Source organism: Cyprinus carpio, chromosome B15 (assembly GCF_018340385.1).
Source record: "Cyprinus carpio isolate SPL01 chromosome B15, ASM1834038v1, whole genome shotgun sequence".
Taxonomy (NCBI): domain Eukaryota; kingdom Metazoa; phylum Chordata; class Actinopteri; order Cypriniformes; family Cyprinidae; genus Cyprinus; species Cyprinus carpio.
In genome coordinates, this window is record NC_056611.1 from 9,729,287 (window position 1) to 9,848,260 (window position 118,974).

A 118,974-nucleotide genomic window follows, 5' to 3' on the forward strand; every position below is an offset into this window, starting at 1 on the left:
CATAGAAGAAATTAACAAGATATTGTCAATCATCTTCCGTATGTACTGTATAAAAACTGATCCAGGCCTTTTGGGTCCTACGTCTCTGGCTCTTTGCTCATCATGCTGTATGGACAGAAATGACTGCAGGGCCAAAAGGGTTGAAGTGTGATCTATTTAGATAACTTCTCCTTTCCTTTCCTTCGTCTGACAGTCAGGGCTGATAAGCTTGAATGACAGTAAGTAAATATTTTATGTTTACAGTGGCCTTGGCTAAAAAGCACTCGATTTACCATTTAAATGTTTAGATGTGCAAGAATCTTTTTCAAAGACATTGTGAGCTGCCTTCCTAGAAAGCATTTTGAAGAATCCACTTCACTCAGATTCATATATTGTTCATGGAGTCCCACAATGGGGAAAAAAGGACAGAAATGTTGTATATATTCTAATGCTAGTTAATATTCTAATAATTGGAACTATTCAAATTGATGGCGCAAACTGACAGATGTATCAGATGTGTTGAGCAGTGGCACTTTTTATTGCTTGCATCACTTCTCTTGTTGGTCTTTGTTCCAGACAGACTTTGCATTAAGGGTTTTTTTTTCTTTATGCAATGATACACCAGTAGGTGGCGACAAGTGACTATAGCAGTCAGACATTTGAGTTATTCAGTCAAACCAATTCATTTAAAAAATCATTAATTCTGGAAATAATACAGTTGACTGACTTTATGAATGAGTCACTGAATATTTCCTTAACCAGTTTATCCCAAAAAACTGAATCAATCAAGAACCAAGAAAGTGAGTCATTGAGAGTCACTGAATCATTCATCTTAATCATTCATTTAAAACTGCTGATTCATTCAGGAACAAAACAAGTGATTGACTTTATAAATAAGTCATTGAATCATTTACTATTTACATTGACAGAGAAAACTAGCAATGTCTAAAAATATAATTTACGTAATATTCACTTTTTGTTTTATTGATTTTTTTTTTTTAAACAAAAATGATGTCAAAAATGATGTCACAAAATCACAATACCTACTTGTTGCTCCTACTTGGTGCTTGTTCTAATATTTTGTTTTTGAATGAACAAAATCCTCAAAAACAAAAGGATCTTTGGGATATTTTTTACATACAGTACAGTGCAGAGAGTTTGTTAAACTGCTATTAGTGCAAGGAGCAGGCCGTATAACACACTCTTGCTCATGTGATATTGTTTAATTGGTAATTTAGTAGATAAAATTGTTTAACATGTTTTAAAAAAGAAACAATCTGTTATAAGTTGAGTTTTATAGCACAACAGATGTTGACAGAGAGGAGTAGCAAGCTGTTGAATCTATTTAATGTATGATATCTTTTGAACTGTACACTTATCAGATTATATACTTTATTTTTAGAATCAGAGCAGTATTTTGATTTTTGATAAATGGTGATTTCTATTGAGAAAAGCTGCTCTGTTTTGAAAGCAGCCAAGCTTTTGAGAAATGTAATTATTTACTCCCCAACAAGAGTATTTCAGGTCAGTCAAGTAAAGTCAGTATAAATGAAAATTATTTTTTTTTAAATGCATGCTATTTATTTTATTGTAAACGATTCATCCCTGAAAATGTTTCTCTCTCTCTTTTTTTGACCTCCTCATGCGATATTAGATTAGATTAGATTAGATTCAACTTTATTGTCACTGCACATGTAAGGTACAAGGCAACAAAATGCAGTTAGCATCTAACCAGAAGTGCAATAAGCAGTAAGTACAGAATATACAAGGTCTACAATATGTACAATAACTATACAGATAAGTATTATGGACAAAATTTACAGATTTTAAATACTATCAGCATGATATACAGATAGGTGTACTATGAACATATTATACAGATGAATATGTGAAGTGTATGTACACTATAGGCAGAACTATGAACATATGAACAATTTAATCACTGAATATGTCATGAATATGAATATGAATAAAATCACCGATATGTAATCAAAAAAAAAAAAAAAATAATAATAATAAATAATAAAATAAAAACCTTGGTCTTCCAGTGAAATGTCAGACTTATGCCAGACCTCTCCAATCATTTACTTCATTTACGGTCAATTACAGTCTCATGTTTAGATCTGCCTTCTTCCAATCAACAACTGATGAATAGAACAATGTCTCCACCTGACTTTTTTTTTTTCTGTAATCCGTTTCACTTATGTGTGCAATACAGAAGAAAAGATCTGTTGTGACTTCCATTTCATCTTCAACTTTAAGAGATTTCATCTGAATTGGGAGTATAGTGCTTCAGGAGTATAGTGAGGCAGCTCATTGTTGAACAGAGCTTTTACATTTATAAAATCAGCATTAATTTTGAACTGTGAGGTCATCGTTTTGCTATTTCTCCTCTCCCCAAACCAATGTGTTTTAGTTACATTTTCTTTGGAAATGCCATTTCCATTTCCCCTGCTTATTTAATTTAAAAAACTATTTCCTAATTCTCCTTTACAATCCACACAAACACTATTTATTAGTAATTCCAGTCTTGTTTATCCATGTCTCTCTCTTCCTTTCTCTTGGCTCGTGTCTCCTTGCTCATCCCTCTCTCCTCTTATCTGTTTTCTTTTCTTCTCCGTTTTCCTTTCACCCCCACCTTTTCCCTCAATCTCTCCCTCTTTCTCATTCATTCTCCCGCGCCTCTCGCTGTCCCTCTGTGGCTCACCGTGTCATGTCCCTAATTTATTTATAATTAGTGCTCTTTGTCAGAATGCAGGGAGAATGTTAAAGTACAAGATGCTCTGGTCTGGGTACAAATGGGCAAGTGTCTTCCTCTCTCTCTCTCTGTATCGGTCCACATCTTTGTTCTTCTTAAAACTCTTCATCCATTAGCCATAAGGAGAAGATCAGAGACTCAATAAATCTAAAGACCTACTAAAGTATATATTGATCATAATTAATACAACTGTAGGTTCACTTTCACTTCTGTGATTTTTTTCTGTGCATTTAGAATTAATGGAGACTGAAGCTGCAAACCCTCCAAAAAAATCATAACAGTTAATCATCCGCTATAAAATAAATAAAATGAAATAAATAATAAAAAAACCACTTTATTTTAACTGCATGTAACATTTTCATCCGGTTTAATAAAAACTAATAAACTTGATGTGATGCTTATTTGTTGATCATACATTAATGAAACAAGAATAAGATTTATCTAATTTTAATAAACAGAATGTGGTTTTTAATATGTAATAAATAACCAGGTTTATAAATTTTTCATCATTGCTTGTCCCGTCATCCCATAGCTGTCTATATTTAAACCATGCTGAACAGCATTAACATGTGGTTTCTAAGAAATCTGAATAAATACATCTTATTATTATTAAAATAAAAACCAAATATGCAAACACTTCTGAGTTTAATATAACCTGAGTCTGAGACAGTGAAAGTGAGAAATAGATCAGACCAATTCATGAATGAATCATTTAGACTGAATCACTCTATGCTATTTACTGAAAATATTGAACTCAAAAGGATGATTTATGAATTAGATGCTATTTTCATGTAGTTTAATGAATGTTTGAAAGAAAGCTAAGGCAGGTGTCAAAATTTTCACTGAATACAACAACTGAAATTTCACTCTGTTCCCAAACTGCCATACTTGAATGCACATTACACTTTTTTATGATACTTTATGGTGTCTTTGTGTCTTTTTCTTTAAAGCTTCAGTCCTTATTTATTGTAATGACATGAAAACATATGACAAGCACATTATTCACAATTTCTCCTTTTGAATTTTTGGGTAAACTAGTCTGCCTCCATGTTTCCTAGGATAGAATGTAGACTGAGATGAAGATCTACTGTGGTGGACATTTTTTAGGGAACATGTTTGGATGACCATGACTTGCTGGACTAGCTGACCTCATCTTGCCATCTTTTTGTCCTTGGACAGAGAGATCACCTTCGTACCGAGTCTCTTCCCTCTTTCTGTGATCTTTCCATTGCCACCTGTGTGCCATATTCCCTGTCTATGCATCTCTTCCTCTAGCTCTTCTCCTCAATCTCCTCATCCCTCTCTCCCTCTCTCTCTCCGCTGCCCAAGGCAATGCTGTCCTGCAGGCTTTGATCATAGGGCCAGGGAGGAAATGGGAAGTGGGTCAGAAAGTTGTGCTGGAGACTGCAGGGAAACAAGGCTGGAATATCGAGTAGGTAAGCAGGGAGAAAGAGAGAGAGAGAGAGAGAGAGAGAGAGAGAGAGCGCTAGGAAGAAAGAGATAGAGAACGGGGAAGGGAGAGGGAGGAGGACAGGAGACGTAGAGGACAGATAAAAAGAAAACAAGAATTTGATCAACAGAAAAGAAAAGGTGATGTCAACTTTAAAGTCCACACGAAATCCAAATGGACCATGTTTACTTATTCATACTCATTCCAGCTTTTATTGTCCACTATTCATCAGGGAACGTTATAAAAAAGAAAGAAAGTTTGATTTCATCAGAAAGTAATTAGATGTTTCTTAAACTACATGCACTTTGTTCATGTGGACTTTTAGAAAATAAACTCTTTTAATAGGGGAAATCTCCACTGGCAAGATGTTTTTGACTTTTAATTTATTTAATAAATAAATAAAATGAATATCGAAATGGTTTAATTGTATTATTGTTTTACATTTATTTAACTCATCAAATTATACAGTTTTTTTACGATTCAAAGTCTGGGTTTGGGAATAAAATCCTATCAATAAATGGAATTAGAAAAGTAAATAAGTTTAATGAAAAAAGTATAATGAAGAGGGGAGAAAACTAAAACTGTATTTAATAAAAACCAACCCTTGGGACCCAAAGTTCAGGAAAAAATGACAGTTAAAGGCAGTTCATCATTGAATTCAGTGATGTCATCATGCAGCTCAGTTCAGTTTAAATAGTATCTGTGCAATAATTTGCAATCAAGTCAACGATATCGCTGTAAATGAAGTGTCCCCAACTAAGGAAGCCAGAGGAGCCAAAACTCCATCGGTGACAGAATGGAAAAAAAAAACCTTGGAAGAAACCAGGCTAAGTTGGGGGGGCAGTTCTCCTCTGACCAGACGAAACCAGCAGTTCAATTCCAGGCTGCAGCAAAGTCACATTGTGCAGAAGAATCATCTGTTTCTGTGGTCTTGTCCCGGTGGTCGTCTGAGACAAGGTCTTTACAGGGGATCTGTCTCTGGGGCTCTAGTTGTCCTGGTCTCCGCTGTCTTTCAGGGCTCCAGAGACCCTTCCCACACGCATATCAGCCATATTTGATGTATACATACTGGATCCGGGTGACTGCAGTGACCCTCTGACTTGGATACAGACTGGATCTGGTGGCTACGGTAACTTCGGAATAAGAGAGAAACAGACTAATATTAGCGTAGATGCCATTCTTCTAATGATGTAGCAAGTACATCAGGTGTTATGATCAGATAGCTGTCCGATTTGTCAAAGGGGTCATGAACTGAGGAATCAAAATTCCCTTGATCTTTTGACATATAAGAGGTCATTGTACTATAAAAACATCCTGTAAGTTTCAAAACTCAAGACATTCTTATTAGTCTAAAAACAGCTAATATTGAAGCCAATCTGCCAAAACAACTGTTGTAGAATGTGCCACTCTATGACAAAAATAGTGTGCATCAACACCGCCTCTACAGAAGAAGATCAACGCCTGCTTTTACATCGCTGCTCTTTTAGCCATGTCTACAACCCGCCATGCCTGTTCAAACAGAGCCTTCTGATAAGGGTGGTTAAAACAGGACAGAAAACTGCATATTTTTTCTAAATTATGATGTTTTTTTTAATGTAAAAATTTTGATAACATTATGTGGACTTCAGAGAACAGTACAAAATAAAAAACAAAGGCAGTTCATGACCCTTTTAAAAGGGTTCCATACAGATATGCACTGCATTTTATTCATCATCAGCTAATTTCAAAATCAAAGACCACAACAGAGAGAGAGATCAGCATCAGCGCTGGAAAAAGATAAGTTAGTCTCATTACTCATTACTCATAACCCTGTAGTACCCTAATATAGAAAAAAATGAGCAATTTTTTTTTGACCTCTCAGATATTTTTTTAGGAGGCCTCTGATGTAGAAATTAAAGTTTTTTCAAAAAAAAAAATAACATTTTAGTAAGTTTATAGGGAAATGTTGTAATATTGCAACGTTAGCCCTAGTTAGGAGCAGAATATCTGTATTTGTACTCACTTTGTCTGAACAGTTATACAGAGTATTTAAACATTCATTTACAGGGTTGATTGCTTACTTAGCCCCATAACAGTATATATCATGAGTAATAATCACACAACAATCATATTTTATTACGAATAAGCATTTGTTAATAAAAATATTGAAAAAATAAATGTATTTATAAAACATTTTCTTCTATCACTTTCAGTGTGGTTTGAATGAAGTCTGTGTTTACTTGCAGTGATAGTCCCTAAGACAGTTCTTTTCATCTGAGAAGCACATGCAAACATTGCACTTGCTACACAGTGTGTTTGTGTATCCATTATTGCAGTGTCTGCAGCGTCCTCTCTTCATCTTTACTGGGAAATGTGCAATCATGTCTTTGTGTACATCCAGTGGGGGGTGGTCCGATGACCTCTTGGCTGGGGGACTCACATCTGTTGAGGATGGTCTCTTCTGAGGATCCAAAGGGCTCCCTGATGTCACCTTCTGAATGTGTTCGTCTTCCCTAAAGATGGTCACCCTATCTTGGGTGTTGTGTTGTGTGTGTTCACCAGGATGAGAGAGGTTGCAAGTTGTGCCTGAAACTGTCTCCTGTTCAATATCTCTTTCTTAGTCATCTTCAGAGCTTTACAGTCCCGCTTGTAGAGGAGCCAGGCGTTAATCACAGCAAGGATGATGGTGTGCCAGAAGATGTAAATGTACTAGTGGTGGGATTTCATGGGGAACTTGTACTTGGCAGCAAATGAGTCCAACAAATCCACACCTCCCATGTGTTTGTTGTAGGTACCAACAATGTAAGGCCATTTGACAGTGCAGATGTTGTGGTTCCCCTCCACTCGGACATCAAAGCTTCCTCTCCCCTTTTTCTTCAAGATCTTCTCATCTTCAATGTTGCAGTTGGGTAGGCGTACCTGCCTCACTGTTCCCACATAATGGATTCCACACTCAAGGAGCTTGACTACCAATGGGACACCGGTGAAGTCTGCGTAGATCTTGTAGTTTTGACCCTTTGGAAGTGTGGAGGTGAGCTTCATCACAACATCACCTGACAGTCCAAGTTCAGATTTGGCTTGTCGTATTCCATCTACACACCCTTGGTACACATCAAAGTCACACAGCATGCCAGAGATTCCAGTTCTCACCCACAGTTTGAACCCCCATGGGTGTGGCTTGCCACGCATATACTGCTTGATGTTACAGGCTATTTTGACTACCACTCTGGCCTAACGTTGAAGAATTACAACATAGACTTAACAAGCTCTAAATCAAATTTGTTTAATGGTTTTCAAAAGGACTAAATATGTATGTGTTCTAGACATTGTAATAAACACAAAAAAGTAAGGAATTTTACTTACTTGAATCTTGACAAATCCAGTCATGCAAAAAAAGGAGATGAGCTCAATGCAAAGTTTGCAGGTAGAGTGAGTTCATGGTCGGATGACCGGACCTATAAAATCTTCTTCTATCCAATAGCATTGTGAGGACAAACAATAGAACCCATTAACTATGTAAGGTATGTATTAACCTTTTTCTTTAATTGTTAAAAGGGATGTTATAATTTTGCAACAGTGGGCTTTACAGGGTTAATGAAGATGATTATGTGTCGAGCGTCTGTGACTTACTTTCAGTTTAATTTGTGGCAGTTTGCACGTTGACTTGCTGAAGAGATACTCAGCTACTCATCTGAGGCGATGTGTGTAGCATTACCGCTGTCATGTCTGATTATAACATGTCATATAACCTATAAAACACTCTCACACATTTATTTATTTATTGACATTTTGGAAGGAGTAATATTTACAAATGTGGTTTCAACAACCAGAAGCATTTACACTTGTCCAGTTTCATCTAGAATGCAGCCCAGACCACCTCCTGAAGTTGTTTGAGCGATCAAATTTATATCAGTCTCAAAAGTATTTCAGAGGGCATTTACACCTGGTCTTTTTACAGTCGGATAGCTATCCGATCAGTGAAAACACATTAAGTAACCAGGTTTAAACATGTCCAAAGTCTTGATTTCGTTTTTGCGGTGTACTAGAATAAGTTTTTTTGTTGTCACGTTGTGTTTCGTGGAAAGCACGCAGGAGGCACAAAATAAGTGTAAACAGTCTTTAATAACGAAACATGGAGATAATCCAACATAGCACTTATAAAACTCATGTAAACAACCAGTAGTGAACAAGTAGACGGGACAAAGGAACAACAGAACAGGACGAACTAAATACAAGGGATAATTACAAACACAGGTGCAAGGAATCTTAGTCAAACTAAACAAGAACAGGAAAATGATCATATAAGGAAAACCAGGAATGCCGACAGAGGTAAAACAAGGAAAAACAAGTCCAAAACACTGACTCTTGCTTGATTTTTCATAATTTTTCACATATTTAACATTGCAGCACCTGCCTTCCCAGTCTATCTCAATCGCCCTGTTAATTTCCTGTTTTGATGAAACCCCTCCTTTTGAAACACTGAATGTGATCTGATTGGTTAGCTGGCCCAGTGCATTGTGATTGGCGAACCACTTAAAGCATGTTCTGGAAATGACACACCCCTTACCTTAAAGGGATAGTTCACCCAAAAATGAAAATTATGTCATTAATTACTTACCCTCATGTCATTTCAAACCCATAATTAGACCTTTGTTCATCTTCAGAAGACAAATGAAGATATTTTTGATGAAATCCGAGAGCTTTCTGACCCTCTACAGACAGCAACAGAACTACCATGTTCAAGACTCAGAAAGGTAGCCAGGACATTGTTAAAGTAGTCCATGTGACATCAGTGGTTCAACCTTAATTTTCTGAAGCTACAAGAAGCTACTTTTTGTGCGCAAAGAAAACAAAAATAACGACTTTATTCAACAATTTCTTCTCTTCCGTGTCAGTCTTCGCCACACATTCATGAGAGTAACATGACGCATAAACGTGTGATGCTGCTGATGCAGGAGCCGGCTTTCTGATGTAGAACCTGGATGTGTTGCACCTTGTTAAGGAATGTACACACATGCGTTGTGGTACTCTCGTGAATGCATGTTGAACACTGTTCTGGAAGAAGCACATTGTATTCCAAACAAGCCATTTGTTGTACTTCTTGAAAAGTGTTTTCGGTTAAAGAAAATACCTCCCTATGAATTGGATCTTTTTAATACTCAAACAGCAACATTACACACTAACTAAAGCTGGAAAAGTGAAAAAGCATAATAGAATCCGTTTAAATGATTCCTTTTTTACTGACATCACACAAAATAGCTATTTATAAAATCAAGTTTTGTCCAGTGTTATTGCTTATCATTGAAGATTCTGTTTCTGTTACATAAGTAAAATGTTTTGTGTTGTTTTTAATGGTCCAAAATACAGTTGCTCTATCAGGTCTACAACACTGAAGCCATCAATGTTTTAGACGGGATCAGACATCCATGTATTTTCCATCTCATTGAATTGCTCATATTATTAGTATTCTAAACAGCTAATTAATATTCCAGTATCATTAAGCCCTCCTGATGTCGTCAGCTCACCTGGGACGGGGGTTGGGAGGAGGGAAGGGTAGAAGAGGTCTGGCTGGTCAGGGAGAGGTATGGCAGGGCGTCCCACATGGGAGAGAGGGATTTGGGGATGAGTGAAAGCTGAAGAGAGTTAGAGGATGAGGAAGGGGGTGGAAGGGTGTCGAGTGAATAATTGGACCGAGGGGAGCCTACATACAGACAAACACATTGCAGTCCACATGAACACATATGTAAATGCAGATACAAACACACACACTAATACATTCCTATAATCCACCCACAAAGAGTGTTTTCACACACACATTTACACACTGACATTTTTGCTGACACGGTTACTAACACACACACACACACACACACACACACACACACACACACAGATATGTTCTATAAGTGGACAAGGTAAATTAGAGAGGTAATTACTTTTTGTGCTGTCAGAGCTGCTAAAGGTTGAGATATGCTGTATAAGACAGCTGTGGCTCACTGCTGAATAGAGAATGAGAGACAGACAGACAGTCAAGCAGATGGACAGGTAGAGTCGAAAAGAATTCAATAGTATCCAAATGACTTGGAAAGAAGTTCAGAGTCACATTGGTTGAATGTTATGGACTCTTTTCACAGACTGTGACACATACCATCAGTAATTAACATCTTAAATCTCACAAAGCTTTTTATATTTTCAATTTCAAAAAAAAAAAAAAAAAATACTAAAGTTTACATTTATACCACTACATATAGTATTAAATGAACTGGCTCTGAGGGTATTTTTAATACAACTGCTGAGGGAGTGATTGTGAATTTGACATAATTGTGCAGGATAGAACTATTTTCCTTCTCATCTGAACACACGCAAATGTTGCAAGACAGAACCAATCCATCACAGAGTGTTCACTCACTTCTGACAGTGCATTCAAACAGAGCTGCGTTTCCCAAAAGTATCATAAGAAAGCATTAAAGCTTTTGGGAACAGCAGCCCTGAACAATGCTTATCAGAGGACAGAAAAAAAAACATATATGTTTGAGTTATTTCACAATAAACACATTTAAATTGTAGCTTACATAGTTTGTGCAATTGCATTTATTTAAATTGAATTTTGAAAGATAATATTGATCATATTATAATATTGAGTATTGTATCGGCATCGATATAGATGATACTGCCGTAAAAATATTGGTATCATATCGAAAACAAAATAAGTGGCATCGCCCATCATTAACTGTAATTCCCACTCCTGTCCAGTGGGTGGCGAGTGTGCTACAATGTGGCAGTAGATCATGGAATCATCATCAGCTTTTAGAGTAAAATTAAAACTCGCATTGGTCTAAAAATATAATGAATATGTCTGTGATATGGTGCATAAATTTAGCAAACTGCTGAGTTTTTGATCACAGAATGGCTTTTCTGAGGTGAGGTAACATTAAGTGATATTGTTTACAAGCTGTTTTATTGATTTCAGTGGCTGAAACAGTAAACGATCCTTTACATTAAATGGATTTGGGTAAGTTGTACTGTATCTTTCAGCATACCTTCTGATGTTCATTCATGTTTATTTGGTGCTGTAGCTAGTAGTAAAGCAGAAGAGATAATCCGTTCACTCACCATTTGAGTGTAGTGAACTCATTGTCGTTTTTTTTAAAAAACAGTTTGAGATGATTTGTACAAGACATGATGGATCTGTGCTTTCATGTTGTTTACACCAAATTCTGACCCTACCATCCAAATGTCTCAACAGAAATCGAGACTTATCAGACCTGGCAACCTTTTTCCAGTGTTCTGTTGTCCAGTTTAGGTGAGCCTGTGTGAATTGTAGTCTTAGTTTCCTTTGTTTCAAAAGAAGGTTCTTCAGATTTTAAAAAGGTAAGAAAGAGATGGTTCTTTGACTGAATGTTTTTTTGTGGAACCAAAAATGGTTCTTCTATGGCATCGCTGGGAAGAGCCTTTTAAGCACCTTTATTTTTAAGAGTGTGGTTACATATAATCAGAGATGTATAAAGTACTAGAGAACCAGACTTGAGTAAAAGTACAAGTGCTCTATCAAAAAAGTGACTTGAGTAGAAGTTGAAGTGCTCTTTAAGCACCACACTTAAGTAGAAGTACTAAAGTATTCAACATTTTTTGTACTTAAGTATTGCAAGTAGTCTATTTTAAAATTTACTACTCAAGTACTGAAAGTAAAAGTACAAGTATTGTGTTATGTAGTTATTAAAGAAAGTAGTCAAAAGTTTGAACATATTGTTTTTATTATTTCAAATGATTAACCTAAAGGACAATCACAATTCCTTTGACTGTAACTTTTTGTAAACAAAAAACAGATTAAGTATGTCCCTTCCCCCTTAAAAGCATCCCTCCCTTCTCTTCCCTGCTTGTTTTTTTTTCTCCACAGCTTATTTCCTTCTTAAACTAGTGTGCATAAAGCAGTCATTTTGGAAGTTACACATTTTCTTTTCACCCTCAACTTGTTAGGGCAACTAAAAGATCTCAAAAGCCAGTAGGCCACATTCAAGTATTTCTTATGTAAAAACAAAAGTGAATTAGAGCACCTTAAAACACTGAGCTTAAATATTTATAAACAAAAACAGATCAAATATGCCCCTTCCCCTTTAAAGCATCTCTACCCTCTCTTCCCTCCTTGTTCTTTTTTTTTTCTCCACAGCTTATTCCCTTCTTAAACTGGTATGCATAAAGCAGGCTCCCATACCACATCATTTCTCACTCTAACATCATAATGCCCTGTTTATAGGTATGTTTGCAATATCTTATATACAGGACAAGCTCATGTGTGTTTCCATATATATAAAAAAAAAAATCAAAGTAATCCCCAATTTTTGAGCGGTACTGTAAAAAATGGGGTAAGCACACTTATATTCTCATTTCAAGAGGTGTTCTGAGTAAATTATTTGTTTGTAACACTTTACAATATAGTTTGATTTGTTAACATTACATTAGTTAATGTATTAGACTAATAACTAACCATGATCAATACATTTGTTACTGTATTTATTAATCTTTGTTAATATTAGTAATATTATTAACTATGTAAACAAATAGAGAGCAATTTGAGAGCAAGACAGCTCGCTCGACTGCTGCGCCCTGACAATCCCAGCACTCTCTCTCTCTCTCTCGCTGCTCGTTCTTATATGCGCCCTGACAAGCGCAGCAGTCATTCTATTCTACATCACTCACCGAACAAATAAGGCTTTGGCGGCCGCCAAAAACATTTCAATGCAGGAAAACTCCTGCATTACTAATGTCAGTGTCAATCTATAATACCATTAACCTATAAAACACCACGATCACTTGAAGTTGAAGGGGTGGAAGGTGGTGTTTTTGGTTCGTCCATCTTTTTAGCTGATCAAAAGTCAGAATGAGAGCACGCGAAGTCTTCTTAATCGCTTGATTCGCTCAATGATGTGCCAGCTTCATCAAACCTGCCATCTACCGTTCTGGCAGTGGTAATGTGGGTTTGGAATGGAATGATTCGTAACATTTTTATAATTGTAACGAGTAACGATGCAGCACATAAAAAAATATCGGAGTAAAAGTATTAAACTCATTGAAAATATTTACTGAAGTAAAAGTGGAAGTAGGAGAAAAAAATAATACTCTAGTAAAGTACAGGTACCGCCTTTTAGTACTTAAGTACAGTAGTGAAGTAGTTCTACTTCGTTACTATACATCTCTGCATATAATGCACATAAAATTTCAGAAAATTTAATAAGTACTGTAATAGTATACAAACAATACTAATGTAGAATAACACTGAAACATTACAACTACCCAGAACAGCATTGTATTAGCATTGTGGTGGCATGTTTTATATGGTCATGCACCACTCACATTATCTTCAGCGCTAATTCATTATTCTTATTATATATATCAAATGTTAGGTTCAGAGGAGAATTCAGAGCTTAAGTCTCATGGTAAAGACCTTTTAATGGACCACAGCAGTTTTTGAGCAAAAGGGAATGCAGTACCATTTCGATACTTGCAGCATGAGACATTTTGGTGCTGGATGTAGTAGCTAATATCTGGTAGATGACTGATGTTGATCAAAGAGAGTTTATAAGCCATTTTGAATTGCATCAGATCTGCAGTATTCATGTTGGGATAAAGATGATTTCTGTCATGCTGATGCCCAGATGTCTTATCCTCCTGAAGCATTTAATCCCTTATCATCAGTCCATCGCTGTTACATATACCAGCTAAAAATGCATGGCTTTGAGTCAGAGAATTCAAAGGCTTGTTCATCTGATGCTCCACATTTTGAAAACTTTATCCGATAGAGTAGCATTTGAGATCCAAGATTTAAAGCAACTTCACATCAGAAAAAAAGATCGTAACTTCATCTCTTTACAGTCTTTCAGGGCAGAACTGGGGTTTGACTGTAAAACGTTAATTAACTACACCTTCTGGTCTTGTACTAGGACACAAGTGTGATCTTCTAGGGCTGTATGATTTGGGGACCAAACTTAGAACAGAAGGCTGCGATTTAATCTCAATATATTGCAGTTTTGGTGTTATTTCGATTAATCATGCTGCAGCCCTTCTGACTTAATACACCTCCCAAAAATCATCTTGAGTGCAATTAGTTAAAATAATGACTGTTTCCAAACAGGTTTCCTAACCACGTCCCCTCTCTGTCAGAGCTGTGCCCCCAAAGTTATTCTATTGATTGAGATAGAATTTAAAGAAGAAAAAAAAAATCATACAGCTTTGTAATGGTAACATTTTAATTTTTGATTGAACAATTATTTTATTAATTCTTTGGCACACTTTTGAAGATTATAAATGTTTTTTTGTGGTTCATTGATGGTGGAAGCACAGTTGTTCTATGGCAGAAGCTGATGTTAATACAGTGAGTGAATACTGGGCCTGTGCCAGGACTGAAATGGTCCAGGTGAGGACATCAGGAGAGGACACTGCTCTGTGTGTGTGTGTGTGTGTGTGTGTGTGTGTGTGTGTGTGTGTGTGTGTGTGTGTGTGTGTGTGTGTGTGTGTGTGTGTGTGTGTGTGTGTGTGTAAAATCATACGGACAATAACACTCTGTGTTAAAACACTGTCTGAATCTTTGTATAAAGGACACTGGACAGTGGATTCAGTGACTTACTCTACACTGCTGTTGTCTTTCTCTTACTCTTGCAACTGCACTTTTCTCTGTGTCATATCACGTTCATGTTATTGTGTCTGTGGACATTAAGTTTTGTTGCGTTATGTATGTATTTTTTTAAATTATTTTAAAACTGCAAAAACTTTTCTTTGTAGAGTTTGGGCTTGGATAACTCATTGGTAATTATGGACAGAAGTAAGAAATGTTTAAATATAATCATATTTAAATATTACATTTTGTACCATAAAAGAGGCCAATTTAGGACCATTTTTTTTTTTTCACATTTGCTTTCTTTGAATGAGACAAATGTGCTATTATTTTAATCATCTGTCTGTTAACTAGCCAGGTTTAAATCTTAGTTGCGCAGGTGGGGCACATTGTAACTTGCATTAAAATGCATCCCGTTATTAGATGTTATTCTATGACATTAGCGATGTAATTCACATATATAACTTATGTATATTATCTTATTATTTTATTGAGAAACCGTGAATACAAACTGAGAGAGAGAACCTTAATGATTTCAAGATATTGAAAGTATTCGTACTGGCATGTCTATTTGTCTAGGAGCCGTGTGTGGAGACAGGGGTGTGTTGTGTACATTTCTGTGTTTTTGTCAGTCTCTGAATATGTTTCTTCATCTATTTGTTTGGAACTGTGCCATATAGTTCTGTTTTGCAGTGTGTTCATTGTCAAACTCCAAAATCAGTGTTTTAATTATTAACAATGCCATGACATGTAAAAATGTAACAATTTTATATTATGACAGAATATTTTAGTTTGTGTTCTATAGATCAGATAACAGATTCAAGCTGTTATATGGTCATCTTACAGCATTCCCCACCTATGGGGCATGTTGTCACATTTCACTTACAATCTTTCAGAGTAAATAAAGAAAAAAGTATGCAGTCTATTAATGAAACAAGACAACATATTTGTACTAAATATGTGAAATTAATGCAGAACCCCAAGTAGATTTACACAAACTGAGAAAGTCAAAAAGTGTGACCCACTCTTCTCTACTATTTTATACCCACAACAGAACAGACTTGAGGCTTAGTGATGCGAATCACTAGTGGTACCTCCTCATTCAGCTGGCAAAATGTGTATCGGATATGTGTTTGACAACTTTGCAGTCAGCTGTTTAAACTTCTGAGGGGGTCTTTTATGGTCTGGACCGTCCCCCTGTCCTTTATTTCTCTCTTTCACTCACGTTCTCTTTATGTCCCGCTCCCTGACAACAGCAAAAGTAAGAGTTCCCTTACTAATTTTCCACGCACTCCTTTGTTTTCTCAATATCCCATCACTTTTGACATTTTACAGCCGCAGGCATTCTTTTCTCCTTCTTCCGGAGCGCTTACGCCAATTTTTGGCTTGACGTATTCTGAAATGGTGCTTAAGTGAATTTATGTTGTGCCCAGTGCATTAACTTCTGCTGTTTTTGCCTTTATGTTACGGAGAGCTTTTGTGCGAGCGCACAGAGGAAAAAGAGAGAGAGAATGAGAATTTGAAACCCAGACCACGGACTAGACAGCCTATCAGTATTCAGCGGAGAAAGTGAGTGATGGAGAGAGAGAGAAACGGAGGAAAGAAAGGAGGAGGGGGTGATGTATCAATATTCTGAGTAGTGTTTGAGGGCAAGAAGAACGAACCGGGGAGGGGTGGAAGAGAAGCGCGGGTGCACGAAACAGTCCGAGCGGGTTTATTCGCTCAGTGTTTGTTAGCCTGAGTCCATTGGGGCGAGATGATATCGGTAGAGGACGGAGACTCAAGTATGTGTTTGTCTGAGAGAAGTGTTGTTCAAGTCGAATGTGACGGAATCTTAGCCGAATGCTAGCCATAACTCCACTCTCCCTCGCTCTCTTTTACTCTGTGTGCTAATCAGCATTTGAAAGGCAGCTTTGACAGTGAGAAAGAAAAGTGAGGGCAGTGGGGAGGAGGGAGTGTAAACGAGAAAGAAACGAGAGAGAGAGAGGGAGAGAGGGAGAGAGAGAGAGAGAGGTAGGGGCCGTACAAGCATTTCTTTTATATTTACTAGCGTTTGAGGAGAGAGAGAGAGGGAGCGGGTGAAGAGACGACCGGTGCGTGCAGCTTTCCCAAGAGGAAATGAAAAGAAAAGAAGCTCAACGAGGAAAGAGAGACAGCCAAAGCGGGGAGCACGCCAGAGAAGGAAACAGACTCGCATCCTCTAACTCCAGTCATATCTGAGACGATCCCGCTTGGAAAGTGAGGGAGGAGAGAGAGGGAGAGTGCGGTCATCGCCACTGTGCGCCCACAAACACACATACACACACACTCTTGTGGCAGCGGACCGCTGTGTGTTCGCCTGCTCTTTTGTGCCGGCAGCTGGGATTGTTCTTAGCCCTGTCTGACCCCCTTGTCACCCCCCGTGTGAGTGTGTGTGTGTGGGAGCGCGAGGGGACCTGGAACGTGGACTGAGCGGAGGGGAGGGTCACCGGTTCGGGTGTCCGGACGGAGGAGGAGAGAAATATCTGCCTCCAAAACAGCTGGACATGCACATCAGGTGAGTCCCCTTGTACAGGGAAACACAACTTCCTCTTGTTCTAGTCGATATTGACGTCCACATTCCAAACTGTCACATGCATACCTGACAGCTTTAAGTCTCACTGATGCAAAAGGTTTCTCCGTTCCTTCTAAACTTGTTGATGGCTTAGTGCCTGGGGGCTTGGCTTCCTGGGAAAGTTTTTGGGAAAGACACTTTGCTCATAAGAGCACTTGTCGTTCTCCATCAATGATGGAGGTATTAGGAGCGGCGGGGAGGAACGCTGGGGTTAATTGTGCGGACCGCCTCGGCTTGCTCTCAAACATCATCTCTCACTTAATTAGTGGATCTTACAAGATTAGTGCACTTTGCATTGAGGCCGTGTTCTGTGGAAGGTAGTGAATGGTAGTGGTGAGACAGCCGTCTACTGTTATCTGATGTCTTTGGATTTAACAGCTTCTTCTAAATGACTGGATGTTTATTAGAAATGAAAAGAATGGGTAAATATTAACATTTTCTTTCATCAGTCAGTTTGGGCTTAGCGTGGGATTGTTAAAGAATCTAAATAGTTATAATGATGTGTTTTAATTAAGTTCTGCTGTTTTTTAAAAAAAAAACTTTTTGTTAAGAAAAAAATCAAGAATATACACTTTTTTTGTTAAATGGATAATGAATATTGTAACAAAAAAAGTTATAACAATCATTTTAATAATAATAATAATAATTTGTTAGCTCACAAAACATTACAATGATATTGGAAACACTTTAGATTAATATCAAGTCACCTTTAGTCAATTACTTTTATTTTTATATATTCATGTTACATATTGCATGTGAATGTAATGAATTGCTACAGTAAAAATAATGATAAAGTGTATTCTTAAGCAGCTCCACTAAATATGTACACATTACTATAATGTGTAATTTTTCTCTATTACTCAGTAATTACCATGCACTTAACAATGTTATTACAATGTAACAAACTATATTGTAAAGTGTAACTACAGTTTTCAGTTATAAAGTGTATTTTCCAGCTAGACTGCCTAGTAAACAGAAAATTCATACTCTTTCTTTGTCGTATAGTTATCCTGGAAAGTAGGAATTGTACAACAGGAATTATTTGGACACTTTTATCACTTACTATGGGAGCAGCCGCAAAGGAAACACACAAAAAGTGAGTCAACTTGCTTGAGACTGTGCTTTTAGATTTAGGATGAAGTTTGCTTGCTGTTTTCTTTTCATCATTTTGCTTTGATTGAGTGTTTCAGTCAATAGCTTCATATTAGTCTGGGAATCTACCTGTTGCTCTTTAATGTACTTATCTGAACAGTGTAAAAATTCAAAATGACATCTACCTGACATTTTTAAACGACTTTGATTATTTAGAGTAATACAAATTATTTCAGTCATATTAAATTGTATTTATCACATGAATAAAAATTGTTTGTTTAGATGTTACTACAGTACAGACAACACTTTTTTTAGATTACCTGAAGCATTTAAATTTTTTTTTTTTTTTTAGATTCTGTGTTTGTTGAAGAAACATGTTATTTTAAAAGAAGAAACATGTTACTTTAACATAGTGTAAGTGTATTAATCACAGATCCAAAAATGGCCATTTTATTGAGAGCGAGCCGCCCAGTTAATAAAGCATACACATCCAAAGACTAAATCTGCATTTGGGGGCAAAAAAAAAAAAAATAGGGAATTGACAGAAGTTATGCAGGTATGTACGAGGAAGCTATAGGACCATAAAAGCCGTCATACGCAAACAAACACACACACACACACTCAGAGTGGGACAGACAGGCCTGGTGACAGACAGTGTCAGCGAGGTGTCAGTGAGAAGCTGTTGGTGTCACACTTGGTTGACCTGATCTGTGGTCAGGCTGTCCACTTCAGCCCGTTGTGACTCCTTACATAACCACTTCCTGCCACTCACACCCAGTTCAGCTGGGACATGCGTGGATATTTATATACTCAACATACACACACACACACACACACACACACACACACACACACACACACACACACACATCAATATGCCCTTATAAACACACACACACAAACAAACAAGAGCCCCTGCCGATATACAGACCCCTCAGTCTTCTGCTTTTGATCTACTGCAGCCTGAAAATGATCACTCATAATCCATAACCTGTACATAAGCATCACACAAATGAGAGAGAGAGCCTTACGATATATACGAGACCAGATATTGTCAATATATTTTTGAAACCAAGGATGAATCTCATGAAAGTGTTTAGGTTGGATTCCACCCCAAAATAAATTAATAACTATAATAAAAAATAAATTAACAAAAAAAAAAGTTTAAATATATAGAAAATAAAATGTATATTTTCAAACATTTTTGCATTGAGACAGTATCTTTACAAATAAGCTCATTTCCCACAAATCAAAAAAAAAAAAGGAAAAAAAAGTGTAAACTTGTATTGTATAAAAGTAACAAGTTTTGGGGAGAATTTGATTTATTGGCATTAAAATAATGTATCAGTTTAATGTAATCTTCATTTTCTTAATGCAAAATATAACTTAGTTTTTTCTTTTGATTTTAAAATGAACAGACATGTTCAAGAAAGTTTTATGTGTTTCACACACATATTTTACAGTTGTGCAAAATCCTCTTATTCCCACTGGTGTGCAAATGGTACACTGCTTTGCACAGGTGTTTTCAGTGATAACAGCATGTTTAAATACACTAATATGGCTGGATATAGACTGTAGGTGCTGCAGTGTGTGGCTGTTTGAACCTATGTGTGTTAAAGGACCCGTTCCCTGCCTAAGGGGCCGAACAATGTGTGTGTTTCAGATTGAGCAGTATTCAGTTAATGCAACTAATGCAATTCTTTAATAAACTGTGCACATCCAACCTAAGTAAATATAATCTGGATCATTCAGTCTTGGAAGAACTCAACATGTTTATATTGAAATCTCTGATTTATGTTGACATTATTACAGAAAGTCGGAAGAGACACGTGAGTATTTTTTTTTTTTTTTTTTTAGTAGAAAAGTCTGAGCAGAAGATAAAAATCCCCATGTGCACTCCATTTAATCTCACTGCTGTCTAGAATAAAAAACCCCAAAAATGAAACAGAGATATTAAAGAGATCTCTTTTCCTCCAAAGGGACAGATACAAAATATAGAGAGGAAGGGATGCTGTTAACTTTCTTTGTGAACACCTAATTTTGTCACTGCTGAATGATTGCTTATGTCCTTAGAGCTTCAATTACTGGTATATTTTCTTCACTCGATCTTTCAATCCAGTAGTCACTATTTTGCTATTTAAAATTGTATTTAAAACAAAATAAAACAAATCTCACTCCTGTGAGAGACAAATGTAAGTTCTCAGGGGCCAGTCGAGAATCCCTTCCGCTTTCCGCTTCACCGTTGCGGGTCGGGGCAGGTAGGGTCAGTTTGATCTAATCAGATGTGGTATTGATTCCATTTGATAATTAATGGGCCTGCAGGTGAAGATGAAGACGCAGCCTCCAGCTCTAAGGATTTGAGAGGAACCTTGGACTGGGAGTGATGGGAAGCCGCCAAGGTCAGCAGCAAACCACGAGAGCCATGTCCAGCCAGAGCGCAGAGCGAGAGAGCTCCAGTTAAATGAGATAGGGAGAGAGAAATGCTGTTGACCAGAGCTGATTTATCAGCATTCTAAGAAAACGAGACAACATCTGACTTCCTAATGCTGGACTTCAAATGCAGAGAGATGTGAAGAGAAATTAGTATTCTGCTGAAACAGCTCCATATATTGATGGAAAACTACATGCAGCATATATATGTGTGTGTGTTGCTTAACTATTTGCACTTCAAAGATATCAGATTAATAATTGCAAAAGCAAATATAATTGAATGTTACAAGCTATGACATCATTTCTGCAGTTATTTATATTAAATATTACCTTGAAATGCTCTTTTTAAGTGCATCAAAGACTGAGAGGAATGTAAATTATTGACATTTTCTTTTATGCATGACTCAGTGTTAATCTTTTAAAGATGGCTTTTGTTCTCTCGGATGATTTTAGTGACATAACTACTTTTGCAACACTTACAGAAATATCAACTGTGAACTTCTTCTGAAGATTGCTGACAGTAATTAAGCTAAAGTTTGCCGAAAAATAAACAGTTTTTACAAGAGAACAAACTGGACTTTCAGAATCACATTGGAAATCAATGCATTGAACTTTAAAGAAGTGATATTTGCTGTTCCAAGTCACATAACATTAACAGTAAATGAATACAGAATGTATCGATTCACTTCTGAAAAAAAAATCGTCAAAGGACAAGAAGATGGCATATTAAAAACAGCACTATAAACTGCACAGTTCAGTTTCTGGATCTTGTAATACATTGTAACATCTATTAAGTGAAATGTGTAAAAGATGTATAAAGATTAGTGAATGATGAGCAAACTGTCATTTTTGGATGAACTGGTACTTGAATTTTGTCCTAAAACTGAAGGAGAAATTTCAGCGTCAGTTGTCAATCCCTCAGTGTCAGATTAAACTCTAGAAAGTTATGGCTAGAAAGCTGTGATGTGACTGACCCGCCACAGCTGTTTGCTGTTTAGATTTATTAAGAAAAAACGGAAAAGGAGGCAGGCGCCAGGAAAGTGAGCTAGAAAGTGCCCGATGGCCACATACAGGAATTGTTTTCTTCTTCTGTCAAAGCCATTCAAAGGTCAAAGTCACCAGAGTCACCATGCATTACAAAAATGCATAATCCAGAATGTTCCAGAGGTCCTTCACGCATCCTCATACCACTGCGTGTGACATTTAAAACGGAATGGCAGTGTTATATCTGGCCTGGAAATGTGGGACCAATAAATGTTGTGCGAGAGAGAAAAGAGAGGGAGTTTGTGTGTGCGTGAAAGGGAGTTGGTAATAGACGTGGTGTATTGTCTCCGTGCAGATTGGCTTAAATGTGTTCATTTTCCCCATTTGGCAGCTCCATAGGGAGGGGCGGAGCGCACTAACGAACCTCTGACAGCTGGAGGCCCTAATTAACGATCCCCTCTGAAAACAAACAGCCACAGGCTCGCCAAACACACACCCAGGCTTGGTTTGCTCCCGTACCCCGGCCTGAGCCAAATAACACCGCATACAAGCCATACACAATTCATACATGCTGCGGTTAGGATCGAAAGTCTTCGACATCCTCGTTGCTATTGGAACAGCATAAGTGTTAAAAAATGAATAAAGCGTCAACTTTACTCAAACTCATGTCATTCCATGCCAGTGTTGTTATCACAAACAGAAACTTTTTTATAAAAAAAAAATAATTAAAATAAAAAAACTTAAAATAAATAAATAATATAAATAAATAAATATAAAAAAAACTTAAGCTTAGGGTAAATTAGAAATGTTGCCCTGGCAAATAATTGAAATAGATTTAAGTACTCAAATTACTAAAACTAAAAATGAAGTAAAAATAAAATATTAATATAAATATTAAAACAAATGTAAAAAGAAAAAGAAAAACAGAAAAAAAACTACCAACATTACTAAACCTAAAAATAAATAAATAAAAGCTAATTAAAATTAATAATAAATACTATCATATACTTATGCTTTTTTTCTTTCCCTAATTTTAATTGTTGCTCTATGTTTACACACATATGTATTTGACGGAGATATTTGGGATTATGAGACACTATCAAATTTAAATGTCTCTAATGCAGTGTTAGGCTCAAATAATACTTGCCAAAATGTAAATTAATCGTTCCCCAAATGAGTTCAGCTCAGTACTGCATGGGAGAATATTTCTTAGAATATTTACTAAAATACTATGGGACTTTAAATCTTGAGAGTACCACTGTACTAACACTGGTGTGCATATTATAGAAACTGAAGGAAAAAGAAACTAGAACTAGAAAATACAATGCTTTAAACCTTACTTGTGCTTTTCATAAACACACACATAGAAAACTTGATTTTTCTCGGTATTCTTACAAGTTTTAAAATGAATTTGTTGAGAAAATGTTCAACCTTTGCCGAGAAGCTCACCACAACGGTTGACGGATGTCTATTAGTGTTGTTTCAAAATTATTTCAAGAATTGTCCCAAATAGTTTTTATATATATATATATATATATATATATATATATATATATATATATATATATATATATATATATATATATATATATATATATATATATATAATTATTTGAACAAAGGTTATTGGAGTATTTTTAAGAAAATTAGAAGTTCTACCTCAATAATTTACATTTAATTCAATGTGTTTCTTTGTAATTATTTGTGAAACTTACTTGTAGTTTCTGAGTTAGTTTTCAGTGTAGAGTATTGTTTCAAAATTATTTCAAGAATTGTCCCAAATAGTTTTCAGTGTAGAGTAGACACCGAAGAATCTTTTGAAAACCTTTGTGGAGAAACTCACCAGAATGGCTGACGAACATCTTCTGTTGAGTAGCAAATTCTAATACTTAATGAGATAGCGAAAGCTTCAATCAACAAATTCAGAAACTGAAAGTTTTCAAAATATTTATGCAAATTGTCATTTGAAATAACCAAATTGCTAAATTATTCTTACAGTATATGCAAGTAGTACTAAAATAACTGTTACAAACCTGAATGATTTTCGCCTTCTGCAGAAGACACAAGTTATTTTGAAGAATTATTTCATAAAGTCAATGCAGTCAAAAAACTTTTATGTTCCACAGAAGAAAGTAAGTCATAAAGGTTTGAAAAGGCATGCATATCCTTCTATTCACACTTTTTTAACAACTTAGGACTATGCTACTTACTGTAAGGGCAGATAGGTTGCACTGTCTGAACTATAAGAAACAGTTTTTAGACCAGCTTTCAAGGCACAATGATAATGTGTCTATGATAGATCTACAAATTCAAGTGAGTTTTAGACATAACCAAGCAAATAATTAATGCCTAAAAATTTAGAAAACATGTAAAATGGAAATTAATTAATTCATGTCTTTTAACAAGACCAGCAACAGACGTTTATCCAAGAACATTTCCTACTTGGCTCCATCACAATCAGCTTCATTGTACGATTGATGCAGTGTATTGATAGATCACGTACTTTCATAAATATATGAAGCAGCTCTAGCACTGCCAAATGTTGATTTCCTGTAAATATCCAGTCCTTCAGCGAAGGACACCGCCTCTCGGGCTCAGCCCGGTAGATGTGGTGTTCTTTACTTTATAGTTGACTTTCACAGCAGACCGTGACCTTCTACGACGCCATTGTCCGTTTGTGAAGGGCATGAATGCTAGCACACCTTGCATCAAGGTTACAGAGTTAATTGAACAATTACGCTGGACAGGACCTCCATTATGTCTGCGGAGATAGTGAGGATGCTGAGCGAGATCCTGCATGCGATTAGATGAGGCATGATAGGATAAAGAGCAGCAATCACTATGTGTGTGTGTGTGTGTGTGGTACAGTTGCTAATGTTTTGTTTGTCCATGTGTTTTTCTGATTTTTTATATGTGCTGAGTGTTGTTTCATATCCAATTCTCGTGCTTCATTTATGCTTTAACTTTGTCTCAAATGTCTAAATTAATGTGGAATGTAAAGTTCAGATCATTTTGCTCCGGTCAGTTTTATAGTTTGTAAATGAAATGTTATTAGAGTGTTTTAGAAGAAAATACTATGTTAGTTTTATTACTTCAAAATTTCATATTTATTTTAGTATGTTTCTTTGTAATTATCTGTGAAATTTAATGAGTGGTGATTGTTTATCTTGTTTCGAAATTGTTTCAAAAGTTGTTCCAGATGTAGAGGTTTCAGTGTAGAGGAGACAAACCGATTAGGTCTGTTTCTAGAAGAACAATTTTAAAAATGCAAGAGTTCTTCATTTGCTATTCATGCTTTATTTCTCATTATTGAGAAACTGTTGAGATATTACAAAGATTTCATATACTGTAAATAATTATCTGATCAAAGATGTTAAGAAAATGCTATTTCAGTCTTATTTAAAAATTCATGTTTAATTCTAAGCTTCTTTGTTATTCATGAAATGTATGAGGAGTTTCAGAGTGAAAATTGGTCTAAAATTGTTGTTTTCAAAATCATTGTTTCAAAAATTGTTCCACATTGTCATCAGTGTAGCGGAGACATATTGACTGGATCTATATCTAGAAAAAACTATTTGACAAGTGGGAGATTTCTCTGTTTGCTCTCTCTTTATTGAGAAACAATTGAGATATTAAAGAGATCTCATACACTGTAAAGAGAGATTTGAACAAAGATTATTAGAGTAAAGTTTACAGGAAAATACTATTTGACTCTGATGTGTTATTTGCCAATTCTTTTTAATTATTTGTGCAATTTACTAACAATTTCTAAGTTAAAATGAATCCTACACCTGTATTTTTCAATGTATTAAATTTCTCTTCTGTGCAACAGAACAGGGTCAAAGTGTTGTATTACGCTAACAAGCAGATAAACTCACATCTCATACAGTCTCTGCAGCTCATGCTAAGCTGTTGTGAGCCATGATGATGTTATGGTGCTTGTCTTGGGCTCACCTGAAATTAACAGGGCTTTATACAAGTTCATGTTGTGTCAGAGGTGGCATCGACCCATACGATGAATCCGCTGATGTTGTGCTTGTGTGTGTGTGTGTACTGTGCCAGGTCAGGTCAAAGCAGTAGTGTAGGACTGTGGCATGTAGCCAGTATGACTGTGTTGTGATTTACCCAGAGCTGGCCAGCGGGCATCTCACGCCTGTGGGTATGGCATCACGCTGCTGGAGGGCACGCTGGCCCTTTAAATGTCATAGAGATAGAGCGAATTGGAGTCTGTTTGTGTGTGTGTTTGTTATTTGGGATAGGGGTATTGCACAAAAGTAGAATTAAGAAAGCCAGGATAACAGAAAAGGCGCGGCTTGACCTAGTTCAATCAGCACATCCTGGCTTAGTCTGTTGCACATTGCTAAGCCAGGATGAGAGCGTGCAGCTATGTCAAGCCAAGTGTAGATAGTTGGGATAAGTGCACGTTCACGGCATTCTGAAACAGACCACGGGATCGATCACAGAAACAATGATGCAAAAATGGATAAAACCCATGCGGCATACTTCTCGCCAACTGAGCAACAGCTTCTAATGGAAACATATGAAGAGGTGAAACATATAATATGTAAAAAGGGAAGACAAAGTTTTATTTCAGCTTATAGATTAGATCAAATCAATAAGATAGAAAAAAAAAATAAATAAAAATAGATAAAAGAGATAGATGCGAAAGATTAAATAGACAGATAAAATGAGCAAAATAGATCAAATACTGTAGATGCACATAGTGTATAAGTGTTTGCAATTAATCATGCATGTGCTTGCATGAGTAACATGCATGTCCACTGGTCACATTTAAGGCAAAGTGTCCAACTGTTAATTTAGGGAAATGACAAATAACTCCTTGAATTGTAATTATGATGGCTTCAGTGGAGCACTGGTTATTTGGACTACTTATGCATTCAGTTGGTCCGCTATTGTCTGCCAGGCTTACCCACTTATCCACTATGTGTATCTACAGTATTTGATCTATTTTGTTCATTTTATCTGTCTACTTAATCTATCTCATGTCTCTTTTATCTATTTTTATTTAGGTTTTTAGTTTTCTATCTAATTGATTTGATGTAATCTGATAATTTGATCTGTTTTTTATCTATCTAATCATTTATTTATCTCTCTTATGTATCTCTCCTTCTTAAAGAACAAGCGTGTGTCTGGCCAAAAAAGGACCTGGCAGCAAGTACAGGAACATTTTGCAGGCTCTGGTAAGTGACTTGATGTGTAAAAAAAAAAAAAAAAAAGTCAAATTAAGTGAATAGTGTCTGCTGCCATATTTTATTGTCTGTGTTGATTTTAGCATTGAAAAAAAAAAGGCTCATCTATCTGGCACAGGGGGTGGCCCTCCAACCCAAGACTTGACCACAGCAGAGGAGCTGGAGTTGAATAAAGGGAAGCCAGTGATGGAAGGGACACAGTGAGGGACAGCCACTGACTCTGGCCCAGCAAGAGAGACTGGCCTCTTCATACAGGTACATTACTGCCGTACTACTGCACATGGAAAACAATCAAGTATTTTAGATTTTGTTATGTGGACTGTCTGACTTTGCCTTACCTTGCAGTGTATGGTAAACACACTTACACTTCTGGAGCCACCAGACTATGATCCGCTGGTGACTTCTCTTTATTAAAATCATAGGCTTGGCACGTCCTGTCAAAACTATCAATACAAGTTCTGTTGAATATAGCAGATCTGCTGATGATGCGATCGTGTCACTTGGACTCCAGAAGGCTTGAGGTGTTCATGTCAATTTTGTGTAAAGAAGATATTTTTGAATATTGCTGGTAATCAAACAGTTGGTGGCTCTTACTGACTTCCATAGTATTTTTTTTTTCCCTCTTTTATGTTCAGCATAAGAAAACAACTCACATTTGGACAACATACAGATTTGGATATTTAAAAATATTTAACTAAAAATATTTATAACTAAAATATTTATAAGGTTGTTGCCATCCTCAAGAGTAGAACCATTTTCAAATATATTTTATTATTCCTTTATTGGAGTTGAAAGAGACTAACAAATGGAACATTTATTTAGAATAAGCCTATACATACACTACATATTGACCTCGTCATGGACTTACATGAAACCACATTTGCAACTTCATCAGCCATTTCTTATAATCTCAACAACTGCAATAATATATGCATTCATAAAACCTCTAACAGCAATATGAACAGTCTTCATAACAACACTAAAATAGGGATACTTAGATGAATGACAGTATATGTCGTATTTTAATGCATGATCATTAAAATGATGCAACATTTGCAGAAGACCATGGAGTGACTGTAAAACATAAATTTCTAGAAGGATTGACAGCAGAACTAACAGATAAATCACTAAGATTAATCTTAGCCTGGTTGTTTAGCCTACTCCAGAGCAGGCTAGCTGCAAAGTGTAAATCTCCATAGTAACTTAATGTAGATTAATTTTAGCCTCCCTTCATGCAACCGAGTCAGGGCTAAATTCAGCCAGGATAACTGGAAAAATCCCAGCTTAATCCCTTATCTTGCTTTTGTGCAAGCCCAGACTGGAATTGGAGTCTGTTTGTGTGTGTGTGTGTTTGTTATTTGGGATATGCTGTACATCCACAAGCCCAGATTGATTTAAAGAGAGAATGCTGTTATTGTATACATTTTGTAATAATAATAAAGAACTTACCTGGATGCATACTGTACACCAACATTAAGCGTTATGTACTAGGCTATAGCAAGTGTCAACTGCTTGATTGTTATATTATTCAAAAATGTAAACTGTGTTATCACCCAGTGATATAAGTTGAATATATAGTACTTATAACTTTATTTACATACATACATACATACAGTAAACTCACGTAAAACAATATAAACTGTATAGCAAATCTCAGCTGCATGATTGTTTATATTGTTGCAAAATATAAGCAGCTTTATGTTTTAAGTTGCACAGCTTTAAATATAAAGTTGCATGTACAGTATACTATATTCTCACACACACAATAAATTAAAAATGGATATACAGTTGTGGCCAAAATTATTAGAACACCCCAGCTCTTTAAGTAAAGGTGGATATACAGTTGTGGCCAAAATTATTAGAACACTAATATTTTCACCAGCTAAAAATGTTTTTAATGGTTGTAGGACTCAAGACCAAACACCAAAAGACACTACACTACTCATCACCCAACGCCAATACATTTACACTGAGCATTTGGACTCAGTCTTAACTTGACATGTTTTGTGGTCTGTGCCGACTCGCGCAACTGATCTGCCACACAGATTACCCAAGCAACTGCATGTGAATATGATCAAAACCACAAAGTTTTACATCAGCAAGTGTAAAAATCTAGTTAAGATCACAATAGTTTATTTCAGTGCTCATTTGTGCCTTCCTCCTGTTCTGTTATCTCTCAGCTCTTCTGTTGGGGGTCTCGGACTGACATAGCCTCGGCCAATCACAGCCTGAGTTAGAGGTGGCGGCCCATAGGGGGCGTGATGGCGGCCATGCCGTTCGTCAGCGAGGGGAAGTGTGTGAGCGTGGAGTGGGACTTCCTACAGGGGCTTCTCGCCAAACCACCCACCTTACCCTGGTGAGGAAAATCACACCTTCACACAAACACCTTCAAATATGATACATTTTCTTTCCCAAATTTTTTTTTTCTGTTTCTTTTTTTCTTATTTAAATTTTTTGTTTATTCCTTTTTCATGGTTAAATTAAATTTTATTAATCAAAACCATGTCTAATTAATTGAAAACACGAGACAATTTAACAATTTATTGACTGAGAATTAGGATTTTTAAAAATGAGACTTTTCTGGATTCCTTAATGGTTTAATTAAATTCATAAATCTACAAAACAAAGGTTTAATATTAAAATTTAAACATAGAAGAAAATTGTTTAAAATTCCTTAAAAATAAAGTTTTAATAATTGAATTACCATTATTATTATCATTATTACTTTGAGAAGTACATTCTACTGAACAACTAATATATTTCTGTCATAATGTCTTCCATGTTAAACCAAACTTTTATTTTGATAAGTTGTTATAAAGACCTTTGAGTTTCTGTGTGTATATATGATATGATGATGATGATAGTTTTCTCAAATGGAGAAGTGGTGATGAAGTGACTCAGAGCAGCTCTGGAGATGAAGATCATGTGTTCGTGTCCTCATATATTCAGACGGCAAATGCTGAAAACACCACTAGCTTCACACATGCCTTTACAGTAGATGAAAATCCAGCACTCATTCAAGCAGAGACACGCAGAACTTGCAGACTTCATATTTAAATAAGTCTTTTTGCACTTTAAATTTCACAGACACTAGTCCATATTATGATTTGATTAAGTGAACAGCGCAACTTTTGATTTCGTGACATGCATGTTTTCCATAATAGGGCCACACACACACACATTCACACACAGACACACACACACCTTGATGCATCAAAAGAAGAATCTTCCCAAACACACAGCTAACGATTCCATTTCTCTTCCAAGCTTTCGCTGCCATAGCTCAGTGTAAGCCCTTGGTTTGGATCCATTAGCAGGAGATTAACTAAGTTTTAGTAGAATTATTAATGTCTGCTCAGCTGTGGAGGATATAAAACTAAACAGAATCAATGGCTCCGTATTGATTGAACCCTCCAGGGTCGTCTTAGTACAACGATGAGATGTTCTTGGAGACTTTTTTACTTGAACAATGCTGTTTACACACAGAGAAATCTCACAGGGCCAAAACACCGATCTACCAAGACACATACAATACAGTGATATAGACCAGGGGTTCCCAAACTTTTTTATCAAATGAACATTTAGATGCAAGATATTTATTTGAAGTACCCCCTGAGACTTCCGTTTAATGTTTCAATAATTCTTGGACACATTCTCATAGATAGATAGATGCATTGTAATGTGAATTACACATTACAGAAAATGAGGAAAAACCAAATCATGAGCTACTTGCATACTTCACTTCACTATGAAACATGCAGTGCATTAAACTATATAGTTATTTAATTATATCACAGCCTTTGATTTGATAATCACACTAAGATTTATCACAATCATATTGAACCCTCATTTATTTAATTAATTTTTACATTGGATACAATTAATTTTAGCGTTTCATCAACTCACAAACTCCCATTTGGGAAACCCTGATATAAACAAACACACACATAAACTTTCATTAAAACGCTGAATCACATACGTCTGCTGATTTACACACTCCCTCCCTTAAACAACAACACAGTCTTGTCTAAGCAAATAAATTAGTCCCTTTTCAATTTGAGGAACTGACTCTTTTGTATGTGCTCTTTGGCTGTTCCCTTTTATTCTAAGGAACCCACTCTTCACACACACACACACACACACACACACACACACACATTTTTCCATGCTGTCCCTCCCTCCCGTGCTCATACTGCCCTGCATCTGCAGGATGAATGAGAATCAATGTCACAGACAGAGAAAGAGAGCGAGAGAGGCGCGTTCGGCTCTGTCTCGGAGCGCAGTCACAAATTGTAGAGTCGCCGTGACAACATAATTCCTCCACTCAGGCCCCATTGAGAGCGAGTCGATATCCAATCAGAGCGACAGCTACCTGGGCCTGCCTCCGAGACGACCCCTCCCTCCATTGATCCCTCAATCAAGACTGGGGCTCACCACCCAGGAGGGAGCCTGGGAAAGAAACACAGCCATTGGATTCGGGCTGGACGCTGGTGCAGGGTTTCTGATGTAAGATCAGGTCTCCCACCGGCTGTACAGGGAACCTGATCACAGGTCAGCCATCACGCTCTGAGATGCTTGGTAAAAGTCTGATGGGATAGAAAGAGATCAAGAGTGACAGCTTGTCACGTATTGTCGATCTCCAGTGAGGGCTCTGCTGGAAATGTTCTCATGAAATGAAAACTCACCCTGTTTTCTAAATGCATGTTTTTGATCTAATAGTGAATGATTTATTCGTGCATATGTTTCATTGTATAAAATATTTTTTGACCCTTTCACTCTTGTGATGGATGCAGGACTTCTCCAATCATTTCATCCAATCAAAACCTGCCCCTTTCTTATGATTAACTACATGCTTGCATTTCGATCTTCCCTCTTTCAATCAACAGTCAATGAATGTCCACGTCCTTCTTTTTTTTTTTTGATAAGTCATTACAATTTGGTCTGTGTCACAATACAGAAGGAAATATCTGCTGCTACTTCTGTTTCATTGCAACTTTAAAACTAATTAAAGGCATCTTGTTGTAACTTTTGGAGAATATGGATGGCATTATGAAGACTTGATATTTATGACATAATTTATAAGGCTTATAGGGTGTCCACACTGCCACCAGTTATTTTCAATGTGAATAGAAACCAATTCATTTTGAATGAGAATTGGAAATTTGAAATGACATATGTAAAAATGTCTAACCCTAACTGATTACATAAACAAATGAAATAAAAGTGAGAAATAATGCCTTGGCAACTAGATGAAATAAAGTGTTTCATATATATATATATATTTTTTTTTTTTTTACTTTTTGGGTTAGGACTCCCAAATATAACAATCATTTTCAAGGAACCTCATTCCTAAAATCTAAAAATCAATTACATATTTGCCTGTATTAAGATAATAAAACATAAGTGCCATATATCATCATAAGAAATACAAGATTAAATAAATCGCCAAACAAATATTTACAAATATATAAAATATATGTATATTTTTTAATTAAGCCAACAGCATCTTTATTTGCCTATTTTAAAGTAATGATAGATATTTAATAATAATAAAAAAAATGCAGATTTGGATCTTATTTGTCAATTAAATTATATTATTATTAGATATTCTACTTTGTTGTCAAATAATATTATATATTACATATATAAAATAATTTATATGAGTTTCTAATTTCTGTTTCATGCCTGCATCCAAATCACACCCTTTATATTTTGCGTAATAAAACATCAGTGAATAACTGAACAGCACTAACTTGTCTTGACTACCCTGTACATTATCATAATCATTATCTAATCACTGTCATCCTTTCTCCTTCTATCCTCTTCTTTTCTATCCTGTCTTATTTTCCCCCAGCTTGCAGAACTTAAGGAAGGAGAAGTCGCGCAATGCAGCCCGTTCTCGGCGGGGTAAGGAGAACTTTGAGTTCTTCGAGCTGGCGAAGATGCTTCCTCTCCCCGGGGCAATTACCAGCCAGCTGGACAAGGCCTCCATCATCCGCCTCACCATCAGCTACCTGCACATGAGACACTTTGCCAGTCAGGGAGACCCACCCTGGAGCCCTCTACTGGAGGGAGAAAACAACTGCAGCAAGGGTAAGTGTGCTCAGTACACCCAGAGAATGGCTGTGAATGGAGCGGCATAGAGAGTAGATTGGATGGACAAACTATACATTTTTACACAATATTCGAACAAAAATGCAAAATGGGGACCAAACTAGGTCAGAATCTCTTTAATAACCTTCAGAAAATGTTTATCACCAAACCTACAAGCTCAAATTGAATAAATAAAATATAAAAAAATAAATAAAAGAAGATGAGCGATGGAAACTGTGAGCTCCTTCACTACATCTCTCATATTTTGAGGCAGATTTATACGAGGCTTTCATCGACAGCATCAATCCTGACGTCGATTTGTATTTGTGATGCCATTAACAGAGGAGATGGCTTCGAGTGAACCACAGCGAAACTCAATCCGAACATGACAGTGGTGGCCTGTCAATGAATACAAATGCGTTATTAATTTAAATTATGAATTTAAATGGAATAGGCTATTATTGTCTTATAGGTCGCTCGCATAAGTCGCTTGGGATACTCTCACGTCGAAAATTGCTAGAGAAGAGAGAGAGAGAGCGCTTACACATGCACACACAGACCGACACACACACTCACAGAAAAGTAATTGAGATTGCGCCACAGGAGTAATCACTCGCAGTCATGCGGAGTTAAACACGGCTCATCTGAAATAATGCATTTGCTAGTTCACTACCAACTTATTGCAGCATACAGACTGTATACGGATTGCAGGAGCAGAATCCGCTGTCAAAGCCATCGTCTGGATACATATTCCTTTCTTATGTCTCTTTTCCAGAGGGGTCTCTGTCATTTGAGTTTAATTTGAGAGCAGGGTCATTTGGCTTCTCAAATAGGCTTCGTCATTCATTACATCCTCTGATAGGTTCATCTCAATTGTGAAGTGAACAATAGATCTAACAGCCAATTAGCCGCTGCCTGTGTGTGGAAGCTGGTGGGGACGAACAAAAGAGCCAGAGTCTGCGCTGAAGCTTGTTAACAAGTGGCCAGACCAAGGAAGTCTGTTTCTGAGAGATGGTCCTTTTGTAGCCTGCCTGCGAGCCTCATTATACCTGCTGCATCAAAGCCATTCAGTCCTTTTAAAATACCTGGGCGAATGTCTCTTTTTCTGCTCGCGGTTTTTGTCTGTCGGTCTCTGTATTCTGTTTCAAAGCCTGGTGAGCTGCCTTGCTGTCTGCTGTCTGCTGTGACTTACTAGAAGCGTTCGACAGTAAATCTAACTGTTGACAGCTGCTATCAAAATGTGTTAATTACACTATTTAAGGGAGATTTATAATTTTAAATGTACATAATATATAATATGATTATAGTTTAATATATAATCAAATAATTTTTTTTGGTAGTATATACAAACCCGATTCCAAAAAAGTTAGGACACTGTACAAATTGTGAATAAAAACAGAATGCAATGATGTGGAAGTTTCAAATTTCAATATTTTATTCAGAATACAACTTAGATGACATATCAAATGTTTAAACTGAGAAAATGTATAATTTTAACGGAAAAATATGTTGATTTTAAATTTCATGGCATCAACACATCTCAAAAAAGTTGGGACAAGGCCATGTTTAACACTGTGTGGCATCCCCTCTTCTTTTTATAAATGTCAAATTTTGATTCGTCTGACCACAGAACAGTTTTCCACTTTGCCACAGTCCATTTTAAATGAGCCTTGGCCCAGAGAAAATGACAATGTTCACCGACAATGTTTTTCTGGAAGTATTCCTGAGCCCATGTTGTGATTTCCATTAAAGTAGCATTCCTGTATGTGATGCAGTGCCGTCTAAGGGCCCGAAGATCACGGGCATCGAGTTTGGTTTTCCGGCCTTGACCCTTATGCACAGAGATTGTTCCAGATTCTCTGAATCTTTGGATGATATTATGCACTGTAGATGATGATAATTTCAAACTCTTTGCAATTTTTCTCTGAGAAACTCCTTTCTGATATTGCTCCACTATTTTGTGCCGCAGCATTGGGGGAATTGGTGATCCTCTGCCCATCTTGACTTCTGAGAGACACTGCCACTCTGAGAGGCTCTTTTTATACCCAATCATGTTGCCAATTGACTTAATAAGTTGCAAATTGGTCCTCCAGCTGTTCCTTATATGTACATTTAACTTTTCCAGCCTCTTTTTTGGAATGTGTAGCTCTCATGAAATCCAAAATGAGCCAATATTTGGTATGACATTTCAAAATGTCTCACTTTCAACATTTGATATGTTATATATATTCTATTGTAAATAAAATATAAGTTTATGAGATTTGTAAATTATTCCATTCCTTTTTTACTCACAATTTGTACAGTGTCCCAACTTTTTTGGAATCGGGTTTGTATATATATATATATTACAGTTAGCATTGTTTATCTGATACAAAAAAGATGAATTTCTGTGGTCAGTAGGATTTTTTGTGTAAGAAATTAATACTTTTATTTAGCAAGGATATATTGAATTGATCAAACATGAGAGTAAAGGCATTTAAAATGTTACAAAAGATTTCTATTTCAAATAAACACCTTTTTACTTTTTCTATTCAAATATTGAGCAGCACAACTGTTTTAAACATTAATGTAACATTAAAAATGTTTCTTGAGCAGCAAATCAGCATTTTTGTCACACCCCAAGGACCTGTTTTGTTGTGTTTCCTTCCCCAAGTGCTCTCTGTGATGTACTGTAGCTTTCCCACATGTTTGATTGTGTCATTTGGTTCAGGTGTGTTTTGTTAATTGTCCTCGTCATTCCAGGTATTTAAGCCCTAGTCTGTGCAGTCTGTGTTTGTCTGGTCTACTACATCCCTATGTGTGTCTCCTGGCTGTTCTGTCCTGGAGTTACCCTTTTTTTTAAGATTATTTGCATTCATCCTCTTTTTGTGTTTATCTCACCATAGCGTGAACAATATTAAAATGATTTCTGAAGGATCATGTGACACTGCAGATGAGAAAAATTTCAGCTTTGTATCCCAGGAATAATTTAAATATATTAACAGTTATTTTAAATTAATAATAATAGTAATAACATTTGACTATTACAGTTTTTACTGTATTTTTGATCAAATAAATGCAGCCTTTGTAAGAGATTTCTGTTAAAAAACATTATAAAATCTTGCTGACCCCATACTTTTGAATTGTAAATATTAAAAGGTGTGTTTATAAAGTACTAAAGTGCATACTTTAAATATTTTATATAAATATGTCGAAGGGACTAACTAAATTGTTCATTTAAACAAATCACACAAATGAACCACTTAAAAATAAGTCAGCTACTGTTATGCTAATTAGCATCGCTACATTTGGTTTCTCCCCAAAACTGTGCCCTATGTAGTCAGCAGCTTATGTGACACAAACAAAGCTCAACCCTCATGAGAAGCGCATAGGACACCAGACTTCCAATAGTTGGATGTAAGCATATTGCTAAGATAACAGTGCTATCCTCTGATAAACAAACTCTGTATTACAAGCATAAACATGATACTCAAATACACACCCAAAAAATTGGTAAATTAGTCTATTTTTCAGTATTGCATGAATATCTCTCAACTCTGCCATCATCTTGTATTTAAAGGGTTAATTCACCCAAAAATTAAAATTAGCCTGTTATTTACTCACCCCCGAGGCATCCTAGGTGTATATGAGTTTCTTCTTTCAGACGAATCCAATCGGAGCTATATAAAAAATTGTCCTGGCCCCTCCAAGCGTTATCATTGCAGTCAGCCGGTGTTTTTGTTCAAAAGTCCAGAAGACATGAAATAAAGTGCGCACATCCATAATAAATTGCGCCTTACACGGCTCCAGGGGGTTAAAAAAGGCCTCCTGAATCCATGTGTTTCTGCTTACTGTCATTCGCGGAAGTCGTTCCAGGTGGATGCCGTAGGATGTGTGTGCAGCGCTCACGCCTCTGTCATATGCTAGTCTCACGAGTTTGTTTACAGGAGCAAAGGAAGCAAAGTCTCCTCTTGGCTTAAATTGAAATTTTCCGACATTTTTCTTTACAAATTCTCGTTTTGTACTTCTAATTCGTGACTGATGTTTTGTTTTGTTCTCTCTCTGTGTTCATGCTACGTCTTCGGCCAGAACGCTTCCGCTTATGAAAGTTAGATAAAGTGAGAGAAAAGTGTTTATTATGTTTGAAATATGGATATTTTTCATACAAAATCGCATGGATTCGCTACAGGAGGCCTTTATTCACCCCCCAGAGCCATGTGAGACACATTTTATTATGGATGCATGCACTTTATTTAACGTCTTTTGGACTGTTCAACAAAAACACCCGCCTACTGTAATGATAACGCTTGGAGGAGCCAGGATAATTTTTTTAATAAACCTTGAAACTAATGGATTCGTCTGAAAGAAGAAAGTCGTATACACCTAGGACGTCTCGAGGGTGAGTAAATCACAGACTAGTTTTCATTTTTGGATGAACTAACACTTTAATGTTTTCTTGAAGCATATTGCAGTGCATTCTGGGATTGCCTTATTGTGGGATGAATGTGATGCTGCCATATAATGGCTGTAAGAAAGTATCTTAGAAGGCAGGATAATTATCAGAACAGCCTTTTTGTCAAAAATCACTTTTTTGATGTCTTAAAATGCTATCTATTTAGGCAGCTCACTGGGTTTTGAAACAGATATTGTCTCTCACATACCCCCTCAACCAAATGCATAGTATAACAGGATAGAAGAAAAACCACACAAAGGGTAGAAGAAATTATCTGTGTGATTTGTAATTATAGAAATTAACTGTATAACGAGGAGAGCATAATTACAAGGGTTGTCTAATTGCTATTATTACTGAGGGGAAACAACTCAGCTACAACTAGGTGTGTGAATGTGTGTGTGTATTTGTGTTTGTGTAGTAGATAAACATACCTGTGAGGAAGCGAACCTGGCCAAACTGTGATATACGTATGTGTGTGTGTTGATGAATGTAGGCGTCTGTGTAAAACCGAATGATATGATACAGAAGAGAGTCTTACATCCTGATCATCACACTTGAGAATATCTACAACAGATTGCTGTAATAAGACAAACCATGATTTTATCATACATTACCCATCATACAGGGACTGAAGTTCTGTTTTAGAAGAATTAGTGATATTAGAAACCACATGCTGTACATTCATCTATAGTACAAAGGTCACATTTATGATTAACCACAGATATATAATATTAATAAAAAAACTAAAAAAAAAAAACTGTACAGGCTGATGTGCTATACAGGGCAATGTTGTTATTGTTAACTGAAACTATTAAAATTCATTTCCCTTGATTGAAATAAAACTGAAGTAAAATAATAATATTACATGAAAAATCATTCATATTCATATTTCATATTCTTGATGCTGCGCTCCATTACATAGTGCTTTGTTTGTTTTAAGGATGACAAAGAGTAAAACAATTTAGAATGATTTGTTTACAGTGTATGTCAATGGCAACATGATTGACATGGCCAATCAAATCAAAGATGACAGACTTTAATGTTTTCATACAAGCCAAGTGTGAATTCCAGCACACTTCGTTTTTAACATTAAGAGTGTGAGGTAAGTTGCTAAACATTTAATATTTGACTGTTTTCTGTTAAACAACAGACAATAATATAAATTTATGCAACTTTTTTGTTATTCACACAGGTGATTCATGTTATGCATAATCAAATGTGACAAGACAAGAAATATTAACAGAGCCTTTTTTGGAAATATTAGTCATGAATGGCAGTAAAGCGATACGCTCACGCTATTAGGTCCTGTGACAATGACAACATGGCAGATGTAGTACATCCAGATTACATTCATACTACATAGCAGGGCCGTAACCATCATAAACAATAATGGGGACAATGTCCAATAAATGTCCCTCAATAATTAGAAATAGCCAAATTCTTGCACAAATTCTTGCACTTCTCTGCTGCAGTCCATTAGACAGCACTCAGTTTGTGAGTAGAATGGCAAACATGTAAAAGTTACATTTTATGCTGATCTGCCTCAGCAGTCTTTCAGCGCTTGTCAATGTCAAAATAATTGAGACGGCCAATCAAATCAAGTCCAGGCCAAAGCATCAGTTTTAATATTGAAAGAGAGCGAGGTAAGATGGAAGTAGTGGAAAATTTGACAGTAATATCCAAAGATACAAACTACTCAACTTTTTTTTCTCAAATATGGCCATTTTGAATATAAAACATGGTATTATTTAAGTGATTCATGTAATTCCTAACTGAAAATGAGAAGGACGAGAAACGTTTTGGGTTTTCAACATATTTAGCCCAAAGTATACTTCGTTTTTGTAAGTGTACACTAGCATATGTGAACAGTGCGTGGACGGTTGACATATTGCGGTCTTGAAAGCTCTATCCATGTCCAGTGTCTGCTCGATTTTCCCCCATATTTTATGAACGATAACAAATAGTTTTGAACTCTTTTAAACCAAAGCTGGCCTATCCCATACCCTCTCGCTCACAAGCGCTTGTCTGTGCAGCCGTCTGTTGTTGTAGCAGTCTCCACTATTTTGTTGTTGGTGTTTCGTCTCTTTGGGGTTTTTTCTACTGTGAAACAACAGCCTGGGCCAATTGATTACTGCAAAACAAGTTCAATGCGCTTTATGATTTATTGAACAAAATGTCCCCCCCAGTCTTCGAGACAGTTATGGCCTTGCTATATAGAATGTACTTTTTAATGGTCACTAAGTAATTGCTTATTCAAAAGAAGTATGTACTCAGAGAGTATGTGATTTAAGATGCAGCCATATAACAGCTTTGTAGTTTTATAAATAAATCACAATAAAAATAAACTTAGGGATATATCAGGGGCGTTTCCTCCAATGAGGAGGCAAGGGAGGCATTGCCTCAAAATGTTGGATGAGAAAACAATTTGTAGTACAAAAATAAAACAATGCCAATATTACAAAATATATCAATATAAATCACTAGCTTTTCTAAAGAAACCTTGTCCAACAGCGACACCAGCGGGTTAAGTTACAGCGGGAGTCCGTGTCTTTCTCACCTCCCCTGAGCCCATTGGGTTTTAACAGACCCCATAAAGCATGCAGTGGGTTTGAGGGGGGGTAATTGAGAATGAATGGGGGAAAGTTATGTGAGAGGAGGCCATGTCTCCATCGCGATATGATTGTATATGGCTGGTTATGTTCGGCTGTGATTGGTTCATGTGATAAATCCCACCTCTTGTGTTCTTGCACATTCACGAATCAGTCTGAATGAACAATATAATAGCGTTAATGGGAAGACTAATTTTAAAAAGTAAGTAAACAACTCACTTATACTGTATATCAAAATAATACTTGAAAATTTGATCTGGGGGAGTTTATCTCTGAGTCTGTGACCATTATTTACAGAGCTTTGATGACTGATAATCCAAAAATAATAATAAAAAGATACTTAAAAGTTAACTATTGAAAAGAATAGTTCGCAAATAAAATATATTGTTTAAATTGTTACTGCCTTGTGTTCCCTTTCAGTCAGTCACTTTCGACATCACAGGGAACGAGGGTTACCATACGTAACCGAGACGTTATTAATTTGGGAATAAATGTAAAATATCAAATAGAATATTGATTACATTGTTAATGTAAAAATAAAAAAATATTTCTGATAGTGTAAGTAAAGTTTATTTAACCAAGCAAATGTTACTGTAACATGAATTGATGTTTGTTTAAAAAATAACTTTGAGGACTATGCCTCATTTCAGAACAGAAAATATATTTAGGTAGTTTTTGTTTTTGTTTTTTTTTGCTGAAAAATGACAAAGGCTTAATTTAAAAATGGCACAGTGTTATTTTAACACATTTAGTGACTGGTTAAACTGAATTGCGAGTGGCTACTAGATAAGATGCCTGGTTTTGAATTTTGCTGAAATGAACTGGTCTGTTACGGTCATGTTGCGTATCTCCAGCCGCACTGCAGGAATGTGAGGCCGGGCCGGACGGAGACGACGGGTGCAAGCGGAGCGGCGTGAGGGGGGGAGGGGCAGCTGTGTGCTCCGGTGGGGGGCTGGTATGGCTTTTGTCTGCTTCCCACGTTTCAAAACCAGAACTGAAAAATGAATAGACAGAGGAAAATCAATTGCATGACCTTCACACAGGGCGAGAGTGAAAGAGGGAGGAAGAGAGAGGGAAAGAGACGGGGGGGGTGAGCCGAGGAGTAATGGAGGGACGATGAGGGACAAGAGGAAAAGTAAAATGGCTGTGACACAAAAAAAGTGATATTTTATCTCTCTTTATGCGCTGTGTGTATGCATGTGTTGTGTGTGTGTGTGCGAGTGTGTAGTTGTGCAGGCTCTGCCGGGGAATGACAGTCTTTATGGATAATGGGGTGATTAAACCTTTTATGTCTGACCATCAGACCTATGGCCCTTAAAAGGATACATGCACATATATTAGCCCACAGTGCATGCGGATCAGCAGATCAAGTACAAAACAAGCAGCTTCAGTTCCAAACAATTTTTGTACAGTTTGTTAGTGACATTTGGTAAGTCAAGCGTCACTATTACTGTTGATCATATTTGGGGTCAGTGATTTAAATGACCTCTTAACCTTCAGTATTAGAATATGGTGCATAACTCATCCACGACAGTTTGTTCTGCAGACATAAATGATAACTCATATCTTGCGGCTTGCGGTTACTTGTATTAGTGAAACAATAACAACAAGTAACTAAATTCTTTGAAAACATGTCTTATTATATCACAATTTATTGACAGTTATATTGAAAGTTCTCACAACTCTATAATTTTTTTTATTTATATTTTCAAAATATAATTATTGTAATATCTTATTATATTATAATACCTTTTTATTATGTATTACTACTTATATAATCTATTATTAATATTTGTAATATTTTTTAAAAATATTTTTAATAATTATAATATTTACCATTAATTATTACTATTATATTAATATTATTAAAATATAACTATAATATATATTTTTAAATAAACATAGTGAAGCCCATTTTTTAAACAACAAAAAAAATCTGTGAACCCAGATCAATATTTATTTTTTAAAAATATTAATAATATATTCATAATAATTTGCTTAAATTTAAATAAATAAAATCAATTCTTTAAATATATCATACTCGTATTTAAAAACAAAACAAAAAAAAAACTACATATTCAAATAAATATTTTAAATAAATTTAGGGAGGTTTATTACTAAAACAACAACAACAAAAAATCTATAAGAAAAATAAATATACCTTTAATTCTTTTAGTATATGCGTCTTATTATATTTAACAATTTTGCCTTTCACATAAATTTTAATAATGTTTGGATGTTTTGTACAAAGAAAGAGACAAAGATATGATTTATAAAATGATTATATAAAATGTATAAAATTAAATTTACATTGTCAGTGCAGATTGTAAAAATGCAGCCATTGTTATAATTATAAAGACAAAATACTGTCACCGTGAATTAGTGCTGTTACATTCGTATACAGTTTCAGGAGAATTTTGAATAAGTTAAGATTTTCTCTCATTTTCTTTTGTCCAGGTCCCACACTGTTGTGTTTTTGACTTACACACTGTCTTTCTCTTTCTCCTTTCACTTGTTTCTCATACTCTCCCTCCTGCCAGCTCTCTGTGTCTGTCTCTCTCTCCCATTTTCAAGCATTTAAAGCACTGAGGGCTTTTAAGGGACGTTAATTGCACTCAAATTATGTTCGACCGTGCTAGGAGAGAGGTAACAGCTGAGAGAGAGGGAGGGATGGCAGAGTGAAAGGATAATTGCAGCGGAGAGGGACATTGCGACTGGAGACGCTTTGGTCTGTCTGAGAGTCATTCCTCCTGTCTCCATGCGTGAGGTTGGGTGGGGGTGGGGGGGGGCGCGGGCCGCTCGACATCCGCCGCCCTGTAAACAAGTTGCTAGGCGATCGGCCTACGATTCCCATCAGCCAACTGGATTGAGCAAACTAACACGAAATGAAAGGCCAACCTTGCTGTTCCCATAGTAACCTTCGAACTTGGTTAAAAGGTTGTCAGATTAAAAGAGAAGGAGAAGGAAAAGAGAACGAAGAAAGAAATGAAAGAGAGTCAAAGTGAGCTGGGAGGAGAAGAAAGTCAAATGACTTCAGTTATTTCATTCTTTATTGTGATTCAGCGCCCCAGAGACCCTCAAAGCTGACCCAAAAGTCAAGGTGGAATTATGAAAGCTAATTCCTTGAAGAAAATTCCCTTAGGGAAATAGAAATAGAATAAAATCAGATAAATGGTGCACTGAATGGTGCATTCATATTTATTTATTTATTTATTTATTTATTTAAAGATGTACATAAAGTAAAAAACTAAAATAAATATTCAATTATATATATAATATGTGTGTGTGTGTGTGTGTGTGTGTGTTTAAATTTTTCAATAAATAAATAAATAAACAGATAATAATAATAATAATAATAATAATAATAATAATAACAAAAATAAAATAAACAGATAATAATAATAATAATAATAATAATAATAATAATAATAATAATAATAATAATAATAATAAACTCCCTAAAAATTCATGTATCTAAAATAAATTTAAAGTACTAAAGTGCTTAAGTACTATAATTTTATTATGTAAAATAATTTTGTTTTTAAAGATTTTTCTTTCTAAATGTGATTAAACTTTCTAAAACCATGCATATATGCTTCAAAAATGTAAAACTACTTTTTTCTTAACCAATGTTGTGGTCTTCTAAGATTAATAACAAGACTGAATTGATGTAATGTGAATTTTATTTTAAATTTTAATTAATATTAATATTTTATTTTAATTGACTAAAATTAATATAAATAAAATTAAAGTATAAATATACTTATATATGATAGATAGATGATATAGATCAAAACAAGTGATTATTAAAATATCCACATGAAAAAGACACATCATTAAGTATCCACTACTAACCGATTTGCAATATCAGATAGATCCTGTTTACCCGCAGGCAGAGAAACAACACCATCATTCTCACCCTCTGCCCTATTGGGCCCGGTTCGACTTCGCATTAGCCTCTGCTGTAGCGGCTGACTTTGGGAAATGAGGGCCGACCATTGTCCATCCATCAGGCAGTATGGCTCCTGTCAGGCCTGCCCTATAGCTGGACTGCATCACTCACAGACTCTGTGGGAAGACCCTCGGTGTTTGGATGAGGGGGGTTGCTAAACTATTCAATCGTCAACGTGCATGTGACCCCCAAAGACGAACAAGCAGTACTCTGTGTACCCACACGAACTGAGTGGTGATCCCGCTCTCTGCGCCAAACCCCTTTTCAGGCCTCTGAATGGGACAGACTCATTGATATTCCTGTGAGGGGACCCCATTCTTAAAGTGCCACTGAGTTTTGGGGTGTCTGGTTGGGATGCAGGGACACATTTATGTGTGGAATTGTGTGTTATTTTCAGTGTTCTGATGTCAAAGAAATATCAGCAAAAATATTGTTTACTTTTTCTTCAGTGAAAAGTGAATTGTCCTGGCTGCTCTTTTCCTTACAATGACAATTAATGGGGACAATTAAGCCCAAAACTGAAAAGATCACCATAGAGGTCTATATGACTCTTGCACTATATTAATTCTTTTCTAGAGCTATATGATCGCTTAGTATAAATGAAATTTAAGTCATTCTTCACTAAAAATATTTCCTGACACCATGTAATAGCTTTTAAATGTGTGCGTAATTGCATACAGTCATTGTAATGAACATGCACTTGTAGTGCATTTCAAATCTTTGAAGTATTTAAAAACTACACTTGCAGTTATTTTAGTATTAATAAAATAAAAGGCTACTTAAGTGTACTAAAAGAGAGTTCACTTTTATGATTATATTTCTTAACACTTAAATGCCCTTTTAAAAAGTGCAGGTTTTTTTCTGTAAAGTACATTTAAAATACATACTAAAACACATTTAAAGTCCTTGGTTATAAATTATGTAACTTATGTAACTTTAGTGTTACATTTTAAATTAATATTTTTTTTATTACAACTTTCTAATAATTAATATTTGCAAAACTATTACAACTTCAAGTATATTTTAGCTTACCATAAATGCACTACACTTCAACCATATTTCTGACTCAATAGAATTCTGATAATTACATATTAAGATATACTAAAATCCTACTAAAGCGGGCCAAAAAAGTGCTGTGAAGTAGCTAATTGCATTTGATATAAATTTAAGCTATAATGCGTCTTCGTTTAATTGTAATTAACATGCAGTTAAGTGTCCAAAAACATTACTTTCGGGTTACACTTGAGTAAATTTTTTTTTAAACTATATTATTTCCCTAATAAATACTGCTAAAGTGTAACATAATGGTCCAAATGAAGGTGAATTTAAATTTTTAGGTGAACTATACCTTTGATTTCTGTATCTGTTCTGTCTCACTGAACGCTTCTTCCTGAAGCTGTGTATTTTGTCAAGTGAACACTTGTATTGTGGCAGGAGTACAACAGGAAAAAGCTTCAGAGAAGTGAGCTCACGGTCTGTCTCCCGTTTAGTAGCAACTCAGACAAACGCTGTCATCCTCTCTCAAAACACTTACAGTATTGATTGCCACAAGCATCCCAGCCACACACACACACACACACACACACACACACACACACACATCCTGCTGTGAGTGAATTTCAGCTGGGATACACAGCGGAGATCAGAGGCTGGCATGTTTGAAATGCACCACCAATGTCATTCGTGTGATTTGTAAATTTGTTTGTGATGACAGGCGGCCCAGGATGTTATTGTGTGCCGAGGGTGAATTAGCATGTCTCTGTCTGTGTTATCAGCCCTATAAACCGCAGCGGTTCTGACGTTCGCTGTCTTTGATAGTCTCTCTGAAATAGCAGTAAAGAACTGGGAGGGTGTATTAACAGCTGCTTAAAAGCCATTATCAGCTGTTTCCTCCTGTAGTAACCAAATAGTGTGACTGTCAAGATGTGTTTGAGAATATTAGAATTTTGGATTTTATCTTTGAAATGACTAACATGTTTAGCTTTAAATAACTGCTTGAACATTAACTTTTTAAGCTTTTTTTGAAAAAAAAAAAAGTTACTTGTGTGATTAATTGACTGTTTAGGTGTTGTGGGTTTTGTTGAATGTTTAGCTTTAAATAACTGCTTGAACATTAACTTTTTAAGCTTTTTGTTGAAATTCTAACATGTTTAGCTTTAAATAACTGCTTGAACATTAACTTTTTAAGCTTTTTTTTGCAGTGCGAAGAACAAGCCATTCGTTGGTCACTGACATATTTGAACAGCACCTGGGAGCTCATCTACTACAGGTAAAAATATGTTTTGTACATTTACAGACGTTAATGTTATGAACAATATTCATGTAACGTGCATCTATTTTATGTCACTGTTGAATTCTTAAATTGTTATTTGCTTCATCTTTTATATATTAAATGATATAATATTATATCTCTTACACACAACATAAAAAATCTTTGTTAAAAAAATATTTTTTATTATTATTATTATTAATTAATAAATAAATACATAAATTAAGCAAGGATGCATTAAATTGATCAGAAGTGGCAATAAAGACATTTATAATGTTATTAAAGATACTAAAGGTCTTTAAACTTTCTATTCATCAGATAATCCTGCAAATTTTTTTTAAATATTAAACAGTTTATGATAATCAGAAATATTTCTTGAGCAGCAAATCAACGTATTAGAATGATTTATAAAGGGTCATGTGACACTAAAGACTGCAGAAATGATGCAGAAAATCTGCGTTGCATCAGAAATAAATGATAAATGTTATATTCAAAAAGAAAACAGTTATTTTAAATTGTAACAATATTCACAGTATTACTAATATATAAATACATATATATTATTAATACAGTGGAATGGGGGAAAACACAAACTCTCTCTGATGTTTTATGAAAGTTTAACTTAAGCGCTGTTTGTAATGTGAGATGCAACGAAAGACATGAGATGCAAGCGCAATATTCAAAGATGTCTGTCTAAGCTGTGTTTATATAGAAAAACAATGGAAAAGAAACACACATTCCTAATACAATAGCAGTCATACATTTTGCAAACAGGCTGTGTCCAAACTTTTTGGATCCACTTTTGTAAATAATCTGCTTCATTGTTTAAGAAGATCTATGTGCCATAAGTACTGGAATTTGGACATCTGACTTGAAAAGAGCAATTTGTATGAGACAAAAAAAAAAAATGTTATTAGAAGGTTACCTTGAGAAAGTGTTCAGAGACGGACGGCGCTGATAGAAATCAAATTAACACTTCTGAAAATCCTTATGATTCTTTGTCTCGTCCTCTGTCAGTAATAACTAGATAATTGCGCTTTATTTCCAGCATTCCTGTCATTCCGGTCCACTCTCATTTGCATAGTGAACTCGTCACTCGCATAAATTACCACCATCAGTCTCAACTAAAGTGCCCACTCTGCTTCATTCGTGCCTGTGTGTTATTACAATTAATATAATTCCATAAATGAGTCCTTTAATGGGGTGACTGTATGCTTTACATCTTTTCAACAGCCAGCCGCTGTTCTGATGTGCCAGAGTTTATTCTGAAGCTGTTGTGGTTTCTTTCTAAATCAGTCTGATTCTTCACTCATGTTGTTTTTGCTTTGATGTCGATGCTTGTGTCTACAGCTTGATTCCATATAAATCTTGAGATTTGTTCAGAAGTGTTGTGTTGCTGCTCAGAATTGATTCAGTTAAGTCTGAAATGTCCTTACTTTATATCTCGTGTTTCTGGGATGGACCGGATAAAACAGCATTCACAAGCAGTTTTACTTCCGTAATGTGACTGTAAATGAAAGAGGATAATCAATGACGAAGAAAATTTGATTGTATCATTTAAGTATTACATCATAAAAAATAAAGTATTTTAATTATTTTTTATTTGTTATTTTGATGAAAAGTCATTAAAAAATTTAACAATCAGATATACTTTGATTGTTGTGCTGTGTAAAACTTTGCCTTTAAGTTAGAACAGACTAATTAGATATTCTTTTTCTCTTTGCAGTCTCTGGATGGATTTGTGTTCGTGGTCAGTCAGGAAGGCCGATTTCTTTATATCTCAGAGACTGTGTCCATCTACCTTGGCCTTTCACAGGTGAGACCAAAACACTTAGAAACTGTAGCATACTTTATGTTTGGGCAGGTAATTTAATCTGTTAATTTTGTGCAACTAGTTATTTCGGTAACAACTTACAATAAGGTTTTAATTTGTTAACATTAGATAACCCACTTGGTAACATGAACTAAACATAAAAATACTACTTAAGAATTTAGTAATCTCAGTCAGTGTTAATTTAAACAACATTAACAAAAATGAAAGAATGCATTGCTCAATGTTAGTTAATGCATTAACTGACATAAATGAATAGACCTTATTGTGAAGCATTATTATTATTATTTTAAATTTACCCTGTCTTGAAAAAACATTTCTAAAAACACTCATGGTGTGAGACACTGAAAAAAATGTGTCACAAAACCCAAAGACATCAGAAGGTGGACACATAGACTAATAATTATAACATTATAAATTAATAAATTATTAGTAATAATAAAAAAGTAAAATATTATTATTAAAACTAAATGTGTAATTCATGTATTAGCTATAGTAATTAATATATTGTTATAACTAAATGCAATGCAATATGTATAATATATATATTAATTTTACATTTTTCAATATAAAATAAATTTTTTTGTGTAATAACAGATTAAATGCAAGGAATGATTTTTGTGTGGATGATCGATGTGTCTATCTTGGACAAATATTTAAATATGCAATTAATGCGATTGATTCATTAGTTGACATATTTTGCAATTCAAATCTGAAATCGATTGACAGGCTTAGTTTATGTTACAAAAGACCTGCATATACTTTCATCTGTGTTCATCTATGATTGTGTTTTTTGTCTCGTGTGAATCTCCCTGTGTCCCTGTGCTCATTTCTCCCGCTCTCTTCCTCTCTTGAGCCTCTGGCCTCTCCAGGTGCTTTCTCTCTGTTGATTGCCTGTGGCCTCTTGTACAGGGAATGTTAAGTCCTGCCATTTCACCCAGATGCATAAATAATAACAGTAATTACTCGCACAGCAATCAAAGCGTCGCTCCAGCGAGCCGGGGTCTGTCTCGGGAACAAATCGATAGACATCTTAAAAGCCACATTGATTGTGTGGCAAAAAGAATACACACACACAAACACACTCTGGGATGGGTGTGAGGGGGGATGGGAGGAAAGATAGTAGATGTGAATGAGTTCGGCTGGTTGAGGAAAACAAGTGGAATTGTGAGTGGTCAACCCTTTATGGGCATCTTGCCATTTCATTATTGACAAGCTCTGATTACTGAATACCTGTGCGAGCAGGACACGTACTCAAAATAAGCTTTATTTTGTCTTTATTTTTCTCATTTGAACTACCTTCTCAAGGTCTGAGTTACTTTTTCAAATAAGTAACTCCAGCTACTTTTTCCCCATGTGTGGACTGACAGCTCTCATGTTGCCATGTTGAGTGAAATCGGGAGTAAGTGCAGAGGCGTTGTGTGCGCTGTGTGAACATGATCTTACTGTAGTTTCAGACTAAATATTAACATGTATTTACTCATTTCACCTGCACAAAAACAGATTCAGCATTCCTCAAAATGAATGAAAACAGTCAAATGCAAACTTAGAATTTTATACAAACCTGCAATAATTAAATATGTTAAATAAGCCAAATGTCATGTATGTATTTAATCCCATTTTATTAACTAGTGTCTTTGCTATTGACCTTCGATGATCCAATTCAATCAAATCAAGCAAAAATGACACATTTGTGTTTCATTTTTGTTATTGCTGAATAGTGTTGAACTTTCTTCTCCTGTCATATTCTTCATGCGATTTGTTTGAGCTGCGCCCTCTACTGTACAGACATGAATTTATATTTCTTTCAGCCTGAAGTGTATTCATTTTAATTTTAGTGTGAAAGGGCTTTTACATTTGTAAAAGAAAATTTTTTATATTTCAAAACAAACAAGTAAGCCCAGCCCAGATTTAAAAAGTAATGCAAATGTAACGCATTACTTTACATAAAATTAACTAACGTAATTAGTTACTTTTATATCATGGATTTGATGAATAAAGTATGCAAAAGCACAAAATGTGGACAAATAACACTGTCTGTGACTCTACAGATCGCTGTAGTGCCTCAATTCAACTGGCATGTTAACAGATGATCTCTTCCACTTTACTACTAGTTATAGCATGAAATAAACATGAATGAACATCAGAAGGTATGTTGTTTAAAACCTGGAAAGAGACACAATTTTCTAAGTTCAAGTTCACCAATGTGAATCTACTCTCCTGTCTGGTTTGTTTGTCGGACAAAATGGCAGATTCTGCATTATTATTGGTCAGATTGCCTGTCAATCAAACTCCCTGCGAAGGGTCAATTGTAAATAAATATCCACATAATCTAGCACTCTTTTTATTTTCTATCTTACAACTCTCCTGATGAATCAAACTGGACAGTTCCAGACCTTTTGCAAACCCAATTGACTGTTTCAAAAGAGTGATTCATTCATGAATCTGGCATCCCTGTTCTAATTCGGATACTGTGAAGCTGACAGAAAACACACATGACTTGATATATTGGCAGATAAAATGATTCTCAGGTTGATGTGTTATAATCTTCACTAACATTAATATTTATCAGTAATATTCTACTGGGGCACAGCATTCTTTCACTGGAGCTTGTTCCGCAGTAAAAAGGGTCTAGTGACATTGACGGTAACATTAGTGAAATTTTGCTGCAATTTCACAGAAAAAAAAGATCCGTTGTCTATTGTGTAGCAATGTACGAAGCACAGAAGTCACTTTCAAGCAGCTTTCTGTCGATGAAGCAAAATCTGCATGGGGAAACCTTTCAGCCTTACATGAAATTCCAGATTGCATGGATTCCTATTAAAATGACTGGATTTCACCTCTAAAAATACAGTGGTAAACGTGACCGCACCTTTAGACAGCATCCCAACGGAACAGAAACTCATATATGACTGATTTGGAACAGGATGCATAAACAGAAACTCCACACGGCACACAAAACAGTGCTACTCACATTAACACTCGCATGTCACAATTGATTCTAATTCAGTTTGACGTTCACATGTTGCTATCGATGCAATTCACTTAAAAAATACATATCAGAAAAAAATATTGGATATATATTAAATGTTTAATTAGATTAAATATTTATACAACTTTTATTGAATATATTACACTGAACTATTTTTATTGATAGTTTTCTGTATTCAATGATGTATGTTTATTTATAGTTAAAATTTAATGTCTGCAATCTAGAATTCTTTCACTGATCTTTGCACAGTGCATTCTGGGATTATTTTACCATTTCAGTAGGAATCCATGCAATCTAGAATTTTTCATGAGAGAGAAATATTCCCCACACGATTACATGATTTTGCTGCACCGACGAACAGAAAGCAGCTTGGTTTGAAAGTGAAAGTGAGGTGTGATCAGAGCTGGGTAGTGATTACATTTAATCTGGATTACTTAATCAGGACCCACAAATTAAGTATTTGTAATTAGATTAAACTGCATTTTAAAATACTCATAATCAGACTATAGTTATCTTGTTATGGATTACATAATTACTGTTATTTGCACAATAACACACACACACACACACACACACACACAACACACACACAAAACTACACAATAAGCAAAGTTTGTTATTTTGATTCATTTTAAAATTATTTGTTTTAATTTACAATTTTTATGATTTAATTAATAATTAGCTTTTCATTAAACTCATGCAATTTCTTCACAAACCCAGTTTAGAAAACATTGACGTAATATAATGTTTAATGCGCTTCATATTGTTGATAATAACAAATTAAATGGAACAAGATTATACTATTTAAATCAATGTGAAAAACGAGATAGGTCAGAAGTAATCTAAAGTTAATCTTAAAGTTGTCTGATTATATTAATTAAAATGTGTAATGTAATATTATGTTACTAACTACAATTTTTGTCATGTACTTTCATTTAGAATCAGTTATGTATTACAATTTGTAAGTAATCTGTGATAAATACATCATTACACTACTGACAATAGACAACTGACCTTAAAATTTCACAGAAATCTTAAAAAGGAGCTTCATGTTTGAACAGCCTTCCTGTCTGGATCGGTTTAGGAAGGCCGCACGCTAGGTTTTGAAGCATAGCTATTGTATTACCCTATATCTACATTTTAGAATAGTTGTAAGTCATCAAAGTCATCAAAATTTTCCTTAATTTTAGGTGTGTCAAAATCGCCATAATTTGTCTAGATTCCTCTAGTTGTTTTCTTTTGTCAATGTCATACAAACGGTTAAATGATTGGAGTTCTGTTATAACTAGAACATTGCACTCCTCTCAGACAATCAGATTCGAGGACCAGAAAGAGCTGTTGTATAAAAGATTTATAAAATAAATTTGTATAATAAGCATTTAAAAGGCCAAGATCAGAAGGCTATTAGAATCACAAACATTTCAGTTCAGTCAAGTGTGTCCAACTGCTGCCTGGTAGCCACGGTCCTTCACTCCGGCTTCTGTCTGGGTCTCAGAGGTCATGCAGGAGGAAATCCATTAACTGTAAGCATAAGACCCCACTTGTTACCTTGTGTCAGAGGTCATGACACGCCATCGTATATAGAGCCATCCGTTCTGGTTAATCTCTGTGACCTCTCCAAAGACAGTAGGGTTCCTTAGGCAGATTACACAGGTTCAGGGACCTTGAGAGCGGGATGATACGCCTGCTTCCAGGCTGCTTGCCCTACAGAAGCCTAGATGGAGGTCTAGGAGCTTAGCCTCTCGTCTCCTCTCCACGGCCAAAGCCACAGCATCTGGGAAATGTGGAGGGGCGTATGGGGTGGGAAATTGATCCTGGGCTGGTTAATATGCAGACCCATCACCTTGCCTCCTCCCCATCTCTTCCTCTACCTCCTCGTGCTCCTCTCCCATCAGTCAGAAGCAGACTGAGAGAGTGTTGTGGACAACTGCCCGGACGCCTCATACATATTAAATCCTAGCTATTATTTATATCATGTCTTTCTCTCGCTCCCGCTCTCTCTCTCTTCTTAACCCTCTTCTTAACACTTACCAACAACCTTTTCTCACTTCTTCTATTTCTCATTCCTCTTTCAGCATCTCTCTGGTTCTTTGCAGATCTTTTCTACTGATGTCTGGTTTTCAAACAAATCATTATTTGTGGCATCATCATTACTCCAGTCCTCACAATCTTTTGTAACATTATAAGGGACAGTTTTACAATTTCAAAACAGCGCAGATTGGCGTGAAAATTTAAGTAAATTAAAGAACAAATACACAACATCCGATTTCTATAATGACCAAACACAATATACCAAGCGCCGAGCGAATTAGCGTAAGAATATGTTCAGATTTGGATAATGTGCTCTCTGTACTCGATGCCTCCTCCTAGCAACAACAAATGCAACCATTTCAACTTTTTTGGGGCGTTTAATAATGGCGCAAATACCAGTAATTTGACAAGTGCAGACATTAGTAAATCACATTGTGTGATTCATTCTGATTCTCTCCTAAGTCTGAAAGGGAAACTCCTACAAATGCATATTCTATAAGGTCAGGCACAAAAAGAACTGTCCACACCTTTTCAGTGCTAATTCTTCACTGCACGTCTTTAGTAAATCCTGACAGTACAATTTTAACACCAAAAGACGGTTTGCAGTGGTGCAAGCTGTTACGAAATCTGACCCTAAGTATTTTATATGTCACTTTTGATCAATTTAATACATCCTTGCTAAACAGAAGTATTAATTACATTCAAAACAAAATTCTTACTTCCCCCAGATTTTTAAATGGTAGTGTATGGTTTGTCTTGCACCATGAGCACTACTGTGTCAAGTTAAACACAGTTAAACGTAAGCGTCTCGAGACACATGTGTTTTCTTCCATTTCACTGCGTCTAGCTAATATCAAATGCAAGAACGTGTCCTGTGTGAACAGGACATGTTCTTGTGTTCAAAAACAGCAAGACGGAGCGTAACATTGCAGGCGTCTTGAGACATGCTTTTCAAAGTTTCACTGTTTTAACTTGACACAGCCTCTTAAAAACACAACACCTTGGTACAAGACACAGTGTGAAATAAATATATGCTAGACATTTTATTGTGTATTTTATACAGGTATTTTGAAAAAGTCCGTGTAAGTAAAAAGGATCATATTTAAATGATTCATACTTTAGTACTGGAAAGTAACATTTTATCAATTTGAATTTATAAATACATACTTAGTTACTGATATATAACATAATATTTTAATATTATAATTAACTTTTTCTTCTGTGATTTCCTGGTTGTAATTAAAAAAAAAGGTTATTAGAATATTAAAAAAATTAGGTTAAAGATTGTGTGTTTTACATTAAAATCAATCATATTTTAAATAAAAATGTAAATAAAATAAAAATAGTAAAATGAAGTAGTTTTTTTTTAACAAAAAAAAAAAAAAGATTTAAAGGACATTTAAATAAATAATCCAGGTTGAATTAAAGATGGGACCAGTTATCCAAGTATTGAAACTGGTTCCTTAAAATGAATTGTCAGAATTCATTGTGGTACATCAGACATACAATGCTGTTCTAGACCCAGCAGTCTCTCTTCCATGTCTTTTCACAATTACGTTTATTCTTACAAATCGAGTGTCCTCCAGTGGATCCTTTTAATGGATATTTCCCACATCCACCTTTGGTGTCTTCTTGAGTCCAAACATCTGAGATCCCATTGGCGCTACTCCGACAAGCTAAACAACCCTCTCCAAAGCATTGTAGATCAGATTAAGTTCTCCAAGTCAGACCACCTGCCTGCTGGATTTACCTCCACCTTTACCTCTCAATTAGCCGACATGGGCTTAAAACCCCAGACTCTTCACAATTCATCCCTCAACTGATCCCCAATTACACAGCCCCGCTCTTTACTCCACCGTCTATTCCTCTCCTTACGGCTCTTCCCTCTGTTTGCATGCAACCTGCCTTGCACACACATATTAGTGTCCTTGACGGCCAGCGGAAAATCCTTTAAAATCCCTCTGTAAATGGATCTAATCCCATAATAAATGGCTTTGTCCCACAGACAAGGGTGTGAGGGAGAAACCAGCCTTTTATCAAGATACTGTAGAATGAAATCTGACCCACACAGATTACTTTTTTATAGATCCTGGAGTCGCAGAAATGCAAATTATACCTTTTTTTTCACTCTTACTAGTTGAACAAAGGAGTAAGGGTATTTATATATATACACATATGGATAAAAGTTTAATCATGTAACCATCAATCCAATTCCTTTATTTATTTATTTATTTTTTTGTACAACAAAAAAGGAGATGTTTTGCAGAATGGTTGCTCTTTTTTATTATTCAAGCAAAGGTCAATTTTATTTTATTTTTTAATTTATTTATTTTTTTTGTTTTTGAGTGTACTATAAATGTCTGGATGACCATTCCCATATTCATTTAAAGCCATGCAAATGAAAAAATTTAAATAAAAAAATTAAAAAATACATCTTAAAGAAATTATTACAATTATTTCCTCTGTCGCTACTGGCAAATATCGTTCCTGCTTGCGATTTAAAAATATATATCATCATATTGTAAAGGACAGTGGTTATCAACTCAAAATGATTAAAAATTATCTGAATGATTTAAAAAAAATGTATTAAAATAAGTAAATGCAACATATTTTGTATATTTCTCTGGATATTAAGGTAGGCCTAAAACTCCATGGAATTTTGTTTAAAAAAAGATATATATATACATACATATATTTTGTTTTCAAAAATATATATATATATATATATATATATATATATATATATTTATACATATATATTATTTATTTATTTCTCAAAGCTATAAAAATCCTTATTATATATATATATATCATTTATTTCTCAAAGCTATAAAAATCCTTATTCTTAGTTCTTTTCCAGTAAATCATAAACAACTGGGAGAGTCATGTTAATTCAATGGCTGAAAAGAGTGGGAAACTTAAAAATGAAAAATTCCTCTGTAAACTTAGAGCATTCAGTTGGGCATTCAGATATTGTAGTGAATGAGGGGCCTTGGAGCCAAAACGACTGAGAACTACTGGTTTAGAATGGTCTGTGTTTTTTGTCCCTTTGAATTTGGACCATTTTGGTCCATGTGCACTTTTGTTTGCATAAAAAATAAACAGCTTGGACATGATTTGTGTTTCACAGAAGAAGGAAAACCATACAGATTTGCAAAGATTTGTAACATTGTTATATCTATACATGGTTGGTTTGTTTTATGAAGCTCACCTGTTTTGAGTTTCTTATTCATTTTGTAAAATGCAGCAGGTAGAATATTCAGTCTAGGTCATGGAACACTATAATTAATGTTTTATGTGTAGCATTGCTTTTATCTCTCTCTGATGTTTGCTTCCCCTAGTGTAAGGTTTTAGTAGTGTGTGTGTGTGTGTGTGTGTGTGTATGTGTGTGTGTGTGCATTTGTACACTTACACATTACAAATGTAGGAATAGCTATAGACGAGCTTGTGTTTTTCCAAGGTCTCTCATTGGCTCTTAGCCAATATGTTGTGAGCTATGTCATGTTTCTTATATGAATGTTATTCTATATTGATCTGTGTGCTTGTGTATGTGTGTATCCACATGCTCAGGTTGAGTTGACTGGCAGTAGTGTGTTCGATTACATCCACCCTGCGGATCATATTGAGATGGCAGAGCGTCTTGGCATTAGGCCACACCTCCGGGCAGAGGCAGGCTGTCAGACGTCCCATGAGAGTGCTTCAAGCTCCGCCTCCACATCCTCACTGGCCGGCACTCCAGAACCAGGTAACACGCCTTCAGAGATCTAGCTTTATTCATATCTAGTTTTTCCTCAGTGTCTTGTGTCTCCTTTGACATAAATAGTTAAAAAAAGATACACAAAAATTATACTGTAACTTTCAGAACTCAAAACCTATGATCAAACTATGCTGTTGGAATAACTTTTTGTCATCAGTAAGATACATGCATTAAAACAACCACCCACATACATTATTACTAATAATTAGAAGTGGGCCATACGTAAAAATAATACTGAAAATTTCCTGTATTCCTCCACATTGGTTGTTCTGAGCTGTCCCAACCCGAACTAAGGAGAAAAATTAACTATTTTACATTTTGGCAAATTCTTATAAAAAAAAAAAAAAAATTGACAAACATTTTTGGACAGAAAAACCATAAAGGTCAACCCCTAAACTTAAAATAAAAAAAATAATAAAAAAACATATTATAAATGAGATCATATACTGTAAATTCACGTAAATTTGCCAATACACAAAATACGATTTCCCATATATGTGTTGACTGTCTAATGCAGGGATATCCAATACCTGTTCCTGGAGCGCCTCTGTCCTGCAAAGTTTAGCTCCAAAACTAATTAAACACACCTGAATCAGTTAATCAAAGTCTTCAGAAATTTTTAGGCAAGTGTGTTGGAGCTAAAATCTGCAGGACATTGGTTTAGCTGTTAATTTTTGTTGTCATATATCCGTGGATAGTGAAATATTGTTTAAAGGGTGGATATCTTTGTGATGTGTGTGTTTTCTCCTGTAGCACCATCTAGTCCCTGTTCTCCAGGCAGTGAGTTTTCAGAACGTGGATTCTTCATCAGGATGAAATCCACCCTCACCAAGCGTGGCCTCCATGTTAAATCCTCGGGCTATAAAGTAAGTCCTTGACAGGAGACGTACCATCTTTTTTGTAGCACAAATTTTTAAGGATTTTCTTCTGTAGTCTTAAGGCATGTGTACACAAAGACATGTTCAGTGCAAATATTCTGTATGATAAACATTTAAATTTGAATATATAGAAGGTAATTGTGACTTTTTATCTTAAAATTGTAACTTTGATTTTTCTGAGATTTTTTTCTCAGAATAACATGGTATAAACTCACAATTCTGACTTTTCTCGCAATTGCGAGTTTACATCTCGCAATTCTGACTTTCTCAGAATTGCATGATACAAACTTGCAGTTTTACGAAATGAAAAGTCAATTCTGAGTCAGTTGCAGAATTGCCTTTTTTCCCTCAGAATTGCATGATATAAACTCGCAATTCTAACTTTTCTCGCAATTGTGTTTACATCTCGCAGTTCTGACTTCCTCAGAATTGCATGATACAAACTCGCAATTTTAAGAAATGAAAAGTCAGTTCTGAGTCAGTTGCAGAATTGCCTTTTATTTCTCAGATATGTTATATCAGAACATGATATAAACTCGCAATTCTGACTTTTCTTGCAATTGCGAGTTTACATCTCACAATTCTTTCAAAATTGCGAGTTTATATATTCGGACTTATCTAGCAATTCTGACTTTGTTTCTCAGAATTGCGAGATATAAACTCACAAGACTGATTCTGAGGGGGAAAAAAGGACTGATATTTTCTCACAATTGCGTTATAAAGTCAAAATTGCAAGCTATGCACTAGCAATTCGGAGAAAATATCAGTTCTGTTTTGTAAATTGCGAGACATAAATGTTTATATCGCAGTTCTGATTTCATTTCATCAAAAAGTCACAATTCCCTTTTTTAAATTCAGTGGTGGAAACAGGCTTCCATAATGCATCTTTTTAGACCAGCACAAAGAGTCACATGCCTTCAAAGTGTCAGCTTTTTTACGAAGAGGTGTTTTAATGTCTTTCACTGAATTGTGAATAATACTAGCCAACCATTTAGTAGGGGACTCATGCAACATGGTTGGGAAATGCTGGACTAGCATATTAGCATTTACCCATTTTTTTTATAATTGAATGTTTTCAAAACTGAACTGCTTATTTAATTTCTTATCAGGTGATTCATGTGACAGGTCGAATTCGGTGTCGGCCAGCCCTGGTGCCAGGCTCCTCCCGCCCCTTGCATCGACCAATGGGATTGGTTGCTCTGGCTCACACGCTTCCACCCTCCACGCTCAATGAGGTGCGCATGGAAAGTCAAATGTTTGTCTTCAGAGTCAACATGGACCTGCAGGTTACCTACTGTGAAAACAGGTAAACTCCCAGCATGCCTCAGTGTTAGTTACAATATATTCTGCTACCTTTGCCATAGTGTTTGCCCATTATTGGTGTAAATGATAACGCGTACCAAATATGTGTTGTCCCTTCAACACTACATATCAAGCCTGTGGAATAGAATTACACTACATGTCTGAAAGAATGTTAAAAAAAATAGATAAAAATTTACATGCACTCAAACTAAAAACTTATTGGATGTTAATACAGCAAACTGGCCAAATTAAATGCCAGTGTTATAGACAATGTCACTCTTATATGTGTACCTTTATGGATTTTGTAGGATTTCAGAGTATATGGACCTGAGCCCGACGGAGGTGGTTGGACGCACCTGCTACCATTTCATCCATGCAGAAGACCTGGACACCATCAGGCAGAGCCATGAAGACTGTAAGCCTGTCAAGATTTGTGATCTATTTGCCACCCCATCTCTAAAAAAGCTTATTACATGTCACACATCTCTCATAAGGTTGCATATTATATAACAGAAATCATATATTTTATTTATTTATTAGTATGTGTTTCATGCTATGATCTTATGGCTATTGGATATATATATATTTTTTATTTTATTTTTTCCTCAGAATGACCAATTGACTATTTGCTTTTAGTAGATTGTTGGATAAGGAAATATAAAGAGCTTTAGTGAGGGTGGCTGCAAGATAAATAATAAAAGTAATGGAAAAAAGAAAAAAAAGAACCTTTTTTAGTTCATGATTAAAGAACAGCTGAATCTGTTTTGTCAGTTTAAGAGCCTGAAGCTGCTGTTTACATTTTACATTTTGACAACAGCGCCCCCTAGCCAAATAAACAAATTGTGAATTTCTTCTCCACATCCAGGTTATAAAATATTTATTTTTTAGCCATCTCATATGGTTTTTGCATTTTAAAATCTAATATTTAATCAGACTCCTTACCTTAATATAAATTTATATCTTTTAATCATTCTCTCTTAGTGCTGCGGAAAGGGCAGGTTGTGACGGGGTATTATCGCTGGTTGCAAAGAAGAGGAGGGTATCTCTGGATTCAGTCCTGTGCCACCGTTTCCATTAACCACAAAGCGCCCCATGAGCGTAACGTCATCTGGGTCAACTATGTGCTCAGGTCAGTTTCTAAGTGACCTTGTGTGTTTGTGTTTTTGAGTGTTGTGCTACAGTATAAAAAATGTTAATGTGCTGAGAGTTTCCACAGAGCGCTCTTCCTCTCCATCTGTCTACAGTAATCTTCATCACACAAGCGTACACGTTCAAAGAAGTCAGACAAAAACAAGAAAAAAATTGGCTGAATTTCAGTGATAATTGGACTGGAGATATATAATTACACCAAATGGATGTCAAAATTTTCTGGCTGAATGGTGTTTTAGTTAATTAGCTTTGTAATTACGATAGCTAATTAACTTCTATAGCACCCTGCTGGAGCCATGTTCATGTTCAGAAGGGCTTTTCTAGTGGATGTGTGTGTGTTCGGAAGCGGTATCACAAGTGAGTACCTCTCTTACTGTGCTGTTAATCTCTATGAGGAGGAAACTCTGAAGCTGTGTTTCAAAATCTAGTGAACTGTGTTGCTGCCTGCTGGTAAGGTACCTTCCTTTTTACTGATTTGGAACATTCTACATAGTCAGCAAAGGTAATTTATTGGCACCTGAAGAATAGCAGTTATGCTGCACAACACGAGAAATTCAGTTTTTACAGCTGATCCAAAGAGTTTGCCATTAGCACATCTTGCTAAGCAAATGACGCAATACACTAATAAGTATAAAATACATTGCAAGTGTAACGGAGGCCAGGTGCTGTGCAGGTAAACCTCACTCCCCTGATCTCAAGAGGGGCACTAGCGACTGACACTAGTGACTGCAGTCTTTAGCCTCCATGCCGGGTACCCGGGTTTGAGACCCACCCGGAACAAGAACGAGGTGTGGCGTTAAGGACCCGGGGGGTGGGGTTACACATACACAAATTTTGGGTCAAATAATTCACTTTAAATATGTTAATTTTTATTGCTTCTTTTTATTTGTCTGCCATCTTGGATGTGTGCTTGTTGCAATGCATTCTGGGATTCCCTTCTCTGTGAATAAGTACATTTTAATTAGACCAAACTATTATACAGTTCATAACTTCTCTTGATCTGTCTGCAGTTTTGAATATTTTTTTCACCAATCTTTTTGCAAAGCATTCTTAAGCCCCTTTCACACTGCACGTCGGACCCGGCAAATTGCCGGAACATTGCCGGGTCGACTTCTGTGTGAAAAGCAAACACGTGTTGATTCCGGGATTGAACCCGGGTCGGGGACCTAGTAACATTGCCGGGTTCAGATCCCGGAACGAGCGCTGTGTGAACAAAAGCCAGAACTAATGCCGTGTCGTAGTGATGACGCACGTTATCGCGCGACTCTTTTAGCCTGTTTTGAAGTTAGATCAACGTTCGCGATGAAACAAATATGTGCAAACTGTAACGAAGCAGAGATCAGTTACTTCCTTTCTTTACGCGCTGAAGCTGAGGTTGTTCGCCAGCTTTTTGAAAGTTAACGTGCCTAGCGTTTTCGACTCGTACATTACACGTCACACCCTGATATCACGTGTCTTTATGGGACCTTTACGGGTTGTGTGTGAACGCACGCACATATTCCGGGTAATCACTGGCAGTGTGAAAGTGCAAAATCTAGCGACCCGGGTACAAAAGCCGGGACACATTACACCTTACAAAATTTCAATATAATTATATAAAAAAAAATTAGACTACCTTGTAAAATGTCAATATATTTATAGAGCACAATTAAAAACAATGACAGTTGACCAATGTGCTGTTGAATGATTTAAAAAAAAGGATTCTAGAACATAATATGAAATAAACGATGATAAAACATACTATGTAACAATTTTGAATTGAAACAATAGATCCAAGGGATTTTGTTTCCGTCCTGTGTGTCAATTTTTTTTCCCGTCGCTTTATGATGAAATGGGCTTAGAGCATTGACGACGTGCCCGGAGAAGCTGCTGTTGCACAAAAGGGAAAGGGGGGTGGCGCTGTATTGAAAACCTGTCTAAACAAACACTTAATAAGAGTATTCTGAGAGAGAAGAGAGTGGATGCTAAGTTCTTGTTATCATTGGTATCAGAGAACAGATTCATTCTCAGGTTCTTTATATAAAATATCATTTTTATTAATTCTCCACTGAATTATGTTTTCTGAAGAGTACCGTTTTATGGTTTTAAGAAAAAACAATCAAAACAATTTCAAATGTAGCTTGATGCTAATTGTACCTCTAATTATATTTTAAGATGTATACTTGGAAGCATTATAGATAGTTTGTGTTTCTGGTGTAGAATCCAACTTTATTTTAATTTACTGCTGTTGAGTGGCAGACAATGTTAAATCTATATATGAAATACATATCTGAGAAAAAATGCATTGTTTCTCGGTCGCCACCTAGTGTGCAAGCATGAATTCCCCTCGATTTTTCACATCATGCTCAGTGTGAAATGGTCTTTAAGATTAGGCTTGCTGCGGTAGTCAGTGTTACTGGTATTTGTACGGAGTTTGTCCATAAACCAAATACATTACTTGCCTACCACGGTACTGCCCCCACTGTCATTTTGCTTTTTTATAGAAATAAAAACCATTTAGTTTAGCTGGACAACATACGCTATAGTAAACTGAAAATGTTTGCTCTGCTCCATACAGCTCGTGCTGCAGAGCAGCAGCAGGAATCAGAGTTCACTAATCGCATGAAGAGGCACTTTCAGCGTGAGCACTTTGAGTGTATAGTCTGGTTTATACTCGCCACGTCGGCATATATGCATGGCAAAAATTACATGAATACTGAGGAAATTATGGCGGACAGAGGTTTGGTTTTCAAGCGAAATGTAAAAGTAAAGTAAAAGACAGACCAGAGAAGGTGTATATGTTGGTTGTCTTTGCAAAAAAACACGCAAGCACTCTTACCGACAGCCTATTTACTTATTTATTTATTTATACACACCAAGATTGCGAATTTGAAGATGAAAGCATCTAAAGTGTTGCTAGTAATACTGGTTTTGTTTTGTGGCATGTTTTTTCCTCACTATAACATCCCCACTCAGAATTTGCCAAACAAGTTATTTAAAAGTTGTGATGGAAAAAGGTAGCATCAGATCTTTTCTGAGTGAAACAGAATTTTGAGTAGGGTGAGAACGTTTATTTTCATTTTATTGGTTGATTGGATGGAGGCAGATCTGAATGTGAGCCTGCAGTCGATTGCAAGAAAGGGATACCTTAAAATGCTGTTTAGGTAGGCAGCTTACTTATGTTTCAGAACAGGTACTATATAAAATTTCAGTACTAATGGAGCGTAGCGATAGTTCTGGCAGGCCATGTTAGTCAAGCTCGCATCAGCTGACACTCAGCTAATACACGTCTACCTTCACGACACCAATCATAATTCCCTTCATAAGGTCCCTTCAGGCATTATTCAGCAGCTATCGCTCGCTCAGGAAGTAATCACCCACCTCCATCCTCCGCTCCTCCTTTCGTCCAGTCAGGACTTGGCAGTGAATATATCAATGAGTCAGACCACTGAATCATGTTGTTAAAATAATAATGTAGAACATTATTGGTATCTGCTATATTTATCATTGATGTTGGTTCTGTTCTGTTACCCTAGGGGGGTATTCTGATCTTCCTGTTCCCATCCATGCTAGGCTGCGTGGATGGACAGGGAGTGTTTGTCTAGAACAGAACCATTCCCCCAATCTAAAATGTATGCCAATTGTAAGTTATATTGGCGATAGTGGTCCTGACAGAATTAAAGTTAGTATTTGTACAACTTGTTGTGTGATTCAACCATACTAAATGATTGGAGAACACTCGGTTAACATGTGGCATAGAGTTTAGTATTTAGACTGTTAAATGTGTAAAGCTCCCTAAGGTAAACTGCTCACACTTTTATCTGTATTTTCAGTCGACCAGAGCTCGCAGACATGCCCCTGGACTTATTACAACTCCCAGAAAGCCTGAGGGCAGAAAGGCTTCAAGCAAGCTCCTCCCCACGTGACACCTCTCCAAAGGCACAAGGTATGCTTTTAGTCCCTCACACAATTATCCATACACACACTGGTAGTACGTTACTCAGCAGCCCAAATCAGCAGAGTTATCTTTACTTCAGGCACCACAGAGACGCAACCACTGAAAGGCAGGACCGAGACAGACCACAAAGGGAAGGAAGCCTTCTCACACACTGCTGCCAGCCGATCAGAGAACACCAGAAAGAGATTGCACCAGTCTGATGCTGAAAGCGGTCCTTTTGAGGTGAGGAGGCGGATGGAGGTGTTTCGGCAGAGAGAGGACAGCCCATGTACCTCCTCGGACCAAGCTAGCGACAGCGAGGTGGAAGAGGACGATGAGAGGGAGAGCGAGTGGGACCACAACCCCACCAGAAAGCGGGTGAAGAGTGAAGAGGGGCAGTTGAAACAAGGCAATGGGGCCAATGAAGCAAGTAAGATCCACAACGGTCGTGCAGTGATCCAGCATCTTAAGAGTGTGGTGACCAGTTCCGGGTCGAATATTAAGACTGAACAAGAAATAATGGGAACAAGTGTAGGTGGGGGTTCTGGGAGGCGTTGGAGCCAAGCTCAGCCCAGCAGTGGGGGAACCAATGGCAGCAGTCCACCTTCCCAACCTCAAAACTCCACCTCCACAGAAGCTCCATCCAAGGGTCTGTTCAACCCACCCTCCCCGACCCTGTCGCCGTCCATTCTGGCCTCATCCCTGCCCAGAGATGATCGGTCCATCCATGGAGGGCGCGCTCCGGATTTCGAACTGCTGCAGAGACTGACTGCTAGTGGGGCTGCAGGACGTGTGCTATTTCATCCCCTGGCTCTTGGCCCACAGGGGCCTCAGAGTCTCTATGCTCCCAGCACTATTCGCTACGCTCCACCTGAGATGTCTACAGCACATTCTGAAGGGCACCGCTCAGACCATGTGGCCAAAACTCCCACTTTCTTTCCCCACTTGCAAAGGATCACCTCTCTGCCTCCCTTCAGTGGTTTTTCTCCAGCTGAACCCACTTTTCCTCCAACTCTGCCCTTCTGTATGAATGGACTGAGGGGAGCAGCAGGGACAGATGAGGACTGAAGGACAAAGACAGCAAAAAATGTAAAGGGGTGGCGGAAGAGGTCGTAAAGGACAGGGCACAACGTTGAGAGAGGAACTGCAGAAGAACTTGGGGTTTTTCAAGCAGTCTTCCGAGCATCCTCTCCAGATATTTCTCTGTTAATTTGTTAGTGTGTCTTCCTCTCTCTGGACAAGCAGTCAAAGCCATAATGAACATATGAAGGACATCATGCAACATACACAAAGGGGCCATCATTGAGGCCTAAACCACTGCAAATACAGGGCTGTCATGTGGAAGGAGAGCCGAAGACGTTGTCCTGGGGTTGCGTACAAAGGTCCTCTTTGACCCCTAGGGAGATGGGCCCACATATAAATTTTTTTCCCAGGTCCCCATAGATTTAAGAAACCACACAGGAATATGCAAGTATGGACAAAAGTAGAATGGCGGCAATTGCCAAAAAAGACATTCCTAAGGAAACAATACATAAGAAAGCACAGTCCACAGATCCCTGACTGACAGAGGGGTCGTACTAAAAATAAAGATTAGAACTTTTGAACAGTGTAGAATTTTCATTTTTGTATTAAAAAAAGAATTGTCTTTAAACATCTAAAAAGAATCACTTGAAAAATGATTAATTCAAGGTCATAGCCATATAGATAACGCTGAGTTAAGAGACTCCATACATGCAAATCCTCCAAAAGATTTTTTCCCCCCACAAGACATGAGCAGATATCATGGACTAATCTTCCTATAAGAAATTTGGGGGGTTTGGGGGGTGGTGGGGGTGGTTAAGTGTGTCTATTTGTCATGTATCATGTCTAAGCACTTATAGTATATTGTTGCATACATGTAGCACTTCATCCATGGCCAGACATTCTAGTTCTTCTACTGTAAAAACCACAAGAATTAAGTTTACAATAGTGGTGCCAGAAATATGCCGATGATTCCAGAAACTAAAGTGTGGAGAAAGTTGTCTGTTATATAAAGGTGTAATGTTTTATTCTTAAAATAAATTGTCCACTGGATATCACAAACCTTGTCATAAACATGTCCGGGTACTATTTCACTCAAAAATTAGTATTTTGCTTATTTATATTCCTTTTTTATGACATTACTGAAATGTGAATTAAGTACATTTACTATAAATTCTCATTACTGTAATGCAAAAAGTACTTGCATTTAGTGAAAATCACCCAAAAAAAAGTATAAGACAAGTAGACACATTACTCCTTGAAAATTTGGGGGAGAATGTGCACAAATTTCATTAAAATAATACCAACTGAAAAAAAAAAAAAAAAATTATTAACGGTCCTAAAAATAGACTTTTTTTGGATTTTGAAGTAAATATTACCTGTGACACTGAGATTCACCCCATCATGTAAAGCTAAGGCACACTTTTCCAAAACCTAGTGAGCTGCGTAGCATTATAAGGCATTTTCCATGCTCCTGATGTACTGTAAGACAGACAGTAAAATAGTAAATATTAAAATGAGATACCTCCTATTTGCCAGATTCTAAGGTCTCATTTGAATGTACGTCCCAGAATGCATTGCAGCAGTGTTTGTGTATACAATATATTCTTTGTGCTCAAAGTATTTTTAGCTTAGAAACAAGCTAATGTAAAATTATTGGAATCAAAGAGTTTTCTTTTGCGTACTTTTTGTCTGTTGACATAAAAAGTGAGGCAGCTCACTAGATTTTGGAGTCAGGGTGTAGAACAATAAGGTCTATGTTCTTTAAAAATGTTAAAAAAATTAAAAATTATACCTTTCATGAGGATGAATAGATGACAAAAAATTTAATCCCTTTCAGGTTGTAGTCACTAAAATAGTTTTATGGATAAAAATATGGATGTTGTAAGTGGACCACGAAAGCTATTAAGTTCTGGTAACTGATGAAACCACAGTGAAGATAACAATGTGGTTTAAGCAGTAACTAATTACAAAATGACAGATACAAGATTCACCATGTGAACATGTTCAAGGTTTTTTGTTGTTTTTTTTCTGTGTGTATGCAGGTTTTTCTGCCCATGCAGTATTATCAGATATGATGGTTTTCAGTAGCACTAAACAATATGAGATGGTTTTTATTTTTATTTTATTTGTGATTGAGGGTGAATGTGTAAATAGTTGAGAGAATCAGTCCTGAAAAATCAGCACGAGTTGGTGTTCCCCTAACCTTTACCATCACTGTGATTCTAACTTCTTTATGATATGTTTGTGAAAATACAGCACCGTGAGCATTAAATGAAAATGATACACTGTAAAAACAATTATTATGATTATCCAAACAACAATAATAAACTCTATTCCAATAATAGAGCATTTCTTTGTGATGTCGTTTTGTCCTTTGCATATTTAAACTTGACCAGTCAAGATGCATCAGTGGTTCATGAATAAAGAAATTAAAAGGGGTTTGGAATGACATGAGAGTGAAAAATAATGACAATTGAATCAATTGTTATCATTTACTCACCCTGATTTTCCAAACCCATGGCTTTTTGGTTATGCAAAATCAGTAAAAAATTATACTGGTTGCTCAGTGAGCGATATACCAGCAGACACGATTAACCAGTAGAATTTTTTGACTATAGTCTCTTATCATCGTCTCTATCATCGTCTCTACACACTGACATGACATTGCTGTGCTACGTGGTCACGAAAACATATCGTTTGCATGCATTTTTAAGCATTGCACTTTAAAAGCAAGTGATTTTAAGCCGTTGAAAGGCAATCAAAAGACAACTCATTTCATTACATGAAGACGTTGCACATAGCATGGGAATATTGAGCAGAGCAATTTTTGCTGCTTTATAGGCCTTGAACGGTTAAATACACACTTGTATGTGACAAAATGCCCATCTTTGCAATTATCCACATAAACACAGTAATTTAGGTCTTAAGTATAAACAAACAGCAGAGAAAGCAAACACATGTAACAGTATATTGGATCACGGCAGCTCTTAAAGTAACAGCAGTCTAATGTTGCTGCTGTCTGTCATTCATGTCGATCAAACAAAAAAAGAGAGAATCTCTCACTGCTCTTGGCTAAAACACTTTTGTAACTTCAAATTTCAATTACACCGTGAGGAATATGAAGTTTTTTTTTATAAATGTGATTACTTTATAAGAATGTATGTAGCATTTCTTATTTATTTGTTCTACTGAAATAAAATTATTCACATCATGATGTAGGTTTTGGTATTATCACCCACCCCCAATTTCTATAGTTTACAAAATATGGATAAATGTCCATGTTCTGTCCACTCTTTTTACAGTAAAGGAGAACTAAAGCCTTCAAGCTTCAAAAAGCACCATAAAGTGTACAAAAGCGGTCCATTTCTCTTGTGCGACTGGACCACTGAGGCAGTTATCATAGGGAAACAGATGAATCTTTAAAAGAATCATTTAGACCAATGTTGCTAACCAGATCAAGCAGTTTAATCAAAAAGACGTAACTCAAATGAACTATTCATTCATGAATCGTACGTACATCACTACTTCTGTGCCAAAGAGATGGATTTTAAGTATTTTAGAGACTGATGGCAGCTTAAAATTAATTCCGATTCTCACGCCAAGTGTACTATAATATACTATTAATTGCCTTTTTACATCCATTTTGAAGCCTTGAAAGCTTCTTTCCTCATTCACTGTAAAAGCATGAAAATGGTTCAACCAGCACATTGTTTAAAATGTCTGGTTTGGTGTTTTTTAAAAAACAAAAGTAAGTACAGGTTTGCAGTGACATGTGGGTAAATTATGCCAGTATTAATTTTTGACAAAGTGATGCTTTTTTTTAAGAATAGCCTAAAAAAACAATGGCAAAAAAAGTACACCAGTTGCATGCTCGGAAACTTTAACACATTTGAAGTCGCTGTCTTGAATGGCGTGAAGGGGATTGCTTTTGGATTTGAAAAGTGAACATTCAAAAGGGATTAACAATGACTATTATCTTGTGTAAATTTTGTAATCCACACCGTTCCATGTTAACAAGTTCAAAAGAATAGGAAAAGAAAGGAAAGATGAAAGAACATGGATCGGATTGATGTGATAAGCTGCTTTAACAACAGCTCCCTCTGGGAGCACATGTAAGCTACCCAACTCTGTCAACTCTTCCGCTCTGCTTACAATAAAGCCTTTTGATTGGCGTTCATCATAATCCGTGTACAGATTCATAACTCTGGCTCTGTGTCTTTGAAGCGGAGTCGGTGAGCGGCCCGCTGTCAGAGTAATAGGCCGGAGGGTCGAGACAAAGGCAGACGTTGTGATTGAAACGCGGAGCGTGCTGGTGTTAGCGATGGTGTTGTGTTGTTTCAAGAAACCCCAGGGAGGGGCTCTGACATTGAAGACGGGTTAAAACCTGTTTTACATTCAAGTGGCAGGCCTCAGTTCATTAGTGTGAGGATCATTCCCTCTTGACGACTAAAGGAATTGCATACTAAAGAAGCCGAGTTGTTGGGGAGAAAAGGCGAATGGCCTGACCGTGTGCGTACGCATACGATAACTCGACTGTGACCCGAAGTTTCTCCTCTAAAATATCCTCCACGGCCATCTCTTAAGAGCAGGCTGATATATAAACAGGAATTAGTTCCTTTTACGGGTCATTTTGGCAATAAATAGGGAAACCATTGTGGTTTTCAATGATCTTGTGCTGCACATTCACATATTGCGACAATAACACATTAAGTTTGGTTTAACATACTGGTTCCGCATGATGGAAATGCCGCTCTGTGCGATTATGAACTCAGTTCATGTAACGCAGGTGTGTGAAGTCTGGCTTGTGGGGATGTGTGTTTGGGCGCTATGCCCTTTAGCCGTGTGGCGGCCCCTGTAGATGCCCTGAATTTGAAGCAGAGCTGCGTGCGCTGAGGGAGGGAGAGACAGACAGACTGCGGGCCTACTGCACTGAGACACGCCCGGAATCAGTAACTAACGAACTGCACCAAAACACCACAGAATGAGGAGGAGTTGGAGAATAGGCAAGAAAAGGATGGAGAATGTCTGATGTGTTTTCACTTCCCTATTTAGAGTGTTGAGGAGTAAATAACTACAAGCAGCAATAACTACAAGCACCTGTATCATGCAGGTTAACATTTCTCAGTAGTATTACAGTAGCTCAGCAGTTTTCTAAAGAGAGCTTTTTAAGTAAAGGTGCAAACATTTATTGTTGTATGTCAAAATTTTGTAGGCGAAATTTAGTCATTAGGATTATGCACAATGGCACGCTTTCCAATTTAAGTTTTTCACGCAAATTCTGCATGCTCTGTTTGAAAGTGACTTTTTAGTGCAATGACAATTTACAATGGATTTTTGTGAAATGTCGCTAATAGGGGCTTTCGCACCAAATGAACCTTTTCATAGTTCCTAGAACTATTGACGGAAGTACCCGCTTTATGGCGTGTTCGCACCGCAGGAACTAGGAACGGTTTTAGTTCTAAGAACTACATTTGGGGGAACGAAATTAGTAGGTTCTGAAAGAAATATATAGGAATTACCAGTGACGTAAGTGTATGCTGATTGGCCAAATGCATACGAAACACTGGCTACCCATAAAAACATTTTCTCCATGAACATGGAAAACTGTGATAATGCCATTTACCTTACGATTTTACTCAGCCTCAGATTTTGGTCTGATTTTAGTGATTTTCAAAAGTATTGGGCAATAATGTAATTGTATCAGTCGATAAAATTCAGAACCATGCTAATACTGATAATCAGTTAATAATGATGCTTAGCTCTGTTAATAGGTCTAACACATGCTGTACACATCCTGTAGTAATCTTTAGTGATTTAGTGAGTGGTTCATTTTAAATGCATTTTAAGTGAAGCAAAACCATGTAGCTCAACTAATCCAATGGAATACATTTTTTACATTTCTTATTGTTGGAAACTTGTTTAAACTTGTTATTTTAGGAATTGGTTTAAAACTTTTAGAACGTTGGAATCATTAGATGCATGTTACAGTGTGTATTGGATTGTTGGATTCCCCAATAAAAAAAATTTTAACAAACATTTTAGAACGTTTAGAGAAATTTACTGGAATTTTTTCCCCTTTGCAACCCTTTACAACTTACTGTGATTCTCATGAGAACTACAACAATGAACTGTCTGGTTGTTCATACAATATACACAGTTAAAGATTTTTTATACATGTTTTGGCCTTTCCATTTACGCATGGTGTTTCAAAAGCCATAAAACAATGAATTGTTTTGCGAAGCATTTGGTTCAGTTGAAAAGTTTAATTTCTCCCATCACTACCTCGACACAGTGAATCATTTTGCGAAGAAATTAAATCAATCGATTCATATTTTCAAAAAACTTTTTTTCAGCCATCAGTAATTAAAAATATACATTTTAAACTTTGTCAGTAGTGACTAAATTAATAAGTAAATAACTGTTCTGTTGCCATACATTCTATGCTTTCAGTAGTTCTTTAGGTTGCCTTTGCGACGCTGTTCCAATACCACGATGTTGCACTGCATCAATGTCTTTTCACACTGAACTGAAAATTCGGCGCGATGACACTTTTGAATGGAAACAATAGATCCCTATGGGGTTGTTCACACCAGATGGGAAGTAGTAAGCTGTAGAAGATGGCGATACTAGTGCGTTTTCTACTAGTCTTTCTGGCTTCAGACCTTTTCCGCTGCTTCGTCTTTACAGCTGTTGGTTCTTCATTTGTCTCCGCTGGAAAAGCACGATAATAAGCGTGCCTTCATGCAACAAAACAACACTACACTGCTAGCGTATCTACAGAGGCGGCAGCCAATGAGCGCGAGGATTCTCTCTGACGTTTAGTGAAACAGGCGCGGGTCACGACATTTCAAGGTGAAATACTTTTTTGTAGAATTTTTTTTTTTTTTTTTGAGTATGATGTTTTAAATAAATAAAAACAAAAAAAATAAATAAATAAAAACAAATATTTTTGAAAGACATTTTAAATTAGACCTTCCTTAAAAAATAATAATAATAATAATTCTTCTTGTGTACGACTTTTTACTTTTTAAAATGGAACTACTGAATGTGCATGTTTTTTGTAGTTAAGGTCAATTTTAAGACTGGATTTATGTTGAAGTTGTATAAATCTTACTGTATATATTTTTCCATTTTTTTCATGTTTCACCTGCACCTTTGTCATCATCTGGAAATGGAATAATGTTTATGTCCTCAACAATTCAGTAATCAAACCAGAATTGTTAAATACTTTATGATGCTCACACCTTTACTTGTGTGTATAAATTTGTTTGTTTTTTGCTGTCAGATTCCCAGAAACAATAAAGACTGCTCTGCTTGTACATACAATATATTACTGTCATACATTTTTTTTTTATACTTTTTTTCTTTCTGGTAACCTGTATACCTGTCATGTATAGTTTAGCTGGTCTGTAATGTAAACTTTAACTGCGATATAGGAAGCTACAGTTTCAAAAGTTGCTTCTGCCACAGTCAGCTTGTTAACCTCTAAAGGCCACTAACATGACATTTCCACCTTAAGTGTCAGTGTTGAATTCATGCCACCTTAAACATCAAACCTGTCCTTCTCAGAAATTGCAAGTGACAAATGTGCTTGCATAGTCCCCATTTATGTACATATTCATAGACTCATTATGTACTGTAAATAGCACTGAAGGTCATGCATAAACAAATAGTCTGTAACCTCGTGATAAACACTCACAATCAACATACAATGAATGTCATCGGTTTTAAAAGAGTACATTTATAGAATGCTCTGCATTTCACATTAACATAAATATACATTAAAAAAAAAGTCATGATAGAGGTGGAAGTATGAACATCAGCCAATCAGGCTTCAGGTTCAAAAGTCTTATAGCAAAGACAATCGTCTACCTCTTCAAGACTCAAGAAACAAAACAAAAACCTGACAAAATTCTAAATGTGTTCTGGAATTTACAAAACACAAACAACGATGATTCTTAAACAAATTTATATTTCTCTGAGGATTCATACATGGTCTTTGAAGAAAACAACAGCCACTGTGACAAGAAATCAACAACAACAAATCTTTTGGATGACAATAATTAAAATAAATAATCAAATAAATGAGCAGCCCTTTGAAGATGTACAAACAGAAGTGGAACGACTGATGAAAGAACCGCCACACATGTTCCAGAGTCCCCGGCGCTAATAACAAACCTCACACGCATACAGATCAACACGTCTGTGTTTACCTCCAGAGACGCCACCTGCCCTTGATATCTGACACAACTCGCACTCACGTTTTGTTTTGAACTTTTTACTATTTAACAACTTTTTGTCACTACAATTTCACAGTTGTAATTAATTAACCCCTAATAGTCATAGAAATTTTCAGCAAGGAAGATTTTAACCCAGCAAATCTGATCTGAATGACAGTGTGGAAGAAGCTTATTCAGGGTTCAACACAAGTTAGTGACGTGTTTTCGTCACAAACAGAAATCAATTTTATTGTAATGGACTTACTATGGAAGTCTATAGGGCAAGTGTTGCGCTACAATAAGACTAAAATACACCATATGGATATGTAACAAAGTTAGCAAGCATTTCTTTCACTAGTGTCATATTTAGACAATTCATGTTTTCATTTTTAGCCTATTAAATTTCAAATGTGTGTATTTTAGTGTTTATATTGCTGAAGTATCTTGCACCAAAGTAGTGTTGTTATTGAAAACAAATACTATTAAAAGCCATTTCAGAAACTGAAATAAGGCAGAAATAAAATGAATATATAATAGATTTAAAATCTTAATCGAAAATTAAGTAAGGTTGACCTGGCAACTAACTGAAATAAGTTGAAGTACAAAATTACTAAAACTAAAAATCAAATGAAAATTAGTTCAAGCTAAATAGAAATATATAATAATTTAAAAAAGCACATAAAGCACTAAAATGAAATATAAAAAATCTCATTCAAAATATTATAATAGTATATAAATAATACCAAAACAACAGAGCCTCATACATTTATACTGTAAATACATTATTGGAAATGCAATTTTTTTGGTTGTTTTTACAGACTGAGGTACGAGTAAAATGTGACCCAAAACCAGTCATAAGTGTAAATTTTTTATCTGAAAGATGAATAAATAAGCTTTCCATTGATGTATGGTTTGTTAGGATAGGACAATATTTGGCAGAGATTCAACTATTTTTATATCTGGAATCTGAGGGTGCAAAAAGTCTAAATACTGAGAAAATTGCTCTCTCTCTCTCTCTCTCTCTATAATAATCTCTCTCTCTCTCTCTCTCTCTCTCTCTCTATATATATATATATATATATGTACTGTATATATATGTATATGTATGTATATATGTATATATATATATTATTATATATATATATATATATATATATATAAATTATTATATTTATGATAGGAAATTTACAAAGCATCTTTACAGAAAATTACTTTTACTTAATATCCTAATGATTTTTGGCACAATACAATGTATTGTTGGCTATTGCTACAAATATACTCGTGACTTATGACTGGTTTTGTGGTCCAGGGTCACAAATGATTATTTTACTTTTTAACTCATTTAAAACCTTATTTATTATTTTAGCACCACTAATCATTTATCCAAAATAACAGACAGGAAATATGAGCAATTGACAACAATTTAATCTGTAAAGGACATTTTGGATGACACGGTTGAATTATTCCTTCTTGTAGTCCAGTTTCTTTTTTTATTTTATTTTTTTTTGCATTGAACAGGGAAAAATAGCATTTAAACTAGAGTTGATCTAGATCTAGAGTTGACTGATTGTAAGTGTGCAGCATGTGCTGATTCAATGATTAGTAAACATAGACACACATGCCTGACACTACATCTCACATCAGCAGAATATCTACACACCTAAGACAGCAAATGGCACGACTGCATGCTGTAAAAAAAAAAGATACCAACAATATCTATACTTTGGATTCACGCATAACAAAAGAAAAGATATACAGACATCTCTGTTGAGAGAAAGCCGTGAGGCAGAAGACGACGTCTATAAGTTCTTATCAAATCTGCAAGGAATGATTTTATTAAATAAGACTGCAACCGCTAGAGCAGGAAATCCGAAATGAATTGTGAGAGACGTGAGGTAATCATTTAAAAATAAATCTCAACCTAAACGAGGCCTAAATATATGGAAAAATTCTACACTATGTAGAAACCATGAATTATAAAAGCACAATTTACAATAAGGTTTAATTTGTTACTTACTTTCACAGCACATCTTGATTAATGTTCATTTCTACACATACAAATACATGTTTATAAATTATATATTTATATTTAAATTATAAATGTACAAATCTAAATGATAAAACTCATAACTGTTATACATTATAAATATAATATTTAGCATAAATATTATATTTAATATTATTAACCATGATATTAATGTATGTTGTATTCCAAAATGTTGTATTAAAAAAAAAAAAAAAGGTTTTTGTTATTAGTTTATAATATTAATGCACTAATGTTAGAAAATTAAACCTTAGTGTAAAGTGAGTTACCAAAAAGAAAAAAAAAAATTTCTGAATCACATCACTATATAAAGTAGTGAACATGTCCATTTATAACAGTTGAATAACCAAGATGCTTAACTACTTGCCTGATAAATTTTCATGTTCCAGCACACACGCCCCACATCCAACAAAAATATTGCAAAGGAAAAATATGTATATATGGCATTGCCCCCTTGTATGCAGTGGGACAGCTGTTGTTCAGGAATATTAGAAACACAAACACTTACTCGACCTGATAAATCAAGCACTAGAGTACTGCACAATTATGCTGATAGAAGCTCCAACTCCATAAACCAGATTCACCTTCTCTCTTAAAGCAGTTTAAACAGCTTGTGAATACAAAAATCTGGCTGTGGGTCAGTGTTAAAGGCCATCTGAATTCGGAGTCTCCTCTCATCTCACTTGTCTTGGCCTTTTTCTTCAGCGCCGCGTCTCTCTCGTCTCGCACTGCATTCTGTGCATTCCCCGCCTTCATCTCCCCCGTGCTCTTCCTCATCCTCCTCGTGAATAATCTCCAACTCCAGGCGGCCGATGTAGAGCGATACCGCACACAGCCAGAAGAGGGCTGCGACGGACACCAGGCCCGCATGGAGCAGCACAGTCAGCCGAGAGAGAAGCATGATCCTCCTCAGGGTCAGAAGACTGGTCACATATGACGCTCCGCCGAACGATATGCACACTCCACCCAGGATGAAGAACACTGGGGGAGGAAAGGAAAAAAACTGTTCAAAACAGGACTATTATGATTTAAAAGAAAAACCGACGGACTGAGTGGAAAATGATATAGTACCATGTCCGGCCTCTCGGCCCACTTCACTCTGCGCAAATGCAATAACGCCGATTCCTGTTGCCAGGAGACCATTCCGGAACCAAGACAAAAATCCTGCAAAAAAATAAATAAATAAAAATTGCTTTAGGTAAAAGGCTTATTTGCCTATAGATGCAAAGTACTTAACTGCAGGAAATATGCTATTTAAGCATCAAAATGTTTTTTAAGCATCATTTAATATTTTTGTATGGAGCACAACAGTCCATTCCAGATATAAAAAAACCCTTTCAATTTCTTTGTAGGGGACTTTATTTTTAATGATATCTTGTAAGCATGTGTGAGCTATGAGGTTATTAATCTTTTGTTTACATATGTACATATGTACATATTCACACAGTATATATGCTTATTTTGTAATAATTCGTTTTATATATATTTATAATAACCCCTTTTAGCAGTTTTATGTTTATTCATAATTTTTATTTTGATTGCATCATTCACAATGCTTCATGGGATTGTAGTTTTTTCCTTCAATAGTTAAGTACACTGTTTTCAACCTTTGTCTTTTTGTCTAGTTTTCTTTTCTTTTCTTCTCTGTTCTTTTCTTTTCTTTTTTTTAATTTTAAATCAATCATTTCAAAGTTTGTCATTTTGAGATTCACCTTGTAGCTGGTTGGTTTGGTTCATGGTTTTTAACTGTTGCACTTTATTACAAAACCATGAATTTCAGGTGTTAAAGGATTAGTTCACCAAAAAATTAGTGTTCTTGCATCATTTACTCACACTCATGTCCCAAACCCTTATAACTTTTATCAGTCAACACAAATTGAAAATGCTAAATAATGTTTTTGCTTATTCCCAATAAATTACATCAAACTAAAGATTGCATGCTTCAAAAGGACCCCAAAACACCATAAAAGTAAAATAATATCAGTCTAAATGAATTGTGCAATTTATTTCAAGTATTACATCATACGAGAACTTTGAGTAATAGACTGAAATGTCATTAATTATTCACTGGTAATCTTGACTGAATAATACAGACCAGTTTGAAATGAATTAGACTGAAATAAATCAAACAATAATTAAAACTGGACTCTGAATAATGATTCATTCACAAATTGTACACAAACTGATCTTGAAAAAGCTTTCAGATTTTTAGCTTGTTCTTTAAATAAAGGTACAATACATTTGGGCTTATGATACTTTATGTATGTATGTATGTATTTATTTATTTAGAGCTTGACAGTTCTACTACTTTTCACTATATTTATAGCAGACAAAATATTGCATTAAAAGTAAGAAAAAAACAACAACAACAACAGAAAAACACAGTCATAGTTTGGAAAGACATGGATGTGAGTAAATGATGACAGGATTTTCTATATGTCAATAGGCCTAATTCGTGTTTCATTAATGCTGGACAAATGACCTCACCTGTTTCATGAGATTTCCGCAGCATCTACAAAATAAAATAAACTAGTATAAGGGTCTACAAACAGATTATTTGGCAGTAAACTAAATGAAAATAAAAACATGAAAAAATTATTTACAGTACTACCATTATTATTAGTAACAGTATTATTGACATGCAGTTTTATAAAAGGGTAATGCCATGAATTTCGGACACATATTATTTAGGCGTATAATACATAATTGTGTACAAGTACCATTGTAGAATCACATTCATTGGAATACAATGTTAATAAAACAGTTTATAAATATAGTAATCATATGACAACATAAAATACCACTAAGTGTACCACAGTAACACCAGTACTTTTCGTAATTAGTGTAATATGGTGGGATGACCTCCCGATCTCAATTCGAACAGCTGAGTCTTTACTCATTTTCAAAAAACATCTAAACACTCATCTTTTTCGCCAGCACTTAACCAAGTAATACTAGTACTTACCTTTTCTTTTCTTGTCTATCATATTCTTAAAATAAATAAATAAATAAATAAATAAACCCTGGCTACGTGTTCTGTACTAGACTAACTGGGACTCGTCATGGCACTTGTATACCGTTGTTGTTCTCTTGTTGATCTGATTGCTTCTATTGTTCTCATTAGTAAGTCGCTTTGGATAAAAGCGTCTGCTAAATGATTAAATGTAAATGTAATATAAAAAGGAGCAATTGTAAATTAACAAATACAGTAATACTCTGTGTCTGTGTTTACCAGCGCATCATCTCTGTTTAGCTCAGTGAAGTATTGTTATATACAGTAGTACTAATACTCTGTGTTTACCAGCGCATCACCTCTGTCTAGCTCAGTGAAGTAATGTTACACAGTAATACTCTGTGTCTGTTTACACCTCTGTCTAGCTCAGTGAAGTAATGTTATGTAATGTCTGTACCCACCGTAACCTCTGTCTAGCTCAGGGAAGTAATGTTACCACAGTAATACTCGGTGTTACCCAGCGCATCAGCTCTGTCTAGATAAGTGAAGTACTGTTATAAAGTAATACTCTGTGTCTGTTTACCAGCGCATCACCTCTGTCTAGCCCAGTGAAGTACTGTTATAAAGTAATACTCTGTGTTTGTGTTTACCAGCGCATCACCTCTGTCTAGATAAGTGAAGTACTGTTATAAAGTAATACTATGTGTCTGTTTACCAGCGCATCACCTCTGTCTAGATAAGTGAAGTACTGTTATAAAGTAATACTCTGTGTCTGTTTACCAGCACATCAGCTCTAGCTCAGTGAAGTACTGTTACACAGTAATACTCTGTGTCTGTTTACCAGCACATCAGCTCTGTTTAGCTCAGTGAAGTATTGTTATATAGTACTAATACTCTGTGTTTACCAGCGCATCACCTCTGTCTAGATAAGTGAAGTACTGTTATAAAGTAATACTATGTGTCTGTTTACCAGCGCATCACCTCTGTCTAGATAAGTGAAGTAGTGTTATAAAGTAATACTCTGTGTCTGTTTATCAGTGAATCAGCTCTGTCTAGCTCAGTGAAGTACTGTTACACAGTAATACTCTGTCTGTTTACCAGCGCATCAGCTCTGTCTAGATCAGTGAAGTACTGTTACACAGTAATACTCTGTTTACCAGGGCATCAGCTCAGTCTAGATAAGTGAAGTACTGTTATAAAGTAATACTCAGTGTCTGTTTACCAGCGCTTCAGCTCTGTCTAGCTCAGTGAAGTACTGTTACACAGTGATACTCAGTGTCTGTTTACCAGCGCTTCAGCACTGTCTAGCTCAGTGAAGTACTGTTACACAGTAATACTCGGTGTCTGTTTACCAGCGCTTCAGCTCTCTCTAGCTCAGTGAAGTACTGTTACACAGTAATACTCTGTCTGTTTACCAGCGCATCAGCTCTGTCTAGATCAGTGAAGTACTGTTACACAGTAATACTCTGTTTACCAGGGCATCAGCTCAGTCTAGATAAGTGAAGTACTGTTATAAAGTAATACTCAGTGTCTGTTTACCAGCGCTTCAGCTCTGTCTAGCTCAGTGAAGTACTGTTACACAGTGATACTCAGTGTATGTTTACCAGCGCTTCAGCACTGTCTAGCTCAGTGAAGTACTTTTACACAGTAATACTCGGTGTCTGTTTACCAGCGCATCAGCTCTGTCTAGCCCAGTGAAGTACTGTTACACAGTAATACTCAGTGTCTGTTTACCAGCGCATCAGCTCTGTCTAGCTCAGTGAAGTACTGTTATAAAGTAATACTCAGTGTCTGTTTACCAGCGCTTCAGCTCTGTCTAGCTCAGTGAAGTAATGTTACACAGTAATACTCTGTGTCTGTTTACCACCGCATCACCTCTGTCTAGCTCAGTGAAGTAATGTTACACAGTAATACTCGGTGTCTGTTTACCAGCGCATCAGCTCTGTCTAGATAAGTGAAGTACTGTTATAAAGTAATACTCTGTTTACCAGCGCATCAGCTCTGTCTAGCTCAGTGAAGTAATGTTACACAGTAATACTCGGTGTCTGTTTACCAGCGCTTCAGCTCTGTCTAGCCCAGTGAAGTACTGTTACACAGTAATACTCTGTTTACCAGGGCATCGGCTCTATCTAGCCCAGTGAAGTACTGTTACACAGTAATACTCTGTTTACCAGGGCATCAGCTCTGTCTAGCCCAGTGAAGTACTGTTACACAGTAATACTCAGTGTCTGTTTACCAGCGCATCAGCTCTGTCTAGCTCAGTGAAGTACTGTTACACAGTAATACTCTGTCTGTTTACCAGCGCATCAGCTCTGTCTAGCTCAGTGAAGTACTGTTACACAGTTATACTCTGTCTGTTTAGCAGCGCATCAGCTCTGTCTAGATCAGTGAAGTACTGTTATACAGTAATACTCTGTCTGTTTACTAGTGCATCAGCTCTGTCTAGCTCAGTGAAGTACTGTTATACAGTAATACTCAGTGTCTGTTTACCAGCGCTTCAGCTCTGTCTAGCTCAGTGAAGTACTGTTATACAGTAATACTCTGTGTCTGTTTACAAGCGCATCAGCTCTGTCTAGCTCAGTGAAGTACTGTTATACAGTAATACTCTGTCTGTTTAGCAGCGCATCAGCTCTGTCTAGCTCAGTGAAGTACTGTTACACAGTAATACTCTGTCTGTTTACCAGCGCATCAGCTCTGTCTAGCTCAGTGAAGTACTGTTATACAGTAATACTCTGTCTGTTTACCAGCGCATCAGCTCTGTCTAGCTCAGTGAATTACTGTTATACAGTACTAATACTCTGTGTTTATCAGTGAATCAGCTCTGTCTAACTCAGTGAAGTAATGTTACACAGTAATACTCTGTGTTTACCAGTGCATCAGCTCTGTCTAGCTCAGTGAAGTACTGTTGCTCCGGTGATGATCGTGATCTGTTCAGCGGGGTTTTCTCCGCCACGCGTCGCGCGCTCTCCCGGTGAAGTGCTCGCGCTGGAGCCCAAACATACTGCAGCAGCAGCGGCCGCCGCACGAGCCGAGAAAACCGCTTGCATGTTAACCAACTTATGGAAGCCATTGCTTGTGATGTGGGATAAACTCAAAACACGACCTTTGCCCGGCCTCTAAACTTTGACACTGCAGGTGAGCGTGCGTAAAGACGCTGCCGCGCGCTCGCAGGAGTGTGCGTGGATTTCAGTGGCGCCATCTATCTTTAGTTTCTCATGTCATGTAAGTATCTTTATCTACAAACCTTTACAAACTTTCACCATTTTAATTGCTTGCTGTGTTATAGAAAGTCGTATGGTAACCTATCAGTCTAATACTACAAAAAATGTTTTGTTTGTTTGTTTTTGTTTTGTTTTGTTTTTTTTGCAGGAGAACTTATTGTACATTTGTGAATATGGAATTTTGCTAGTAAAAAAAAAAAAGATTTATCATGTAAACATGAGTATGCTTTTCTTGTCTGTTTTCTTAAGATACAAAATAATAAAAATTTCCATAACAAAACAACTGTCAATATTTTGTACAATAAAATCACAGACATTCTGCCAAAATTGTTTTACAAAAGAGGAATACCAAAACAAATGTACCACAGTTTCAGGGCCACTGACACAAACGGAGCAACTAAAATTAATATCAGATTTAATTATGTAAGCCTATTCGTATTAAATATCACTGATACCTGTATTTTTATTTATTAATTTACAATTCTTTGTCAGATACTGCATTTTAAAAAGCTTTTTATATATATATATATATGTGTATATATATATATATATATATATATATATATATATATATATATATATATACATAACCAAGGATGCCTCTCACCCTAACCATGGACTTTTCACTCTCCTTCCATCCGGCAGACGTTACAGGAGCCTACGCTCTCTAGCAGGACTAGCAGGCTCAGGAAGAGCTTCTTCCCCGAGGCCGTGACCCTTCTTAACGCCACACCAACAATCTAACCGGCACCTACTTTATTACTGCACTGGTCACTGGTCAGTACTTTACATACATGTATTTGCACTACTCATATTTTGCACACTGCACACTGTTCTAGTTATCGCACTGTAAACTAAGTTGTTACTGTACAAAGCACAGTAAACTATTCTATAAAAATATAATTGCACTACTTTTATTTTACATAGAATTCATTTTAACAATACTTTTGCACACTCATCCAACTGTATTTATTACCACTGTTCTCACATTGCTGCTGTTCATAATGTGTATATATAATCCTACATTGCTCTGTTCATTATGTACATACAATCCTACACTGCATTCCTATTTATATTCTGTATATACTCTGCTCAATACTGTATATAGCAACCCCACTGTACATTCTGTAAATCATAGCTTCACTCACTCTGCACTTTTATGTATATAAAACACTATATTCTTGCACTTCTGGTTAGATGCTAACTGCATTTCATTAGCTCTGTACTTGTACTCTGCATAATGACAATAAAGTTGAATCTAATCTAATCTAATCTAATATATATATATATATATATATATATATATATATATATATATATATATAATATATATATATATATATATATATTATTAAAGTTTAAAGGTTTTAAAGTCCTATAAAGATGCAGTCGACATAGTGTCCATTAGGTGGAGCCAAAACACAACAAAACATTATAGTGTACAAACTTTTATGTGTACCCAAGCTCATTTTCGCCACACTCTTTGGTAAATCATATTTTTGAAGAAAAGTCGAAATTATAAGAAAGTAGGTCATAAAAAAAAAAAAAAAATGAAAAAAGTCGAATTATGTGGGAAAAGTTAATAGCCTATGACAGTCAAAACCTTTTGTAATTTTTTTGTCATAGTTTTGACTTATGTTATGATTTTCATTAGTATGTAATTTTGACTTTTTCCCACAATAATGAACATATTATCTCATAATTTAGACTTTTATGCCATATCTATTGATGGTTGGACTTTCATATTATTTTTGATAAGTCTTGTGTGAATGTACATGATAATCATAAATTATCATTAATTACAACGCAATTCCAAAGTAACTTTCATAGATTTATATAAAACAAAATTAAATAAAAATATAAAATAAAATGAACTAAATGGTATTTAGGTGTGAACTGCCTCTTTCTTTCTTTCTTTCTTTCTTTTTGGTGAGAAAATGTTATAAATAGCTGCTTCGCAGAATGTTAATTTAATTTCTTTCTTTCTTTCTTTCTTTTTGGTGAGAAAATGTTATAAATAGCTGCTTCGCAGAATGTTAATTTAATATTTTCTGTTAATATGATGCATATTTGAAGGCATACAGTAAATCACTTAATAATATGACAAAATATCAAGCCAGTGACAATGAAGATTACATGGTTTTAAATGATTAAATGGAAACCTTGAAACTTGATTGAAAAATCCAGACTGTAGCTGTATTTCTGAACACAGTAGCTGGTCTTAGATGCTTATTAGCTTGTTAACTAATCCAGAAACCTGTCTGACCACCTTAATATTGGATGCCTTGCTGGTAGCAACATATTTTTAGTTGTTGCAAACCACTTTTTAAATGTCAAAATACTTTCTAAGGCCACTGTACTGTATATACTGTACTGTTCTGAGAGTGAGGGTAACATAAGAGAGTCATTCAGATTATGTACTGGTGTTGTGTGTTTGAGTGGCCTCTTCCGGCCTGCTTCTCTCTCACTGCAGAGGCCTTTTGTCTTGAATGTGATCCTCTGGGATTGTGGGTCTCCACGCCTGAACAACCTGATGGTCATATAGCGTGAGGAACACAGAGAGGAAGGAGGGGGTCGCAGGCTGTGTGTATTTGTATGTACTGTACGTGTGTGAAGAATGCGTTTGGGAAAGGACTGCCTTTGATATAAAGAGTAATTTAACTCAGATTGTCACGCTATGTTGCTGTTTCTCATGCAGACTGCAGAAGTTTTCTTGTCAAGGCATGTTTTATTACGCCTGCCAATTTAATGTTCATTAAGTGCATTTAAACAATGATCCACCGTACAGTCTACCACATAAACAATAATATATTGACTTCAAAAGACATGTATAATTTGAATTTTCTTAATTCGAGGGCTTTTCACACCATATGTTTAGTTACATATTTTAAAGTTAAGCTTTTTCACTTTTATTGGACAGGACAGTAGGAGAAGGGAGAAAAACAACTCTTAAAATCGTATTTAATTTGTTTTGAATTAATGAATGATTGAATTAGGGCTGTCAAAATAAAAGTTTGTGTTTACATAATATATGTGTGTGTACTGTATATATATATATATATATGAAGAGTTTATTTGCAAAACAGATAAAAATCATGTTTTTATAATGCTTTATTGCGTTAATTAGCTGTATTTGTTAGTTATTTTTTAACCTAATTAAAATAACCCAACTGTGTTTTAACTGAGATTAATTCAAAATGTATTATAATGCACAATAAAAAAACATGATTTTTGAGTCGTTTATTTTTTGCAAATTAACTCTTCATGTATACATATAAAACACACTCACACATAACACATTGTGTTTACATTTCATTGCATTCCACTCATTTAGCATAGTATAACTAATAATGACAACACAAAGATGTTTGAGACAAATTAATATGCAACTAGCAAGTGAACAAAACCCCAAAAGTATTATTATTTTGAATGTAAAACAACTGAATGTAAAATGATTCACATTTTAAAAGAATTTGACGAATATGAAAGTTATAGATGCTATGATAGTTTTTGTTATCTGGAGGCAAATGTCATTGTGTCCCTGTGTTTGTGTCGTGACATGTTAACCCAGCTCAGCTTGGTCTGGTTGGAGGTCAGTCTGAGACCACTAAACAAACCGCCAACGGTAATCTGAAGCAGATCCAAGAGCAAAGGCCGCATTCACAAACAGTGGAGATGATGAATGAGCAGAAGCTTGCCGACCGGATAAGGAAAAACACTTCCTGTTTGTCGACACATTCCAGGACTAATATCTCTCCTGTTGCTGAGGAACGCAAGAAGACACTGATCTAGAACCAGCTTCCTCTTTGAAAATACCAGCTGCTTATCAACATCAATCGCTTCTCAACCTCATCAGGCCAGTATGCTAGAGTAAAGATCAAGTACTAGTAGTTCACATGTTTGTCCTAAGACTGATATATTGATTTATTTTTCTCATATTTACATAAAGACACAGATAAGACAGCAACTACATTTTCAAAAATAAAATAAAAAATGTGACTTACAAACGTTGTTTTAACATAAACTGTAACTGTATTAATTCATTATTACTATTCAGCTGTTTAAAAAGAAACAAGCAGAGTTACTGTTAAGTAGAATAATGACCCAAATATAGTTATATCAAAGCTGAAAAGAAAAACACCACAGTGGTCAGCTGTACAAAATCTGACACATTTTAATAAAATACCGCAAAACTCAGAAAGGTTAAGCAAACATAGTTTATGTTCTCAGTTGATTTAAGTTTCATACTGTTCCACGGCACAAAGCATTTCTTTCGGTAGCTTCTCATTCAAACATCACACATTCTGTGATAAAGTGCTTTACTGTTTTACTTCTCTGGCCGTCTATGGCACTCAGAACAGCTCAATACTACACTCCCTAGGTCATAGTACGCTGGGAAATCTGTGTTTGCATGAAATCTCAGGTTCTCAGATTGTGACTATGTTCAGAATAGCACACTTCTCTCTTACTGTTTTCTGCAATATACAGTATGTATACAGTGCAAAAGTTCGCATGGAATACCGGGATGACCTACATTTGCCAAAATTTGCAGTATGCATGGACCACTGCAACCACAATGCATTGTGCCTAACCTTCTGTTTCCAGAGCAACACAATCTCATGAAAGTGTGTATTAATAGTACGCCAAATAAAAACGACAGTATTGATATGCAAAAATGGACTTTGGCGTGTATATGCTACGCGATGGGTAGGTTAAGGGTTGTGGGGTAGATGCATATCATATGTACGCGAAACCTGTGTATCATATGCATGCCAACAAATTTCGTATCATATGCACGCAAAAACTGCATATTATATGCACGCCAAACACATGCGTGTCATGTGCACCCCAAAGTAAATTTTTGCATATCAATACCACGAGGTTTCGGTTTTATTTGGTGTACTATTTATACACATTTTCATGAGACTGGGCTCTTCCAGAGAGACAAAGTAATACTAGGTGCATTTTAATACATTTACAAATGTTAAAATATATTTTTATTCATATTTCGTACTTATTTAACGTAAGACATTTTTACACAAAATCCTATGTTTTGTTGTTGTTGGCTTAATAATGAGTTTATTTGACAATTTAACAATTTAGCTTTGCAAACTGTTGCATACTGTTTTTAAATAAGCAGCGCAGAGTGTATACTGTGCAGTATCTAGTTTTCCATTCTAAACATAGCCTCTTATAAGCCCCTGATGAACTTGCAATGCCCTCTGGGAGATAGATGTAGGCACTAGGGTAGTGCATGTATGGACACCTGATAGAATGAGGCTGTTGTGTGTTCCAGGACCCCTGTACGAACTGAGAGCCCCATACTGATCTCTTCTGCTGTACAGCGCCTCTCTGAGGCTGGAAGGAGATATGTCAGCTCTCAGGTAAGTGCATCTCTGTAGAAAGACCCTTTAAAACCAAGCTAGCATGCAGCAGTATTTAAAAAGTTCACAAACACCCTGTTTTGACATTTTTGCTACAGATCATACATTCTGCAGACTGCAAATTCAAAATTATTATCTGAAAACCGAGGGGTGAAATCACTTTAGCACACAGCTAGCAGATTTCACCGCTGCGCATAGAATCCAGTTAATTCAGGCTCTACATGAGCTGGTTGGACATTGTGCCATGCACATTCAAAGTAAGACCTTGTTATTATTTTCTGGGCAAACACAGCTTCTCTCTATGCAAATGAGTCAATGCCAGATTGAGTGTAGCATGTGGTCGGCGCATTTATCGTAGCTATTTATTGCCATCTATGGAAAGCATGTAAACTGGATTTTATTTAAAAGGGATTTGAAAGGCAGTATTTCATCAAATGATGATGGAGATCACTAAAATCGGCTTTATATCCAGAGATGAAGCTTTTTCTCCTGATTTAGATGAATGGATTGCCATGGTGAAGCGATGCTGCAGAATATTTAGACTTAAATGTAGGATTTATGTATTTTAAGTGCATTAATGTTTTTGAGTTTTAAAGTTTTAACATAAACTAATAAATGTAATGTGATGCATATTTGTCAGACATTCATAAACATAAAGAGAAACAAAAAAATCACTGCATGGTTTATTATTAATTATTTGCATCTGTTTGATTTTATTTAAATAAGTATAGTATTAAAATTGATTTATTCAAATTGCTTAGAATCAGCATTAACCTGTTTATTGCGAAACTTATTACATTTATTCAGTTAAAATGTATGGCTAATAAGGTTAAAATATGGCTAGTTTTGGAACAAGCAATAATTTGGTTAGTTCAAATGTATGAGAATAAAAAAAAAATGTATAAACCCGGTTATGTCTTTAAAACAGTTTATTAGTGCTATTACAACTTATGATTCTTTTATGCATGACTGGCAAATGTGCATCCCAAATTAAGTTAAAATTGTAATCCAAATAAATGGAAATTTTATATGCAATTCAAACATTAAATTTCTAATTCAAATCTTTAGTTACAGTTAGGGATGTACGATATATCGGTTCCATGTTAGGTATCTGCCGATATAGATTTTATTTTTTTATTTTTATTAATCAATACTGGATATTTATTTGTGCAGCTCATTTTCTGCATTTTTATATTTATTAAATCTAAACACTTAAACATCTGTAAAAATACTAATAATTTGATATCACTGTTAAATGTAATCATTTTTCATACTGTACATTATGAATGTCGTGACACCTAAAATTCACTTGTTGCATTTAAAATGACTAAATTCAGTTTTTAGCATTTTATTTTTAAGGTATTATTACAAAATAGTATGGAATTTTAATATTTATAACCATTTATCGGTTATCGGTTATAACATACGATTATAATTAGACAATAATTATCACTTTTCATTATCGGCCAGAATTTTATTTATTTTGCATCCCAGTGTACAGTCCCAAGTATTACAAATTGAGATCGCGGCCATTCACACGGGACACAGTCTGGATGCATCCTAAAAACACAGCTCTCATGGAGCGAATCTCTGAAAATACACAGAGATATGAAGCAATGGCAAGGACAACGCTTCAAAAAAAAAAAAAAAAAAACAGCAAAGACGGACTGCAAAAATAAGCCTTAAATGAACGGCCCTAAGGTCTGCTGCAAACTAGGAAACCGTTGCAAGCAAAATAGCTTATTGCGAACATTTTTGTGGTGCTACTGGATTTGCATCAACAAAGCATTGAGTGAAAACTGACGCCATCAGAGGGCGCTGTTCATTCTGAATGAATTCACCCTGAATGCTTCCTAGGGCTCAGGCTCAATCGTAAGGGATTGTGTCCACTGAAGCATTCATGTATAATGTGATTGTTGATTATTTTATGTCAGTTTTCATGATTTAGTTGCGTTGGCGTAAGTCAGATCTCAGTGTTAAGCTGGTTACACATTCATGGGGCTAAACAGGATATGACAAAGGCCACTGGAAAATCTCATCTACCCACTTACACACAGAGGTGTAGTGTTGCGAAATTGAGTTTAGAGATTGTAATTCTTATTAAATACAGTAATTACACAAAATACTAAAGTAACTCAAGTCCGTTTTTTGATGTTTCAACTGTTGACTTTCCACGGGAAAATCGGCCAATCCTGCCAGCCTTTCAGACCTGTGACCATCAAGTTTGTTTATGGTGTTCATTTCCACCCAATCAAATCAAACTTCTTGTTGGATGTTTGAGGCCACAGAAAGAACCGTGATTGTTTCTTGCAGCTCCTCTTGAAAACAGCCAATCACGCGGCGGCACAGGCTGCCACACACATTAACAGGACACACTTGAGTGTTCTCTCCAATGACTGAGATTCAGGTCTTGCTGCTTTGTGTGACGGGCACTTTAACTCCTTTCTGTCCTGTAGCTGTTAAAAGACAGAGAAAGAGACGATATTTAATGATGCATAGCAAGCAAATTAAAGTCTTCAGTATTTAGCAGACAACTAAAGCAAAAATTCTAAAGTTCAAAATTTACTCAGTATAAAGGAATATTAACACTAAAATAATTCCATCAAGAAAAGAAGTTTAATGACAGCCAACTTTATATGTTTTATGGTTTTCAAAAACAAATTGGCATAAAAAAATTAGTTACATTAAAGTTATTATAAAACTAACCAAAAAGTAAATATTTAAATGCTGTTACTAACCTTTACCATTTTAACGTTTACAGCATTAATTAAGATTTTATTTAAAATAATTGAATTTTTTCTATTTTTTTTTTTTTTTTCATTTTAATGTTTACAGCTTTAATTGTGGCTCATCCAGTCAGACGCATTTTGGATCTTTCATTTTTTAAATTGTGCAGCTTTGCACAGACCTGTCATTCATTTGTTATGAATAATCTTTTTTTTTTTTTGCAGCTGCAGCTGAATATACCTTAACTCAAAACTGCATACTTATTTATCTAAATTATATTTTTGTACACACTACCATTCAAAAGTTTGTAGTCGGTAAGATTTTTTAATGTTTTTAGGAAGGATAGGCCTTATGTTCACCAAGTCTGCATGAATTATTTAATTAATATTGTTACAAATTAAAATAACTTGAATAACAAAAAAAAATGTAAAATGTCATTTATTCCTGTGATGGCAAAGCTGAATTTTCAGCCACTACAAACTTTTTTTTTTTTATCAATGCTGAAGTTGTGTTGCTTAATTTTTGTTAAACTGTGATACATAATTTTTTTTCTGGTTTCTTTGATGAATAGAAAGTTCAAAAGAACAGCATTTATTTAAAAATAGAAATCTGTTGCAGAATTATAAATGTATGAACTGTTACTTTAAAAAAAATAAAATAAACAAATAGTTAAAAATAAATACTGCCAGTCAAGTGTTTTTGAATAGTATTTTTTTTTTTTAATAATTCTCTTCTGCTCACCAAGCCTGCATTTATTTGATACAGCAAAAACAGTAAAATTTTGAAATATTACAATGTCTATCTGTGTTCCCACCAACCCAACACACTGAACTCTTAAGTCAAACTGAAAACATGTAGTGAGAAAACAGCCTAAGCCACATGTTTCTTTTAAGAGGTATGAAACTCACCCAGTCACTACTCCTCATCATCATCACCACCCTCTTCATCAAAAAACCAACAAACAGTGATGGCGTAGCTGTGGAAAGATAAAGATTCATTCAATCAGACAGTCTGATGACCTTGTATTGATCTGATTAACTCAAGGCAGACGTTAAGGAACTGTGATATGGAGTCTGAGTCATGTGGATCATTGTTAGGATAAAGCACAGAAAGGGTTAACGCTAGTAAAGCGACTCGTTTGTTTATTCCTGGATCTCTCCTACCGGCACGAGTGCACAAACTGAAGTGGCGGCCACTTGTAAGCAGGAAGCACGTATTTCCTGCACCCCACCTCGCCCCCCAGCTGCGATGGGGGCTGATACACCATGACCCTCATCCTAAATGAAGAATGTAATATAAAACGTAAACAGCAAGAGCTTCTTTTGATTGTTTTACTAGAAAAGGATGGGCTAAAAATACAGCGTTTAATTTGTTTCATCAAACTCATTTAACACAGAGCGTCTTCCTGAGGAAGAGTAGCTGCAGGTGTGGCGGTTAAAGAGCAGGATCAAATCAAACTGCAGTGTTTGTAGTGGTGCAAGAACAATGGCGGTGGATGAGTGCATGTGTGTGTGTGTGTGTGTGTGTGTGTTTGGATAGATCACGGTCCATGAGATGAGAGGTTACGAGAACTGCGGTTTCTACCACATGACATTTTACAGCTTTAAACAATTTTCCCTTTCATAAAAAGGTCAAATTATCTGATAATTTAAGAGACTTATTGACCTGGACAAACAGTCTTGGGTCCTCTCTATGATATCATTTTTTTCAGTTTTTTCTACAAGTTTCTGCATTCGACCACACCACGTGACTGAGATCTGACAGAATGCTTATAATACAGTTCCATTCGTCACACCCACAGAAAAACTGCAGTGCAACCATAGGACAAGAAGAGCTAAATAAACGTATAACTGCATCTAAGCCAACAACAGGTTTATTAGATCCTGTACCCATTTTATTACTGAAGGAGTTGTTACCTGTAGCAGAAGAACCACTTCTCAATATTATTTACTCGTTGTCATCTCTAGGTCACGTCCCAAAGCCAATTAAGCTGGCGGTTATTAAGCCTCTTATTAAGAAACCACAACTAGATCCTTGTGAACTGGCAAATTACAGACCCATTTCAAATCTTCCTTTTTTGTCTAAAATTTTAGGAAAAGTTGTGTCTGTTCAACTGTGCTCCTTCCTGCAAAAAAATGATCTCTAGGAAGAATTTCAATCGGGTTTCAGTCCCCACCATAGCATAGAAACTGCACTTGTTAAAATTACAAATGGCTTCTTGCATCAGACCAAGGCTGCATCTCATTGCTAGTTTTACTTATCTTACTGCTACATTTGACATTAGATCATGCCATTCTCATAGATCGAATGCAAAACTATACAGGTATTCAAGGGCAGGCTTTAAGATGGTTTAGATCCTACCTGTCTGATCGTTATTACTTTGTCTATTTAAATGGGGAATCATCTCAGTTATCAGCAGTTAAGTATGGAGTGCCACAAGGATCTGTCCTAGGTCCTCTGCTATTTTCAATATACATGTTGAACCTTGGTAATATTATTAGAAAATACAGGATTAGTTTCCATTGTTATGCTGATGATACTCAACTATATATCTCAACAAGTCCGGATGAAACTTCTATATTATAAGAAAATGTGTTAAAAATGTAAAAGATTGGATGACCAATAATTTTCTCCTATTAAATTCAGATAAGACAGAGATATTACTTATTGGACCAAAAAACATTACACAGAATCTCATAGATTACAATTTGCAACTAGACGGATTTACTGTTACTTCCTCTATTGTCAAAAATCTGGGAGTTATATTAGACAGCAACTTGTCTTGACTCTTTTGACTCTTTGGCTGTTTTGTTACAAAACAGCATTCTTCCATCTTAGAAACATTGCCAAGCTACGAAACATGTTCCCTGTTTCTGATGCAGAAAAGCTAGTTCATGCATTCATGACCTCGAGACTGGACTATTGTAATGCACTGCTAGGTGGTTGTCCTTCATCCTCAAACAAGTTAAGGGTAGTCCAAAATGCAGCGTCCTTACCACGTCAAGAAAATATGATCATATTAAAACAAAATATTACTACTTACTTATAAGGCCCTTAATGATCTAGCTCCTGTGTACCTAACTAGCCTTCTACCACGCTACAATCAAACACGCTCCCTAAGGTCACAAAATTCTGGACTCTTGGTAGTACCTAGGATAGCAAAATCCACTAAAGGAGGTAGAGCTTTTTCGCATTTGGCTCCCAAACTCTGAAATATGGCCTTCCTAAAAACATTTGGGGTTCAGACACACTCTATGTTTAAATCTAGATTAAAGACACATCTTTTAGCCAAGAATTCACATAATGTAGCTCGTAACTTTGTACTTCAGCTATATCTTATCAAATGTACATTTTCATTCTTTTGCTTGGGTTGAAAACACCTCATTTTTACTTGGTTGGAACAGCAGCTATGCTAATTTAGTCTCTATCTGCTTCTCTGTTTCTGCCATGGGACTTACATCCCGAGGCAACTAGGAACTAGACAAGCTTCAGTCTGGATCCAGAAAACCTGAGAAGAGATGATGCCAACCCCTCAGAGGACCTCAGATGATGCTTACCCAGAGACAACATACAGAACTACCAAATTTTTCTTAATCGCAATGTTAAATCACAATCGGATTAATTGCAACATATAATCATTGCAGTTAATATGTTTACCATCGGTTTGATTAAGTGTAATTTGTAACTAACTGCATGATTCTTACTGTACATTTCTGCCAAAGTCACCACTAATTACCTACTCCTAAATATATTGTAGAAACATATTTTCTGTAAAGCTGATTTGCAATGATTGGTTTCGTGAAAAGCACTATACAAATAAAATTGAATCGAATTAAATGCAAAAAAAAATAAATAAATAAATAAATAATAACAATAATAACAGATCATGCAGAGTTTTTATTATTAGGAATTACATTATTTTAATAAAGCTTTTAATAAAATTGTTAATTTTTTAATTTAAATTTTGAATTTTAATAAAAACTAAAACCATTATTTGTCCTTTTTAAATATAAATATTAGATGAAAAACTTAAAACTTAAATGAAAATTGGCAACTAACTGAAGAACAAAACTAGTACTAAAGTAGTAAAATTAAAAAAAATAAATAAAATAAAAAAACCCACCCACCTGACATTTTACCTAATTCCCTAAAAATATTCATTTTAATTCATAAATTAAAAATATGATAATCACAGAAGAGGTCTGTTCAAGACATTGTACCAGTGCTGTTATTGTTAACGAAAACTAACTAAACTAAAACTAAATCCATTTTTAATCTTTTTGAAATTGTAAAATAAATAAATAAAAATTTAAATTATAAAAAATGGCAACTAACTAAAAAAAGTTTAAATACTAAAAATATTAAAACTGAACACAAAATAATAAAATAAACCAAATAAAAATACCCCCCAAAATACAAACACATTACAAAATTACTAAAAAAAGACTTTGAAATGAAAACAGGAAAAATAAAAATAAAGGTTCATACATAATATTAATACATATATTTCATATATTTAAATATAAAATGTATTAATAAATACAGTGCATAAATAATACTTGAATAACAATGCGTTGTATGTATGAATTGCATTTGGCTCTTTGTGAGTGACTGTGTAACTGTGAACAGTGTGTGTCCTCACCGAGTGGCAAAAGCTGGTTTCACCTCATGTGGGTTTCGGCGATCTGACCAGAAAATGAGCAGACGGTCAAACAGAGGCTCGATGTTAGCTACAACATTACGTCCCTCGGGGATGATCTGCAATAAACCTCCATGAACCTGGATAAACAGATCAAAACCAAACAGCAGAAATCGATTAGAGGAGACTCCCCTCCCGACTAATCAGATAACAGCAAGAGTAAACGCAGGGTCACAGCATACCTTCGCATCCCAGTTCTTGTTCAGATAGTAGATGCAGGTGATGCAGCGTCCGTCGCCGTTAGGATTGTCCACATGTCGCACGTATCCTGTTCCATTTCCAGGGTAACACGCAACCATGGCCTGATCGTACAGAAGAGAGGGGGTTAAAGAAACGTAAGGTTTTAGAATGATTAACAATTAAATAAAGACATTTTGTGACATTGCTAAACGCTACAGGAACACCTACTCACATTTAAAGTAATAACTGTACCAAAACAAGGGTTTTAAACTAAACAAAAAGGTTTCAAGTATAGTAAATTTAAGTATCGACCTGGCTGGCCCTTTAAGAGACCTACTACTCACTCTATACTCAAAACGATAACGGAACCACGAAATCCAGTCATAAAAACGGAATTTACTGTATAACGCAGAAATTCCAATCGCGGATTCCAGTCATAAAAACGGAATTTACTGTATAACGCAGAATGTCTTGGAATTTGTAGTCGGTCATTACACTTAAATCAAATCGCGATATGGAATAGTATCCGTAAATATTAAGCCACAAAAATACTATTTAAATATGTATCCTGCATGTTCTGCGTGTCTCTGTGTAAATGAATGGTGCAGACATGTGGTTTCGTTAACTACACACACATTGAAGCGCGGGTTACGCTCGCGGTGACTTCAGCATCTGTCGCCTCACTAAATGAGGACATAAATACATGAACATATCCTAATCTGCACTGAGAGTCACTTCATGAGCATTTGACCATTTCATTTGATTAAAAATACTGTCACATCATATATACACAGAAATTTAAAGGTATTCACGGCAACCTGTCAAAATAAAAGTTTGGTTTAACTCGAGGACATTGAGCCAGAAATACATTACTATTGTTTAATAGAATGTACATACTACTACTACTACTAATTAAGTTATTAAAATACTATTTAAATTAACAAACAAACAACAACACAACAATTCTTCAATTTTAAAATTTTAAAAAAAAAAAAAAAAAAAATTAAAAAAAAAAAAATAATAATTTTCAAATAAAAAATATAAAAAATATAAATTATTATTATTTTCCTAATTAATGTGGTTCAGTTGCTTTAACACAATCTGTATAATCTGTGCTATATAAATAAAGGTGACTTGACTTGGCACCTGTCAAAGGTCACACATGCTCAAGCTTCAGAATAGCAGGTGCTGTATGTACAGTATGTCTGCGCAGAGCGACCACACAGTGCTGTTTATGAGGGTTTATGACCACAAGTCTGTGTCTCATCGAGATCCTGGCCTTATACTTTAACTCATCAGGGTGGTGAATGACATGCCAAATGCTCGAGGTCTGGTGAAATAAGATACACAAGCTTCTTTCATAACAGACATGTGACACAACTTAAAATAAACAGTTCTGTCAGGGTCAGTGATTAACACTGCTGTTTCTGTGTTAAGATCTATTACTTTTTACCTTTTTATTGAATTAAAAACAAGTTAGTAGCAGAAGTAGTACTTTTCTTATAATGGCTAAAAATAAATAAATAAATGGTCTTAAAACTGTTTCGCTGTCAAATGTTATAAAACAAAATATATATTAAATATATCAAAATACTTCTTACAGTAAAAGTGTTACAAAAAATTGTAAAAATGAAAATTAAAAAACAAAATATTACAAATTCTTAAGATGTGTACACCCATAAAAATAATTTTACTTAATATATTAATGATTTCACCACTTAACATTTTGTCATTAATTTAAAAATGTTGTTGAAAGATTTTCAACCATTCTATTTTTATTTACACAACTGTTCAAAATATATATTTTTTTTATAATAAAGAAAAAAATGTTTATTTGAGCAGCAAATCAGAATGATTTCTGAAAACAATTATACACACAATATTACATCAAACATTCAAAAAATCTTTAAAGTTTTAAATTAATAATTAAAAAATAAATTATATATAATATATATATATATATCAAACATTCAAAAAATCTTTAAAGTTTTAAATTAATAATTAAAAATATATAGAAAGCAGTTATTTTGACAATATTACATCAAACATTCAAAAAATCTTTAAAGTTTTAAATTAATAATTAAAAAATAAATTTATATAAATTACTTTTTTTTTTTAAAAGAGTTTAGTTTAGTTAGACTTTGGTCATATGTTTTGCATGGTGCAATAGTTTGTTTACGTGCTCTGATGTGTTAAGCTGTGGTGCTCATGCGGGCATCATCAGTTCAAATTTTGCTCGTACCATTTCCAGATCCCCACCCCCAATCACTTCCTATCGTCTTTTGACTGTTTGGAAAAAAGGGCCAACAAACCACCAACAGCATATGGCTTGGCTTCTGCAGAGCTGAGTTTTGGCAAAACTTCAGCTCTGGCTGATATGAAGCATTCCTGGGCTGGATGATGGTGGAGATGTTAAAGGCCTCTGTTTCGGCAGGAATGCGAGTCATCAGGGTGCTTTGTTAGCTGCGGCTCTGTGATATGGTCAGTACTTTATCAAGCCCCAGAGAAAATCTCCCTTAACCCTTATCTCAGCCTTTATCACTGGAGCACAGCATAGTGCTAACGTGTGTCACATGGGTTAAACATCAGCACGTGGACAGACAGCGGCACGTTCAGTCCACCTCTCTTTCCACAGCCAGCATGCACTCCAGCAAAACGGTCTGTTTGGAGATCAAGAAAAGTGATTGTGCACTATTTTCTTAAAGGGATAGTTGCTCTAAAATGAATATTCTGTCATGCCATTCCAAACCTGTTTGACTTTCTTACTTCTGTGGAACACAAAAGAAGATAATTTGAAGAATGTTGGCAACCACAGTTTTGGTGACCAATGACATGGAGAAAAGAACACTCTAAATGTCTTCTTTTATGTTCCATGTCAAACAATTGTGGAGTAAATTATGACAGGAATTGTTATTTTTCGAGTAAATAATCTCTTTAATTTTTGGGCAAAACTGAAAAAGCTCATTTTAAACTATTAATTAAAATAATGTTCTAGGTTCCAGTATTTTTGGTGATCATACTTAAATCTTCTTACATTTACAATCTAAAACAACATAGAAAATTTCCAAGAATTTGTAAAACATTGGATCTTATTTTTAATTAAAACAAAATTCTAAGACTAATTTCAGGTTTCTATATATATATATATATATATATATATATATATATATATATATATATATATATATAATATATATGTATATATACATATATATATATATATATATATATATATATATATATATATATATATATATATATATATATTTAAAAACTGTCACTTTCTACATACTGACACAAGGTTACACTCAATAAATAAATAAACAAATAAATAAATAAATAAAGATATTAATGGATGAATGCATGAATGAACACATACATACTAGTGCTGTCAAACAATTAATCGCATCCAATATAAAAGTTTTTATTTACATAATATATCTGTGTACTGGTGTATATTAATTATGTATATATAAATACACACACATACAGTATATATTTTGAAAATATTTACATGTATATATTTATATCTATATAATTTATATTATATATTTAATATAAACGTAACATTTTTCTTAAATATATACATGCATGGCCATGTATTTATATATACATAATAAATATACACAGGACACACACATATACTATGGGAACAAATACTTTTATTTTGGATGCAATTAATAGCGATTAATCATTTGACAGCACTAAATTACAAACCCAAAATTGGTATATGTATTAGTAAATGTTGAAGAAAATGAAAAAAATATTAGCAGATGCAACTTTTGATTTTAATTATGTATTAGTAACTGTTAACTAAAAATGAACTAAAATTAACCATTAATAAAAGCTTTAGAAGTATTTTTCATGTTAACTACACTGCCCTACAAAGGCAAAAGACCTTAACTCGCTAGAGTGTGAAATTGAGAAAAATGACTTTAAAGTTTTTTATTGTCCAGCCAAATGAATTATAGGTAGGACACTGGAAATTTAACAATTAGATGTTTTAGTAATGAAAATTACCTTCATTAAGAAATTGTGAGCTCAAACTTGATTTTTACCCCTATTTTGATGTTGATGTACTCTGCCTTTGCATTGACTGCAAAGCGTGAGAAGTCACACCAAGGCAAGAGGCAGTAACTTCCACCATTTACAAAATCATTATAGTAACACCTGTATAAAATCTAGTGATCATAGGCTATCTCATATAGGCTATTGCATACAGTAATATGACTGTATTATTATTATTATTACTATTATTATTATTATTATTTGACCGTAACAAGCAGACTAAAAGTTAAACATACGAGTGGATACCGTGGATACCAATTTATTTGCTATGCTCATTAACGTAAAAGAATGCTAGACATAGCATATTGCTTTTATATTAACTTGTATTAAATATAGCCTAAACTAAAAGAACGACTTGTGGATTGATGTGAACGCCAGCAAGCAGGAATAATACTCAGAATGCTTGTGGATTAAACATCTCCGATGACGTTCGTCTCCATGAATTGATTTTATCAGGTTACAAGAAAAGGTAAGATATGGAATTAATTGCGAACTGTTAGTAGGCTATACTGATTTTATTATTGATCATGCTAGCTACAGCATTCAAGTCCACACGCGTCCAACTAAGTGACAGCCTGGTGAATAATCTGCATTACAAAAAAAAAAAAAAATCTTTAAAGGGTATTCACAATTACGTATTGCTGCCAATGTATCTAGTCTTTACAGTGCTTTGTTATATGGAGCTGTTTGGTAGATCGCGATCTATCTAATTCGTTTGTCTACATCGTAATTAAAATGCGGCAGACTTTAATGGACAGTAAAAAAAAGGCAATTTGAGCGTTCCAAACAAAGTGAAAGAGCATTAACTGGTGTTATACGGTGTTCTGTCTTAGTTTCTCCAGGACTTTTCGAATTACGGTTATGACGACCCATTATTTTCTCAGAAAAACAACTAAATTGACTCAAGATACTTATGCACATGATAAAGGATGTCTTGAATGTCCCAAAAATATCAATAACTCATTTCCGACAAAAATCAAAGTTACGGTCTTTTGCCTTCGCAAGGCAGTACTGTATTAACTAATATTAACAAATGGTTAAAAATCATTCGTAACATGCTGATTAGCAAATGTGTTGCTTACTCATCAGGTTACACATTTCTAAATATGTTTCTAAATCTAGTGACCACAGATAGCTGTCTAGAGCTGCTTTGACTGGGTTTTTTCTTGGCTTCTCTCATAACAGAGTAGAGGACATCCGCTTCAGTCCTCCACTGGCAGACTGAAGGGTTTCACAGGAAGCCAACTATGACACCCAAACTGAACAGATACTGTGTAACTGACCAGAGAAATGCTCAATTATCCAATTAGAAAGAACAAAAATGAAAGTGGGTTCCAAAGTGGACACACACACACACTGCTTAATGCCCTCAAATACTCCATCGCTGTCATCGATGTGCCACTGCATTGTGCACTAATCTTTATAGCCAATTTTCAAACAAATTATTTTTCAAACTCAAGTATTTAGTTTTGAGAAATCTGATTCATTCTTGTCAAACAGTTCACTGCACAATGCCCACCTGAGGGTCAAGTTTAAAGTTTAAAATGCACATGGTTATCAGATTCAGGTCCATATTCTGATTAAGTTAAAGAATGTGGAATGTTCCTATGTAAACCATGTGATCAGACTTTAAAATTTTCTGCAATTTTCTTGTCATTTTACAACACACTTTAATACTTGAATTAAATTAAATAAATAATGTAACTCTAGTTAAATAAATATGTTTCTCACTTATGAAGCTTGCTTATATTGTCCAACAGAAATTTAAAAAGGGAAAAAAAAGTTTTTATTTTTATTTATTTTTTTATTTATGAATTATTTACAAATGTATCCTGCTTGTCATGGAAGAGTGTGCCTTTAATTAATAGCTCTTTATATCTAATATTATCTATTTATCAAAAATATTATTGTTTGTACATATGCAGAGTAAATGTTCAACCTTATAAAAAAGAAGCACACTTAAGTGTACTGCATGTGCGCTTTAAATCAAAAGTACAAACAACAACAACTGTACTTGTAGATAACAAATTGCAATATTGTTGCATATATGTAACTAATTACAAATGTATTTAAATACATGACATGCAAGTTTCAATAGAATTTAAGTATTTAAGAATTTAAATTACATTTTAGTAATATATCATAAAAGCAGTACACTTTACCCATATTTCAAAGACAACAGAAGTAATTATGAAATTACACATAGAGGTGTATGGTATTTAAGTCCTACTTGAGCGAGTTAAAAAATACTCTGCATTTTATAGAACCTTTAATTTAATTGCAATTAACATGCAGTTACGTTTCCTAATATATTATGTTGAGTTTGCACTTAAGTATATTCTTTTAAAGTATATTGTTTGTGTAAAGTGTACTTTTTTCACAAGGGCGGTTTTGGTGGATATTCCAAGATGTTTACATGAACCAAAATTCTGATTAATACAGTCATATGCCAGTTGTCTTATTCAGATTTCTTGAAACCAGAATGTTGAATTAGTCTGTTTATGGCCATTGGGTTAATGTCTTTCTATGATGCTTACACAATCAAAATGGAAACCAATTATGAGGCCATTTTTAGAAACACTGGCATCATCTGGAACCCATAATTTCCTAAATATTTCCATCTATGTCACTGGATTGCAGTAAGAAATGTTGGAACACCATCCAGTCAAAACTTTCCCCCTTTAGTTCCACTGTACCGCTGAACTACTTCACTGCAGAGGAAAAGACCGAGCTGAAGTGCTGATAAGATACTGCTACATGATTTGCTTTCTACACCTTTCTACTATTGTATAACCTACTGTAATTATCCCTGCCAAAGAGTAAAAATCTTAACAAAATAATAAAAAAAATTGAAAACATTTTATATGTCATTTTTGTGTCTACAGTGTACGACAAGAGTTTGGAAATAGTCTAACAATCTTGTAAAGTCTCAGACATTGATGCTGTGAAGCAATAACTTCACGTTGGTGTTTTCAAGGCCTTTTTTTAACTCCATGAAGTCAGCTTTTGGTATTTCAATTGACCCCCCTTACTGTTACTGTTGCTTCGTCCAACAAGCCATGCCGCTCTCACACCACACATCATGTTCTCACGCAGTGAAAAATACATTGCGGCGCAAAGAGGACACTGACAACACACCGACAGACAAGACAGATCAGGTTACTTTTGCCATGTAACAAAGTCTCAGCTTTCAAATTTTGACATTTTTAAATCAATTCAAACAATAAATACTATTTTGAGGCTTTTTTAATGTGTTGTGACAGATCACTGTGGCATCTCAGTTCACACGCTTCCTTTTTATTAGTTATAGCACAAAATAAACATGAATGAACATCAGAAGGTATCTTGTTTCAAACGCGGAAAGACATCAATGCACACCATTTTTTAAGTTAATCTACTTTGTTTGTCGGAAAAAATGGCGGATTCGGCGTTATGATTGGTCAGATCACCTGTCAATCAAACTCCCGGTGAAGCGTTAATTGAATCAAATAGGCTAATGGAAATAAATAACCCATTATTATTGACAAAATTAAAGTTTTTTTAGAAGTTTTTCACCTGCTCAGTATTATTTCAGTCTTACAGTCATTCATACTATCACAGAAATGCTGGGATGAAAGTTTATAGTTCTATATTATAGTTAATATAGTACATATGTCCATGGTAGTGACCTACTGTATGTTTCATTGTTTCAAGTACAAGTGACTGTTACTTTATTAATTCATCTGTTATTAAATCATTCATTCAAGAGATCAGCACATGTATAAAGCACATTTTCTGCATATTCTACATCCATAATCCTAACCAATACATAAATTTAACAACTACCTTACAAACTATTAATAAGCAGCAAATTAGGAGTTAATTGAGACAAAAGTCGTAGTTAAAGGTTTGTTAATAGCGAGAATTGGACCTTCAAATATAGTGTGACTGGAATTTCATTTTTGTGTAAACGATCACTTTAAGAAATGGAAATGTTAGCTCATGCAGTCCTCACAAGCACAGTGCCAGGGTGTTGTGAATGGTTTCTAAGGCAGTCTGAGTAGTTTTCAGCATGTGCCTGCTAGGATGTTCTGGACGGTTACTTACTCATCCTGACAGTTTATTTTGCAATAAAGTCTGACTGAATTTTAAATTCCTAGAACAGTTTATCACTTACGGTAACCTTTTTGCCCTAAAGCTCCCATAAATTTCTGACTCAGACCTCATGCTATTAACTCTTAAGTGGATGAATGTGAATACAGCAGTGCTGGTGATGTTTTGTTTGACTGGTTCCTCTTACTGGAAGAGGCGTATGAAGTCTGCCATGTGGCTGGTACTCGCTGTTCCCTCCTATTCATCCTTTTCCTCTGCCACGTCTTCCCAAAATCGAATGGTTTCTATGCATACAAGAACGAAACCAAGGTCTTTCTCTGAAAGCACTGGATTAGAGAGAAAGGAAGCTGGGCGCGGGCACCCACACTCATTCTCCTGCAGTATACAACGCGCTACGTGTCTTGTTTCCAGGGTAACGGCGAGAAATATTTTGGCCGGCTAAAAAGTAAGGGGTCTGATAAGGCTCTGAAGAGAAGACGGAGAGGAAAAAGAGAACTAATGGGATGGGTGATCAAGGACAATCAGCACACTGGAGAGAAAATGAGGGAGTCACGCAGCCCCGGAGGAACAGAGACGTGAGACCAGAGCCATTCTGATGCAATGGGAAAAGCTGCGACCTTTTTGATGTGGCTTTATCACTCTCTCAGACAACTGACATAGCCTTGCGTTAACCGGTTCAACATAATTCTATAATCAAATAGTGCTATCAACACTTTAAAATTACCTAAATATTAGCATTGCAACAACGAATTAATCATGTAAACTGTACACAATTCAAATAAATAGCAACTCACTGATAACCATCAGCTGTTGATAAACACCCGACAATGCAAGTGAACTGTGTTTACATGCATGTTTTAAATCGCTTGGGTTTATAAACAAACATGTAGACAATGAATAAAAATAAAATAATAAAAAAATTTCTTCATCTGTGTACTTCGGTTCAAAAAAGGTAGGGTAAGGGTGAAAAACTCCATCTCATTTTCTCCAACTTCAAAATCGTCTGACATCAGTTTTACTTTTTTTTTTGTAAAAGGTATCTGACGTTCTTTGCACGTTTGTTTTGTAAACACTGGATCGGTATTTCTGCCTACGTCATGTGTGCGTGATTATGTAATGTGTGAGGTCGAGCTAGTGCAAGATGAACATTTGTGGTGAAAAAAAAAATGTTTTTTTTTTTTTTTTTTTTTATAAAATTACAGTTCGTTTCATTAGATAAGACCCTTATTCCTTGGCTGGAATTGTGCAGAGCCATTTGAAGCTGCATTGAAACTGAAATTCGGACCTTCAACCCAGTGGCATCGCACAAATCACCCCCCCCAATTGTAACATTAATTTAATAATAAAAGTTACCTAATAATAATAATTATAAGTCTTATAATAAGAAGAATGCAACAGCAGGCCTACATTGATTGCAAATGCTCTTAATATTGCCAATATTTGATGCTTTTAACAATATCTCTTGCTATCGTCAATACATGATCATTGTCTTTAGATGCACTCCAGCACCAGGGAGGTTAACGTGGGCCTAATTGGCATTATAAAATATATCCAAATAGAACACAGTTATTTTAAATTGTAACAGTATTTCACAAAATGACTGTTTTTACTTTATTTCTGATCAAATAAACCGATAAAAGACTTGGTGAGCATAAAAGACCTTATTCAAAAACATTAAAAATCATTCAAACTTTTGAATATCTAATTAAATTGGCCTGATTTTACTTTTTTTTCCATTTTGTATCTTTGTTTTCTATAAACCGATGGACATATTAATCAGTTGAAACTGTTGAAGCACTACTAAATTTCAAACCTTTCTAAGATCAATTCCTCAAACTTTTGCATGAAAAGCGCTCTTCAACCAAAATAAACAAATCAATTATCAAAAGTTGCAAAACTACAAAATATCAAGCCGTTTTTGCAAGATTTCTTTGTCAATCACTTGCAAAAGCATGTGAACAGCACTGTACTAGTGTTCCCACTTCAAGGTCTGCGGTATGAGATTTTTCCTCCAGGTGTAAACGTATGACTGAACACACCAACACTGGCTGCTTCTCACACCTCTGATCATTTACACATGCAAACAGCAACTGCTGTGAAATACTGTTAAGGTAAAAGCCGCAATGAAAGGACAACACTTGAGACTAATGCAGTGCTCCGATCACTGAAGATTAAAAAGTATTCACTGCAGATTTAGGCCGATGCGAGGACAAACAGAAGACTCATGAGGAAGGAGAAAAGCGTCTCTCCTCCCTCAATCACTCTAATGAAAGAGCTCCAGTGAACACGCTGACACCGTCCTGACATTCATAAAAAAGGTCATCCAGATCAAGCTTCTAACAGCAACAGCAATGGACGGGTTGTGATTACAAGAAGAATGCCCACATGGTCCTGAGCTGCAGTCTGGCTTTGCATTCATAACACTACCGCAGCCATAAAAATGACTGTGCATTCAGATACAGAGACTCTTATGCTCACTCTGCATTCATTGACTCAAAATACAGTGAAACAATAATATTGTAAAATGTTGTAATTTAAAAATAGCTGTTTTCTATTTTAATGTTTTAAAACATTTTTTCCTGCAAAGTTGAATTTTCAGCATCATTACTCCAGTCGCCAGTGTCACATGATCCTTTAGAAATCATTTTCATATGCTAATTTGATGCTCAGTTATTGTCATTTGGTGCTCATTTATTAATAACAGTAACAATAATAGATTTTTCCCTGTTTATTTTAAAATTTTCAATTATTTAAATTTTTTTGCTGCTTAATATTTTTGTAGAATTTTTTTTTTTTTTTTTTTCAGAATTAAAGGTCTTTGCACACTAAGTCCAAATGTTCGTATACAAGTCCGAATTATTATTCTTTTCCATATTCGTCATCCTTTCCTATCAAAATGCTTGCTACGGATGTGAAAATGCAGAAAATTGAACCTGATCCTAATTTTTAATGACGGACAAGAGTTTCGGAGGCAGTGTGTAAATGTGATTGAAACATAAGGTCATATTTATTTTTTAACGTATGAATATTTCAGACTCAGTGTGCAATGACCCTTTACCCTGCATTTAATTAAAATACACATTTCTGTAACATTAGAAATGTCTTTACTTATCAATTTAATGCGTACTTGTTGAATAAAATAATGCATTTTTATTTATTGATTTTAACCCCAAACTTTTGAACAGTAGCCTATCATGGTTTCTCCAAAATTATTAATCAGCACAACTGTTTTCAACAAATTAATGCTAATAAAAAGTGTTTCTTGAGCAGCATTTTATTTTGATATTAGAATAATTTCTAAAGGATCATGTGACTGAAGACTGGAGTAATGATGCTGGAAATTCAGCTTTGCATCACAGGAATAAATTACATTTTAAAATATATGCAGTTCTTTTAAATATTAATAAAGTTCCTCAATAATACTGTTTTACTCTATTTTGCATCAAATAAATACAGGCTAGGTGAGCATAAGAGACTTTACATTAACAAAAACATTTAAAATGACTCTACATTTTTGATCGTTAGTTTACATAAAACACTTTATTCATAATAAGCATACTTGAAAAAGCCGCTCTAGAACTGAGAATATGCATGTGTTGTTCCTCTACCTAATTTGTGTTTGGAAAATGCCACAGCATGAAGATCACATACCACTGGACACTGGATGGACCTGGCAAGCTCAAATAACCAGACCTGCGTCATGGGGCAGTTTCACTCTGACACACTTCAGCCGATGTGCGGTGATGTTCAGTCACACACTAACCGAGCAAACAGTTTGTGACGTCAGAGTCTCAGTTACTCTCATATTTCAACCTAAAAAAATTTAATTCTCATTTTCAGATCCAGGGTTTGTTTTTGCGATTTGTGTCCGATAAGCTGATATGGTCTCATGCGCACAATGAGCATACTGTATATAGAAGCACGCACACACACTTTACACGCAAGCAATGCACTTTACTGGCAGTGAGAATATGTTGTTTGTATATGGGCTGGAGACTGAGATTGACAGATGAGCCTTCAAAGCCAGAGAAACACTGATCTGGGATCAGATAAGACTGGTAGTTGAGATCAGTGGAACAGTGAGAAACACAGACAGTCAATATCTTGTCCGATACACCCAACCACAACTTCCTGAATGCAGTTTTGCACCGCTGGTGAGAGTGTGTGCCAGTTTTGACCTTCAAGTAATGACTTAACTAGCATCTACTGATTCTGAATAAAGGGGAGACCGGGGAAAGTTGTCACACATAGATGTTGGCTAGATCTCTGTAACTATAAAGGCAAGCTGACATTCGTAAATTGTCCACTGTCAATAGTGTAGCGATACACAAAGTACAGCTCACATAGATGTTTTTTTCAGATCAAGCAGCTGTCTGTTGTGAAAACTTGAACCTGATACAAAATCAGTGTGGGGAACTCCTACACCCTTAAACAGATTTTCAGATTGCATTAATTCCAATTGAAATGCCTAGACTTTGACTGCTAAATTTGGTTATCAATGGTAAATATGACCCCACCTCAAAGGTTTTGAGTGATTTATTTATTTATTTATTTTAATTTGCACCAGATGTTGCATGTAAAAACAATAAAACCATGCGATCCGATTAAGATTTTAGATGAAAAAATTAAAATTCTATCCAAACCTGTATGCATTTCTTTTTTCTGTTGAACAGAAAAGAAGACATTTTGAAGGATGTTTGTATTCACAATTGCTAACACCCACTAAACTCCACATTACCTAAAAAAAAATGCAATAAACATAAATGGCTACCAACATTCTTCCAAATATCTCCTTTTGTGTTCAACAGAAGAAAGGATTTCATACAGGTTTGGAACAAATTGAGGGTGAGCAAATAAAAAACAAAATAATTTTGGAGTGAACTCCCTTTAACAAAGATGTTTTCAGGTTTTTCCAAAAGTGCATGTGAGGTCACTGTGTTTTAGATGTTCATTTAAACGATTAGCACAATTTTAATTGTTTTTTTTTTTTTTTTTGTGCCTATACAGATACTGACTTTCACAAAATAAACCTACCCTGAGAAATGTTTACTGCAGTAAACTTGTGACAGCTATCCCTAGTGTTACCATACTGCTCCAAAGTAACAAAAACAAGATTCCACCCAAAAATGAACATTTTGTCATCACTTACTCAGCCTCACATCATTTCAAACCTGCATGACTTTCTTTATACTGCAACAAGACTACTTTATTTTGAATATTCTGGAGCATGTTTGTAACCAAACAAGTTGGTTACATCATGGACTTCCACTGCTTTTTTTAAAAAAAATATCTTCTTTTCTGTTCCACAGAAGAAAGAAAGTCATAGTTTTGGAACAACAGGAGCTTAAATTTTAAGCACAGATATGCCACCTCACTCACCTTGGTGCGGCCGTTTATGACATAATTCCCCAGCTGTCCATTGGCCGCACTGCGCATGATGGCCATATCAACATGAGCCATGAGGCTCCCGATGTTCTCACAGCCCGGCTCGTTGCCTTCGACCCAGGCTATCTGGTCTCCACGGATGTTCTTAGATGGGATGTTTTTTTGGCTGACCAACTGGCCGCCTCTGAACTTCCCGCTGTGATTTAGAGTCTCCACTTCCTCCAGAACCTTACACCCCAGTCGATCGCCCAGGAAGCCATCTCTGACACAAATGCCGTAAAACTTCATGCAAGGAACTATGTAGTGCTGAGCCATGTGCTCCGGAGACCAGCCTGCACTGGTGGCCACCGCAGGCGGAGCAGAGCGCACCTCGGCCTGGTTCACTGCAACCTTGTGTCCATTGTGATGGACCCAACCGGGCGACAACACGGAGCCGCCACAGTTTTTGTGTTGGTGATTTGTTGCGAGGGGAGCAACAGCCCGTGTGCTTTTACTAGAGTCAGTTTTGGAGTCCAATTCAAGCCTTCTCCTTTTGCATTCATGCGAAGGATAAGAAGGGTCCGGTCCGTGGGACGTTTCCGAAGAACCGCTAGATCCAGACCCGGATGCGGGGCAACCACCATGGGCCCCAAAGTCTCTGTTTTCCTCATCTTCTCTCCTCTGATGCTGGAGTTGTCTGAATCGCACATCTCCACAAGGCTTCTTCAAAGGCCTGTCCAAAGTCCTGTCCCCATTAGCTGTGAGGCCCCCATTGGGGGTCTCGGCCAGTCCATTTAGATGTGAACACCCACTTTGCGTCGGCGCAGGGAACTCACGGTAACTTTCTTCTGCGGTAGGTGAAGGGGACACCACTCCTCCACCGTTGCACAACGGCAAGCCGCTCTTGGACTCCTTCAGAAGCGTGATCGCGGGTCCAGATCTAGACGCATGTTCAGCCAGCAGCTCCTCTGCTGTGGTCGCGTTCAGAACCATTGTACTCACCGCCTGAGACTCACAACAGCCATTGGTGACTCTCTCTTGCCTGGAACTGATACTCTCGCGTCCGCGCGTTTTTAAAAGGCTCGTGTTTTCCAGTCTCTCCATGTCATGTCGTCTACTCCTGGATGCGCACGTAGCTCACGTCCAATCCTCATTTTCTGCAGAATCGGCTCTGCTCATGCCTGCCTGGCGGCGCTGTTATCACGGAGCTCCTCGCTAAACTCTCACAGCACACCAGAAATACGGTCCTTTTATAGTTGTTTATCACAGAATTAACTATCAACCTATTTTCCATGGCTGTTTATTTCCAGAGTACGGGAATATGCGCGTCTAAAGACAGAGAGTAACATCGGTTAAATCACGTAAACATTAATAGGCACGTTAACTAACGCACATTATAAATGTGCCCAGTCATACTCTGTACAATTTTGAAAATATCATATAGATAGATGAAATGTAGTGTAATGACACAATAATAATTAATAATAATAATAAAATATATAATATAATAAACTTTTGGCTGATACTGAAAAAAACCTAAATCAAAAAATCATAAACCTTCATACTTCATAAACCTACTTGCAAAACGATGACTATATATATATATATATATATATATATATTATATATATATATATATATATATATATATATATATATTAAATGATTATGAGAGACCTATGGATAAAATATTAATAAAATGTTTGCACTAAAATATATTTGTAGATGCATATTTATTTTAATATACGCCAAAAGCTTTATACATAACGCTCTAAAATATTTTAACAAAAATTTACGATATAAGGGAAATAAAATATAATTAAACCAGTGAAATGATCGGGCACCCAATCCATTAGTTTAACATATTTCTTTAAATATGTAGGCTATTTGTATAATACTGTTAATCATGGTGAACTGGTAGGCTATATATATTAATTGTCTGTTCATAAAGTTAAGCCAAAGCCTTAGCTACGAAGATATAAATGTTGCAGTATTTTGTCTTAGTGTACTTACCTCTCACGTTATGTGGTAAAGGCTCTATAAAAGACCAGCAGCGATTATAAAGAATTTCCGGTGCTCTCTCGCCCATATCCAATACACGCTCATTTCAGCCGGTAAAAATAATCAAAACATCATTTTCTCTGACAAACACTCTAATTTCTGTCCCTACAATCATTGGTGAACAAAGAGTAAGTAGCCTACGCTTCGTATCTGATAAAACACTGTGCGGGTGGCGAAATTGCGCATCCTACTATGGCCAAGGCCGAGGTCATGAATATTAATTTACGATGCTCTCGAAGCGTCCAATCAAGAAAGCTACTTAATATTAAAGAGCGTAGTTTTCCCATAGTAGGATTAGTAACCTCGCTTCCGGGTGTGACGGCGCGCCCCTCCCTCCTCTTCTCTCTCTCCATGAGCCGCACTGTCACTTACACGTGCGCACATTCGCGTCACGTGACCCTCAGCGCCACAATAACAACAGCGGCTCATAAGATTGTCACACAAAATGTAGACATGAGTATGAAATATTTATTTCTAATTTCTATATAGAGGATATATGCTATCTTAATTTCACTTTTTTTGTATTATCCTCATGAACTATTGCCTTATGGGCGTTTCTTCGCAATGTCCCACTTTATTATTATTATTATTTTAGGCTGTTATTATAATTATCATTATATCTATTCGGCCATTTCGTTACATGAAGGTCACATTAAAATCGTATTGGAAACTTTTTTTTTTATCATGCCTTCATGATTTATTATGATTTTGTACGTTTATTATGACTTTTATGTACAGATTTTATTGTCCCAGAAAATTAAAAATATGAAATAACAATTGGAAAATATAATAATAATATATTAAAACTATATTTATTACATAATAAACATAATTATATATATAAACAGCAAACTATAAATAATAAATTATTTATATTTATAATCTAAATAAATCATCTAAAAACAAACATCTATTTAATATAAACATTTATTTAATATAAAACAACTTTTATTGTTTTGTTTTTTTATTATTTTGTTTTTATTGTAACACAAAAAGTGAAAAAAAAAAACACATTTTTCTTAAAGCATTTGAAGAGCTCATCTGTTTACCTGAAAATTAAACAACTCCAACACACACACAAACAACACACACACACACACACACACACACACACACACACACACACACACACACACACACACACACACACACACACACACACACACACACACACACACACACACACACACACACACACACACACACACACACACACACACACACACACACACACCGACAGTGTTTTCTCATGTCCTTCTAAGTAACTAAATGACTCATTCTTCTCCATCCACCAGTTGGCTTAATAGTAATGCAATCTAGCTATGAGTCACTGACTTTTCTGGTAATGCCGTACAGGTCATCTTTTTCTTGAGTCTATGAAACATGACAACTCCAAGAATGACTCCTTTCATAATCAATTTTTTTCAAGTCATCAGTCATATTGGTCAACAGTAAAGCAGAGAATAAATATAAAAGAGTCTGGAATACACATAAGAGCAAATACATGAAGACTAATGTGAAGAAATCACTAAAATCCATATACAGACACAATACTGGCACATTTTAAAAAATTCACAGTATATACACAAACCTGGACCAATTTTCCAAAACGTTCTGGTGTGACTGTAACAGTAGCTAAAATGTCATAAATCTGTAAATAAACTACAGCATATTGGCATTTCCTGACATTTCAGTTCAGTAAACCTTAAGTTAACTGCCTGTTATTGTGGTTTGGATAACTGTCTTTATTGCTTATGATTTAGTGTATTGGATAAAGTATCTGTGTGTTATAAATAAAATGTTTATGTTCATGCTAATAACAGAAATGGCCACAGTAAAGGAAAAAGTTATGAGGCAAGGACATGAATAACATTATTAGTGTATGGTTTGTGTGACCCTTATCTTCATGCTGTTTTTATAGCAGGATAACACAGTAACTAATGCCAAGGTCATCACTCTCTTCCAGCTGGGCTGAAGTGCCATGATCAAGAGTGCCAGACTGCACGTATACATACTCAACTTAAAGTATACATAATCCTATTAATATTTATTAATATGTCTTTTAGAACATAAAACTATATCTTTTTTTCCAGTTTAAAAATTTCATAAATACAAAAATGATTATTTGTAAATAAAAGTCATTTTAACACCAATGGTGTTACAGCAATATGTAAACACCAGACTGTTTTGTTTTCTCCCCACAACACCTATTATCAATATTTCATCAATAGTTATAGCAGCTTTATGGACTAAAGTAAATATCACAATATCCAACAGGGCTGTATAGACACCAAGGAAAGATTAATGCAGATGCATGATGCTTTTAGCTGAGTTCCACTGGAAAATGTGCTCTACTCACTGTAAACCACAGAGCACTTGAATTAATTTTTACATGTAAATGACTATACTACACGCATACATATTATGCATATTAAGGACAGTACACCTAAAGAAATAAACAATGTGCATCTACTTTTAAATAGTATAAGTAAGTAATAATAGATGTAAGTTTACCATGCAGGACGATGATGCATCAGCCAATGTGTTATTAAAGGAAATAAACACACACACACACACACACACACACACAAATTAAGTCTCATTCATGTAAAATACAAAACCAACTATTTAATTAATAACTGCATTTTGACAATTTAGTCAAATGAATAACCAAAAGACAAAGCAGAAGATTCATTTGAAAAGTAAATTTATATAGGCTTATGAACTTATATATTTAACTGCCAATATATTATGAAGATATATAAGGTGTGTCATAATAGCAACATTCAAACTGAATGGTATTGGTTTTTAATGAAATGCAATGATAAAATATTGAATAATTCTATGAAAACTGGTAGCCAAGTAAATAACATGCATCTCAGGAAAGAAACAAGCAATCCAGCAGGACTTTTTTTTTTTATCAGTTTTCAATCAAATGAAATAAGAACACCTCTGTACTATACACTTCACTTAATGCCAGGTTGCTAATGTTTGTTACTAGATTTGTTTGTAGCTCAGGTGCAGGTCTGCTATAGTCTGGGGAATCTTGTCCCAGGGAGCATTAGGGTAGCTCTGCTACTTCACCCCATGGAATTACTTGGAGATTTGTTTTGAGATTATAGTTTTGTGTTTCCAAGTGTACACATTTTGTTATTATGAAGTGTAAACTTATCCATCAGAAACCACAAATATCCACTCTCATTGACAGCAAAATACAGTATTTTTTTGATATGCCATTTGAGTGGCTCTTCTGAACACACATGCTGCAGGGGAGCTCCTTGTTCCTTCCACAGACTTGAAACATGAACACAATATCACTGCTAAAACCCAGTTTATGTGACAATACTGCTCCACAATGCAGAGTATAAATTTCAACATTCAAAATGACACCACTGAAGTGTGAAACTCTTTATTAATTCATATAGATGAAATACTTTTATGTCTGTGTCACAAAAAGATGCTTCAAGCATATGGCTCCAGAATAATGTTAGATATTAGAAAGAAACTAAATACTCAAAGAACACATAAGAGCAAGTCAAAAACAAACTGAAATCAAAAATACATTTTAATAAACTTCACATACAATTATATGACCAGTAACCCAGTGCAACTGGAAGCCGTGCATTCTGGTACATATTGATCTTAATTTCAGCCATCCAAATAATATTTTTTTCCAGAAGTGGTCTGGCTTTTTTAGATGTTTTACAGTGTGAATAAAATGGATGTAAAGCATTTCCTCATATACCACATACTCCAACATCAATACAAATAGTTAGAAACTTCCAATATGTTTTCGATAACGTTAGGACATATTAAAAAATGATGTAAGAATACATAATAAATTTGAAGATCACAGATTTCTTTACAAAATGATTATTATGAGCTGTGCTCATAAATATTGTAAATGTAGCCTACTATTGTTATAAAGTAATTTCTATGCATTTATTTATTCAATTTCTTGCAAAAATAAATAATATGACCGATTGATTCAGGGAATCTGAATGATTTATAGAAATTATGAGGTTGCAGTTACAAGCAAACAAGTTAATTTGCATGTAACAGTGCCACCTTGTGGCCGATTCTCATAATTTATTTTTATAAACAGCCTCTTATTTGACACTAGACCAGGGGTCTCCAACCCTGCTCCTGGAGAGTTACCCTCCTACAGATTTTAGCTCCAACCCCAATCAAACACACCTGAAGCAGCTAATCAAGTGTTCAGGGCTACTTGATAATTACAGACAGGTGTGTTGGAGCAGTATGTAAACTGAATTATTCATTACTATATATCTACATAATTATTGTTGGAGATCCCTGCACTACACTATGTACGATCATTTCGATTTTCATAAAGGTTGGCCATTCAGATTTGATTTTATAAGCTACTGCTGCCATGTTTGTTGGTTTATCTCAATGACATTTAGAGAATATGACCCAAAGATGAATCATACCAGTTTTCAACTTCTATCTGGTTGAATTATCTGCAAAAGGAAAAAAAGGATTTTTCAGTTTTAGCATCCACTATCTGAGATCTCTCTGACCCTCCCATAGACAGCAATGTGATTATCACGATCAAGGTCCAGAAACATAGAGAGGACATTAGTAAAATAATCCATGTGACATCAGGGTTTCAGCCGTAACTTTACAAAGCTACGAGAATACTTTTTGTGCGCAAAAAACCCCCAAAAATAATGACTTTATTCAACAATTTGTCTCATCCGCGTGATTCAGCTGACACAGAATAGCATACATTGAAAAATGAATAATTTAATGCTATTGTGTGAATAATATGTAATCATGTTATCTATAAAAAAGTAACTGTTGTCTGAGTATTTAAACATGAAATTTACTCGAATTACTAGTAGGCCTGCTTAATATTTGGAATCCGATTAGGTAATCCGGATCACATCTAATCAGTTTCTACCCAGCTCTGCAAACTTGTGTGTCTTACTTTAATCTTAATTATAAACACATTGGTTCCTATTGCAAACAGTTTTACTATTTACTGCACTTTCTTTATTCTTCTGTTATTTCCTTACAGTGGCAACTGCAAGTCTCGCACATTTACAGAAAACTGCTTACTTCCACGTTGAAAAATAAGGGGCATACATGCCCTTAAAGGGATAGTTGACCCAAAAATGAAAATGTGATGTTTATCTGCTTACCCCCAGATTTTTAACTCAAACAGTTGCAGTCTGTCAGTCCTATAATGTAAGTGGATGGGAATCACGGCTTTTAGAGTCAAAAAAACATACACAAGCCAAACCAAATTAAACCCTGTGGCTCGTGACGATATATTGATGTGTAAAGACACGAAACGATCAGTCTGTGCAAGAAACTGAACAGTATTTATACCTCTGATTTCCACCCCAATGTCTGAACTGTCCTGAGCGAGTTGGCGTCTTCTTCTTTAGCCTGCGCATGAGGCGTCTTCTTTGGCGGATTGCAGACTTGTACTGTAAGTGCATTACTGCCACCTATTTCTCAAATGGACCATTGACACTCCTAATTGAGATAGATAGAGTGTCAATGGTCCATTTGAGAGATAGGTAGCGGTAATCAGGGCTCGAATTGCGGGGATATGAAAAAAAATGACAAAAAGCATCCCCTCAGTAAAACCACTATCCCCCCTTACCATCCCCTTTGAATTAATAATGTGTATTATGTAAAACTTATAATGCAAATGAAATGTTAAAATGATCTATTTAAGATCATTCACGAATAACGGCAATTGGCCAATCAGAACTCGGTTCTGTATCAAGCACAAGAGGAAGCAAGTTTTCATCATTTTTCGCGCAAAATGGTTCAAGCGCAACTTTTGAATTTCTTTAAAAAGAAGACAACAGAAAAGGTATGTTTTTTCCTTCATTAGAATTTCAAACCATTCCCCTGACATAATGTTATTGTGCTGTATGTGTAACTGTGAGGGATTGAGAGATGATAAGAGAGCTGACATTATCGAGTCATCGACCTTGCAAAAACATGTCTTGAGAGTCCAAAATCATTCACTGAGCAATGAAGCCTATTAGAATACAGATAACATAACCTTATAATTCAAGCAATTAAAGGGGTCATATGATGCTGCTAAAAAGAACATTATTTGGTGTATTTGGTGCAATGAAATGTGTTTATGCGGTTTAAGGTTAAAAAACACATTATTTTCCATATACTGTACATTATTATTTCTCCTCTATGCCCTGCCTTCTGAAATGTGTCGATTTTTACAAAGCAAGCGTGTGATGGAAATGTTACGCCTCTTAATATATTGTGAAGCCTTGTCCGGCCGGAGTGACGAGACATGAACATACAACCCATTATAAACGTGATATAAACATGATTTCTAGTCGTGTCCTCTTTTGGAAGGCCAAAGAAAGTAGTTTCGCTTTCACAGTGAAACACACAGCGTCTATACAACATGGCGGTGGCGGCAACAACAATACTACAACTAGAAGAAAGGGTACGTCTTCTTTCTTTGCGTGAACATCTGGGCGGCGTTATGCAAATCTTCCCACATACTGACGTAGAGATGTGGGGGCGTGTTAGAACGAGCCGTTTCAGGGGGGGTGGACGAGTCTCAACTTTTATAAAGAATATCTCTTTGGATTTGAGACTTTAGTCTTTGCAACTTTACAGATCTTCTTTATTCACCAAGAGCTTGTAACACTCCAAAGAGAAAGGACAAATTGAAATCGCATAATAAAAATAGCCATGTATGAGTTTTTATGTTTTTATATTAATTGCACAAGCAATGCACTTTTCTGAATATCTGTAAGCCTAGAGTACATGCGCGAGCACATATGTGCTATTAATTTTATACAACTGTGTATAGTAACATGGTGTTTCGTTCCTTGAATGAATCAGTTTTTGAACAAATCAAGTAGGCCAGTGATTCAACCACCCATTCAGATGGACACTTTCCCTGCGTCCCAGTGTGCATACTGTCCAGCCAATCTGCCCTAAATAGTGTTGAAAATTACTAATATCACATAGAATTTAGGATGGATAGTATGCACATTAGGAAGCAGGCTTGTTTAGTTTCTAATTGAATCAGCCGTTTTGAATGAATCGTTTGATTTGAACGATTCAATAAATATTTTTTTGAAACAGGGACTTGCTGCCACCTACAGGTGGTTTTATTGTCATCTTTATTTATCCATGACAGGTAAACCAGCCAAGGTTTCAGCACAAAAGCAAAATATTGTTTAATTATCAATATTGCCCCAAATTCCTCAATTTCAGGCCCAAGAAGAAAAAAAAAAAACAACCTTATAAATAATAGTTCATTTAATAAGGATAACAACAACAACAACAACAACAAAAACGGTTAGGTTGTAATATTTATAGGATGATCAGCTGCATACTGTATAAAAACAATAGAAGTTTATGGTATATTCCCATTTACATACCTAACTGAACATGTGTTTGTATCTCTACAAATAATTGTCTCATTCCTTCCAGGTGAGTTCGGTGGCACAAGTAGTGAGTCTGTTTCATACCGTGATGCTTAGATTCGAGATGGATCCAACACTGAAAGACCAAAATAATATGCTTTGACGAGATCCAACATCAGTTCAACAAAGAGTCTGGTTTCAGACTGTGTGTGTGAGTGTCCATTGCCTCCAGTAGAGCTGTTGAAGTTTATATGACACTCATGAAACTGAAGCTTTATTCAGTCATAACTGATCTGTCACAGCGTTTTGGAGTTTCTTGGGATTGTTAGTGTGTGGATTGACAGCTTGTCCCACCAGCCTCTCCATGCAATGACAACTTCACTTTGTTTAAAGCCGCCTGCACTCCAGCAGGTTCCTCAATAGCACATGCATCATTAGTCTCTGTTCAGAGAGTGTGCTTTCACCAAAGAACCTGGATGCAAAAGTGAGAAAGTGACATGCAAAAGGCAGAATGTTATGAGTCATAATTCTCTTTTATTGTATAGAGAGAAAAAAAAAAGATTCAACGAAAGTGAATTATGCTGAACGTCTCCATTTTCTGTTTCACAAAATAAAGTCACACAAATAAAGTGAAATGATCTTTGCTTTTTGGGTGAACTAAACTTTAAATAATTCAAATTGTGTAATAAAGGATGAAGTTGGTTTAAAATGTAAAATGCAAGGATATGGCAGATTCTTTAAACAATAACTGTATATGCAGTATATTTTTTGCTGTGTGTGTATATACAGTATATATTTGTGGAAACTATGATACACTACTTTTCTACAGTTTGGGGTAAGTTTACAGTAAATATTAATAAAAACAATAATGAAGAACAGAAAAGAAATTAATAAATTTTTTAGCAAGGACATATTAAATTGATTAAAAAAAATACATACATAATGTTACATTTAAATAAATGCTGTATCATGGTTTCCACAAAAACATTAAGCAGCACCAAATGAACATGTCCGAATAATTTCTGAAGGATTGTATGACACTGAATGAAGACTGCAGTAATGATGCTGAAAATTCAGCTTTGCATCATCAAAACAAACTACATTACAAAATATTATATCAAATAAAACAGTTATTTTAAATTGTAATCATATTTCACAATATTCCTGTTGTACCTACATTCAGTCAAATAAATACAGCTTTGGTAGCAAGCATACAGTAATACTTTAGTCCTGAGAAAACAATTCAGATTTCT

At 35.5% G+C, this 118,974-nt stretch overlaps 3 protein-coding genes across 5 annotated transcripts; 1 reads left to right on the plus strand and 2 right to left on the minus strand.

The window, feature by feature from the left end:
- The first annotated feature begins 16,400 nt into the window (after positions 1-16,400).
- Positions 16,401-67,667, plus strand: LOC109060942 (neuronal PAS domain-containing protein 1-like). 3 transcript variants are annotated; one of them, XM_042739157.1, is made up of 13 exons: positions 16,401-17,311; positions 18,374-18,464; positions 29,265-29,440; positions 32,939-33,177; positions 46,372-46,439; positions 48,166-48,255; positions 56,864-57,038; positions 57,804-57,916; positions 59,038-59,234; positions 59,539-59,645; positions 60,212-60,359; positions 64,192-64,304; positions 64,396-67,667. In XM_042739157.1, exons 3-13 carry the CDS (start codon positions 29,346-29,348, stop codon positions 65,361-65,363), a joined length of 2,313 nt encoding a protein of 770 aa, XP_042595091.1. In that variant the 5' UTR covers positions 16,401-17,311; positions 18,374-18,464; positions 29,265-29,345; the 3' UTR covers positions 65,364-67,667. The 3 variants fall into 3 exon arrangements, with proteins under 3 accessions (XP_042595091.1, XP_042595089.1, XP_042595090.1); XM_042739156.1 differs by lacking the exon at positions 16,401-17,311 and adding an exon at positions 17,417-17,790; XM_042739155.1 differs by lacking the exon at positions 18,374-18,464 and having other exon boundaries at positions 16,402-17,311.
- Positions 67,668-75,019: 7,352 nt separating this feature from the next.
- On the minus strand, positions 75,020-81,678 carry LOC109082867 (transmembrane protein 160-like). The gene is made up of 4 exons (XM_019097710.2): positions 81,404-81,678; positions 78,069-78,093; positions 76,653-76,745; positions 75,020-76,562 (listed from the first exon to the last, which is right to left on the minus strand). The coding sequence occupies exons 1-4, from the start codon at positions 81,602-81,604 to the stop codon at positions 76,261-76,263; spliced, it is 621 nt and encodes a 206-aa protein (XP_018953255.1). The 5' UTR covers positions 81,605-81,678; the 3' UTR covers positions 75,020-76,260.
- Positions 81,679-90,781: 9,103 nt separating this feature from the next.
- Positions 90,782-110,514, minus strand: LOC109082858. Its single transcript, XM_042740035.1, has 5 exons — positions 110,283-110,514; positions 108,285-109,598; positions 94,748-94,867; positions 94,509-94,645; positions 90,782-90,842 (listed from the first exon to the last, which is right to left on the minus strand). The coding sequence occupies exons 2-5, from the start codon at positions 109,371-109,373 to the stop codon at positions 90,782-90,784; spliced, it is 1,407 nt and encodes a 468-aa protein (XP_042595969.1). The 5' UTR covers positions 109,374-109,598; positions 110,283-110,514.
- Between the last annotated feature and the right edge of the window lie 8,460 nt (positions 110,515-118,974).

What these genes read in the sequence shown, in the direction of transcription:
- LOC109060942 (XM_042739157.1), top strand. Translation starts at nt 29,346, where the DNA reads ATGGCGGCCATGCCGTTCGTCAGCGAGGGGAAGTGTGTGAGCGTGGAG. An exon ending in GGCCGGCACTCCAGAACCAG is followed by an intron (nt 57,039 to 57,803) that starts GTAACACGCCTT and finishes TTTCTCCTGTAG; the next exon opens with CACCATCTAGTCCCTGTTCT. An exon ending in CACCTCTCCAAAGGCACAAG is followed by an intron (nt 64,305 to 64,395) that starts GTATGCTTTTAG and finishes TCTTTACTTCAG; the next exon opens with GCACCACAGAGACGCAACCA.
- LOC109082858 (XM_042740035.1), bottom strand. Translation starts at nt 109,373, where the DNA reads ATGGAGAGACTGGAAAACACGAGCCTTTTAAAAACGCGCGGACGCGAG. An exon ending in TCATAAACGGCCGCACCAAG is followed by an intron (nt 94,868 to 108,284) that starts GTGAGTGAGGTG and finishes CTGTACGATCAG; the next exon opens with GCCATGGTTGCGTGTTACCC. An exon ending in ACAAGAACTGGGATGCGAAG is followed by an intron (nt 94,646 to 94,747) that starts GTATGCTGTGAC and finishes CTGTTTATCCAG; the next exon opens with GTTCATGGAGGTTTATTGCA.
- LOC109082867 (XM_019097710.2), bottom strand. Translation starts at nt 81,604, where the DNA reads ATGGCTTCCATAAGTTGGTTAACATGCAAGCGGTTTTCTCGGCTCGTG. An exon ending in GCGGAAATCTCATGAAACAG is followed by an intron (nt 76,746 to 78,068) that starts GTGAGGTCATTT and finishes ATTTTTTTGCAG; the next exon opens with GATTTTTGTCTTGGTTCCGG. An exon ending in GGGCCGAGAGGCCGGACATG is followed by an intron (nt 76,563 to 76,652) that starts GTACTATATCAT and finishes TTCCTCCCCCAG; the next exon opens with TGTTCTTCATCCTGGGTGGA.